The 144179-nt window shown below is 41.5% G+C and overlaps 2 protein-coding genes and 1 long non-coding RNA gene across 14 annotated transcripts; 1 reads left to right on the top strand and 2 right to left on the bottom strand.

Moving 5' to 3' along the window:
* Positions 1-24476: 24476 nt before the first annotated feature.
* On the bottom strand, positions 24477-48101 carry LOC117448737 (zinc finger protein aebp2-like). 4 transcript variants are annotated; one of them, XM_034086109.2, is made up of 9 exons: positions 47426-48101; positions 45865-46075; positions 45421-45528; positions 44420-44606; positions 42460-42584; positions 36261-36328; positions 28567-28680; positions 27172-27201; positions 24477-25681 (listed from the first exon to the last, which is right to left on the bottom strand). In XM_034086109.2, the coding sequence occupies exons 1-9, from the start codon at positions 47995-47997 to the stop codon at positions 25675-25677; spliced, it is 1422 nt and encodes a 473-aa protein (XP_033942000.1). In that variant the 5' UTR covers positions 47998-48101; the 3' UTR covers positions 24477-25674. The 4 variants fall into 4 exon arrangements, with proteins under 4 accessions (XP_033942000.1, XP_033942001.1, XP_033942004.1 ...); XM_034086110.2 differs by having other exon boundaries at positions 45865-46066; XM_034086113.2 differs by lacking the exons at positions 24477-25681; positions 27172-27201; positions 28567-28680 and adding an exon at positions 35510-35639.
* A 1038-nt stretch (positions 48102-49139) lies between these two features.
* Positions 49140-128265, bottom strand: LOC117447923 (pleckstrin homology domain-containing family A member 5-like). Of its 9 annotated transcripts, XM_034084930.2 has the most exons (29): positions 128117-128263; positions 127942-128018; positions 126666-126723; positions 81161-81244; positions 74664-74784; positions 74474-74578; positions 72806-72878; positions 70752-70852; positions 69479-69594; positions 67336-67917; positions 65580-66060; positions 65014-65097; positions 64209-64328; positions 63210-63263; positions 62272-62352; positions 59324-59386; positions 59158-59238; positions 58241-58390; positions 58035-58136; positions 57298-57453; positions 56580-56726; positions 55969-56086; positions 55098-55213; positions 53547-53756; positions 53288-53449; positions 52694-52827; positions 51498-51640; positions 51111-51207; positions 49140-50205 (listed from the first exon to the last, which is right to left on the bottom strand). In XM_034084930.2, exons 1-28 carry the CDS (start codon positions 128206-128208, stop codon positions 51119-51121), a joined length of 3900 nt encoding a protein of 1299 aa, XP_033940821.1. In that variant the 5' UTR covers positions 128209-128263; the 3' UTR covers positions 49140-50205; positions 51111-51118. The 9 variants fall into 9 exon arrangements, with proteins under 9 accessions (XP_033940821.1, XP_033940822.1, XP_033940823.1 ...); XM_034084931.2 differs by lacking the exon at positions 51111-51207 and having other exon boundaries at positions 128117-128264; XM_034084932.2 differs by lacking the exon at positions 62272-62352.
* LOC117447924 (uncharacterized) lies at positions 128234-133805 on the top strand. The gene is made up of 3 exons (XR_004552298.1): positions 128234-128305; positions 131994-132087; positions 133480-133805. It is a non-coding gene; the product is annotated as an uncharacterized lncRNA (long non-coding RNA).
* Positions 133806-144179: the final 10374 nt, after the last annotated feature.

Raw genomic sequence — 144179 nt, 5'->3', positions numbered from 1 at the left:
GCTGGAAGCATGGATGTTAAATGTCCTGAATAAGAACTGCATAAGATGGAAATACAAATTCCACAAAATGTAAAAGGCCTGAATATTTGAACCTATGTTTCCTTTATGATCTCATGTTAAAAGATGAAATAAGACAACATGATATAACGTAAGAATGCCAGTGGCTGTGAGGAATCTCTTGAGACTGAGATACGCATGCATGCACAAACAGTCATAGCACGCACATAGTATACATGAATGCTCCCATTAAAGTTGTATAACGTCTTTTATTGTTTTCCTGTCTCTCTTACTTTTCTTCCGTAGTGACTGTTGATTTGTGTGACATACTGTATGACCATGGTTGCCACGATTTCCATCTCAAAAGCACAAATAAGACAAATTGCACAATCTCTCACACATGCAAATTGCACATGATGATACACAAACATCGTCAAGGAACGTCACAACTAACGAGACTAAGCTGCTCTCAAAGAACACAGCCAGATTTAATCTAAAAAGTGACATACAAGCCCTCGACAGTGAGGCACAGAGAATATTACACTGAATATTTTCTTAGTTTATGGTTTCATATAACATGAAGCCAGTCACACAAACTAACTGTAGCCACTCATTAACTAAGGCTTTGTCTTTAAATATGTGGCCCTTACACAAGCACTCTATGTACGTCAGCATCTAAAAGAGATCAATAGACCAACATGCCATCACAGTAAATGTTTGACACCACCTATAACCATTAAGCAACTAATAGGGCCTTTTTTCTCAGACTGCATATAAACAGCCTGGTAAACTTCTCCAGTCCGTCGCACACTTCCTCTCAGATTTCAATAAATAAAATTCTCATGTCAAAGATTAACATCGGCAGATTTTAGACAAACTATTATATTTTCCTTTCAGACATTGATTGGAGTGCTGTTTCTACTCTAATAAAAGCTATTCCAAGCAATATTATGACATTAAAAAAGCGTAGAAACTATATACACTGTAACTGTACAACTATTCGATGTTTACGTAACTGTAGGCGTCATATTCATGTTAATTGGGTGTTAACAAAGAAAACATGTTCTTAGTTATATTTCTTTGCTTTACCAGAAATATTTATTTCAGCATCAAATATACCGGATTAAGTTGTTGAAACAAATATAATATCAGATCTTGATATTTTGAAAATCAGATCTTTCTCTCTGTTAAAATGAACCCTGTCTTCAATAGTAAGACATAATAAAGAGCAACAACAACAACACAGTTCTTCCAGTGTTTTCATCATAGCACTGTGATGCAGAGACAAGGCTGACATGAGCAAAGGATGCTGTCACCACAATCAACCCAGCCAGAGATGGGAGCATGTGTCATCAGAGGAGAACTTAAGGTTATCGTATTCCAAGATGCTCTGCTCTCACATTCTCTCTCAATCTCTCCATCTATCTTTCCCCCGCTCTTCCTCTCAGCTCCCCGGCCTACTCTGCATCGCTGTGAGCAAACAGAGCCTTTCCAACAACCCCTGCTATCTCCAAATGTCAATCATATACAGGAGAATGACTGCAGGCAACACACTTTAAACAACCATCGTGGTGTCAGCTTCAGATTAACCACGGGCAGGACACAGGAGATGTGTTTCCTCAGGTCCTATCAAATCATAGAATCCTTTGAATTTCAAATAAAAAGCAGCAGTGGCACCTGTGGCACGGCAAACAGTGAGGCAGCATGTGCCACAGACGGGCCTTTAGTGTGACATCAAGCAGCCAACCAAAGAACACCCTGTTCAGTCGCTCAGCATGTGCAAATGCATGAAAGCTGAACACAGGGCCATCAAGGAGGTGACAATGACTGCCAGGAAGCTCAGTTGAGAGGGGGGTCCGCAGATACAGCATGGTCACTGCACAGTGGCCCTGAGAATCACTGATCTTTGGTGGAGGACAACCTAATAAATCAGCTGAGTGGCTGTTTTTTATGTGGGCCCTGCACGATATGCTTTTATCTTCACTATGTAACTACTGTGAGCCTGATAGACACAGGCAGTAAAGAGAGGTCTGATAAACAGTGCAGAGGGCACCACAGTAATCCATCAAGGCCACCTCGGGGTTTGGCCTTCTACTGTCGGGATGCAGAGATTATGTACCATCGGATAACTGGAAGGGTGGCAGCCCATGAAAGTGTCGAGTTTCAGGTGAGCATTTAGACATGTAAAGAAAATCAGGAGTTAAATGTTCTTGTCCACTTCATATTTGAATTTCTAAGATTCTCCTTTTACATAGTTGAAATCCAATCCAAATGTGAGTGCAAACGAAATGGCATTGCACCTTTTTCGCACCTCGTATGGATGTGCACCTGGACTACATGTAGGCCTTCAGCATTTGACCAAGGGTTTTCCTTAACAGAAGCAGATGTGACTGATAATAAGTCAGTATGCTTCAAACTAAGTTCTTATCGTATTGTCTACCAGCATCTGAAACACTTTCCCCACCAATTTCCTCCATCAAAATGTAGGGGGTTTGTCCCTAAGTTCTTCCGACAATCACATATTGTAACAACGCCCACTTTAAAGTTGATTGGCCAGGTGTGCAGAGGTGACAACGTATGCAGGATTTGAACTTTTCTCAAAAATGTGTGAATGCATGGATCACAGCATGGATCCCGCCTTCATGCATGTGCCATCTTGGTCACGTGTGCAACTATTAAAACAACATCAAGTTACGCTGTGTGAGAGTTACAGCTCCTCTCTGAAACTGTAGTGGAACTGTGGACAATTGTACATCTTCTACTTAGATACTCGCCATTGTACAACGCATTGGAAGCGTTTGTTTCTCGCTTCCTCATTTTTCTCGTCTTTAAATGTTGCAGCTCTGTGTTTTTTGGATTGACGTTTAAAAGAAATTGAATTGGTTGCGGGTTCCACTGACCAACGAGTCAATCATCAACATTTGGCACGGCCGCAGACCGATGTTTCAGATTTCGAGAGGCACACGCCCAGTCCCCGCGCCAGCCCCAATTACACAGCTGCGGAGGTTTGAGGGTCCACACGCCAGTTTGTCCAAAAATATGGACCATTATCCCCATTTGAACAATTCACCGCATTGCTCTCTCTGACTGCAGGCTTTCCCCATGCTCTTCAATGTGTCCACTTGGAACAGAAATAAACACATTTCCATTAGTATACGGAGTACTACAATTGTAACAATAATTTAGAAACCCGAGAATCAATTCACACATAGTTTGAATCGCTATTGTGTGTTATCAATCTGTATTGTACAAAACAAGAGTACTTTCATGGACATTTCCATTTGAAAACTCTCCAGATAGTCATCCTTCCGGAATCGAAGTATGGCACACTTGGACATGCTTGTCTTATATTGAAAGGATATACTGTAGTCATCAGTTTAACACACTGAGTCATAATGAGATCTGCCTCTAAAGGGAATTGACCTGTTTGATTTCTCTGGCTAAGTAAGGGAAGGATCTCTCCAAAGCAAAGTGAGGACATGATTATCTGTCTCCCACATTAAGCTCCGCATTAATCTCTCTGCTGTCCTCTTCAGAGTCGTTACATGTGCAGACAGTACATTCTTTTTATGTCGGGAAAATAAAGAGATTGTTTCCCGGCTCTGGCACTGTCTGTTTCTGCCGTGACGCCTCTCATCACTGCGGAAAGTCTCCCTCTCGTCGGCCGTGTTAACAGCCAGGAGCTCGGGAGACAAACTCCCTTTCTCAGATGGCCGATTTCTCACTTGTCACCGTGAAGGAGAGGACTAAAGGCTCGCTGGCACATCCGAGGCCACAGAGGGATTGTGCTCCTTGTCCTCTCCTCGCTCTCTCCTTCCTTTGACTTACTATCAGATGAACTATGAATCACACAATGAGGCCAGCCGCCGGAGTGAGTGACATCAAAAAGAGAGAATAGTTTCCACCACACACATTCAGGCATGGGGGGTAAAGGATCACATGGGTTTATGTAATCAGGACACAACACAAAGGTAATCCCTTACAGTTACACAACAAAAACATGTGGTCACATTTCTGTTGTGTTTCTCACAATTGGGGAGCAGGATTACAATGTTACTACAAAAGAGCATGTTGGCTGGTAACGGAACAGACTTGATTTCTTCTTTGTAAGCTACTGTTATGTCGGCCAATACTTTAAGTGTGAATCTATACGATTGCTGTCTGCATTTGCTTCATCGTTTCTTTGGTTCTTTTTTAAATTCAGTTGGAGAATGTATATGTTCATACGTGTGTGTGTGTGTGTGTGTGTGTGTGTGTGTGTGTGTGTGTGTGTGTGTGTGTGTGTGTGTGTGTGTGTGTGTGTGTGTGTGTGTGTGTGTGTGTGTGTGTGTGTGTGTGTGTGTGTGTGTGTGTGTGTGTGTGTGTGTGTGTGTGTGTGTGTGTGTGTGTGTGAGCTTAATGGATTAAACTAAAATTGACTATTTACTCTGTGCTCAGATTTTATTTTATTTTTGTTTTGGCTCATGTGTTTAATTGTTGCTGTACTGTATCCTTTCTAAGGTTACTGTTGACTTACCTAACACACTTTATTAAAAACACATTGTAATTATTTTCATCTTTATATGTATTTGCATTGCATTTGATATTGAGGTAATCTAAAAGTAAAGCTAAGTAATCATGGTATTTTATACTTAGATTAGGTTACATTTTGTACAGGTATTAAGTCATTGTAACTGAATACATTTTTAAAGTAACCCTCTCCAACCCTGCACATGTTTTGGAGCAATATGGAAGAATAAGTCTCGAAGTCTGAGGGGAAGTCTGAGGGGAAATCCCCTGTATCGTTGAAGCCATTCCCATTTCCCTAAAGTCATTCCGTTTACATTTTCCTCTTTGAGTCACAACAGCCAGAGCGAAGAACTCCGGATCATGTATGATTGCATGTATGATAATAACGTGATTTGTATGTATCGCACACACTCATAGCCAGAATCCAAATGATCTTTCGATAGCATCAAGGTGCGCTGCATATTATAGGATGTGACAGGACAATTTGAGGATATAAATTCATAAAATTACCATTTCACTTCTAAGATTGAAGCTGAACACTTTCTATTGGAACAGTTATACTTTAATTATGTGTGTTGGATTGGCATCTAATTCTGTGGAAATTGTCGAATCTAACCAGAGAAACGCGTGGTTTGAATCTTGAGGTGGAGCATTTATAAAAATAAAATAAAAATAGAAGAAGCGGTCTTTATCAGTGTACATTCATCTATTTTAGCGCCACGTCTTTGCATCTGCTTTTGGGATGATGCATTTATCATTATATGATAGTATGAGATGTAATGTAATCAAAAGTGACTGTTAGCACTCTCAGGTGATTTCCTCCCATGCACTCTCCATGCAATCATTTCACTTGCGTCTGTTGTCTGAGAGTTGTTTTACGCTTCTCAATGACTTATATAGGTTTCTATAAATCAAGGAGAACAGGTGCAATGATCAAGACCATTATGGAAGATACAAATGCAGACTGACGTTTAAAGAGAACTGGAAGAGTCGTTCATCCCTTGTGTTGCAGAACTAATGCGAACAAACATTAGCTTGTGTAGTAAATTACAAGAGGAACAGTAAACAGAAACAAATCTAGATAATGAGGAAACAATTATGTTTAAAAAAACATGTTGACGTATTGTAATCAGATATGTAAAACTGCGATAAAGACCATACGATGTGTCTTAAACGTTTGAGGAAATGCAGCAGGTGGATCCAGTCATTTTGTTAAGCTATATTGCCGCCATCCACAAGCATACAAACTTAACTCTACAAATGTTGTGGCGAATCAAATTAAACTAATGAAACAAGCATTACATAACAATTAACCAGCCTCAAACATGCTGATAGAGCCACTGAGATCTAACAGGCAGACATGACAGTTAATCTATCTTCTCGTCAAAATAAATGTATAGGCAAACTATCTCTTCAGAAATAATGTTTGCCTTTCCCCTATACTGTAGTTTATTGTGTATTAAGGTTACTGTTTCTAATGGGAGGTATCTTGAGTTTAGTTATCAGAGTCAATAAGAGAAGAAGAGGAGGGACCTTTATAGGGTTCACAGCCAGAGCAGTGACTCTAAACACAACTTCCCTGATAATATATATATATAAGAAGTAAAGTTCTCAAGTCATGCAAAAGTGCGAAAAATCTCTTTACGTAGTACATTTGATCTCAATTGTATTTCCTCTGCTTCCAGCATTTTTAATTTCACACAACTGTAACGCTATCCCTCCTCCATGAAGCTCTGATTTAACTAAGTCTGAGCAGAGGGAGAGTTTGATCAAATGCTCAGAGTACTGTGAGCTGTATGCCGCAGCTTAAAAAAGAAAACTGCAATTGTCCCATCGTGCTTCATGTTCAAAGTGTTCTCCTGCAACATGTCTATTGTGAGCCTCCTCTCCTTTGCCGTGTTGCATCATGGACGGCTGATGTATGCTGGCGAACACAAAGGGAAACGCTCAACGTCATTACATTGGGGAAGCCTGTCCTGCGGTTGTTATCGTCTAACACGGCCTGACCACACCCAGACATCTGCCTGCGTCTGGAGTGCTCATTCTGGTGGGACTGGGAATCTCTTTCAGCCTGAGCTGGAGGATTAAGACAACGTTTCCAGAGAACAATTGTAAGAGAACAGCAATGTGACATTTTGAAAACGTGTTATTCTTTTCAAACAAAGAAGCTGATAATATGATCAGATGAAAGAGAGCGATCCGTAAATTATAACAAAGGACAGGAAGATGAAAACGTTGTGGGTGGTTGGTATAGTTTTCTTTTTCTGGCAGCTGTCCCGATGCCAAATTCGGCGTCCTGATCTAAATTCAATTCAATGAAATGGAAAAAAGCAGGACGTCCAATTTTATTCATGTGTTCCCACCCTAACCAACTGAACTTCACCATAGCCGGATTTTCCACTTCAAAGGAATATTGAGAGTGGCCCTTTTTTCCTGCTTCGCGAATCCAGGTTTCAATCAGTTTGCGAGTGAGACTGTAAATGTGAAATCGGGCATTGGAAATGTTATTTGAAAAAAAGAGATGCTTTCTCTCCCTGTGAAGCTATCTGTGGAGCCGGCGTACTTTTGACAGCACCTCGGGGACATCCACAAAGAGTGGGAACAAAAGCTTACCTTTGTAGCGGAGCATTTTGTGGGAGGTTCAAACTGGACAGGGCATAAGGGACGGAGCCGCAAGAGAAGGCTGACTAAATAAGCAGATTCTGACCCACTTAAACCACCTATTAAATGTGTTGTTTTTAATTTAATATGTGGAGCAGGAAATACATTTACAGAGAGAAATATAAATACAATTATATCGAATACATAATTACAAGCCAAGAGTCTTAATGAAACATCTGTCCAGGGGTCCTCCCTATCCATCCATTATGGAAACTGTGGGAGCCCTGCCCACCTTCACAAACACACTGCAGCACAGACCCTCTGCTCTCATATCGGGATGAGATGCTGCAGCGATGGAGCTCACTCAACCCCCCCCCCCCCCCCCAATGATGGCCTGACAGCTGGGGGGCTTTTCCATCATCCACTTGAAAGCTCATCATATATTCTCTTTTTGTATAATTGCTCCACATATTGGTTTATTTAATACTATCACTTTTTTTTATGATTTACTTTTGAACATTATATATTGTTCCCCAAGGAGTTAAATCGACAAGTTTATTAATAGATTGGCAAATCAACACAAGTAATGTGCAAATATCTTGATTATTCATTAATCTCTTGAGTCACTTTTAAAGCATAAATGCCAATAATTATAATAATAATAATAATAATAATAATATATGGTATTGTTATGCCGCTTTTCCTCGTGCTCAAAATGTTTTACAAGCAAGTAAAGAACAACAACAACAAAAGGTTATACATTAAAAAGGTTGTACCAGCCTGTTAGATGTGAGTTTATAAAACGTAATAAGAAATCAGTTTGGGTTGGACTGATGATCGAGACTTCAGACAAGATGTCTCTTTGGGCTGTTACAAATGGTGTTTGTATTTTACTTTTATTCAAGATTGATAATGCTGATATACAAAACATAAAGATGAAAGTATATATCTTAGAAATATAGGAAGAAAGACAATATAATTTGCGATTTTTTTGCATATGCGGCAAGTCAGACCCTGTGTTCTCCATGGGTGATTGTTTGAAACAATATTTAAATTGCCTGTCCACATGGGGCAAGAATAAAATGTACATGTTAAGAAATGTCATATATATGTGTAAGGGATTTACACCGGGTGTAACTGCATGCAAAAGTGCAGCACTAAGACATGCGTACTGGCAATTGCTTTTGGGTTTAAGAGGTGTGAATCATGACTGCATGTGTGTGTGTGCATGTCAAACACACTGTAGGAGCAGAAGCACAGTAATCTTGACGGTGATGCTTATGTGCAGCCAAATATTAGTGTGTGTGTGTGTGTGTGTGTGTGTGTGTGTGTGTGTGTGTGTGTGTGTGTGTGTGTGTGTGTGTGTGTGTGTGTGTGTGTGTGTGTGTGTGTGTGTGTGTGTGTGTGTGGCAGTTCTGCAAGACAGCTTAGAGATAACCTGGTGACGTAACAGTCAGAGTCAGGTCCGCTATCTCCCCCTGACAGCAGGGCCGTGCGTCACTCCTTACATGCCGAGCCAGCGAGAGAGAGAGAGCAGGAGGGAGAGAGGAGAGAGAGAGCAGGGAGAGGAGTTAGGGAGGGAGAGAGGAGAGATAGAGCAGGGAGAGGAGTTAGGGAGGGAGAGAGGAGAGAAAGATGCCTTGGATCATTTAGCTGAGGTGTTTGGGACCTGGGCCAGGGCGACACTAAAGTGGGAGTTTTTAATAAGAAGAGGGAGGGACAGAGGGAGGAGAGGGGGGAGATTATGGAAAGCACTTTCTACAGTAAGTAGTAATCAGTGAGAGAGAGAAAGAGAGAGAGAGACAGAGAGAGAGAGAGAGAGAGAGAGAGAGAGAGAGAGAGCGAGAGAGAGAGAGCAGAACAAACAGCAGACACTGTTTGAGGAGGAGAAATGTGAAAGGAAGAAAAGGAGGAAGAGAACAACAAAGGGTTATCTGGAGTGAGAGAAAATAAACAAAGTGAGATGTGCGCAGGAAGAGGCCACAGTTCATCGTATGATAATGAAAATGTTTACAAGAAGAAAAAAAGCAAGATGATTCAAAGAATCTGGAGCACGGTTTGTCAGAGTGTACCAGCTTGTGCTCGGGCTAATTAGAAGCATTGTTGTGTGATAATTACATTCAGTCTTTTGAAGAGAAGAGTCTCCCTGTGGATCGCTCAACAATCCGGTGTCTACATGCGCACAAACATCCTGCCATTTATTTATGGTTTACAGGGCGAGGATTTCAAATGAAGACAGTTGTGTGAACATAGATGCGTAAGACACTTTAACCTTCTGTCTTTGTATGTTTGCATTTGTGCGAATAATACATGATTCATTGGACTGAAACTCAACTAACATGAAACTAATTATGTAAATTCAGAGTTTGGTGAAATGAAAAACAACTCAATATAATGTAGTCCGGTGCAACATAACCTTTAGCTATGACCTCAATAATAAACTGAATTTACAACAATGTCAGCAAAAACGGAACATTATTACATTTTTAAGGTAAAATTACAAATGTTACAATGTACAGATGATTGTTTAGGTAAACATTAAAAGTGGCCACTGATCATATACATGTAATTACATCAATGTAATCCCAAGAAGACAACAATCAAGCTACAAAGTAATGTAGGTTTGGAGCAGATAGATCCATAAATAGGGTTTTGGTAAACAGGTGAGGTAAGCTCAATGACTTTGGTTAACTCTTAGTTCTTAAAATGAACAGCCAAACTAATGTTTATACATAAAGATCCATGGGAAATCATTTTAAAAAGTAGTAGTTATAGTTACGGAAGAATACAAATATCTAAAACACAAACACAGGCTGCAATGTTCTATGATGTCAACGACAGAATGCATGACCTGAAAAGAAAACCAACAAAGAGATGTGAAAGCGTGACAGCAGGAAGTGCTGGTATGCAAACCATCATCAGATCAGAGAAGCTTGTTTATCAAATACTACATGCGCAGAAACACTTTGTTGAGAGGTAAAAGAATGATTTCACATATTGGGGGGAAATCTGCCTTTAGGAGGAGTTAGATAAGAGGATCCATCCTACCATCCTTTCTGTTTCTGAAGTAGAGCCACAAGGCGACTACACAAACTTAAGACTGGATGCAGGGGGACACAGAGGATATCAAAATGTTAATATGATAATCTAACTAATAAACATATTCTCAAAAATGTTGGCACTTCTCCTTTAAATTGAAAATATGCTAGCTACAGTATGTACAGTAAGTGATTTGAGTGTAGCAGAGCAGCTCCATGTGTTCCTGTGAACTCACTTTTAGGCTTTGCTCCATTAATGCACACTAACGTGCATATGTTCATATCAGAGTCTGGAGTTCATGTGGTCAACATCAGGAATGTGTTTGCTGATGAGGAAGCTGCTGCCCTCAGTTCCCTCTCCATATCAATGAGCTGGGACTGGGCTGTGCGTCATCAAAACAGATCACAGTGTTTACAGTCAACGTCCCTGTCTGTCGGCGTGAAACCTGCATCCAGACAGAAGAGCAGAGAGAACTGCACTCAAGGAGGAGGAGGAGGAGGAGGAGGAGACGTCTGTCAACAATCCATCATATCATTTACAGCTAACTGTAAACAGCTGTTGTGACAATACAGTCATCAGTGAAGACTATGAGTGCAATAATGATGTATGTGTGAATCAATGAGGAAAGAAAGCAGGAAGCAGAAGCAGAAGCGCCCTTCACGACATAAGGGATCTGTCGACAACAGAAATGCAGATAATGATGTGGTGTTTCCCTTTGCTTAGTCAGGGCAGGTAGAAACAAACTAAATAGGGCAAATAAACAAACCAGTCCCTTATATTCGGGCCAAACCAAATCTGAAATGTTGTGCGTGATATATCAACGATTACAAAGACATTGCTATTCCCCCTAGAGCTGTGGGTTATTCCAAAGTGTAGGTTGCATCATTAACTTAATGGCTCATATGTCGGAGCAAAACCACAGTTTAGCTTTAAGCACTTCTGTAGTGAAATCACAGTGACGCACATTAGGACATTATGCAGATATTAAAAGTAAAACACATACTTACAACAAAAAGAGGGAAGACATATACAATTGGAAGATCAGACGCATAAAGCAAATGCTGCAATACAACAACTTTTCAAAGCAAACAAGGTATTAAAGAGCATTGCATAAATATATAGGAAAACATGCTTTCTTTTATTATATAAGTCATACGTTTATTTTGTTTCCATTGAACATTTAAGTCTTGCGGAAGTTGTATTTTGAGACAACTTAATTCATCATTTTATCCTAGAGTTGATTTGGATTGAAAATGTCCCTATATTGTTTCTTTCCCATCGACATGAGCTATTGAATAAGATTAAGCGAACTGAGCTTGACAGACTGTTGTTTTCATTCATATGAGTTCCTGTGTTCTCAGGAGAACTGAGACTTATGACTTCCTCACTCACTTCACTCCTTTCCTGACTATATCCCAGTGTTTATATTTGTACACACTCACTCATTCATGCACGAGCAGGGAGGCTTTCACACAGCACTCACAGGTCCAGCACAACTGCTATTTCTGCACTTGAACGGAAGGCATGTCAGCACTGAAACACAATGGCTAAAGTCATTGTCTGCCACGTTTTGGACTCCGGGTGAAATGAATGACTATGACATTAGAATCACATGCATGTTGCGGGCAATGCATTGGATGGTGAGGAGGACAGGTGGCTCTGTGGTTCAACACCAGCACAAACACTACATTGTCCAGGTGAATTATAGGAGAAACAGGAGGCCATTGCTCTACATCAGAGCAGAGGAATGATGAGTGATGAGGGAGGGAGAAGGAAGCAAAGGCGGGAGAGAGGGGGGAGCAAAAGAGAAATAAAGAGAACAAGTGTGGAGAACGACTGTTTATTTGACGAGGGATGATTACGATCAGACAAGGTGAAGCAAGCACTTTTGCGAAGGGTGTGATCCCTGAAGAGAGGAAAAATTGGATGGGCAGGCCGAAAGAGGGGGGGGAAATATGTGAAAGGGGAGAGACACAGAGGAGGGGGGTAGAAAGAGAGAACATTCAGAAAGAGCGGCTGCTTTGAAAAACATCTGGGAGCCATCAGGGAGCAGAGAGAAAAACGCTGGCCTCAGCTGAAACCCTCGCTACACGGCTCGCTACTCGCCTGCTTCCCGTCCAACTAACACCTTCCCCCAAAAGACACAAAGCAGAGGAGGGAGAATCTATCAGAGAGCAGCGAGACCTTGAGCCCTGCAAGCTCCCACTCCCCTCACACCACTTCTGTGGACCATGCATTGTTAATGAATGGGATTCATCTGAGGTCAACACGTTGCAAAAGCGTTTACCGTAAATAACATTCAGACACGCAACTTTTCATGACTGAGATTCATTATCTTCCCCGTGATACGCTTGGTGCGGCTACGCTGTATCCAAGCAAATACTGCGCTCGTACTGACGGCTGTCACCTGCACTCATTAATCATCTGAAGGATTCAACATATGACGTTGGAGGAGGCAGCGTTCTTCCATAGATGGCTGGAAGAATTCACCTCCCCAGACTTCCACTTGAAAACACACAGAGACATGGAGTTTCCTGTGTGGTCACAGTGGTGTGAGCAGAGGGTGGCATCTGTCCATGTCTTCACCCAAATGGCACGGCTCATGTGATGGCATTAGCAGACATGTCAGTCACCCGGTCCCAGCGGTTGTGTAAAGGGCAGACTCTCTTTCTCCGTGGCACCACCACAGCTATCCACTAAACCAACGGATTCCCATAGCATGTCTCCATTTCAGTTTCAACGGATGGAGCAGACACGCAGCTATAAAGGATATATGCATGAAGCCTACACAGCGGCCTTTGAATAGAAATACCTAACATCAGATATCCGTGGAAAGTTAATGAGTGTGTGAAGAAGAAGTCTAAAATTCCCCATTTTCATTGTTAAGGTATTGAAAAAAGGTCATGGGTCATTAAAGTTAAAGGATTGTCACCTTGGGAGAATACATGTTCCAATTCCTCCTGAGGTTACGTCATATCCTGGATGCAAAATGTTGCATTTTTTAGAAACAGTACATTTTCTAATTGCAGCAGATTATATTGTACATTGGGAATACATGAAGGTATGTCTTACATCTGTATTTATCATGCATCAATTCCTTATGTACAATGTTATTTTGTTCAAACAAACAATCACAACCAGTTCATGGTATGCAGCTCCGAGATGTGAATATGTATTTTCTCAACATAATCATATACGCTCAAAATTACACATGGATCCAATCTCACAATACTAGCCTCGCTAACAGCAATGGGAATTATCACTGACCTCTCAAAGCCGGGTCAATTACAGTTTGGTCCTGAAACCCCCCTTGCACCAACTTTGTCCATCGCCAGTTGCCTCTGGACAATACCATGACAGCTTTGTATCAGCATGCATGTCATGCGGAGAGAAGATTCATTTCTTTATGAGACATTTGTAGAACCCTTCTTTCCATCAAATCTGTAACAGGTCCAATTTCAGTGGTAATCCCTTTCTGAAAGAACACATTGATATGTAAATTATTGTCTGTGAGAGCAGGATTGTTATTAAAAAGAGGACATAGATTGAAAATGATTCGGGAACGACCCCGGTAATATATTCATACCCTGGCAGCACGCTGCTGTCTCAACATGTCAGGACCTCCCCGATATGTCCAACGCAAACCGTCTATATTTCCTCAGAGATAATTGGCAAGAGATTTATTATGAATGAAGAAATATATATATATATATATATATAAATAATATATATATGAACATAAGGTTGCCTAGTCAGTTTATAGGCCACTACTTCAACCAAATTCCCCTCTAAGTCTGACCTGTACTGTAAGTGATTTTCTCCCATCTCTAGCGGTTTCCCCTCCCCCACTCACATCCTCTGCCCTCCTTTTATCCAACTTCCATTCTTGCTCTCTTCGTCCCCCCCACACGCCAACCCCGCCTCTCTCTCCTCTTCCTCCTCCTCCTCTCATTGCCTCTTCTCTTCTGGCACATCCCTCTGTCTTTGTGTTGCCATCCAGGACAGCGTTGCGGAAGAAACACGGGCATCATCATCATCACCATCATCACCATCATTGTCATCATCAGCCAGATGAGGAGAGCCAAACTTGAGCTGTGTCCATCCCCATCAGGCTGGCTGACAGTCACAAACTCATCTATTATTCACTCCGCTCATCAATTATACACAGGCCAAAGGAGCCCTGAGAGGCAGGACGCTGCAAAGGACCCTTTTTCAACGTGTCGTTAGGAATGCTCAATTAATCGTATTTTAAATCGCGATTACGGCTTGCATTATGAAAACAACGTCATCGAAATAAAACGATTATTTTTTTCTTCAGTTGAATTATACTTAAAGTTCAGGGTACTGTTAAAAACATACTGTTCAAATGGTTTTTCTCCAATAAATGGATGTTTTCAAAGTCAATGAATAATCGCATTTAGTAATCGCAATTACAATTATTGACCCAAATAATCGACATTATGATTTGCGCCATAATCGAGCAGCCCTACATGTCGTCCCCCAACTGCAGCACAGAGACACATCGCAGCACTCAGCCCTCATCATCAATGTCCTCCTTCAGTCTCCCTGAGAGCAGGAGACAGCTTGTCATCATGCCTTTAGCAACGGCTGCTGTGTGCGGATGTCATGTATGTCGTCGTGAGACTAAGGTTAGATCATCCCGCCAACAGTGACAAGATGATGAGAGAGAGGGAAGACCTGAGGACCCTCCTGCATACAAATATTCCATTTCATGTTCATTTGTGGCATGTCCTCCATTGGGATCTATTAAAAAGAGGAAATACTTCAAACTGCAGTGTAATTGGTTGCTCCCTTTAGATACAAGTCCACAGACCAAAGCAAGACTGACAGATAGCCAACATCTATCTTGCTCAGGTATTTATACAAGCCTCCGTTTTTAGTCCACATGCCGAACCATTGTTTCACCAACTGTGATTTACCACACAAGTGGGACCAATAACAGCTAACAAACATGACATATAGTCGTGGAAAACAGATTAGGAAAGGATAAACAACAGTTAACAGTGGAGTCCATTACGGCTCCAGGTTGGGCTTGTATCAGCAACCTGTCAGTTAATGCAGAGTAAAATAGTGCACGGAATTTATAGCTTTGACATCAGAGTTTAGATTTATTTTGATGCTGTGTTCAATGAAACATCATTAATACAAGAAGGGCTTGTGATGCTATCTGAAGGATACAGCCTTCGTGCACTTCTAGAAAGGAAGATCAGAGGTTAACGGTGAGTTAGCTATCACCTGAGTGCAAACAAGGCTAATTCTGACGAGTAATAAACCCTCCCAGCCATTCTTTGGAATATACAGACTACTCTTTTTTAACAAGAGGCTAGTTTGATGTTTTAGAAAGACAGCAGCATCCGCTCACACACACCAACTGTTTTACAGTCACTAGTTATTTCCATATCAGGCAATGCAGCTGGTGTTGGGGAGCCCATTCAGAGCGGTGGGCTGGCCCTCAGATGAAAGAGGTAGCATCCATGCCAGAGTTAGCGTGACATGCCCATTCCTTGTGTGTGTATATATATATATATATATATATATATATATATATATATATATATATATATATATATGTGTGTGTGTGTGTGTGTGTGTGTGTGTGTGTGTGTGTGTGTGTGTGTGTGTGTGTGTGTGTGTGAGGGAGAGGGAGAAAGACTGGTCACCACTGCATAAAGTAATCTGACCTGAGCAGGCATCTAAACACTAACCTTGCAAGTCAGGCGGATCTAACAATCTCAGCTCAACAGTTCCCCTCGCACGAGATACAACAAGCCAAGTGTGATGGATTCAATACGTTTTCTTTGATGACCATGTTTTTTTTTTCTCAATCCAGTCCTATTTATAGACACATTTTTCATCCTATATTGGGGAGTCAGACAGAGTTATCTAGGGCTGCTCTGATTAGTTTTGTCTGGAAGCACATTGATCACTATTATACAGATTGCAACCACCTGAATAATGAGTGTTGGTATGTACAGATGCTGAAGTTACTCATTTAATTCAAACATATTGAGAGCCAACAGTACCGCATGAAGATCTATTGTGCATCTTGTGTGCATGTAGAGACTCGGATTGCAATAATGAAGGTGAAATGTGTGCATGAAAGTGTTTATTTCCAAGATTATTGAATGAATAGTACGGGGATATTTTTGTGTGAAATTCTCATTAGAGCTGTATCACAGCACATCTGAGATCCATAACATGACCTAATCAAAAAAAGACTTCACATGTATGTATTGTGTGCATGACAGCAATGTGTCAACATCCACTGCGATGTGTACACAGGCCGCTAATGTGTAACCAAAGAAACATACTGGTGTACAATAACACAGTATTACATTTAGCTGACGCTTTTATCCAAAGCGACTTACAATAAGTACATTCGACCAGGAAGACACAACCTTGAAGAAAACAGAATCATATAAGTACATCAGGTTTCATAGAGCCAAACATTTCAAGTGCTACTCAACTGGCTTTAGATAAGCCAGTCCTTTATTAGTATATAAGTGCTTTGTTAATAGTTCTATCGCTCGAAGTGGAGTCGAAAGAGGTGAGTTTTCAGTCTGCGCCGGAAGGTGTGTAAGCTTTCTGCCGTCCTGATGTCAATGGGAGCTCATTCCACCATTTTGGAGCCAGGATAGCAAACCCACGTGTTTTTGCTGATGGGAACTTGGGTCCCCCTCGCAGCGAGGGTGCAGCGAGTCGTTTGGCTGATGCAGAGCGAAGTGCACGTGCTGGGGTGTACGGTTTAACCATGTCCTGGATGTAGGAAGGGCCAGATCCATTCGCAGCATGGTACGCAAGTACCAGTGTCTTGAAGTGAATTATAGCAGTTACCGGAAGCCAGTGGAGGGAGCGGAGGAGCGGAGTGGTGTGGGAAAATTTAGGAAGGTTGAAGACCAGACGAGTCGCTGCATTCTGAATGAGCTGCAGAGGTCGGATGGCACATGCAGGTAGACCAGCCAGGAGGGAGTTGCAGTAGTCTAGGCGTGAGGTGACGAGAGCCTGGACCAGAACCTGCGTCGCTTTCTGGGTCAGCTGTGGGCGTATCTTCCTGATGTTGAAAAGCGTGTATCTGCAGCAGCGGGTTGTAGCAGCGATGTTTGCAGTGAAGGACAGGTTGTTATCCAGGGTCACACCCAGATTCCTTGCAGTCTGGGTCGGGGAAACAACAGAGGGGCCGATGTTGATAGTCAGGTCAAGAGAGGGACAATCTTTTCCCGGAAGGAAAAGCACTTCAGTTTTGTCAAGGTTGAGCTTGAGATGATGAGCGGACATCCACTGAGAGATGTCAGCTAGACAAGCAGAGATGTGTGCGACGACCTGGGTCTCTGAGCGGGGAAAGGACAGAATTAATTGGATGTCGTCAGCGTAGCAGTGGTATGAAAAACCATGCGGGCTAATGACAGATCCGAGCGAGTTTGTGTACAGGGAGAAGAGGAGGGGACCAAGAACAGAGCCCTGAGGGACCCCTGTAGTTAATTGACAAGGGTCGGACTCGGACCCTCTCCAAGTTACCCTGTAGGTGCGGTCTTTGAGGTATGAGGTGAGGAGGGAAAGTGCAGAGCCTGAAACTCCAAGTTCTTGGAGAGTGCGAAGGAGGATCTGATGGTTCACCGTGTCGAATGCAGCAGACAGGTCCAACAGGATGATGACAGAGGAGAGGGAGGCTGCTTTAGCAGTGTGCAGTTCCTCAGTGACAGCAATGAGGGCAGTTTCTGTGGAGTGACCTGCCTTGAAACCAGACTGGTGTAGTTTATAACATCAGACGGGTCGAGAGTGGGTTTCTATAGGAGAGGGTTTACTCTTGCCTCCTTGAGACTGTTTGGAAAGTGACCAGAAGTTAGAGAAGTGTTAATGAAATGGGTGAGAAACGGTAGAATATCAGGAGCGATAGTCTGAAGGAGGTTTGAAGGGATAGGGTCCAGAGGACAGGTGGTAGCATTTCACACACTGTAAATCCCACACTTCATATTCTATTTCATGTTGGCAGGACAGGCGAGTACATACTGTATGGGATTGATGGAGATTCAATCAACTCTATTTCTCTTTGTTCTCCTCACAATGAGTATTATATCAGAGTTGTAGCTGCTGGAGCCTAATGCTCGATATCAGGAGCAGATAATGAAGGGAGGAAAGGATGGAAAGAGGGCAGGAGATAAAGATAGACGGAGAGAGAAAACACAAAAAAATAGGCAGCAACTCTGACAAATTGCTGAAGCCTGGAAAATGGGATGCTTGAGAAGAAGAGCTAGCAAGCCAATCACATATTAGGGAAAACATGTTTTTAAATCATCAGAAAAAGGAGATCCAGCACAGATAGAATAACTACCAGCAAGCCCCAATGACTTCAATAATACTTACCTGTTTGTTTTCTGACAATGGGGGAGATGCCAGTGATGATTAGATAATGCTTATGGCAATGATTATAACATGGCTTGATGTCCTGTGAGTAATTTGTTTTGACATTATCTTGCGCAATAGTACAGTGTTGCGCCATCGCTCGCTCTCACGTGTCCTCTTTGCAACCGAGACAATTGTTTACATTCTGTCTGACGTTGATCCCAAGCAATCTGACGTGAGGGAATTGGTTAAAAGGCAGACAAGAAGCAGGACAATATTCCCATATGGTGACCTCAGTCACACACATGCATCTTCCAGAGACATACGCATGTGAAATATGTTATGGCATAATACCTAAAGGATTGAGACTTACTCCATTTCACATGAGGTAGAAGGGAAGCTGATGCTAGGCATGGCTAATGTGCCTTCACTAATTGGTTCTCCCCAAGGCCTGAGTTCAGAACAGCAGAAACAGCCGATCCATTTATTTCTGCATCTGTCATCAGAGCACAGCATGCTGCAATCCCTATCATCCCATGCGCTTCCCTTGACCCTCATGAATCAGCACGTCAACCTCACACGATTAAGTCAAAACTGAAGATAAATAAAGCACTGTAGCCACACAGGCTCCTAACGTTTGTTTAAACTGTAAGTCTTTCACTACATTGTGTACTTTCTGTTGTAAACTGACATAAATCTGAAGGACGAAAATTCATTCTCACGTCATTGTATTCAGTACACTACTTTAAAAACCTGATTTACACATAAATAAATGAGGATAAATAAATATACGAGACATAAATCATAAGCAGAGGTCAGGAACATAAAGTAATGCTAGTCTGGAAGCGGAGCATAATTGGTTTATGTTTATATTGGTGATTATTTGTCTTATGAGGATCTGCAGTTGGAGGTTGTACAGTTGTATATCTCTGCAGAATCTAATCCCACCAGAGCCATAAAACAAAGATAAAAAAAAGATAGTCTGACATATGAAGACAACAAATCAAAACACAGCACAATATTTCCATCTGAAATAGGAAACACATAATGCTGCAATCACAGATACCGTTTCTTTCACTCCCTAGTGTTGCTGTTTTTCCTCCAGTCCTGATGACACAGAGAATCTGATGAAATACTATCGTCTATTAATAAAAGCTGGTACTATTGTTCAGCCTGATGGGAGAGTGGAGAGGGAGCGTGACACTGGAGTTGTTTTGTCACGCTGTCAAATGCCCTTTGGCCAAAATCCAGGCCCTTTGGGCATTCATGTGAATGAGTCAGGGGCGAGCACAAAGAAAGTGCTTGACATTACCTCATTAATGCAGGCCTTCCCATTGCTTGAATTTCAACCGTAATAACCCCTTGCATAACCCCTAAACACTGTCTTCAAAAGGTGGTGATGCGATATTTGCATGATGACTGTGGCTATTGGACTGATTGCACTGAGGGAGAAACCATGCGCTTCTATGGGAGTGGACAGTCTGTATAAGGATACTGACAATCAGGTTTCATTTATATTGTGTGTAATATGCTTAATCATTTGCTTTTCACAAGTTGTATAGGAAACACTGTCCCAGTGTAAAGTATACATCTTAAAACAGGAAGCGATTAGCCTACCTTATCAAAGACTTGATGCAGAAGGTAACAGTTAGCCTCCCTACTCACAAGTTCAAAAACACCTACAGTACCTACACCTATGAAGCTGAAAAAGAAAAAAAAGATGGAGTCTTTCATTATAATCCAATGCACTTTTTGTCAAAAATCTGTAAATATTTAGTCATACTTCTATCTGTTCGATAAGTATGCTGAAAATATATTTTGCTCATACAGCGCCCTGTACAAACACACTTCCAGGGCATTACTTCCATTGAAAATAAGTACCACGCTGATGACCTTAAGCCATGGCACAAACAGTCATATTATAACAAGTTAGCATCAGACTTTAAAAATGACTTGTGACCTGACACGCAGCAACAGTTCCTCCCACCTTCATTTGGTCAAATTGCTCCATGCTGAAGACAGAAAAAAATCCTGAGCTCCACAAAATCTAAGACTGAAAACTGAAAGGAAGGGATACCCCGCAATGTAACCCAGAGACCACCACGAAGGCCAGCCTGGCTTCCCCAGCTGGAAGATGTTTAGACAGGATCAGGTCCGTGTGTTGACAGGAGAGGTCAGCAGTCAGGGCCACTTAAGGATAGATTATTGACTGCTTCTCCATGCAGTCTGCACTAATGGAAGAGTCAAACGCTGTCAAAATATATTTGTGTAGTGTGTACAATGCTTAGAACAAATTAATAACAGAGTGAATAATACAAGGAGACAAATCTATGGAAGGAAAGTTATGTCAAAACATAGAGTAGCAGCATCTCAAATGGAGTAGAAGGAAAACACTGGGATAGAGAGGCCTCTCAATAAAAATACCATTAGGGCTTTTGCTGTAGCAGAAGAGTCAGAAACATGACAGGAACCCAATTAAAACGACATCCACAAAGGAAGAGTTAGGGAGTTTACGAATACTCTTGCAGCGGATATGCCCATGTCTTCTCTCTTCTAGACACGCACCATGCTCCGGGGCCCTGCATTAATTCCCTTTATGGGTCGTCCTGCCAGTGATGCATGTGAAACTGTCTTGTTTATGCACTAGATTTCTCTGGTTCTACCATTTTTTTTTAATTACAGTTTCCAAAGCCAGATGCTGTTGATTATTAGGCTACTCCTGTATGTTAGTATGCAGCCAGTAAGTAAGAAATCCGAAAACATTTCTCGTGAGTCTGATGATCTATTTTTTGGTGCCGAAAATTGGATCCCTTTCCTTGTTTCGTCTTGTTCCTACCAACAACCTCAGGTAGGACAAACTGCATTTGTTTCCAAACAAACAAAGACCGTGATTACATATTACAAAATGGCCACAGCAGCCTGTCTACTGTCCAAAGCAAGAACCAACCATAAGGATGACAATTTGAAATAGGCACCCAAGTCTCAGTGCTATGATAAAAGCAAAGTTAAACATCCAGTATTATAACCAGCCAGGCTTGTGTAATTATTGAGCAAGCTTGGTAAAAATATATCATTTTTTTATAAATCTCAATGTTCACGTTCGTCACCTACTCAGTTTTCACAAAACTTTGGTTGTTCCAACTTCCGCTACCTGGAGAGATCGACTGTAAGACATTTGGTTGAACTGTCTCTTGGAGAAATGCTCTCTGGCTAGCGGTGGTGAGGCAGTGTATAAGTCTTGGCTTTTATAGTGAAAGTTAAGAAGGGAAGGAGTGCTCTGTAATGTGCTGCTGTTGACAATTTGGGAGCAATAAAGAGTTTGATTTCCTAGTTTGGACTACAGAGCACTCGTGTAATCATTTTATTACCTTTATAAGTATATGCGCAACTTAAGGGCAATTATCCTTAAAAGGCACACAGAATCGCATAGTGAAAGCAAGGGAAACAATCTTACTGCAGATAGGGCCATTGTTTTTAACATTGTGGAAGCAACATTTCCATCATAAGTCAAAGGAGAAAGGCATCTATTGTTATTCATTAATAGCCTTTACGATATCAATCATAAAGCCCTACCAAACTGAAGTCTTCACGTTGACCAAAAAACAAGTTTCTAGGATTTTCTTCTTTGAAATATCCAAAGTAGCGAGGAAAAACAATTCCAATTCAGGATTTAGCGCAGCAGCTCATCGCTTTTGTTCTTGATGTAATACCTTCCTTCTTCACCGAGACAGCGGTGCATGCAGCCAAAGCAAAAAGGAAGATTTTGAGCACAATGAGAAACTCAGATGGGTGATTCAGAAACAAGAGTAAGAAGATCTGCAGCAGATGGAAGAGTTCCAGGTTTGAGCAGTCGTAGCACCACACCAACAGACAACACACACACACACACACACACACACACACACACACACACACACACACACACACACACACACACACACACACACACACACACACACACACACACACACACACACACACTGTCACACATGACAAATGGACCGGCTTAATGAGTTTCACATGTCACAGTACACAATGTGCTTCAATTACTGAAGCCGAGCAATGTTGAAGAATGTCATTTAACTCACACGCAAACATGCTGTGATGAACCCAAAACAAGATTCATCTGGGATTTCCTAACGTGGAGAGAGAAAAGGGATTTGCATCACACTTGGAAGAGGATCTGAAGGAGGGAAATTCACCTCAGAGATGAGTGAACAGGCGTCACTTCAGGGTAACATCACAGCGTCTCCTCCACAGACAGGCTGAGGCTGGATCAGGTTCTGCAGGCAGAGCTCTGCCAGCCCGCCAGACTTTCTATCAATCATTATTCCTGTGCCAACTGATGTCACTGCTGGAGTCAGGGTTCAAACAAACCTCCACAAAGTGCCAGTGTTTCATTAAAAAATGGTCATGTGAAGAAAAGCCTTGAAATATGATGTTCCAAAGAGAAATGAAGTCAATACAGAAACATGTCGGCTCAATGCAGGGGCAGATATTGTAACTCTTCCAAAGTTGGATGTTATACGATTAATAATGATGTTTAGTAAAGTCAAGGTTTCCGGGTCAAAGTTACGGTAATTACAAACAAAACTAACATTACAAAATAAAATCAATGTCGGTTGGTTTGATTGGGTATTCGTGGATTTGTTGGTCATAGTAAAAAAAAAAAACTAATAACATTTAATCTCGAAGTAACAAAAGCAAAAACTCAAACACTTTGCCAGACTTAAAGCCATAAACACACTAAAAGTTAAATGACAATACAAAAACATTGGTAATGAAAGGGGAAGGGCAATTCACTAAAGTAACATCTCAAGAAAGAGCATAACAGAGTAAATCACAGTGTATACAAAAATAAAATAAAACAGATCTTCCTTCCGACTAATATTGATCACTTTGGGAAAAAGCACTCGTGATTTGGCCCACTTCCTGTTTGTAACCTTGACTCAAACTTTGTCAGAGCCACAGGGTCTGCAGGGTTATTTACTCACCGATACAAAAAGCTGAAGGTCTATTCAACTGTCTTACAATAGAAGTCACAAGCAACTGATATATTGTACAAAATGTGCACACTCTAATCTCACAGTGCACACTTATCATGAGAGCTTCCTGCTCAGCGACAGCTTTAAATCTGTGATAATAATAAGATAAGTGATTGTTGATCGCAGTTTCAGGATTTTATAATAGAATAAACAGGACTTACTCAAACCTATACAGTTTGTCAAGTGTAATGTGTTTGCAACGTGAAACTAATAAACCTATGTCTGACATATTATTTTGCCTACGGTTTGAGTATTAAGGTTTATTGAGGGACAAATAAGAGCATTAAAAATACACTTTAACATATGAAAGTTGGACCAGATGCACTTGTTTACATTTGAACATATTGGCAATTTACTGAAATGCAAGTCAGGTGTTATTGTAATGAGCCCAAAATGTGTGTGGCTGCATATCTTGGACTCATCTCTTTTCAATTTATCCAAAACAGTTGTGCGAGCTGCCTCGGACAGTCCAGACATGAGAAGGACATAAAACAAAGCACACAAAACAACAGGGTGCCAACAGTTTTTACTGCTTGCCGTCACAAAATAATGGAATAGAACTTATAGGCCTCATTTTATCACAAGCTGGAGTCCCAGCTCCCCATGAATTTGGCATGTGTGAGTGCATGAGATATTAAAGAACAGGAAAGCCATGTTGTAGAGGACCTCTCACTGAACTCACTTTTCTCTGCAGGCATGTTCAGTAACAGCTGAGGCCAGCAAGGGTCCTGCCCCGCCGGCCTGCATTAGCTCCTCCACAGCATGCTCGCAAAGCTGCTCCGCTAATGGACGCCAAATAATTCCGACGCCAATCCGCTTAATGCACACATACGGAACTCATATTCATAACACAATGGATGCATTACCCCTTCCTGCCATTCAAACACCTTGCACCCTCATGTGTAGAAACAATGTGCTTCAACATAATTTGCCCTCATTTTATTACAAACAGAGAATATCCATTCCAAACAGGGACAACATGTAAAAAAAACACATTTATTTTAACAATAACCTTTAAGTGCTTAAATATGATATGAATTATATACATGTTATGTTGGGAAGCAGAGGTGATTTATACGGAGCCCCTTAGGACATGGAGAAGAACATTTTTTTTGTATTGACAGATTCGAATTCGCGGATCAATAACTCATGAACATAACGTTGTAAAAATACAAACAACATGACTTTACAATCATAGCAAGGTAGATAACGAGCTACAGAGTCGTTTTATCAGAACAGTTCGAAACGCGCCGTCATCCGAGCTAAACTTCAATCACAATGCAGCTGGAGGATTGCTTAGGGACCGTCTACAAACTGCGACGGGGTTTTGCGATATCTCGCAGAGGTTTTCCGATATGTCAAACAAAATAAATAATTTGTTTTCCTTCTCCATGTCCCTTAGGGGGCTCCGTCGATTTACCCTTTGAATGCCGAGTCATTTCTATGCTCTCTCTGCAGACTGGGTGAGATTAAGAGTCATGTCTGGCATGACTAACACAACATCACTCTTTGTTGTCAGACACACAGGTAAAAGTACTGCATTCAGTGAGAATAAATAGGATAATCAGTTAAGACTTCTGTCATATACAATGTTATTTAAAGTAGAAAGTGCTATAATACAGCTACAAGTGACAGTTAGTATATATTATCACAGTAAATATGGTTTCAGCAAAACCTTCACAAAAATCCACAGAACAGCAGCATGTTCATGATATAAAAATAAGTTATAAATCTGCATAAATATTTTACACAAAAACAGTTATAAAATATGCTGTCTTTTCTCACGAAGTTACACACAACAGTTTGTACAGTTTTGGGTATTAAGAACATTTTCAGTTTGGTGTTTGTTAAAAAAAAAAGACATTCTTTTACGTTTTTTATGAAAAAGAGTAAAAAACAAAACTGTAAAAGTCCCGTTTTCCACCACGCTTGAACAACAGTTCAGATATACTAAAGTGAAGAGAGAAAAAAAAAAAATGCAGCACGGCCAAGTTTCATTTCCTTTTATCGCCACTTCAATCCCCCCGTAGAGTAGACACAGATGAAGAGCGTCCCATCCCATATAGACAAACCTCCTATGAACAAGCGTTTCCCCTTAAGTATGGAGTCCACAGATGACTCTCTAAAGGCTGAGCACAGAGAGGAGAGAAGGGCACAGAGAGGGAGAGAAGGAGTTGTTCTCAGTGTGTCATGAGAGAGATTACAGCATGAAAAACAAGCTTTATCCTGGATGTTCAGACAGACTTCCTTCACAGACACATTACCGTGTGTACCAAGCTTTCGCTGGACAGAACTACTGAGGTCAATTATTGGAACAGTGAACAACGGCCAAATATGACCTGATATTGGAGTGAGACGAAGGAATGCTAAGGGTCGTGGCTCCCAATTAACTGGCTTCACGGTTCACAGGAACTGTGAAACTGAGGGCGATAAGTAATCAACTACGATGATGTCTCACCACAGGAGGGCCGGAGCCCCGAGGAAAACTGTGAAGGCACGGACATTACCATGCCATCGAGGCAAAAGCCTTGTTCGAGCTCCATTATGGCACAATGGTTATGGACATTTTAAGCGTTTGTAATACTACCGAATAGACAAATAGCAGTTGAGATACAAAGCAGGAATAAGGCAGCGGCTCTGTGTTGTCTGCATACACAGAACAACGTTACTGTGAACTTCAAAAGCTGTGTGCAGGTGGTGATAAAAGGCACTGATGATGTGACATTGAGGTGACATTAATGTGCCGCACGGCTTTATCTTTTATTCATCAGCCTATCCGTTCTGTATCTGGGAATAAACGCAGTATTTGCAATGTGTTATTTAAAACACATTGAACTAAAAGAATATGAAACTCATAACGGAATTTACCAAAGGCAAAATCGCTTGATTTACTCTAATACGTGCATTATACGTTTTTCAGTTTGGAACTGCAATGCAAAACAATATTTGCATTACACTTATTATACTCAGCAATACAATAAAGTATGTCTGCACAAAGCATTATGTTTAGCTCTGTTACTTTTGTCGCATATCCACTTTAAACTCAGTATTTGTTGTTATTGTGTTTCCTTCAATAATAACATGAAGAAACCTTGTGAACTTAATGTTATTGATTACCAAGATGTAATAATGGTGTGTTTGAGTCACACACTCCATTGTGTATTTTGTGTGTAGATATATCCAGGGTTCATACACTTTTTCACCAATGATTTTCAATGACTTCTCCATGACCTTTACCAAATGTTCCCTGACCAAAAAGAAAAGACTCTTTCTCAGCGGTACCACTGAAAATTGTTTATTAGAACATGGAACAGGAAAATAAGGTCTGCATATGAAACATGTTGGAAAACAAATAACTTACAGTATTTATTATCATTATAGTATTACTATTTCGGCGATTAGATAAAATATAAATTATATTTGATGCAACTTTAGTTACACTCTTCCAAAACTTTGGGAAAAATATTGTTTTCCATAACTTTTCCAGGGCCTAGAATTTGCATTTCCATGACTTTGCCAGGTTTTTAATGACTGTATGAACCCTGTATATCGCATCTAAATAAGTCCCTAGGTATATTTTAATATATTTGTTATCACATGTTCAACTGTTGAAGCTTACCTGCATTTCAGTCGCTTTTGAGGAAGTCCTCTGAAAAGACAGAAGAAAGTATGTGAGGCCAATTCGCAAACATATCTGACTTTGTACGATGTGAACATGTGTTTGAGCGGATTTCAGTCCAGCAGGACTTGTGATAAAGTGCAGTAACCTCTACATGGAAACATTGTTGAAATAATATAATCCTGGACTGCCACTACGTCAGTGTCTTCCTGCCATCCCATTCACGCTTACTGCCACAGGCACCAACCACCTCATTTGTTTAGGGATTTCATGCATTAGGACAACCTTGACATAAACTGGCTGAGTGCTGACGGTTATATTCAACTGTGAAACCAGAGTCCAGCAGCAGCCCCTGCAGTTACTGCGCCTTCAGGTCTAATTAAGATCAGCCAGCCTGTGTGCTGATCAGTGCACTCATGAGCCATATATCTCCGGTAAGATGACCACTCTGTTATTTTAGGCACATTGTTCCTCTTTCAGGATTCATTTTCAGCTTTTTATGGCGCGTCATAAAGCTAACTTGTTTTGTTCATCTCAGTGATGAATGACCCGAGTCTGCAAAAGATTCAAATAACATCACAGTTAATGTTTAGTGGAACGTGATGCAATTGAAGACAGAGATAAATATAAGCTATGAAGTTACAGTTGCATGCGAGCAAGAAGTGATTCTTTAAAATCTGTTAATCGGATGATATCTTCACTTCCCCAAATAAATCATTTGTTTTCATAATATAGCATTTAGAGCTTTTTTACACCAGTAAAATAAGCATTACAATGAGCAACGATCCTAGATCAGTTCTACAGTTTGAAATGTTTCCCTTCACACAAACCAAGTTTTTTTATGCATTTGTCTTTTCTGTCCTCATTTTTAAATCAGGAGTTGGTGCCATCTGGTGGAACACACACACACACACACACACACACACACACACACACACACACACACACACACACACACACACACACACACACACACACACACACACACACACACACACACACACACACACACACACACACACACACACACACACACACACACACACACACACACACACACACACACACACACACACACACACACACACACACACACACACACACACACACACACACACACACACACACACACACACAGGTGTGGAGGGCAGAGGGTGAGCATTCAAAAACACTTTGTTGTGGTCCTTAAATGCTTCACACAATGGATCCTACTGAGCATTACATACTATTTACACCTGGGCAACATGCGTTTAGATCTACAGCAGTGTGTGTATGTGTATAAAAAGGCCACTGGTGGCATCACTCACTCATACATATATACACACACACACACACACACACACACACACACACACACACACACACACACACACACACACACACACACACACTCACCTATAGATGTTTTGGTCTAGCAGCATGGCAGCATCCTGCGGTAACTGGGATAAGTGCACCACTTTAGTCTTCAGCTGCGACCGCTCCGTTTCATTCACCCACACGTCAGGTAATCTGTAACACACACACACACACGCACAGAAAGGACATTTGGTCAGGGTTTGAGCTCTAACAAGAAAGAGGGAGAGAAAAGGGGGGTTGGGATGGGAGTAAGGTTGAATGGAGCGGGTTGGGAGGGATGGACAAAGAGCCTCATTGAGTCCAGCGCACATGTTAACACCTTCCTCTGAACACTGAGTACATTTCCATAAGTAGCATGGCCTTGACCAAGGCACTGGGACTGACATGCACACACACACACAACGCATGCTGTCCTCCCATTCTCTTAGTTATCAAGTAACTTCTAAACTGTATCTTTCTATATTTTGTTCACTTCTGTGCAACAAGATATACGAGATGGGGCGTATGTCAATGTTTATTTGCATGCATGCCAGTGTGTGTTTGTGAATTAAAAATTATATAATTTTAAACTAGCTCTATTCTGTGTGGAGGCTGTGGCGCAGTGGACTAGTGCGTTGGTGTTCGGATGAGGGGAGCACAGGTTCAAAGCCCACTGCAGTCAGCATGTCGTTGTGTCCCGGAGACACTTCACCCCAAATTGCTCCTGTGAGGATTGCCCACAGTATTGCGTATCTAAGTCGCTTTGGATAAAAGCGTCTAACATGTAATGTAAAAAAAGATAGTCTGATGTCACCACCTCTTTAAGCTGTAGGAAGGTGATGTCTTTGAAGACAAAACACACACACAAGCACATGATGTACTGTACCCGCAGCAGAGCGATCCCCCGGTGAAAGAAGGGAGTGTGTGAGCACTGGCGTCGCAATTTGAGGTGCAGCAGAAACAAAGAGCTTAGCGAGTCCACTGCGCCTCCCCTGCCTCACCCACCCCCCCTCTCCGCCCCCAGCATTCCCCCCGTCACCATGTGCGTCATCACAGGAGCCCCCAGAGATGTAGACATACGCGCACGCGCACACACACACACACACACACACACACACACACACACACTAACTCTCTCTCTCTCACTCACTGCAGGCAGCAGTTAGGCGGGCAGGCAGCCACCGAGCCAAATCATTCACTCACATGCCGAGTCAGCCCCTTCAGTGTGGATGTGTGCAGGTATCACTTCCCATGCATCACATTCAGCACAACTGGTGCAGGTAAGAGGGGAAGGAAAAAGGAGTGGCCCATTTTACTGTACAACAACTTGCAAACAGTGTTACCAAATACTTGTATGGCATGTTTAAGTAGCTGGAGGGTGGGGTTAGCCACAAAGGACCATTCAATAAATATGATAAAGCGCAAAAAGCCACTGTAGTATTCTAATCTACCAATATACCTCCTGACATGCTGTTTTAAACAACATCCTTTAGGTAATCGTTTGAAAAGCTTTACTAGATGTTCATCATTATCCCATGTGGGCCTTAATGTCCGTCCCTCTGTGCCCTTCTAAAGAACACATGCACACAAACATAAATCAGGCATAGTGAGGTTTTTTTAGCAAGAATGAACAGCTGTAGACTAACATTTGAAAATCAATCAAACTGAGTCAAAGTAAATACTACACGTATTAGTCTTTGGTTAAAATTGAAATAAAAACAACATGAATTCAAATGTTTTCTAAGCAGGTCATCAGTCTTAAGACTACACATAGAAAGTGAAACAAATAAAATATGTGATGGTAATTGTGCAAAAGTGTGAGGAGCAACATGCAAAATGTCTGATCACTGTACAGTTGATGGCAGCTTTTACCCTCGAGTACACATTGAGTGGGAGCATTGAAAAGGGATTTAAATAGATATTGTGGTGCATGGTCTCTATCCCCTTTAATGGAGGGGAGAGAGGGAAGAGGAAGTTAAGAGGCAGGTCCAAGATGAGAAACAGTCCCCTTCAGAGCAGCTTTAAAGTTTGGGTTAGTCTTGAGTTAGTGTCCATGTGCATCACAAACTTGAAATGACAAACGAGGACACAACGAGTGTTAAATATGCAGTAAACACACGTGTGTTTGTGTGCGTGCACGCTCACATGCTCGTTCCACTCCAGAGTCCACGTAAACATGTCCGAGCGAGTGTGCCATGGTACTGATGAGTTATTATATTCTGATGGATGTGAGGCACACAGGAGGGCTGCTATGGGGGGTGGGGGGGGTCAGCATGTCACGCACATACCCAAGTGTACACACACACACCATGTATACATCACTTCAGGCGACATTACATTGACTTACATGCATTTCCTGGAGACTTATCCTAACCTTAACTAACACATGCCGAACCCTAACCATGATTCCACTTGTGGGGACCTCCAATAAGGGAGGTGAGTCCCCACACGTGACTGTGGAAACAGATGTAGGTCCCCACAAGTATAGTTAGTCACACACACACACACACACACACACACACACACACACACACACACACACACACACACACACACACACACACACACACACACACACACACACACACACACACACACACACACACACACACACACACACACACACACACACACACACACACACACACACACACACACACACACACACACACACACACACACACACACACACACACACACACACACACACAAATAAAGACAATTGGATTTATTTTATTTGGGCCAGAAATGTATATTGTGAGTGAGGCCTGTGTGTGGGGGGGGGGGGGGGGTTGATGATTGGCTCCAGGCCTTGAAGCTCACAGTGGTGACAGGAGCACTAAGTTCATCACAAAGCAGCAGAGTGTATATTAAATTGCTAGCATATTAATAAATGGCTTGAAACGGAACAGCAGGAACGACTACAGGAGTTCAATGTCCCTATAAACTGCATCCTCCGAAGAGAGCTCAGAAAGATAGTCCAGGGACTTCAAAGGTCTTTGCACCAACAATAAAAACCTTGTTTTGCGGGTGGGGCTGCAAATGTTCAGCACCATCACTCTTTTTGATTGCACTCCAAAATAACTATATATGGATTTATTTCAATAGGACTTGGAAATATGCATATTGTGAATTGCCATTCACCGCCGAGTAACACATCAACATATACTCACACACAGAATGTTAAACCTCCGACTTATCCAACATTTGGCATTATAAATGGATAAAGAAGCTTGCCAATACATACTCAGGTAGTTTTGTGCATGAATAGAAGTTAAAAGATTATTTTCTTGCTTGACATCAACTCGAATGATGTCCGAATTGAGGTTTAATTGATGTTTCATGAGTAGCAGTGTATTCGTTTTTACAACTAAATTCCTAAAGTGTTAAACCTCTTTGGAAGTGTGGGATGGTTCCGGTTAAAAATCTATTTAAATATCTACATTTTCCACAGAGTAATCCTTTAATTTGTTTAGAAAACACACACATGCATTGTGCACGATAAGCACCGTGTAGTTTGTACCCAAGTGATGTACCAGCATGCACCCAGAGGCTCGAGGCGCTCACTGTCACCGGCTGTGTTTCTACTGTTTGTTATTCTGAAGCATTCAACAGTATGCACGGGAATCCATTCATTCATCCATCAAAGATTAGACAGCAATTATAGCTCTAGGTTTCCCTCGCAGCCCACCCACCCCCTCCTTAGCGAGCCGCTGGTGGTTCATGTTAATCAGTTACTCATTAATCCAAATGGAGTTAATGAGTGTCAGTCAGAATGTGAATGGTTTGCTCAGCATTAATAAACACACACACACGCACACACAGTGTTGAGGGTCACAGCACTTGATGACTGAATAAATGACCACCAGGTTAGATACTAGGACATTACATTACACCAAAACTAAACATTAACTTGGCTCAATTGACACTCCGCACCAACCAAAACAGTTTACGCTAAATCACTCCTGTGAACACGGATTGCAAGCCCTTCAATTGTCAATTCCTGCTGAAGCCATGTGCATCCGGCTTTACAAATAGCAAGGCCAAGCATTTACAAAGTGTACAGGGTGGTGTCTTTTTTCCAGCGTGTTTATCCCTGTATTTGAAATTGAAATTGTAAGCATGTCCGGCTTTCTACCTGGGGAGCATCTTATTCAGACTAGAGGCAGCAGCTCGATCCAGTTTCAGGCAATTGGACGAAGATTACATCCCTGTAACCCCACGAAAGTTACTCAAAATATATATGCAGACCACAAAACAAGAACAATGCTGTCTCTTTATTTCCATGACTTCCAAGTAGATCATCAAATGATAAGGATTGTAGTCGAGCTGGTGATGTCCAGCTTTAGCTTTAAGGGCGATATCATGTATCTAGCCCGCAAAAACATATAGGGTTACATTTCATTATGTCCATACCATTTGTTCTGTTTATGGTATGCACAACTTAATGTATAACAATTGTTTACAAAACACGTCTCTATAAACACACCATCGACGGAAAAGGAGCAGGGAGAAGAAAATAATCGTATATTACCTGCCCCTTTCTAAAACAAACTAAATAAATAGAAATAGAGGGTCTGTCCTTCATATTTTCTTATTCACAGCCAAACGTACCAGTATGGTAAGATAAGAGAAACACAAACACTTACTACAAAAAAATACTTATTTCCCACATGACTGTTAACGGAAAGAAACACAAAAAAACAACAATCGCTTTTACAAGACTACGGTTTAAAAAAAAAAGTCAGATTAAAACATTTAAATCTCAGCCTTAGTTAGTTAGTTTAGTCAATTTATTGAACATGTCAGAAACAAAAAAATATAACAATATATTTATATATATTCTCTTTATTTCACTCAGATTAATAATTAATTAATTAAAAAAAATGTTTTCAGATAGTCTCCGTCATGTTCAACAGGGGCAAGAAGAAGCTTAAAAAAAACTTTTCTGGTCCTACCCCCTCTAGCATATATTTTTCTTATAAAACATTAGGTCATCGTCATCAGCGACATGTTTGTCTTGTTAATCTTTTTTTACAAAACAATCAGAAAGAAATTACTTTTTACAATTACAAGAAATAACAACAAATGGGATTTTACAGGTCCTGTTCATAACCATTAATGATTTGACTCCTAAATAATACTTTCGGTTTAGATAGACTTGTACAATATTTCAGTGCATCATTACAGTTATTCCACAGACTAACACCTTTTGATGAGATGCAATGAAGTTTGGCATTTGTTCGTACGGGTGGTTTTTTGAAAATACAGTTTCCTCTCAACATGTACATGCTTTCTCTCCGTGTGAAAAAACCCTGGATATTATGAGGTAATTGTTGATTTGCGGCTTTGAACATAATTTGAATAGTTTTATAGTCAACCAGGTCTTGTAGTTTTAGTGTTTTTAGTTTGATGAACAATTTATTTGTTGGTTCTCTGTACGTAGTTTTATGTAAAACTCGTATGGCTCTTTTTTGCAGGACGAAGATAGGATGTGTATTTGTTTTATATGTGTTCCCCCAAACTTCCACACAATACATCATGTATGGAAGTATGAAGGAGCAGTACAGCATAAACAAAGAAGCTCGATTAATTAGGTATTTGGCTTTATTCAGAATTGCTATTGATTTGGCTTCAACGGACACATGCATACCTTCATCTACTGGTCAACTTTGTCTCTGTAGGAGATAATGCTGCCGCCCGCTCAGAATAACATATCATTGTGTAGTTCCTTAACAAACTCACTATGAATTGGATATGCTTTTTAAACGGAGCACTTGCCTGCCGCGAGGGAGAAGCATGACGTAGCATCAGAGATTAATCCCGCCTGGACCAAGCCAAGAAGTATCCCCTCTCTTGTTTTCTATTTTTGTTTAATTATCTCCCCATAATTCACTCTCTGTTTTCATTCTGCCTCTTCCGCACATTTCTCTCCCCCACAACCATTTTCTTCCCAATCCCATTTCTCACCTTCCTCCATTCACTGTCTCCCCCATCCTTTCCCTCATTTATTCTGCCTAAATCTGTCTTTTAAACTCAGTATCAATCTCCATCAACGTCTCTCTGTTTGGAATTAATCTGCCAGGTCTTTCCTGATCCCCAAAGTTCATCTTTCTCTACTTCCCCCTTCCCTTTCATTATTTCTCCATGCACAAGATTAAACTCCCACACACAGGGCGAGGAGGAGATAGCAGAGGTGGATCAGAGAGGGGAAAAGGAAAGAAGAGGAGGAAGGATGGGTTGATGAAGCACCAGAAGGCTGAGAGAACAAGGATTTAGCTACAGTATGTTCATGGATGGCCGTCAGCTGCAATCTGCTACACCATTCATCATCTGGGTCTCCTTGCAGTGCCACTAGGCCAAATGTATTTTCTCTTGGTTTTTAAACCTCTTCTTTGTCTTTTTGACCTTGTTCTCTTCTCCTCCTCCTCCTCTCTCTTTGTTCACCTCTTTCCACTGACTTTCTCATCTCCCAACCTCCTTTCCCCCTTTCCTCTTCTTTCATTCTTCCTCTCTGATCATACTCCGGCTGTGCAGTCAAACTCTTTAATGGGAGTGTTGGAGTTTTGGTGGGAGCTTCCTCTAACAAGAGCTCAGCTGAACAGCAGACAGGGTTCTGTGAGGCTCTCTTTCCTATGGGACAGACCAATTGTATCAGCACAGTGCCGAAGCTGCATGCCCTTCTGCAAAATGGTCTCAATGATTTGGGACTGAAAGTGCGGCCAATGTCCACCTCAAGTTGGCAGAGCCTGGTGAGAGGTCCAGGCGTTACAGCCAAATACTGGGATGGGCATTAATTACTAAAACTGGGATTTAAAGAAAAATATGGATTGGAGAGTCTGTAAAAACAACAAATTCAGCCTCCAAGTAATTTTGGTTGCAGCACCACCGTTTATAAAGACATTTCAGTGGATCATGCGAGTAAGACGAAGCAAAGCAGATGGTGAAGAACCAGTGCCACACCAGAGAAGGACAGAGACGGACTTTAATGGTACAGTCTTCTGAAAATATGAACATGGATATCATAACACCGAGAGAAGATGTTGGCGGATCATCATCAGTATTGCCCTCAGCTCCCTCTGAGGTAAGCCCTAGGGCCTCAAGCTGGGGTGTGATGTGGACTCTAACAGGACCTAGAATCCTCTCACACAGCACAACACATATTGGATCAGCCAACAGAGGATTTATAGCAAGCCCTGATGTGGAGGAAAGGCCACCATGTTGTTTGCACAACAGGATGGAAAGGAGAGTTGTAAATCAGACAGAGATACATGTACATTGTTGATGTTCACGTGCACACGCACGGACCGTGCTGCTCAAAAAGGAAATGAGTGTGTGACAGGCACAGGCTTTACATGGTAAGCATGTGCAGGAGATTTCTAAATGTGATGGTGAGTTGCCTGCTTGTAGATCTGTGACATTTTAAAGGTTATCTACAAATCTCTCAAACTGTTTATAGCTGTCCTGCATACAAACCCATGACCTCTATATACTAAGCAGCACTTCAAATGTACCTTAAGCAGTTCCCCTACATGGATAAAGCTACGATGAATAACTTATTCTCAATGCAACAGGGATATTCAATACACTCTCCAAATCCTTGTCTTTTGGCACCTCAAAGTAATAATGATAAACTAATTAAAAACATCAGCATTTGATTGTGAACACTAACCTGAAAAACTTTTTTTTTTTAAATGCTAGCTGAGGTCAATTCTATGGATATCTATGGTTAATGCAGGGGACGTTTTACTTACATGTCCTCAGGTGTCCAATGCAGGAGGACCTTCACCTTGCCAGATCCCTCTTTCCTTCTGGCTAGTACCTGCACAGAGAACACAAACAAACAAAAGATGAGTAATAAAAAAACACAATAAGTGCTTAGATAGGTAGTAAGTTACTCAGTTAGTTTGCCAAGTAAGGCAAGGCAAGTAAGGCAAGGCACGTTTATTTATATAGCACCTTTCAACACAAGGCAATTCAAAGTAACCAGTAAGAGCTTCACCAATTGAGCCCCACCACAAATAGACAAGAGGTATATAATTAATTTTTAGACAGTTAACAGTGGTTTTACAAGCGTCAGATATGTGAATGTGTTTCGTTTGGCTCCTATTGCAGCACTCTCTCTTGTTTGTAGAGAACAGGCTTCAAAGACATGCCCTTGTCCTGGCCCCATCTCTCCGATGTATAATGAGGCTACATGCTTCAAAATGTCACCAAGTGATACACTGGCTGATCATTACCCTAATAAGATGCAAGAGCTCATTGAGATTTCTATTTTCAATGGGATCTATCCCAAATTCCTCTGCAAGATGCTGTGAGAACAAGGAATTCAAAACCAGACTAAACTTAGATATCTCCCCGGTATCTGGACTTAACTGAGAACGGCTTATCAGAGCTGACATTCTCGAGTGCCAAATAGATAGACATGGGCTACACAAAAAGCAGTTATCACCATAAACAAGTCACTGTTGTTGTGGATTGTATCAGCACCAGCGTTTCAACACTTTAGACAGCAGTGCAACACTTCTTTCTAATGTTTTCTGCAGGAACACGGCAAGATGTGCTTCTTTTATCTGTGTTTTGTCACCTGGTTGAACTTCTAAATATTTAATCTGGAGAAAAAAAACGCACACTTTAGAGCCTTTCCTGCTATGAAAATACAGTTGAAAAGATACTATGTTTCCTGAATAGTTGGCCCCTCTCATAACACGCATAACATTTCATCCATCATGCTGTGTTGGTTTATAGTAAAACTGGTCTGGTATTCACACAAATATTGTCAGTAGTGGAAAGTAGAGCTAGAAAAATAACCAGGAGTGTCAAAAATAGCCAGAGATATAACCTCTTGCGTCAATTGGCTTTTTTTTTGTCTTAGGAATGTCTATTTTAGGAAAAGGGAATGAGCTCACATGTGAAGAACTCCGCTTACGCACATGAATATCTGAAATTATTTCTGTGACTCGAGGGACGAGCTTTGATGGAAACTGGTTTGAGGACAGGAGGGACGAGGCTCCACTGAGACAAGAGACACAGGCAGAGACCTAGAATCATTCTACTCCTTATCGCAAAGTTTCTCTTGCCCTCTGATTTAAGAGCAAACATGTGTATTCATTTGAGGATTTTGGATCCTTAATTCATTTTATGTATCCTTATGGTCAGAACATTTTGGCCTTGGTCTTCTGCCTAGCACAAACATAGCCTACCTATATTATTTGTCCCTTCCAGGAACTTTTTCTATACCGTTAGAAACTACCCTCTGACCATGTTGCTGTGTGTAGCCTACTGGAGGCGCAAGAATAAATGTGCAAATCTACCAGATATAAAGCAATCTGGTATAAACAAGTTTAGCTACATTTTGATGGAATTTTTGGAAGAAATATTAAAAAGGGGACCCATCATGCAAAATGCACTTTTTGATGTCTTTTATACATAAATATGTGTCCCCGGTGCGTCGGGGAACTCACGCAGCGTCAGAAAATAAAACCCTTTCTCTTTTCCTCCGTAGGCCTACCCACATCTTTAAAAAAAAAAAACCGAGGGTAGGCCTACAACGAGCGGATACAGATTTGCTGCCGATATTACCTAATTTCGGATAGTGGACGACCCACAGAAGGTTGCCATCACAAACAATGCCTGACGTGTTTTGGACGTAATCTCGTTTTTGTTTACATTAGCAAGCCTCGCTAACACTCAGAGCTAACCTGTACTGGAGAGCACATGTGTTTAAAAAGCAGGAAATTAAAAAAAAGGAACTCACCTTGTGATAAAGCCGCAAGAGAAAAAGCATTTGAGCTCCATACTGTTTCAGAAATAATCCTTGATGTGGTTTAGAACAGGATGGCGTTTTATCACAGCAGAATGTAACTTTATCTCCGGTAGAATTCTGATCAGGCATTAGCTCCGCCTCCTCTTTTTTTTTAAGCTAAGGACCCAAAATCCGCTTTTCTCTAACAGGGCTCGGCTGGAATAGAGGGATATGAGGGATGTCTAAAATGCATGATCCGTTTGTATTTTGAGCAAAACACATCATAGACATGTTTAAACTTTTTATATATTTGTATATGTCTGACACCCATAATATACGCCTTAAAATAGCATGATTGGTGCACTTTATGGCTGTTCGCAGATATGAATTGTGTTGTTGGATTTGTGCATCAATATTTGTCTGTGAGAAGTTTTAGATAGCTCCAAGTTGGCACATCAACACTGTTGTTGCCTCTCGTCTGTTATGCAGTATTCAAGCGTAAACATCTTCAGAGTGGAAAAGGGAACAAGTAGGCATCACAGTGCCAACAGAATCAGTGATTAAACAAAACAATGACTTGAGCAGCTTTACTTTAACAAAAGTACTGTTTACGTGTAATCTAAACCCTGCCCTACAACCTATACAAATAAAATGTGTTCAATAAGGTCTGACTTTGTAGGTGAAGATGTCAATGAAGTCGACATTGACATCCTGTTGGACAGGTGCAATGGGCAGTTTGATGTCATTGGTTGGATGCAAAGTCAAAGTCCTCCATCTCTTCCTCCATCAGTGAGTTCACATAGAACTATTCAACCAGGTCACAGTCAGTTTTCTGCAGTAACCAGATTTCTTAAACATCAAGTCTTCCTTTGATCAGTTAGGGCGATTAAGAAAACCTGAATGTGTTCCCCATGAACTACAATTTCGCTGCCATGTATAGGGAAATCTGGTTTCTGATTAGCTTTCCCAATGTTTTAATTCCAAAAAGTCAATTTAACTTCAAATTGTATAGTTCATATATGCAGTATAATTATGTTCAGTGCATTCATATTTAGAATCATTTTTCATTCACTTACATACATCGTGCACATCGCTAGGTTTGCAGCACTTCCCCAAGACTCAGCCGTGATTCATAAGATCTGCAGTTATGTGATCATCCTGCAGCAGAGCTCGAGTGATAGCTGTGGCTTTGAGTTAGACAATTTCCCTTTAAGTTTGGCTTTCGTTAAGAGGTCTGTTTTTGGTTGTGAATTATATTTCAGTTGTTAATAAATGTCCTAACCTTTGCTTATACTTCAGACTTCCTTGATCATTTGTATTGTATTGTTCCTCCCCACATCCACTGGAGTTTCAGGGAACGCAACGCACTTTGTTTTGTTAATGAAAACATATAAATGAACAAACGTATCTGTCACTTTCTACTGTCAGATAAAGCAGTACAAATAATATATCTTGACTGCAGTTTGTTAATCTGACAATTAAAATATGGTTATCCTTTGTTTACAGACATTTCCAAATAAATCTTTAGACGTTGCAAAACCTCCTTCCCAGCATGAGCACAACTCGCCTCGTAAATTAACTTTGTCATTGCATTTTGTTTTCATTTATATGCCTCCATCTTCTAGCTTCCCACCAAGGCTTGGCTGTCTACTGCTGATCCACCATAGAAACACACAAGGGAGGAGAGAAGCTTGTTCTCTGCCTCAACAGCAGGGCCTGTGCTCCTATCGGCCCTACCGTTTCACTGCCCTTTTATTTAAAAAAGCCGAGCTGTTAACCTGCGCCCTCGGGCTCCTCACAGCACCGGGTTAATAATCACAAACATAGGCTATACTTGAATAAGCCATGACCATGTATGTAAAGGCTGAAGATGAAGAAGTGCTTGTGTTTAAGCAGCATGAAGTGATTTGTGAGCCGAGTGTTTTGATGAGGGCAGTTGGTGCTTTAAGGGACCGAACTTAATCCTCTATAGACGCATGAGAGGGAAGTGGGAGAGAGCAGGAGGGAGTGAACAGTGGATATTAACGTGGCCACTGAACAAGGCAGTGCAGACCAAAGCAGGGGGAGGGAGGGCCTGCTGAAACTGGGTGCCTGTCTAGTGTCAGGGGGTCAAGCTGTGGATGACGCAGATTGGCGCAGTAACAAAAATATACCATCATAAACATGACTGAGCTGCTCTGGAGTGTCAGCAGGACCACTGGCTAAACTCCACAGAGCCCCCACAGCTACGCTCCCTCTCCCCCGGCCTGGGAGGGTCCGCTGGGGCCCGGGGTCTGACGCAGCGCCGCAGTCCTTCTGCACCACAAGCCTCCAGGGACGAGTGAGAGGAGAATGTCTGCCTAACTGGCCAGATCTCCTTCCGATTCCATGACCCTGAACTCCACTTAACCCCCTTTTCCTCGTCCCTTCTCTGTTTCTAGCCATTTATTTCTCTCCCTCCCCCTGGCTGGCTCTTCCTCCTTCTCAGTCTGTGTCCAAATATGCGGTTTACCTCTCTTAACCTCTGCCCAAGCTTTATCTTCCCCTTTTTTTTTTTTAATTCTTGGCTGCTGGTGAGCAGTTGAGGTTTAAAGGGAGCAGAGCAGAGCAGAACCCAGTTGAAAGGGAACAGAAACAGAAGCTCAACACTGCACATTTCAGAAATGCTTAAATTATTAACAGTGGAAATCTTTTAAAAAAGGGAAAGAGATGCACGAGATGGCGATCTATTTGCATGATGAAAATGTGCATGCATGCATTACAGACACATGTATAACCCGCAGGTCCATCACACACTCACATCATCAGTGACCTTGTAGGCCACACACACACACTTTTAATTAAATAAACTTACAAATGATGTATCTGTTTGAGTGAATATCATCATTATTACTATACTGCACTTGCAACCAGTTCAATTGAATGTTACAATATATTCCTTGTATGAAGGTTTCTTAGATCCTTGTTCTACACGTTTGATTTGTTAAACTACAGTATGTGTTATTGAATAGATCAGTCATATTGTGATATTTGAATATATACATGTAATAATATGATAAATATATATAATACCTGTAAAAGACCTTGCTATATTGGCAAAGCAGATCATGTATGAGTTCAGACATCTGGAAACAAAAATACTAAATTCCTAATTTCCTGTGCAGAAAGCGAGACATGGATAATAAAGACCACATGATGTACTAGGATAGCCAGTGTACATACAATCACTGCAAATGACTAAAGAGTACGTTTCTATAAGAGTATACATACAGCAAATAATACAAATGTGCTGAGAAACCGAGGATGATGACCCTTTCATAGTTTAGCCTCGTGCTATGTGGGGTCTTGTACAGGAGACACAGCGCTCTCTAGTGGAAGGGCACAAGAAAAGCAGTCTTTAAAAAAAAAAAAGGATTTCCCATACTGCTGTTACTTTAACCTTACTTTACATACATGTTATTACTCAAACAATTATTATCATTATCTACTTCTCAGTGATTGAATGCTTCACTTGAAATGATATTTAGGTACAAACACATTTTTGTAGCTAATTAATAATGTGTCGCGCACTGGGCTCAGAATGGAGAGAGAACCTGCACGAAAACAAAGCAATTGTGTTTCCTGTGAAGCGTGATTCACAGAAAAACAACATTAAGCCTTTGGGTGATTCACAAGGTTCATTTCAAGTGCACGGAAGAGATTTTCAGATTGTGAGTCTCTCCCGCCCCCTGCTGTCTAAAAAGAAAATGACATTAAATAAAATACTTTTTGAAAAAACACAAAGGGTGTACTTACGTGAAAACAACCATGCAAAGTAAATAACCAGGCAGAAAATGTAAAGTCAATCAACTGTTGAGATCTTTTCTTTTCACTATATCTGTAAAGCGTCTTTGAGCACCTGTAAAAGCGCTAACAAAATAAATATATTATTATTATTAAGACCTTGTTGATTTGAGGCATACAAATCTCAGTGGTTTAAATGCATGTTATATTAAAGCTAAACAAGACTATCAGCATTCAATTTAATTTTCATTTCTTAGGACTGATTGAACTTCTGTTGTACAGTTTACCTACAAAGGAATGCATCTGATCATTTCTCCAAAGGATAAGACAATGCCTCCTTTAACCCTCGTCTCTGAATATCCTACTCATTGCGTTTGAACATTAAAAATGCAGACAGAGACAAGCTCTACCAGAAAACACAAAGTGATGAAGCTGCACAGACTCACCGTGCTGTGGAAGACCACACTGTGGCCGTTACCCACACTCTCGATGTGGGTGGCGAGGTTCAAACAGATGGCCCTGTGGCGGATAGCGTCCATGGTTTGGGCATCGAAGAAGTCATGCGGCCTCGCTGGAGAAGGAGAGGTCAGATGAGAGCTGAGTCAGGCAACAAAAACACAAAGGGCGCCAACTGTGGTTCAATATATAAGAATTCCAAGGCTTTTCCAAGTGTTTCTATAACAACCCGTAACTACGTCAAAGTCATCCAATTGCTTTAAAATGCTATTCCATTGTGGTTTTTCATTGTTGCTTCGCACCAACTAAAGTCAAAATGAGGTCTATGCAAAGCACTTTGCTTTGTATTCCAAAACATTAAAAACAGAAAACTCTTGCCAGTCTCATACATTGGCTTTATTTGGGTAAAACAACCAAACTAGCAGAAATAGGATCATCATTTAGTAACGCCTTTTGTTGCTATTTTTTTCTGAACAGTATATCCTTTTATGATTCTGTAAAGTGACACATCAAGAGGAGAGCCGAGCTAAAAGATAAAAAATGACCCCATCACGATGGAAAACGTCATGAAGTCAGGGAAAGATGTGAAGGAGAATGTGTGAGGATGTAAAAAAAGACAACTGTCGTGCAAAGAATATTTGATTGCACTTACAGAAGGCGTATGTAAAGCAACTCTATTTCTCAATGCTGCATGATTAAAGTAATGATTCCCATCTGTAAACAGTTAAAGAGCAGATGTCATTTATTGCCGTACTGCTACATTAAGGAATTGCAGGATGGCTTTTTCATATTTTCTTTGGTAAAGGATGGTCCAGCGAATCCTCTGCTAAAAGAGATATTATTCAGATAATTCAACCGGCTATTGTTAAGGCTGCCACTTAAATACTTCTGGGTCATTTCCCTCAGTTGGGACCTTCCGAAGCCAAACAAAGTGCTGACAGCCGGCCGGGTCTCTGCACAGGATCTCACTGACACTCGATTAGAACATGTACGACTAGTGTTTAGGCAAACCCTTGATATAAGGACTGCCTTTAGATGGAGACATCAGACTCATCCCTGTTTACCAGCGTGTTTCCAGCCAATTCACTGCAGTGTGAAACAACTTCACCAGGTGTATGTGAAGGAAACGCTTTTTGGCATTCAACCATCAACTCTGAGATGTGAAGAGTGTCCTTGAATGCTCCACTAAGGAGTCTAAAAGGGTCCCTGTTCCAGCTGGATTGAAAAGCAAGGACATTTACTTGGATGGATGATAACCTCAAGCAGGTTTTGAGTCTCTGATTATGTTCTTAAATGTTCAAGGAGGTTTTCAATCTAAAAGCTATGCCCAGGGAAACAGTTTGCACCAACTATAAACAAATGTGCTAATATTCTAAAATATGCTAAACAAATGTGCGGTCTCTTAATTGTCAACATAAGGTTTAGGATTTATGGTAATAGATGTTTTTTGCTTTTCATGAACACAGCAAAATGCTATTCGTCTTAAATTCAAATGTGGATGATTTCATGTCACACGTATTTTAAAATCATCTAGCACTAAGATTACTAGCACAGTAAGTGTAGAAGTTTAAAAACGCCTTGGTTTGCATACTGCAGAGAGGCCATCTGATGCAAAACATGCTACCAGGGAGTAAGTGTAACTCTCTACCTGAGCAAAGCGCTTACAAACAGTGAAACGGTGCACTTATATTTAAAAGTTGCTTTGTGAGATGCGGAGAGTTGCCCTTGGGGGAATCTGTCCAGCTGTAAGTGTACGTTCAAGTTTGCTTGCTTGGTGTTCAGCTCTTCTCCAACAAAGAGATGTGGGAGGTTAGAAGCCAATTATGTACAACAAACATGGCAGTGCCTCAAAAATGCACTCAGCTTGAAATCCTTTGCCATAAAGAAAAGAGGGAAGTAAGAGACTTTTAAAAAACAGTAAGTGTGTGTGCGTGTTAGGTAGGTACGTACGTAGGGAGCACCTGCGTTTGTTCTTGAGTTTCTTCCTCTTGTTGAGCCCAGCCTTGGAAGGGGACTCCTCCTTGAGTTTGGCCTGGCTGGACATCTTGGAGGAGCTCTGCTGGCTGAAGTGGCTCGGGACGTGACGAGCTAGCCCCCCCTGGGAGGCAAAGCTGGCGTTGCAGCCACCGACTACACACTGCAGCAGAGCACAGAGGCAGAGGATGATCGGTCACTTCACAGGGCAACTTTATAAACAAAGGAATAACACCATTTCTTTGAGTCAATTGCGTTGCAGAACAAGTGCTGGTACTACTGTAGGTACTTTGATGTATTATTGAAAGATGCCATCAATCTGGCACTCAAATTGCTTTTTTGGCGACGTCCTGACGTGAACTACAACCCCAAAGTAGTCCTCAAATGTTCAAATTGTGTGTTTTTCATCACAGGGAATTTTTTAGGTCGATATTTCAAACCACATTTGAAAGCAGCTTAAATCGACAGCACCTAAATCGGGTATGAGTAAAGGACTGTGCATTGTGCTGGAGCTGTTACTCTCATGGCCCCACATGGACTGACCGGTCTGATCGCTGGTTAAATGATTGGCCACCACAATGTATTTGTGATACAACTAAGATAAGATAAGAAGTACTTTATTGATCCCAATTTGGGAAATGTTTGCGTTGCAGCAGCATAAAAAGACATGGCATTGTACAATAACAATTCAAGACTAGAAATAAACAAGAAAGTAGAAAATATACATGTTGAATTTAACAAGGAATTATATATATATATATATATATATATATATACACACACACACACACACACATATATATATATATACATAAATATATGACAGATAGAATATTAAATATTGAACAGATTATATAAATGTAAAATGTACAATGTGGTTTTATTCCAAGAGATAATAGCTTAGATAGATGTTGATATTAGACATTTTACTCATATAACAACATATTATCATAGCAAGGTTTACTGTTTTTCTTTACCTTGAAAGGCTTATCCCCACTGTGAGTCAACATGTGTCTATGGAGCCAACTCTGACTGGTGGATGGTGTGTTGTACACCTTACAACCCTTCCATAGACACACAAACACCTGGGGGACAACAAATACAAATCAACAGATACAGAGGTAAGATGACAAGACAGCATAAGGAGGTATCTTGCACAGAAAGAGATTGAAATATTTCTTTAATTATGTACATACTGTATGAACAGTTCTTAAAAAGGGATAATTCTTCCACAGAAAGTAGTTCCCATGCCTACAGACATATGAACTCAATGGTTGCATGTAGTCCAATTTGATCAAATCATCAAAGCATTTCAACAGTTAATGTTAGGCTGAAAAAAAGGGACCTAATCTTGTTTTGGCTGCCTGTCAGACACAATAAAGGACATCAACAGCTTGTCCAAAAGTTGAAAGTATACTGACCCCTCCTTGCTGCCCGTCGACATGAATGCCCCTGATGTGTTCTGCCAGGTCAAGACTTGAGTTGAAGCACTGAGAACAGAGGTCCCAGCAGCAGGGGTACCCTACTGTCTTCACCCCCGAGGAGCTGGCACTGCTCTGTCCGTTCATCATGGCAGGTGTGGAGCGCCCACTGGACACCGTGCTCTCCATCTCCATCAGGGTGCTGCTGACACTGAAGGAGAGGAGAGTGGAGAGAGGAAGGAGAAGGAAGAATAGAGTCCAACTTGTGTTAAAGGTCACTATTATGCAAAATCCACTTTTTCATGTCTAAACATGCGTCCCCTCTGTGTAAAGAGATTCTGAAAGTTTCAGGAAAAAAGATTTGCTCTCTTTTTGTCCTGATCCATTTCTATAAAAACCTGTCTGAAATGAGCTGATCATATTTTGGCCACTTTATGATGTCATAACGATTTTTTGGCTTGTGTAACCATTAGCCAATAACCAACCAAGGTGACACCACCCCCCCCCCCCACCTTATCACCTGAATCTCCTCCTAGAGCACCATTGTGTTCTTTGTAACCAGATATCTCTCAGAGGGGCGTGAGGATTGGCTCCTTGTTTTCATCTAAAGTAACAGACACAGAATCAGCACTTTTGATACAGGGAAAGGGGATTATGGGATGCTACAATGATCTGTTTGGTATTTCGAGCCAAACACTTCGGAGACATGTTTTGTGTATATCTGAGACCTGTAATATGTTGATGAAAAACAGTATAATAGGGGACATTTAAACATGGTGCTCAGGACATCAAGAACATCTTCATAGCTTAGATCAGGCTTTGCACAGCAGTGGAGAACAGGTGCAAGCCAACATTAAATAGCCACAATGCGTGAAAGCCATCGGGCTGAATCAGATTTTCCATGCATGCCACCGCTTCATCACTTATGCCAAATCAATTACATCGCTGCATTTCATGCGTTTACCACGAAATTACTAATGTATTGGACACCACAAAAGGGCTCATAATGTACTCATCACAAATCCAACCAGTAGGCCTTACTGATCCTAGTTTTGGCAGCAGTTTTACTAATGGAATCAGTGGAGTTACTTTTCAATACATCAGTCACTTTTCCTTGGGTGTTTGACCTTAACTATTTTTAAACCAATCCAATATGCAGTTCACACAAGTCCACCAGCATAAACTGAAAATGTAATCTTTGAAACGAAAAAGATGATCTTATATGCATATATATATATATATATATATATATATATATTATTTGAGCATGGTATCAACTATATATATATATATATATATATATATATATATATATATAGTTGATACCATGCTCAAATAATTATGAAAATGATTGATGGGTGTGATTAAATTGCCGTTTTCGCTCGTATCATTGAGTAGCCAACATTGTGTTCATAGTTTGACCTATTACAGTAATTACAAATTCTGTAATTACACATTTTTTTCCTCATTTAAAAACGTGGATAAAGGAAAACTATCCATGCTACTCTAACCCAATTACACCAAACACTGGTCAAGAAAACCAGAAGTGTCTCACACCAACCTGTCCTCCGAGTCTATGCGGCTCAGCGGTTCTCCATCCGAGGATGAGATCTCCACACTCGGCCGTCTCTTGTCGTCCAGCTCCCCGCCCCCGCCGACGGACTTCTCCCCGTCTTCACACGCTGCTTTGCTCTTTTCGCAGTTTACCTGTCCCGGTTGCTCCTTTGCGTCTTTTATTGCGTTATCGTTGGCAGCAGGTATGTTGTTACCATCCTCCGGGCTTTGCTTTTCCTCTGGCTTTTCCTCTGGTTTTTCCTCTGGCTTTAGCTCCGGTTCTTCTACGGCTGTCTCCCCCTGGTTCACCTCAACACTGTAGGCTGTCACCGCCTCGGCCTCCTGTCTCTCTGCAGCGAGCTTCTCTTCGCCTGCCTCCTGTCTCTCTGCAGCGGGCTTCTCTTCGCCGGCCTCCACCTCCACCCCTTCCATTTTCGGTTCTACGCTACTGCGCGGTTCCTCTTCATCCGGCTCGGTAAGGCCATTTTCTGTCTCCTCGCCGTTGCCTTGTGTCTCCCCGGGCGATGCATCGCTCTCAACACTCAGCTCGGGTGTTTCTTCTGGGGCCGCAGCAGACATTTCGGCGGCGTACGTGCCGTGTGACACTTTCAGTATTAAAATTCACCCGTGGCGCCCAGAAACGCTCCTCTGCAGAAGAAGGGCGGGGTCAAACACGCTATCTGCTCTCTGATTGGTCAGAGGCGGCACGAGGAGGTGAAGCTGGCGATGGTATTTAAACTTTCCATGTGTTTCCAAAACCACACAGCGGGGTTTTAAATATGGAAGTCCATGTTTAATACAGAAAACGTTTACCAATTAAGGCCTGGAGAGCATTATTTAGAAATAATGCACATTTTATTTTGTTTTGTATCAAAATCACACACCAAACATCACCCTCAGACAAACACATGTTATATGAATAATACCGTTTGTCTCTGCAAACCAAATATTAACCTTTGCCTTTCATTGTTATGCTGCAATTAATGCTTATACGACTGATTTTTATGTCAACCACCCCAAGAGTACATCTACTGACAATAAAGACTAATTTATTTTTCTCTAAGGACTCGGAGCATCTGCTGTGCTATAGTAAAGCCTTCTCGGATGACTTTATTTGCTGGTAATAATTAAAGAATGCTCTTCATTTCAGGAACAAAGGTTATGTTTACGTTTGTTTTTTCAAACAAACTTCACTCATCCAACTTGGACACTGGGAAAGATACAGTAAGGTCTCCAAGAGTTACTGTAAAATACAGTATAACCATAGATAGACTATAGTACATTTAACTTTGACCACAAGAGGGAGCCACAGTTCTATATTTAAGATGGCTGTCATTCATACTGAGGACCTCAAGGTAGACTGAATCATGTCGCTTTCTCCTCTCAATGTACCCCACAAATGACCAATTAATTATTTGTGAGTAAACTGATTATTTCAGTTCTTAATCTATTAGAGCATAACATTCTGGTAATAACAGAGACCTTGCAACTTGAATCTAGGATACATTTGTTATAATGTCTACATTAATGTAGTCCTGTTGTGAGCAAATCAAGAGTTATGTTAAAAGACAAAGCTGAAAAAGACTAACTTTACATGAGTCGGTTCTCAGCATTTTTTTTTTTTTTTTTTTTTTAATTTGATTTATATGATAGTCATTCTCATAGTAGCTTTATTCTCAGCTTGTCCACTACAGGTGTGGTAAATAACAAAATGCAACCGCTTGTTAAGAACAGCAACATTTATTTAACATGATATAAAACAGATGGAATATGAACATTTTCAAATCAAATCTAGTCCGTAACCATATGTTGGATACATCTTTCCATCCTGCTATACCATGTACATTATATACATAGTGAACCTCTGATAATTACACTTTGTACACACACACAAAAAGAAATCCTCGATCCACAAACGTTTTCTCTTTATTGCTTTTCAGATGTGCTAATCTTTTTTTTTAGTTCCAAGACTTCAAACCAACATGTCATAAAATCGAACCAAACTGGTATTTCCTTCTCTCAGTTTAAATATATCTCTCAGCAATAAAAAAAAAAGACAGTATAGTGTGACTTAAACATTCACATACTCGTCGGCAACAACGCGACAGGGACTGCAGAAAATCCCTTTTTAAATAATTACAACCCAGAAACAGGAAAACTACAATTAATCTTTGTCTGTAGCAATAAAGTGGCTCCTCCTTTCATTATAATGGAGGGATCTACATCTCTTATAAAGTCATCTTTAGTATCAACAAATGTTCTTTACAATAAACGGATAAATATGAATGGTTGGGTAATGACCGATGTTTGCAAAACAAACTGCGTGACTTATAAAAGATGGAAATGAGCTAAAATTATGTGTTTTGAAACCTTGTAGGACAGGTGGCGAAACATGAATGAAAAATGTGGCCTAAACACTTTTTTCACAGGCCTCATATATACACAGACGGCCCTTTCCAAACAAGAACCTAATAAAACCATATAAATAATAAAAACAACAACAACAACCGTAAAAGCATTGTAAAAACTAAAAATGGAACTGCAACAAGAACAGAATCACAGCCGTCCTGTGTGGCGCCCAAAAAAGGCTAAATAACAGAGAAAATGTCACAGAGAAAATGTTGTTGGTGGCTTGAGACGTCACAGTGAGCATACAGAAGTCCAGAGTGGGCAGTTTCTCTCTCTGCAGGCTGGGGCCTTGTGCTGATGGGGAAGTCTTCAGGGATCTGTTACACCTCCACTGCTGTTTCCTTCATGTGTATGTTCTCACTGAGGCCAGGGCCTGTGCTGCAGATAGAGAAGGGGACATTTTAAACAAGGGAAAAGGTTATATTATGCCCAAAATGTAACACTAGATACTACTTCTCATCGAGATTCTGGTTTTCTTCACTAATATCTTTACTAATACTACACCACTGTATATATTGTGAAATACAGCATTTACACATTTATTATTGTTATATATGAAAGTAAAATGTGCACATTTCTACTTAACTTCTTACATTGATATACATATTTGTATTCTAATCTTTTTTTGACACATTTTGACTTTAACTTCTTATTTTTATTTAAATATTTTATTTTCAAAAAAGGAGCAAACCTTATTTCCCCATGGGATATAGAAAGTATTCTGACTCTGATTCTAATCTGTTATGCCTATAAAGTTGAGTTTCTGTTGGCATTGTCGTAAAGGTGTTAATTGAGTTATATATTTACGCACTGCGGTTATAATTAGTACCAGAATGCGTTAATGAGATGTTTTTATAATATCCTTGCCAGCACTAGACATAATTGAATCCAGACATTCCAATCTTCAACAGAAATTGCTCATTATAAAGTTAAAAGGTAGAATTTATAGCCGAGCTGTGCTTTAAATTGGATTGGGTTGTAAAGTGGCCACTGATTGTATATGATTGTCGTTTGAGTCTCATTACTGTATATAACAAGAAATGGTGTTAAATGTAAAAAACAAGGCCCCAACGGATACATCGAGTTGAGTGATGTACACGGGAACAATTAAGGACAAATGGATTTTTCCTCAACAACACATCACAACGGTTCCCCCTCTTTAGATGTTCCTACAATTCATCATCAATCCCATTATTCTCCCATGCTCCCCAAAGACAACAATGAAACACTGAGAACACTTTAGATTTGTGAGTAAGGACAAAACAGGTTGATGAAGGCCTTACTGGAGCCACTACACACACACGAAGTGAGAGCCATCAGTGAGTTGGGGTGTGTTAGGAGACTGTGGTAGGGATGGGGATGAGGGCGACAGGCTTTTCACTGCAAGGAAACAGAGCAACATGTGGAACAGGCAGGCACACACACACACACACACACACACAATGACAACATAACATCAGTAGCTCAATGGCCAAACACAACAAACAATGAAGAGCTATTTATAATACAGTGATAAATGACTGAACCCATGCACAATGGAAGCAGCTGCAGTTTAATAATCCCCGATGAAAAGTAGTGATCTCTGCGAGCAGGCTGACGCTTGCTTTTGTTTCATCACATGCATTACTCTCATAAACCCCCCCCCCCCCACATTCTCTCTAGAGATGTACCTGCTACCAGCTTGCTGCGTTTGGAGGCCTCTGCTGCCAGCTCGTAGGAGATATTAATCATCTTCTCTTTCTCCTGCGCTGTCACCTCCATTTCAGTCTCCTCCTCGGGGCTCAGAGCCAAGCTAGGCAGCACATTCTGCATACTGGGAACACACACACACACACACACACACACACACACACACACACACACACACACACACACACACACACACACACACACACACACACACACACACACACACACACACACACACACACACACACACACACACACACACACACACACACACACACACACACACACACACACACACACACACACACACACACACACACACACACACACACACACACACACACACACACACACACACACACACACACACACACACACACACACACACACACACACACACACACACACAGAGATTGGTCTCTAAAATATAGAATTAGAATTGGGAGGGATGAAACGCTCTAATGGTCACACATGCAGAGCACACAGTGAAATGTGTTCTCTGCATTTAACCCATCCTAGTACCAGGAGTCTAGCACTAGGAGCAGTGGGCAGCTATTATACAGCGCCCGGGGAGCAATGGGAGTGAGGGGGGAAGGGGGGTGTCCGGTGCCTTGCTCAAGGGCACCACGGCAGGGCAGGAGGTGAACTGGGACCTCTCCAAGTAAGTAGCAGTCCACACTCCATATTTGAGGTCTGGTCTGGGACTTGAACCGGCGACCCTGCAGCCCCCAGTCCAAGCCCCTACTGACTGAGCCACTGCCGCCAGACACAGTTTACAGCTTTGACTAACATCGTTTCGGGAAATAACACCCTTACCCCAGGACAGAAGGGCGCTCTCTTTTAAATCAATTCAAGAGGGCTGACATTTAGATGAAAATGTCACTGTGGCTCAGAGCTTTTTCCCAACATCTGAGCCACTGACCTGCATGGGAGGAGCATCATGGCCTCTTTTGAGCCCTCCATGGGGAGTTCTCGCTATGACCACAAACTTACCCCTCACTTCTAAAGAGGGATTTCATGCCTGACCTCAGCTGGGAAATATCAGTGCCCATCTGCAAAGCTAGTCCTTTGTCCGAATATCCTTAACATGTTATATTGTTAACATCAAAGCTCTGAGAGGCCCGGTCCTTGCTTGTAAATGGTGATCAGCTCAGACAGATCATGACGATGGCTTTACCTGTTTTTGGCAATGAGGGCTTTGATGCGATCAACTTTCCTCTGCTTATCAGCCTCCTGCTCCGGGCTCAGAGGCTCCTCGGGGTCCGACTCCACGTAGCGCTCAGGAATCAGCACTTTGTCCGGCACTGAAAGCTGGAGGAACACAACACAGAGAACAATTCATACAACACACCTCAGACAAATGAATGCCGATCAGAAAATGACATGACTATACAAATATCAGATGCTCGTCAGTATCAGGACAGAGAGGAGGCGGCTCCACATTTTGGATGTCGAATGACAAAATGGAGCATCACTGAAGGCTTTGTCCTAGAGCAAGTAATGCTTAATGCAAGACATTCTGCTGCATGCAGACATCAGATGGGAACAAGCTGTAAGGAGTTTATTTATGTAATCCGGAGAAAGGGCATGCACCAAAGGGCATGGACAACATCGAGAAACACCTGAAAATCAAGTGTATTACATAGTTGAAAGATATTAGAATATCCGTGAATATATATAGTGTTATGCATATCCCTTTTGAGAGATATCCTGCCTGCAGGGTTTTGCCACTTCCTCTCGATGAGTAAGACAGCCAACTGCTGTGCCTCACCTCCCGGTCCATATTTAAGTGGTCCGCCTGCGAGGCTTCTTTGAGACGGGCGATCTCCTCGGCCGGGGTCTCCTGCTCTAGCACCAGCTCCTGCTGCCTCATGGAGGCCTCCAGCGCCTCGATGTCAAAGCTCATCACATCCTCTCTACGCCTCTGTTGTGACTGGAAGAGACGGGACAGAAATGCAGAGGGATTGAGTCACCTGGTTTCAGCAGTAGATATACTCTGAACTTGTGCAAGTGCAGAAGTCTCCCTCTACCTGCGTGCTGCGAGAATGGTTCTCTTTAGTGAAAGAGTGACTGCGAGTGGGCTCCTGGCTGCCCCCCCTGATGTGGTGGCCTTTCTTTTTCCCCCGGAGGGTCCCCTGCTGGTGGCGGCGGATCCTCTCCAGCTGCTCCTCCACGCTCATCCTGGGCCGGCCGCTCTCCCCTGCAGACAGCTGCTGCTCCAACGCGCTGTGAGGACGCTCCTGTTAGCCAGAGGGGACAGCCATACACACATGCACACCACAGAGGGACACAAACAACACAATAAATAGAAGTTAATAACACTGGAGCACGCTTAGAGACAAATAGGGGATTTTTTTACACAAAGCCACAGTTTGGGTGTGTAACTAAGTAGCGTCATACTGCGGTCGGTCAGATCTCATAATGCTTCTGCAGTGCATACAAAGTGTTGTTGAAAACAGTTTGAATGTGAGTAGTTGCAATTTCTCAGTCAATAGAAGAGAACAAACATGTTGCTTCTTTAAACAAGAAGTCAGTATTGACCTACACACACACACACACACACACACACACACACACACACACACACACACACACACACACACACACACACACACACACACACACACACACACACACACACACACACACACACACACACACACACACACACACACACACACACACACACACACACACACACACACACACACACACACACACACACACACACACACACACACACACACACACACACACGGCTGTTAATGCCTAAGTAGAAGAGGCTGATGATGGTTAGTGAAGTGAAGAGAAGCTGTACACTCTCAGGTTCGTGCCATGCTGGAGGCTCTGGCTGATCTGGATTCAGTCCAGAGCCCGGGGACGCAGCCTCCACTGCCCAGATTGTTCAAGAGGCTGCTATCCAAGTGAACTGTGAAGGCCTGTGACACACTCCCTTTCAACTGCAAGCTATATGGCCTGCAGTTATGACTTCAGTATTGTATGTGTGCGCAGCTGACCTTCTACACAGTTCTTATAGGTTCATTTATACTATACGTCCATCCACAATACTTCCAAACACATACAGACGCTCTGAAAAGAGGACACACCCTGCAGTGCGGTGCAGTAATGACATGGTAGGTATATTTAGGTTGATGGTGTTTGAGGCTGGAAACTGTATAAACCAAGCTTGGCATCCATTTCATGAGCGGCTGGTTTTAGGGGCATGAGTCACACCATGGTCACGTGATGAGCGGCCTATTCTGCCACATGCTAACTTTCAACCAAGAGTTTAATAACCAAAGCAACCAATTAGGAGGGGAGTAATTGCATTTTAAGTGGAGGCCAGTTTACAGCTTACAATGATAACATAACAAGACACGAAAACAAGGGCAAACATCAATAATTACTGCTTCTCCACTAGTTAAAGACAAAGATGGTTTTTCATCGAGGAAAATAAGTGCTAGACAGTTTAGCCCTTTTTAGATTTGAAAGTTAAGTTAAAACAACAGACTTCAATATGTGTCAGCGTACAAAGTTTAAAAACGTTCTTAAAAACAATGTACACTTTCTAACAAACTCACCGTCCTGGGGTCCGGCCTCTTGCTCTTCCTTAAGGTGACATATGAATGTATTGAAGAAGATTCAGTCACCGGAGATCTGGTCCTGGGTGGGACGATTCCCACCGGGTAGGACACCCCTAGCAGGTAAAGTCAGTGATCAGAATGGTTCAACGAGAAAGCATTTGCTCATCAAAACAGTGCTTTGATGAGTATGGTATAGTTTAGGTAAAACAATGTTAATGTAAAAACTGAGTTTGAATAACGTGAAAAAAGCAGTATCAGGGTTCTCACAAATCTGTCCTTCAGTACGGTCTCCTCACAATTACAGAATTTCCCGCGGCATTTGCAGCATCGGCAGATTGCTAATATTGATTGTGCGTCGGTGTGGAACAAGAGAAGAGCTACAGTGTAATCATTCAACTTCAGAACTGCTGCATTACGCTGCGTCAGCTGTTTTAACCCCCTTTCACAGAAAATATAAAGTACTCTAAGGTTTTAACAGTCGACTTATATTGTATTAAGTCAATGATCCCAGCACTGATATTCAAACCCGAGCAGTATTTTGGATTTACACCGTGTACATAGACCCAGACAAATGGCTGGCTCTGGGTAAATGCCACTGTATCTACGGTAACCCCTGCACGCCAAGTTAGGGTTGCCATGAGATTTACTTTGTGATGTCCTGGCCAAGCTTAATGCTTTGGAGAAGGCTGACATTGTATTTATACTCTGTGTCAGAGATGCCTGAGTGAATACCATGGTAACCATCATGAGGTCACACAGTAATCATTTAATCGGCTAATTGAGATTTTGTTAGTGTAAATACAATTTATAATTGTATAGAAAACTGCAATTATCAGTATTTTGCGTCATAGTACTTGGCAGAATGTACCTTTGTTTCCAGAATGTTCTCTATCAGCGTGCTCAGATCGGTCCTCTCCATTGCTCTCATCCACCTCCGCCACTGTGGTGAGTTCAGGTTCACTTTTATACAGCCTGTAGTCCGGGCCCTGCCATTGGAAAGAAAGACCAAGTTCAACACGCTGGGACTTCACATTTGATTCCAAAGTGATCTATAAAACATTTTCTATTGCAGAATGATATCAAAGGCTGCGGAAAAAACACATCCTTTTGTACAAAAGGATGTGTTTTTACAGACTGGGCCATCTAGACGAATACAATGTTGACAGCTTTTTTTACAGCCAAAAGAAAAAGGGAGGCAGCAGTCAGACATGGCCCAGTTTGCAACAAAGGACAGAACACAGAAAAAAATCACTACTTTTCCACTCAGACACATAAAAAAGGAAGACAAGAAGGCAACTCAATTGAAATAAATAAATGATGGAGGTATGGCGTCAAGAAAAAAAAAGGGGGTATGATACAACCAAAAGAAACTCAAAAACCATGATATGTCTGTCAAAATGAAAGAGGAACCATCACAGCGAGCAGCGACGTGTGATGACATGGAAGAGGGCGGGGTCAACCAAAGGTCACCAAGCTTACGCTGTGCGTGCCATTCCTGTGATTGGCCTTCCTGTCCTCCGGTCGGTGCAGGGTTGAAGGACGCACACCAGTATGAGAGGGCATGTTGGGGGGTTTGGGCTCATAGGACTGGGGTAGGGGTGGCCGTGGGGGCACCGAGTCCTCCTCCTGGGGGATTATACATGGCATGACAGGACAGGGAGATGTGACACATGGCGCCACCACGCACGGCTCAGGGCAACCAGCATCTGGTGCTGAGCGGTTCTGGCCCAAGGGGCGGGCAAAACAGATGATACGCCGGAGAGATGCTGCTGCCGCGTGACTGACACATCCAATCAGATACCAGCACTCAGACTGCCATGAGCCGGGCTGGCAGTTTGAGGACTCATCTTAAGTTGGTCATCAGCAACACAACTACAGCAGATCAGGGTAAAGCGAGCTGAAGGGCTGCAACTTCAGATTAGTTTTAGGATTTATTCTATTTTCCTCATTTAATAGATTTGGTGTCTGGTCAATAACATGTTGGAAAATAGCAAGAATTCCCTTATGTTGGCGTCTTGTGAGACAAACAGTTCAAAACCCCAAGTTATTCAGATTACAATCATACAAAACAGAGAAAATGGTCACATGTGAGGGACTGGAACCAGACATACATGATTATCAACATTATGAAATCCCTTATTGCTTCAGTGCTCAATGACTGTATGAACATGAATATCGTCTGTTACTGTTGGCTCACCTCATTTTTGTGCTTGCTGAAGTTGTTATTGGACCCGTACAAGTTCATACCCTCAGCATTTCTCTGAGCTCTATGTTTGCCGAGGGCCTCCATCACATCTTGTATCCTCCACAGCTCTTTCTGGATGCTCACATGCTGCTGGCTGGGAGGCTCCGTCTGGGTGCGCACAGGAAACACACATGTTCACAAATCGCCTGATTAAACCAGATGATTGCATTTGATTTTCCTGGACAGTCACAGGGAAAGAGATGTGTGATTATGTTCTGCTTGCTGATGACAGGTTTGTCTGAGAGTGAAGGGCACTGAGGATGAGGATGTCTCTCTGACTTCTATACACTGAATGACTGTAGCATCGGCTCTGACTCAGGCTCAACCAGGAATAACTGCTGTTCTCCGTCTCGACACTTCTCCCATGATGAAGGACAAGATAACAGACAGAATTAGTTAGGAGCCGCTCCATCATCGCTACAGTCATCAATCACTCCCTGTGGAGCTTTGATCTCTCCGATACCTCCCACCACACAGCAGCGAAGGGCTGTGGAGCATAGAAATCTACTTTTTTCCCCAAAGTCAAAGAAAGTGTTTACAAAAAGGATGACTGCGTGTTCAAGGGAATCTGCCACATTTTCAGATTTCTTTGAAGCTTTCGCGGAATATACTCCAACCAAAATGTGACTATGAAATAATGACAGTGTGAGACAGCACAAGCAGAGCTTCGGTCTCAAGAATGAACCTACCTGAGGGCTTCCCAGGGCTTCAAGCTGCTCCAGGAGGTTGTTGTTAGCCAGAGTGACATCTGCTTCCATCTTATCATTATCCCTCCACGACCGCTCCAACTCCTGGAGAGATACACTTTGTGAATGACAATATCCACAACAAAACCTCCAGTCTTTCAAGCCCCCTTAAAGAAAGAGCCTGAGTGTGTGTGCACGTCATGACTCACTGCTGTGATTCTGGAGAGCTCTCTGCAGGTGCTGAGCAGGCCGCTCTGCAACAGGTCTCTCTGCTGGATGACGCTCTGCAGGCCGGACGGGTTCTCAGTGGCCATCTCTATCTCCTGGCTGGCTGAGAGCAGTGCAGTCTCCAGGGTGTGCTGAAGAGAGAGAGAGAGAGAGAGAGAGAGAGAGAGACACACACACACACACACACACAGCATGAGCATGGAACGCATCACTGTAACCTTTAAGAGCAGCTTTAGTCATAATGGATGATTTAAGACTCGTGTCTTTAGCTCTTATACATCTTGCAAAGGTAATACATAACAAATAATGGCCGCAAGTAATTTATTTCCTTTATTGTTAAAACTGTGGATTGTTCTTTTGAGATGTTTCCACTATTACCACTTTTTTTTAACCTGACATTTGCGATCTTAATTAAATAATGAAAGTTACGTTTCGTGATCTGCGCGGTTGGGATGCTGTCGTGGTAACAACATAGGTTCTTGCAGAACTCCAAATCGACTATGTTTCATGCTAGATTTCACACTGTATTCATTCCTTTGATCAGCAGTATTATCTGTGTATGCAGTTCAAAAGGTCTGCTGACAATATAAGGTCCGATTTCTTCAATATAAAAAGTCCCTGAAATCCTTTGCAGGTCAAACGACTCTTTGAAGTGGATGCCAGCAGCTAGGCTATAGTTATGCATTATAACAGATGCACAATCCTTTTGTTGTGTCTCTCTCTCTCTCTCTCTCTCAGTGTTGTGCATAACAATGTACCATGAGCTAGTCCTATCATTTAACAGAGCATAAACTGTGTATTCTTTTCAGTTTATTTGTTCTACTTGGCACCAGACTAAGTAAGCCTTTCAAACTGTTTTTGAGAATGAAATGAAGATAGATGTGCAGTGTTGGGTCACCTTCTCTCTGTACAGCTGCTGAAGTTTGTCCTCCTGTGTCTGCACCAATTTGTCCTGCTCACACAACCTGCTGAGTTTGGTCTATAGAGAGAAACAAACAGACACGTGAGCCATCTTGTGTGGCTGAGTGGAACATTACGTCATGAGAGCAAAAGGCAGAACTTACATCAATGTCCACCTCTTCTGGCATATGTGTATATGCACGCTCCCTGTAGTCTTCTGGACTTAACTGTGAAGACGGACAAGATATTAGACAGAGACACCAAATATGCACATACACATTAGAATCTGGAGATCTAATGCAGTGTCGTGATAGGCTCTGCCACTGAGCCGCGGTGGGGTTTGTCCTCGAGTAGAAACTCAGATTTCACAGAACCGTCTAAGTTAGAAAGCATCAGTGGGAGAGCGGCCAGTCTAAACACAGGCTCCTCTCTGATGAGTCGGGGCCCTCGAGTTTCATCACCCACAATTGTTTGTCTCCATCAGCACAAAGCAGTGGTCTCTTTATTGGAAATGCAAGAGGAAAGCATGTCAAACCATCTCGCTAACTAAACTCTAGAGCCAGCACATAAGCTGCATCCATCAACTGTGCTTTCTCCAGCACAAGCTCTGTCTGCAGCTAATTGGTCTAAGGAATCCGCCTGACTCAACTGAGTTATGTTGTGTTATGTGTTAAAATAAGCCCAAAACAACTGAAGTAATCACAGCTAATCTTAAGAGTTGTTTTAGTATAGTAGTAATGCTACTGACCATTTGTTATAGCCATAAAGGTACTTTAATTCAGGCTAAAATCCAGACAAGCAGTTCAATGTCTGCATTGAGATGCTACTACACTATACTTTACAACGCCTATATTAGATATACTATGAAAGAATGATGTCAACATATATCAAGCTATAAAAACAAGTAATGAAAGTAAACCTCATCCTCTGCTCCCCTGACTCAGAACAGTCACAGTGCTCAAACGGGAAATAAATTAAACTGCATTGGATCCCACGTTTCAGAAAATCACATAATGCTACATTGTCCATTCACTCAAACACATATGAAGTCCATACATATTAGGACAGTGACGTATTTAGTGCTGTTTTGATATTGTACGAACTTTTGATATGAAAACTACATGACTATAAGGTCAAAATACAACTTTCCTTTACATCAGCATTGACTCTCCCAAAAAGTATATAATGCTGATTTGAATCCTCTGTAGTCAATGACTGGCTGAGTTACACACTTTATATCTTCCTCAGACCCTCTGCTAGGCCTGGACTCAAACCATCTTCTCTTATTGCCAATTTGTTGTCGTTATCTTTGCTTTAAGTTTTAAGCAAGTCAAGCAAGTTCTTTACCCTGGACTAAACCCCATACAAGCTAAGAGTCTGCACTTTAACTTCATTTAAAATCCAATATGCTGGTCTGCACAAAGCAGCCAAATATTACTCACTGTCCAAATATGTGTAGCCTCAACTGTATACCAATGTTTCAGACTCACACCTGCACTCTCACACACACACACACACACACACACACACACACACACACACTTCTCTCAACACCTTTTTCCTCGGCTGAAGCACACGGTACAGTTAAAGCAGGGGGGGACCTGAGCACCACATGGCATTCCACACAGAGCATGCAGACTCTGCCACAGTGCGGGGGCTTCACTGTGGGGTTGTGTGGTGTGGATTACGAGTGGCATGTGGGGGAGGAGGAGACAGACAGACTTCTGACAGCTGAACAGGTGGGAATGCAGCTGCTGTCGGGCCGATATGCTCATGAATGGGGAGGGGGTGGGTGGGAACAGTCTTCAGCGACACTTTTACACCTCAGGAGGCGGTCACAAAAGTGGCAAAGTGATGTCATAGTCATCGTCACACACAAGCTGGTTCTCTTTATCCTCTCCACCAGCAGAGCAACACGGGGGGGGGGAATGCAGACACGTAGGAAGAAAGAGAGGTTACCTAGGAAACATTAACACTCACTGACCATTTGAGGTATGAAGTTTAATACATAACTCTTGCTGTGTATTCAGTTATCTGCTTATGCTATATAACCTGTGCATTATTAACTGTGCAGTGCTCATGTCGCTTAGGATCATTACTGTTTCAAACAATAATCTGATTTTAATCATACATATAATCATAAACACCACAACACCACTGTATGAACTGTAAAATACACATGTATGCATACAAATGTTGTTATTTGTAGTACAATGTGCATTTTTTTGTTAAAATTATTTGGCTTATTTAAATATTTGTATCCATACACTATTTTTATTTGTGATTGTTTTTCGACTTTGATTACAATTTTATTTTATCTTTAAATGTTTTTCTAAAAGAAGCAATCGTCACAAAACTCAATGTCCCCACCAGGATAACTGAAGTAGTCCGAGTGTGAAATGTTTAAAGTAGCACTGGTTGACTCAAAATCAATTCTAAAGCGTTACATCGTTTTACTGTGAACTATTATGGTGGGAAACATGCAATTACTTTATTGCACTTAATTATGACCTAAACCAAACCCTCCAATTTCCACAGCACGATGTAGCATTTGGTCATCCACTGGACTGAGTATTGACATGTCTGACAACACTGCATTAGAGTCACCCTGTTACACCTAGGTGTCCCTTCTCATGAGAGGGAGAGCATTCTGCAAAGGGTTATGAGAAATCACACACTAACCTTCACTGGTTAGAGCACGAGACAAGGCAACACGAGTAAAGTCTAAAGGGTGCAACCACGGCTTTAGATTTAGGACAGTCCCAAAGCTAGCTGGTGTTTTCTTGTAGCAACTTTTAGAGTGAACTTTATCCGGCCCTTACACACACACTTCACAAAGAGAGTGAGGAAGGGATGTAACTGAACAGTGAAGCACGAACCATACAACTCTTTTACAAGTCATGTCACAATTGGCATGACTTCTCATAACAGGAGGAGAACATTTAAAAGCAATGGATGAAGAGGTGTTTGTGATACAAACGATACAGGGAGACCAGTCTCAAGATGCCATGATGGGGACTTGGACACCGGAGGAGGAGAATTGCAAACACCGAAATAACAACAGAGACCAGTGAGGAGAAGGAGGCGGAGCAACGCCTTCGGCTGGCCTTACGTGCTGGTAAAGTTGAGGTCTTGGGGCAGAGTTCTCAATCAAAGTGTGAGTCATGGCGATTAAAGGGTCATTTTCCTTCATCTAGTCCAGTGTGGAGAGGAGCGAGACAGCAAGTGTCAGTTTATAGCAGTGCTTCACTTCAAAGAAAACACTGACAAGCGACAGTATGAAATAAAAACCTCGATAGCTCTCATGATCACGAATAAGACTCAAACAGGGATGAATAGAGTAACGAGAAGCAGACAGAGACACTTTCAGGAAGACACTTTAGTGCAAAGACGCCATGGGAGGCTCCTGTTGAGCTTTGATGTACTATAATGATACACCAATAGAGAGGCACTGGTGTTGCAATGCATGTGGCTGGAGATGGTAACCGTTTTGTATTCTGGTTTATTTTCATACACAATTCTCAATTGTTGCAGAAATGTAGTTAGCTCTTGTTCTGTAGATATGAGAAGTGTATCTTGGCTGCTGTGTACTACTATATGTTGCATTTGTAATTACTCAAATGTTTGAAGAACTTCAGAGCTATAAAAACGATAGATTACATTTATTTGCATATACTTAAAATATCAATGATACACATCTGCAAACAATACAGAATAGAGTAATATCCAGATATTCAGTAAATATATCTGACAGTGAGTTTAGGATATATATGAAGACTTCATGATGGATGATTTTGCTTTGTAGTGATTGGCATTGCAAACCAGCTTAAGCTCTAACTGATGTGGTGTGCGACATCGGTCCATGCATTGTAGTGAAACATGAACACTGATCCATTGGGATAAAAATACCAAATATACGTATCAAATCAAACTAATGGTACATCTGTTGGACATCACAAAAGGACTTTTCAGCAGACAGTACTGATTTATATAATAAGAGCAGTTGAATGACAGAGGGAGACAGGGCCATGCGGTCATGCATTACCCCACCTGATTGTCCAAATACATGAGGTTCCTTTGGAGGTGATGCGAGAGAATGTCGTTCTAACGCCAGCAGCAAAAAAGAGAAAATACAAGGCAACAGGAAAGTGAGAGCACACACACACACACACACACACACACACACACACACACACACACACACACACACACACACACACACACACACACACACACACACACACACACACACACACACACACACACACACACACACACACACACACACACACACACACACACACACACACACACACACACACACACACACACACACACAAAGGGCCAGTCAAGGTGGAGAGATAAGGTCAGGGAGCAGCTGAGCTATATACAGTAGGAGGGTTCTATAGGAAATGAAAGACTAGAGCTTCATAAGAACCACATAGCAATGTGCACACTTGACCAAATGCAAAGAAAGCTATGAGCTGAAGTTAGAATTTGCATAATTGACCTCGTCATTATGCCACTAAAGGACATAAGTTAAGGCAACACTAGGCTATACTGGTATAAGGAGGCATAAGTATGTTAACCTCAGGCCTGGTTGACCTACACCAGGAACAGAATCTGTACTCTGACGTCGAAGAAGAGACTTCACATGAAGATCTACTTCAGTGGACCTAAACTCCTTAGCCCTTCCCTCTTGACGTTTCATCATCTGTTAAACATCTGTCTGCACTATTCGGGGAAGTTAAATGATTCAATCAACTGCTCTTCCAATTTGAAATGGATCAAATATAATGATCGGGTAACGCCGGTATAGAGCCAGATGCTGTTGGATGCAAACAGCGGATCCCTAATTATGATGAAGATCCAGAGTTTGGTTCTTATGGAGAAAATGCTTACTGCAGCAACTTTTCTCATTAGGTCAGCCATGTGTGAAGACCAACAAAAAATCCTCTTGACCGAGATGGATAATGGAGGTGGTTAAAGATGGCATTCACACCACACGCTGACACACAAAGCCTGCAGGAGCATCTCTGGGGGCCTGACCTTTGGGTTGTTGCCATCCATGTTTAGTTGCATAAGCTGTGCTACAGTGTGCTCCCGGATACTGTTTAGCTCTGCCTGCTGCCGCCGCAGCTTTATGAGCAGCAGAGTCAGTTCCTCAGGCTGCAAGGGAGGGAGGGAGGGAAATACAGCCACAATGAAACAGGAACACACCCCAAGGGGAGAGGGAAGGAGAGAACACACCAGGACAGGAGATTTAGAGGTGTCAGGCTCCCAACAGGTGAACAGTCCATAAATCTAAGTATTGAGTTTGTCATGCAGTTTAGTACCATGAGATTATCCAAGGTGCAATCGCAGTCAGCAGCATGCACATTCAACACGTCCACTCCAGACAGAAGAGCGGTTTAGCATGCATTACAGAACGCAGTTCACACTTTAGCAGCTCCATGAGGACATGGCACTGTGGAGCGCCTTGACATCAATTCCTGATCTGGCTTAGAGAGTTGTGGCTCTGTGAGTTGTGGCTTAGAGTGACGGCGTTTTTAAATCTCCACTGATGTGAAGCAGAGGATACCCGAAATCCCACCACTTGGAACATACATGTACCTAAATCTGTCTCTAAAGATTCTGTCACAATGTCTTCTTGGTAGGGAAGAAAGAGAGAGAGGGAGAAAGGAAGGGCAGGGGAAGTTATACAAATAGCTGTGTCTCTGTTAGAAGTGCAATTAAACCGGAATGACTAAGTGTGCGGTCTCCGCACCTTTTCAAGCGTGAAATTACTAGGTGGTGTAATACAGAAATTCAGTTAGAAAAAAGGGATGGACACAGAACATGGGTGAGGACTTACTGTTTTGCCTTGGAGAGACTGGGCAGTGATAGGCTGGACTGGGATCCCTGCAGGCATAGACCTCCTATCAGGGGGGTAGGCATACTGCAAGACATGGTACAAAACACTATGAAATGCTTTTAATAGTCATTCACAACCACCACTGTACCATAAGCGGTATGTTTGGCCATTTAGATATTTGTCTTAGATTGATGTCATGATGAATCTAAATAGAGAAGAATGGAAGAGTACTGTATGTAAAAATAAATCAATCACTCGAAAAGCTGTGTGATACAAAGTACATGCTGTCAAGTGTTTTTAAGAAAAGATTATACTTATAATGGAAACTACAGTAAGCTGGGTGTACGGCTGATTGTTGCAGGAGAAGTTGCTTTTGCTTTCTGTCCTACAATATTTATTTTTGCTACGATCTCCTCAAACTAAATATGTGATTTTATCTCAGGGATAGTCATATCAAGAGACGATCAAATCAAATCTATAAGCAGCAGCCTAGAAGTAAAAGTGATGGATCATATCTTCGTTATGTAGGTGAACCGCCTTTAGCATGTATGTGTGCTGTAATTGACCTTGTTGGGCTGTGGTCTCTGGCGTCGGTCGATGCTCATGTCTCCTCTGTAAACGGGAGAGGACACCTCAGAGCGAGCACTGTTCATGTTGTATCTCATGGGAGAGTAGGCGCCGTGCATGGACAGGGAGCCGTGGGAGGGCGAGGGGGGGATGGAGTGGCTCGGCGCGGCGTGCTCCGACAGGTTGATCATGGTTTTGGGACTGGCCATGTTGCTGTAGAGCGCCGCCGGCGGCCTGGTGTAGGCCTGCCTCTGCTGCCACTCGAACAACTGCCACATGGTGTCGTCCCGCATGGAGCCGCGCCTGTCCCCTGGCGAGGGACCCAGGGCCTGCTCGTACAGAGATGGAGACATGCTGCAGATGCTGTCCCGCTGCGCCATGCTATTCCTGGGCATACTGCAGTAGCCATCACCATAATGAGGCATATAAGGAACCCGGTGGCTTGGCATGTTTCTAGGCAGCGTCTGGTATGACGTAATGCTGGGGAGAAAAAAACAAAACAGAAGTTGTTATGAGTTGAAATATTTAGCAGTACCTTTTGCTGACTATTTTTTATTATTATTATTATTATGATGATGTAGTGAGATAACTGCTTAGATATCTATCTATTTGTATTAGAACTTATCAACGCTCAAAGGAGATACAACAACTTAATCATAATTCAACTATTTTAGAATTAGATTTTGTGCTTTTCATAAAATATGAATTTCAGACTAATAGACTCGTAGTTGGAGGTCGATAGTCGAGATAAAGTTGTTTATTGTAACTCAGATTTGTTTTCTTCACATTACATCCTACACAACTTTGCATCTGCAAATCGCCTCTGATCTAGTCTTCAATAGGGCCGCTTCGCTCTAAAAGAAACCCCCCCCCCCCCCCCCCAAGGACCAATAAGACCTTTCCAGTGACAACAAAGCTCCTCTTCCACAGAGTCAGTGCAGCTGGCATCAAGAGACTCTGTAGCTCTGGGCTGTAAAACCCAGAAGCATTCAAACGGGCTTGAGACTTTATGGAAACTAAGGATCACTCGGGAGGACATGCACGTCATGTGACGACAAACAGGCGACAGGATGGGGTGAGAGTCAACATGCTTTTCAGAGGAACACTAACGGAGATCAGGACCAAGGACCTCGTTGTTGATTCATCCATGACAACTTTTAACATTCATGAATGGCTCAGAACAGGGATGTTTGTTTATTTCTAAAAGGAGTAAGTGGAGGCAAAGAGGATCTATTAACACAAGCCAGGCGATGATAAACAGATGGAGAGACAGATATGCTGACAGACGGGCAGACACGGTGAGAGAGCAGGTTTAATCTCAACCTATTAAAAAAGGGGCTCTCACAGCAGGGTCACTGGCGGGCAGTAACTCCAGCTCACAGCTCTGTGCAGCTTTTGTTCATCCCCAGTTCCTCTGACTTTTACATTTAGCAGTGTGATATTAAATTGTATAAATCATTGTGACGAGCGTATGAGTCCTCAGACCCATTCGTTTTTAAAGCCGAGTTGTTTAAAGTCAAAAAAGCTTTGGTAAATTGGACTCTGCACATTTATAGTAATATATAGAATGCACCAAGTTTAGCCAAGTTCCAATCCTAGTTGTCAAAGTAGGACAAGATTGGACTTTTGTGCAGTAACCTAAATCAACTTGTGCTGGCATATGTTCTCCTCTTACAGCACACATATCTGGAGAGGAAATAATGAGTATGTGAATGTTTTATTTGACACTGCAAAAGGCCACATAATCAAACCAACCTCTTGGTGTCGTCATCCTGGCTGCGTCCTCTCTGTGTGCGGACCCACTGCTCGAGTTGCTGCATGGAGCTGGTTCTGTTCAGGGAGGAGCGGTCTGGCTCCTGGGGAGTATACTGCTGAGGGGGCGTATACTGCTGAGAGGGGGTATACTGCCGAGGGGGGGTATACTGCTGAGGGGGGGTATACTGCTGAGGGGGGGTTCCAGTCTTATCAGCTGGAGAGTGCTCAGCAGAGCCGTTGACCTGGGGGCTGCGCTGCAACCCGTCTACTTCTGTGGGAGTCTGCGGCGCGGCTAGGTTAGCTTTGACGGCCGCTGCCTGGGCCGGCTGCAGCTTGATGCTGTTGATCTTTGTGAGGGGACGCTCCCGCTCCGCCCCGTCCTTCTGGAAGCCGTAGCGCTCTGCGTCGCGCAACTTCCTGTCTTCCTCTGCTGCGGCGGATTGGACCGCTGCAGCGTGCTCACGGTCAGCCTCGCGGTTCAGCTCATTGTTCTGGATCTCAGGCTGTGTGAGTGGCGGCTTGTGGTTGGCTACATTGTTGATTTCTTGGGGTCCACACTGCTCCACATGTAGCTTGTCCAACCTGAGAAGAACCAAGAGGAGGCGTTAGAATTATAACGAGAAACATCTCAGTCCCTGCGTCAGCTAATCAAGTCATAAGGTCACCAGCTTAGAGATGGCAAGATGGTGACTATATTATTGCTATATTATTTTATTGGATTAAATAAGAAGATGGGATAGTCATCCGTGTCATTGATCACCAGCAAAATTAGTTTAAGGAGTATTGTTAAAATATACAGTAACTGTATTTGTGAATTTGTGAACTCTGCGAATTGGGGCAGCTCTGAATCTGAAGTGAAATGAAAATAGCCGGAGGGGAACAATGCTTCTTCCAGGTGCCAGAGGAGGTCAGGCATGTAAAAGGGAAATCAGATACCTCCAATAAAACTCCGCCTCTCCTGCTGCACGGTACAAAGGTGCTGCTCAGACCGGTAATCCATTTGCTGCTCCCTTTTGCCTCCTCACTAGAAGACCTATATATGGCTCCTTAGGGACGACTCCAGAAGTAATCGACACGCCTTGGCCTTAGACAGACTCAAGGTCACAGCTTCAAAGTTTGGCAATTTCCCCTCTAGCAGCACGCCTCACTGAGTTAGCAGTAAGAGGGTAGTAGGAAAGGCATTCCTTGAGAGTTTCCACTTGTATTCTTTGAAATAGCTGCACCAGTCACGTAATGTCTTCTCCAGCCATCTGTGGCTCCAGCCGCTCAGCAGAGCTCACATTCAGCTCTGTGAAGGGTCTGTGTGCATCTCCTCCTCATTCTCCTGGAGAGGCTGTCGAAGCATTCAAAGGGAAAGCTCCTTAACAAATAAGGAATTGGGATATCAGGTTCTTTTTTACAGCATAAAATATAAAGAGATGTAATAATAACGTGTAATACTGTACATATAATACAATACACACTAGATACCGACTGAACTAGGGCATCCTTCAGTCTATAAAGATTTTACAATTCGGTTAAAATAGACACATTAACAGTGATTTTTCGTGGGTTTTAGGCACTACTGCTCTGTGTAATTACAAAGCACTTTACCATAACGCCTCTGCTCACCCATGTTAGAGGAGCACATTAGAAATGGGGGTTGCCAAATGACATTTAACAAAGGGTAAAAAAAGGGAAGAAAAAAAACCCTATCCTGATGAGTCAGTGATCTTCATCAGCCAGCACAGCTTTGCACAGCATCCTCTGAACAACAACAGCAGCCGCATAGATTCACAAGGAATGTGTGTGCGAATGCAAATGGCATTTGCATTCGTACTGTATGCTACTCTGTAATAAACCTCAACAGAATGTTTTGTTTTAAATAGTCATTCAACAAACCCTGACTCTGGAAATGTCAAAAATTGTGAACTTTGCGTAAGAACTTAACAGGCTTGGAAAATGGAATTGAAAGCCCTCTCTTACAGTGAAAATGGTTTAACAACAGGAACATCTCCAAGAATATAACCAAGTAAATCATACTTGTTTAAAGAGCCGTCATCGGATGCCTTTTTTTAAATGTTTATTTGTCCTTTGAAAAGCGAAGCAGCACAGTGTAATCGGCCCACATCAAATGAAAGACAGACGATATCCTTTTACAAACCTTTTGACCGGCTCTGAATGCACAAGTACAGCATCTGTCATGACTTTCATCCAAGACTCCATCTCTTTGGCTGTGTCGGAGCAGAAATAGTATGTCCGCATGTTGGGATGCGTCGCCTGTTTCGACAACGGAAAGTGACACACAAAGTTACCTGAAAGAGAGAAGAAGAAAACATAGTTAACAGGGATTTTAGACAGACCAATGAACTAAGATTGTTTTATAGGTTTCTAACTCAATGTAAAGCAATTGATACACGTGATGGAATTCTTTTTTTATTTTATTATGCATATCATTTTGGCAAATAGTGATACAAATTCGATGTGAAATACTACACCTGTGGGCATCCACACATAAATCCAAAATGGCGTCACCTGGGTTTCGTGCATACCATGAGATTAGAGCAGAAAATGTGCCGTCAAACTGAAGGACTCACCATGCAGTTCAGTGTGTGGCAGACATTGTTCCGTCGTTGCTTTGTTCCCTTGCAGCGAACAAACCAATGTATTGTTTGGGCCACCAACAGAAAGAGAAAAACAGAATGTTTAGTGGACAACCTCAATATCCTGTTGACTAATGTCTGAAAAACAAGCACCGTCATAGCCCCAATTACTTCTGAATATCCCTGAGAACTAAGGATGGTTTAATAACATTGCTATTTGGGCCACAAGAGACAGGAAAAGATTCAAAGATAAATATGCAGTCAAAAAGTCATCCATTCTCCAGAGCAAAGCCGTGTAAACTGAGGAGGTCGTGCCCTGCTCTCGTGTTGCTCTCTCTCTCTGAGTCTCAGTTGGAAAGCAGTGTGCTGTGTGGTTGCAGAAACCTTGAGCAGACTCCTGGGCGTGTGCTTGTCTGCGCTTGGCAGGATAACTTTGTTAAGGTTTATGAAGGACGCACAGTCATATACTGTACACACCGCGGCTGCCCTGTAACTTGGGGTTTCCAGGTCAACTAAGTGCTCTAGTACTACGTTACTGGCAGTAGCAGACATATCACTGTTGGCAGGAAGTGTGTGTGCTTTCTAAGCATGAGCAATGTGTAGTTTAAATTACTTTACCGTGAGTCAATTGCTAATGCTTCTAAAGCAGTGATATGTACGCTTAAGAAAACACTTAGGAGAGCGCTAATAAACATCAACCAGATCAAAAGGACCTTTTGGGAGGTTTGTACATTTAGCTCTAATCATCTCCTTTAAGTGGAGCTTTGAATAACACTAATGCTTTAATTATACCCAACCTAACACCGTTTAACAGGAATGAAAACGTGCACTGACCTTGAAGGCATATTTTCTGTTTATGTGATCATCCACCGACAGCATGGAAACACGAAAGCTCGGTAGGAGGATGCTGCCTAATATCCCTTCCTCTTTTTCATCTGAAGAGAGAAAAACAAATCAACACAAGGCATGAAGTGCTACTTTTTTCAGTTAGCTTCATATTCTCAATAATGTTCCACTGCACTCTTATGTGGAACACTCATTTGCAAACATAAAACAGGGGAAAAGACAAACCAGGTGCATAGCAAGATAAAAACTAAAAGAGTTGTGTGTTGGACAGATGAGCAGAGTCCAATCAGTGGAGAAGATGAACATTGATTCAATGTCCTCTACAGCAAGGCCGCTCTAATCCTCATTAAATTAGCAGACAGGGCTCCACATTGACAATGCAGCTCTCTCCACAGGGGGGGGGGATTAGATTGGGGCCCGAGTTTAACCTAGGAATTGCTTAAACTCCTAATTTGTTATAAGCAATATAGCTAAACGAAAACAATGCAGGGAAACAAAATAGATCAGGAAAGTGACTTCTGCCTTCTGCAGACTTCTGCAGTATGTGCGCCAAAGTGTTGACTAGGGCTGCCATGTGAAAGCCGGTCTCCTGAGACAAACACATATGTAGGACAGGGCTCGTGGTGAATGGTGGGGAACATTTGGGAACTAAAAGCTACCTGAGCTCTGTTCGGCCTCTGGTAGCAAAGAGTAAGAGCTGTTTGCCCTGGAGCTATGCTCGAGGATTGATCTTGTCTTTAGCTGTACATGCAGCCCACTGGCCCCCACATGTATTTCAGGTCTCTGCAGAACATAAGCTCACATTGTGGGGGATCCTGAGCGTACAATAGTCTGATATCTACAGCAGTTAGCAGTTGAGGGGCAGTACAGTTCATGACCTTCGCTGCCCACTCTCTGCTGATGGGTGGATTTCTCAACATGTCCGTCCGGATAAAGCCTTTGGGTACGCTGCTGTCTGTGGCTTTTATCAGCTAGTGGGCGGAAAGAAGCGACAGGACTGGCAGACAACAGAAATAACACAGACGAGATGTCACCCCGATCAGCAGAAACGATGACTGTATACAGTGAGCAGGGGGCCAGGCAACACTTGCATTCTCTCTTTATCCGCATCCAGGCCTAGATTACATTTAACTTACTGATTTACAGAATTCATTTGATTTAATAGTAATGATTGATGAACTCTGGACACAGCTGTGTCAATATTTGATATCCACATTAGTACTGCATGATAGAAATTCCCAGTCAACAGCAGCTCAGTCAACAACATCTAATAAAAAAAGAACACGGGACACAAATGTTTTCCTACAGCAGCGAAGAGAAAGGGCAGCCAGGTCTTAATAACTTTTTTAATGGACTGGTGTTCCCACAACAGGCTTATGATGAAAAACACGACTAATATTATGACTACAATTAAGTTGCCTAGGGCTATTTAAATAACATAACAGATCATTCAGGTTTGCTCCAGTCTGAAAAGACATTTTCTTCACTTGGTTGTGAAAGTTCGGGCAGTCTTTACTAAATGACAGGACCAAGTAAGAACCACTGATATTCAAAAGGAGGATCAGAGTCATTATATAATAGTAGTCACTATAATGTGAAATTAAAAGGGAACCTTAAAAAGACATCTTTTGTTCAAAGCATCTTAATCCAAGCAAGTATGTAACCCCTTTATAACAACAGCATCATCTCTGGAAACTTGTTTTGTGACTTTATATTAGAGCGAAATCCAATGTCCTGCTTTTGCTTTCACTCAACATTAGGGTTGTTTCAAAGCCTATTTAAAGCCCTGGCTTTGCTTGGGGAGAAATTATCTCTCAACTGGCAAATCAGATGACAGGAGAGCCATTTCAATTAATATGTCTCCTTAGTTGGTCCTGACAGGCTGCTTACCACAGGGACTTGGATCCAGATATATAAACAACCGCCAAGAGCCCAGCTCTGAAGGTCAAAACAGCCATTTGGACTGCTAATGGGAAAGCACCATTGTTGTAACCCGTGCAATACTAATGAAGCATGTTAGTGGCTGCGAGACCAGGACTCACCTCTGTAGTAGAACAGGCAGAGGTCAGACAGCACAAACCACCTCTTTTTCCACAGCTTCATCCCTGTGCTGTCCTGGAAGACACCAAATGAAAGGAAACAGTTAGTCCAAAACTAGTGGGAAAGGTCTGGCTGGGAAATGATCGAGAACAGTACTTGTTGTAGTCCACTCCTCTCCTCAAATGTAATGTTATCCAGTGATTGTTTGCTAGTTGTAGCTCAATATACTTGGTTATTATCCATTTCCAATGTAATACTTTTTCATTTGTATTTTAAAATTGTTATTCACTTCCCGTTCAGTTTTTCTGGACCAGTATTTCTGCACACTTGGTCTGAAAGGCCTCCTCCACTGAGTCCTGACAGTGAGCAACTCGTCCACTTTATGCTGCAATTTGTCTGCCACTCAAAAGTAACATATTATTGGCCTGAGATGAAGTCTGGGGTACTTTATTTGGTGGAGGGAAAACATTTGATTTCTGGAATAGAAATAACATAATAAAGATTGTGTTCCACTGCGTATAACATTTCCGACAAATAAACAGTTTTCACTTCTAAAAAGAAAGTATGTTATTCACTGGGCAACAAAATCAAACATCCTTTGCTTTAGTTATTCTCTGGTATCACAATGCTGTGATCAAAGGGGTTTCAGGCTGCGTCTTGAAGGGATAAAGGGTGAGGAAAAGGGTATTAAACCCCCCCCCCCCCCCTTTTTGCTTTATTGGAAAACTTGAGCAGAGACCTTAATCGTGGATTTCACCCGGAGACAAAAGCAGGGGGAGGGACTTCAACGACTCAGTCATTATGGTCAAACGGCATGTGGGCTGCAGTTTACTTTAAATGGAAATTCACTTCCATGAAGCAGCATGTTTAAGGCATTAGTATCAAACAGTCTCAATAGCAGATGCTGCTCAGCGTGTTGATAATGGAAGCACAGAATCAGAAAAAACAGAAAGAGTCCAACCTCTTGCATCTTTTAATTTATCACCTTCCGTCTGTTCAATGAAAGTCTTAACAACTCAGTTCATGAAAAAACGTGTGAATACGGTTTCTTTCACCATCCCTTCAACCACTGTGGCGTTTTCTTTCCCCAACGGATCACCTGAAGGGCTCCAGCTTTCCCTCAGCCAAAGACTTCAACAGCTCCCAGGTTTCAATGAGGCAGGGAAATCAAAGTGCAAATCCAGCGTTTATTCAGGGGGGCAGATTTGTGAGACGTTTGCTTGATCTACGTCACCCTGATTGAGGTCCCCAAAGAAATAGCAGCTGTACCAAAGGAAGCCATCGTGTGTTCACAAGCTGCGTTGGGAGGCTGCAATCAAAACTAAATTAGTCTCCCACTTAGGAAGCAAGAGAGAGTCCTGCCTGGCAAAGAGCTGCCTCAAGCACCACCCCCCCCCCCCCCCCCTTAGAGTAACCAAGGAGCTGTGATGAGGGATTGGTGCTTAAACACTGAGCAGAGAAACCGGACAAAGAAGTGCTCAGATGCTGTAAGGCATCAGAACACTTGATTTGTTTCCCAAGGCGAGAGACATTGCTCTCTGCGTTAAAAAGAGGAAAGTTGTAGAAACATAGCTTTTGAGTTTACCCGATGCTCTTCATGCACTTTTCCCCAAACATGTAATGGTGTAACTTTATTTCAGGTTACCATTCGATTGGCTGATATTGCTCACCTGTTTATAAAGCCAGTTTCTCTTGATCACTGGGGCGCCGGGGTTCCTCCTGATGGAGTTGGATCTCTTCCCAAAGTTGTGGATTTTTTTGGAAGGTCTTGAGGGCTAGAAATACAGTGGAATTGTGAGATCAATCCACACAAAGGAAAGCTCGACCAACATGCATGACTATCCTGTGTGCGTTGCTCACTCGTCCTGCTGGACTGTTGGGGTTCGCAGCGTAGTCCGAGCCGCTGGTGTAGTTGGACGCCTCAGTCATGGTGCTCAGTGGCCGGTCCATCTTCTCATTCGACGGCACTTTGGGAGCGGATCTAAAGAAAGAAGACGCATAGAATGCCAAGAGCATATTAGCAAATCGTCAGTCAGAAATATAGCAGGGTCTATGCAGGAATCCTGAAGTCAAATGCCATGCCTTTTAAGACCCTGTCCACACATTTTAAGACCTCATCGCCACTTTGAGTTTTAACCGGTTACATTGGCGACACACACACACCTCACATTATACAGTATTGATTGTCCTTCCTCCTTGTCTTCCAACCATTTGGACGCAAACTTGCATTTCCCCATAACGATGTTGTTTAACAACCGGCGTAAACGGACCTGCGCGCGCCATCAAGCAGTGAGCGTGCGATGTCCTGTTCAGATGACGTCACACCCAACGGGATGCCATAAATAAACTACACAGAATCACACTACACACATACGCCATGATTACATTCAGGCAGACTGTAGAATACAACCTCTTTGGACCATTTATATACTTATTGAAAACAAGCTACAAAATGTAATACCTTGGAAAATGCCGTTTAATAGCCTTAATTTTAATTTAATTGATTTGTCAACTTTTTAAGACCCCGCGGACACCCTGTATAGACTTCTGCTTTATATTTACTGACCTTGAATACAAAGCGGAGAATAGGAGGAGGCAGACTTTAATGTCCACCCCTCGGAAGTTCAAACTCTTTGTTATAATGACATCTCAACATGGGCCTATGCATCTAGCCAATTACTCCCACCATGTCACAGCAGATACACTCCCAGTTGTCTAACAGCTTTTAATGGTCTGCAAAATTGGCCTGACAGTGAATCAGGTCAGGATGCCTTTAAAAGACAAAGGAAAAGTTGACAGCATCCTGAGTTCAGAGCATTTGCCATAGGATAGAACACTGTGTGAAATAAGTTGTCTCAGGCCCGTGGAGATGTCCTACATTCTGTAGGAGGGGAACAGCGCTGTGGTCTAGAGGGAACGAGACTGAAGAAACAGAGGAGCAGAAATACTGCAGCAAAGGAAAAAACTCTCAGATATACGGCTTTGGTTTCAGGTCACCGAGTAAGAGAATAAGGAGAAGCACTGCAAACTCCCCCTTCCACCCTGCCAATTTGATGAATGACCTAACCGTTGTAGACTTCAGATGATTTGGTACCGTTCGGTATAAATGAGGCACTCATTACAAAGTCTATAACGAATCGATTTCCGCATCATCCACTTTTCATGCATCTCTCCCAATCTATCCAACGGCCAGAGAAGAAACTCAGAATCAATTTAGAAATGTTTTAACAATTCAGACGCCATGCTGTTATTCTCAAGGTACACACACACACACACACACACACACACACACACACACACACACACACACACACACACACACACACACACACACACACACACACACACACACACACACACACACACACACACACACACACACACACACACACACACACACACACACACACCACACACACACACACACACACACACACACACACACACACACACACACACACACACACACACACACACACACACACACACACACACACACACACACACACACACACACACACACACACACACACACACACACACACACACACACACACACACACACACACACACACACACACAGGAGAACATCAGCTGGGCTCACAGCAGCAGGCAACACACAGGATGTTGGTTTCCGTGCAGCAGTGACAGGTCTGCAGCTACCAAACACAGAACAAGGACACTCACTGACCAGTGTTACCTGTATTAGGAAGAACAGTCACATGGTTCGTTATAAGGTAAGGCTTAACTCCAATAAGAAGCCAGGTCTAACTATTATGTACTTGAGATCTTGTGAGTGCTAGTTCAATAAAAGAGTTTCATACATGAAAGAGACTTTTTCTTATTCGTGTAATTATAGTTCACTGGCTGTTAAGTGACAGAATAAAGGAGGGGGTTCTGTACAGCGGTGGCAAATCTAAGAAGTAAATGGATGGACAAGTGGGTGACTAATGCTCTCTCTAGTTGAAGTGCACACAATGTTCTCACATCTTAAAAACAGCAGCTTCTCCATGGAATGGCCTATCTTGAGAAAAGTGAACTGGGAGGATTTGCAGCACTTCGAGTGCCAGGCGATATCCTGAGTGAACCAAAATCAATGGTGTAAAAAAGTAAATTGTGTGATAATCACTCAACTGTATATGCGCTGAAATTAAAAAGCACTGAGTAGCCTTTTAGTGTAAGAGATAGACAGACATAAAAAACGAATGATGCTGCATTACAGTCCTGAAGCACACATTTGAATACCCTTAAACTACATTATTTAAAAGTATGCTGAAAATTGTTCATGAACTATGTTTTATATTATGATCAAAATAAGGTATAAACATTAAAAGCAAAATCACAAAACTAACAAATATACAAAATAATGGCAATCTTTATCTACAGTTAAGTACAAAATGTTAATAATGGAAATCCAAATAAAAACAGTTTAATATATACTTAACATTAACAAGTACAAGCAGCATATCATTTTCATTGAAAAAGCTGCAACAATCAATGTGTGGCATTTGTATAAAACTAGGAAAACAACTCAAAAAATGTATCATTTAAAAAAAGATATGCTTATATATCTGAGCTATTGCTTCAGCAGCAGATGTCCCGTAACAATGTACAGTAGTAAGTAACCCACAGTGGACAGGACTGTGGTGAATGAACACGGTAACAGTTGTAGCAAAATACCAGAGCTCAACAACAGCCATCTTTGTGTTTACCACCGGTCCATGACAACAGCATGTCGAGACAATATATCTCAAAGTCTTGAAGAACAAATGACTATATACCTGTGAAGCCGGAACGGGGAGTTTAGTTAAAATGTGGCCTTTTAAGTTCAAATAATATAGCGTAGCTTTACCGAGCATCCATCACCGTGGACAGATTGCATGACCATCACAGAGCTGACAAACCATCCGATATGTCAGGACTAACCCGTATCCATTTAGGGCGTCACACCCCCGCCTGGTCCTGCACGGATGTTGTGTGCCTGTGTGGGGCTGTGTGTGCAAAAAGAGTGAGGAGGGATTACACTGCCACTGAAGCTTGGCGCCCTCAGCACACGGGGCGAACAGTGAACCGAGCGGCTGAGGGTGCATTTTAAAATGACCACACAGCATTTCTAAAGAAATAAGAGTGCTTTCAAACTCTTTTGTTTGGCAGTGAACCTCGCCTTTTATCTTTTTTAACCAACAAAAGACTGAAAGACAAGGCAAGCAGATCAAGATAAGTGTGTACATTGGTCCCCGGCTCAAAGATGCAGTGTAGTGCCTGCAGTTAGTTGTTCATTGAGGTTTAGAAAGACACAACACAACGGTTCAGACGGTAAAGTGCACATTACAGGACTTTGGAATGCAAATGCTTAAACGGGTCATCAGGCAAAACACTATATAAAACACCCACAGTGTGTCGTTAGTGTGTGACAACAAGTTAACAGACACGTTCAAGGTCTTTACATAAAATACTAAAGTGGACGACACACGGTTAGTATAGTATTACCTGCTAAATGCTGGGTGACACCATTTTCCACAATTCACACTACAAAACAGAGGAAAAACAAGTGTGTCGACATTTAGAAACCATGTTCTTACCAATGAGGGGTTTTGAAGAGTGTGGTTGTTATACCGAGTCTATTTATTTCACAACATCCAATACAAGACAAGTCATAGTGTATGTTCTCTTTTCTCCTATCGCCACCCAGGACTGAGAGCACTTAGGAGTCAGCGATGTGGATGTAACTGTAAATATCTAACTATAACTTGGGCTGCTCGAGTATGGCAAAAATCATAATCTCGATTATTTGGGTCAATAATTTATATCACGATTATTAAAAACGATTATCCATTTACTTGGAAAACATCCATTTATTGAACAATTTAAATGTGAACAGTATGTTTTTAACAGTTAATTACCCTGAACTTTAAGAATAATTCAACTGAAAAACCAATAAATAATCATTTTATTTCGATTATGTTGTTTTCATAATCGTTGCAAGCCAAAATCGTAATTGCGATTAAAATACGATTAATGGAGCAGCCCTATCTATAACTATGTAACTTTTCAGTTTAATCTTGTATTATTGGTACATCATATTAATAGAAAAAGTGACTGACAACGTGTAGATCTAGATACTTGTCAAAATAGTATAAAATACACAACATTCCCATAATGCAATCCAGCTTTTCAATTTTCAACATTGCCTTTAATTGACTTGTACATCGAGAGGTATTAAAGGGCGCCCTAAAACAGCACAAACTGCATGTCTGTAAAGTCTGCAATTAACGTTTTCATGACATCCAACATGAATTGAAATGACACCATGCTCTTGAAATGAGTTTTATGGAGGATGTCAAATCATGTGTTACATGCGAGTTATATAAATCTCTCCTGTCAATTTGCACATGGTGGACCACTAACATGATAAGCCAAGACGTCATGTACATTACAGTAATGACAGGAGAATGCAGAGGCACTTGCTCATCTGGGAGACCCTACTTCACAAAGACGGGACTAAGCCATGACTCACACATTACAGCACACCTGAACATCAGTCTGAGTGACAGACGTATATGTACTGTAGTCATCACTGTCTGACCGGTGCCGTTTGAGTCTATGTTCTTTACATGTTATACTAAGTCTGCACTGAAAATGATCATGCTAAATGTAAAACTAATTCCGTGTTTGGGATTTACTGAGAGTGCGGAGCAGATTAGGCAGTGATTTTCAGCAGCTTCAACCTCTTTATCCGCGCGGCAGCTTAAATCCGTCTTTGCCTTTTATTACTTGTCCAGGGTGAAGATTTTCCTCTTAGTACTTTTTCTAAAAACAGAGCCAACTGGTTGATGAAACGCACTGTAAAGACGTGGAAATAAAACCTCGTCGAGTAGTAGGATTATAACTTTGATGTGCATTCCCAAATTTGACCTCTGGTACATCTGACATTCATTTGGCAGATTATTTTTACAATGACACGTTACACTAATTGCTCAGTTAGATATCATCTTGCAGCAGCAGCGTGTGGAGCCTCTCCGCGTGAAAATCAGCAGAGATGTGAGAGTAGCACAGTGAGCGGAGGAATGTGTCAAGAGAGTGCAGTGCGACAGTTCTTGCACAACAAGTGTCTTCACAACCATTTTCCAATCATCCCGTCTGACAAAATCCAGCTCGTACGAATTTGAAGAGACAAAAAAGCTCAAGATATCATATCCTAGTAAAACCAGGGCTTTCATTCCCAAGCCACATATTGAAAAAAGATGGAAAACGGTGCCCATGATGGGACATCAGGGAATTCCTATTGCACAAGATATTGGACTCTGGCCATAATATCCCACATGAGAGTGAAATGTCATGTCTTGAAGCAGAGACTATTTCCATCAGCATTCATTGCTCAAGAAGATAAGTGACCCCAGTTGAGATGACATCACTCGGCACAGCAAAATAACTTTATTGAGAATCTGCCATGACAGGGGCTTTCTGAGGGAAGTGAGAAACTGAGTGGATCTGATACATGTTGCACAACGTTAAGCTAAGATGACTAGGGCTAGACTAGAGTAGAGTTAAAGCTAATGTCACTGCGTGGGCTGTGACAAAAACAGTCAAGATGATATATTTATTAGTACACTTTTGGGTTGGGCATCCATCTTCCTTTTTCAGGGTTTGGACATGCCGCAAATCTCTGGACACTGGACAGACTGCCTGACATGGTCCACACCTGACTGTGAGTGTCCCATGGGTAAAGTTCAAGAGTGAAAGGTGGATCAAACAAAAAAAGGGACTACTGACTCATAAACTCAAGTGTAGTTTGACAGATGCATGTTGTTGTTGTTGTTGTTGTTGAAGTAAAAGGTTGAAGAGGACTGGCCGTCGACCCAGTCATGTGGTCAGACATGTGACTGGTACTGAAAGTAGTGCACACAAATCACATGGACATAGCATTGTGAGTGGGTACTTCCTTCTACTTTTGACAACTGGAAAGGCCATGAACTCTTCAAAGGGTCAAAACGAGTGACGACCGTTAAATCCCTGCATTCCCAGCAGCCGATGTCTGCATGATACAAAGTCTTCTTATTGTCCGCCCTTTGCATCAATGACAATGACACTTGAAACTTGGCAAAAAACAGCAGCTTAGCTATGCAATACATACAACTTCGTTTATAATATCAAAAAATGGTCACTGCCATTCGAAAGTTAACTTCTTAATTCTAAGGAATTTGTTACCATAAATAAATAGAGAAGCGCTGAATAGAAAAGGCTTTGATCTGAAAGGGCAGAACTGCAAATAGAGGGTGGCCAAGTTGCAACAGCACACTGTAGTGCTCAACAATGCTGCTCGGTTGCATTCTAAAAGTAAAAAACAAGAGACTTACTGTTCGTTGACGACAAAGATGCAATTGTCTTGTGAGGGCTGGCTTGAGACAGGATGCTTACAGGTCACCTTCCGCTCATTGTGACTGATGAGAAGAGAGAGAGAGAAAATAGAGATCAATATTTAAAACACTGTAAACACACATCAGCAGAAAACAAGGTAATCAACAACACTTGATGTAGCTTATATAGTAAATTGATATGCTGCATATTGCTCTGAAAACCAAGACATACTTTCCAAAAACTACAGCTGTAAAGGCTTAAGAGAGGTTTTCAAAAACATTGAGAGCAGCTGAGCGAGAGTTTCTATTGGCTGTGTGGAAATTGGAATACTGAGAGGCAACAGAGCAGATCAATAATATGGAAACAATATTACTGTACCATGCTGTGCCACAATACTAGATCATCAATTAAAAACGGGTCCAAACAGGACAATTGTGAAAACTGGTCCATCCAGAGATACTGCAGATGTCTAGTAGTGTCCTGTACACCAGAACATTACCAACAAATAGCATGCAATGACAAGACAAATGATGACTCCAAACAGAAGCAGAGAAAGGCTACAAAGGTTCAACAGCCAACATGCCTCTTTGGTTGGAAATAAGAGCACCAACTTGAGCTTTGGGAACAAGCAAGGGTTGATTTAAACATATGACCAACATCCAAAGGTTCCAGCAGGCTGGGCTGGTGGGCCATCCTGCACCCAACATCTAATGACAGAGGACCAGTAGATGCTACCCACAGGTCCCTTTGGCCCACAGTCACGTCCACCCTTACGTGATTAGAGCAGCAGGATACAGACCACACAGTCATTGGAAAGTAGGAGTCCGAGGAAAGGGGCTTTCACCACAGCAGCAGCTATCCAGCTAAATCAAGTCTGGTCAGTTTGTGTGATGTGGATGGCCTGGGGGGGGGGGGGGGGGGGGGAGGCTCAGTACACTTTCCAGTAAGAATGACAAGCTTTGGTGTTTATCACTCTTAATGTGTAATGCTGTTTCAACAGCTTCCTTGGCAGTAATGACAACACTGCCAAATTAATCCAAGATCCAGACCCGGTTCATCTCCCTCCTGTCCCATCATTTACAATTTGGAGATGGAAAATCGATGGTCATTTGATTACACTGTCAGGGAGTCACAGTGATGGGAGGTGCAGTAGCAGTAGAGAGTATGTTATCAATACGTTAATCAAACATAATGACAGCAGTTATTATTTAACAAGACGTTGTGTCAACAACAGTTTTCAAAGCTTCGCCTACTGCATTTACCGAACAGAATTCTACTTTTCAACTCAGTCAGGCTGAACTATAAACAGAAGAGAGTCAAGCTACAGCCCAAGAATAACAGTTTTTAAACACGGGGTACTCATGGACTGAAAAGAGCAAATACCAAGAATGAAATAGGGGGTTCAGTTTCAGTTTAGCCTGGAAAGCAGCAGTCTCCACAGCTCCGGTCTATAATTACTGGAGGCACTGTTGGCAGCAGAGCACTCGTGCGGTCTTGGGGTAGACCCACGGCACCATTTCTCTTTGGTATCCCCTCACATGTGCATATACTCTTCTGCTTATAGGTTGGCTATGGATTTAGGAAATGAAAGAAGTCTGGATAGGTATTTATATACACAGAAGTGGGATGAAAGAATAATGTTATGTGGAATTATGGATAATACTTAATAATCAGTTCCAAACTATCCAAAACCTGAGAATCATTTAGCTTTGATCCTCTTGATGCATGTACCACAAGTTGGCCTTCATGTGGTACTTTAGCCATGAGTAAAAGGAAAAGAGGTTTAAATATAAGTTCATTCTGCCAACCTATTAATTGGCAATGCATGCCATTTCATTACAGGACTGCAAAGCGTTTTATTCCTTCTGGGATATTTAAAAGAATAATGATCTAATTGTATGAAATATCTCCACAGTTCACAGTATGCACTTTTGTCGCCATCACCTCTATCTGAGTGACAGCCAAGTGTCGAGTAACCCTGTTGCTTACATGGCTAGCAACCTTATAACTATGGAACAGAATGACTATTTACACATAACATTATGCATATTTTGCATAAACATATTGTTATATTTGTTATATCGTGTGACTGCTAGTGTTGCCAAAAGAGACAGAACAAAACTAAGAGGCAACTTGACAGTTCATTGACATTCAAAAGAATGATGGCCCGACCCAGTCTATATACTGGAAGAGGATCCAATATGATGCCCATGTTGCTCTGCTTCTGTTTCTGCTTCTCGCCATAGGAACTTGACACCATAACTTAGCATTGCTCCAAAGCACCCAATTAAAAGACTGCCCCCATTAGTAACACCTGTTCATCAAGACCTTTTGACGGGACACTGAGTCAGGGAAAACGTTCCAGGTTAATGTACGCTACTTATTTGCGATCACAACAAGTGCAAATATATTTTCTGGAGCATTGTTTAGCATGGCTATTTGAACATTTGTAATGATTCTGCCACATTGATCATAAAACCAGACCAACTCTAAAGGTCACTCTGCCCACTGACCTAAATGTGGAGGTGACAGACATTCTGCAACAGTGTTTCCGCCAGACCAGGGCTGAGAGGGTGGGGGTGGTGTGACGTCACGCCGTGTCACGTGACTTGCTTTTTGAATTGAGCCGTCCCTCTTTACGTATTAGCGATGGGAATTCCGGCTCTTTTTAGTGAGCCGGATCATTTGGCTCGGCTCACTAAAAGAAGAGCCGGCTCTTCGTTTCACCACAGTGTTACGGCTGCTGTTTCTGCCTGCTCGGTAACCTGTCTGGGATTGTCTGCAGCAGTGTGTGTGTGATTATGTAAATGAGCTGTGTGGTTGCCCCAACGCCATTGGCTGTCATCTCCTGGTCCATTTACGAGGACACTGATTGGAGCACGCCGGGCCCGAGGCTCTCCAATCCCTGTGCAAGCCCAGTGCACACCTGCTGAGAGGACTACAAAGCTGGGGACAATCATCACTCAGGAGGCTCTGCTGCGATCAGACGCCTCATACCTTTTGCTCTTGTGTCATGGACACTACAGACTGTGCTTACTGTGGATATATGTGTTTAGCGTAAGTAGGGTGCTTAGTTTCCCTCCTTCAGCTGTGTTGTCTTACAGCTCCCTTTCTTTAGACTGTACCACTTTGACGGTGAGGGTTATTTTTAGTGGTGCACGATAATTATCGGCCTGATAATTATCGGTCCGATATTAGGAATTATGACGTCATCCCGATAAAAGTATTAATAGCCACGATAATATACAATATATTTTTTGGGTAAAAAAAAAGAAAAAAATACTGCGGTGTGGGTGGATTGGGATGAGGGGCGCTTGTTTTTCACTCGGCTCCTCCCGTTTTGCCAGTACTGTGGTATTAGTGGTTTAGGAAGAGGGGAGTTTTTCACAAATCCAGCGCTCGCTAACTCATGCCTGGCTGTGACGTAAATGGTGTGCGGCAGTGAAGCCAGGACAGTAAACAAACATGTCGTCTGTAGTATGGGACTATTTCAAAGTTTCAGAGTTAGATAGTTCGCTTGCTATTTGTATTAACAAATGCAATGCAGAAGTTCCACGAGGAGGGAAAAAGGCAACGAGCTACAATACTTCCAACCTGATTAGTCACCTGAAACATCGCCATCGCTACGATGGTGTGTTAAAAGCGTACGAAGACGCCTGCGCTGCTAAACTAGCGGTGAATCCAAAGCCAGCTGCAAAGGCACCGGGGCTTTCACCTATCGACGAGGCTTTTGAAAAAGGCAAGAACTTTATTTGGGAAAATAAATATGGTCACTTTGAAGAGTCAAAACTGTTCTTGGCTTAGTTTTGTTCATAGTAGTAATGCTCATGTCATTTGCTCACTACTAGTCTTTTTTTTACCACCAGGTGTGCAAAAACTACAGGTACATTTAATATATATATATATATATATATATTAGTGCTGTCAAAATTATCGCGTTAACGGCGGTAATTAATTTTTTGAATTAATTGCGTTAAAATATTTAACGCATTTAACGCATGTGCAGAATGGCCCGCCCCATACGTGCCAGCGCCAGGGTATGGCTGGGGTAGGCTACACCCATACCAAGAAATGGCTTAGCCCCACCATGAAAAATGATGTTAAAGTAAGCAAAATAAAGTCTGCCAACTCGCGGAGTAAATTGCACAGACAGCAGTTAGTAAGATTGATTTCAGTAGCCACGGTTTTGAAAACTTTTGTCACGTAGTGATCGTCTTCTCAATAGAACATCTTTGATAACGGCGTGGTGTTGTTGCAGGAAGTCCCGACGGAGAATACTTTTTTGCTGTAGGGGTTACATAACTGGTACGCAGGTTATGTGCCTAATCTGAAATGCGTACCGTCACTTGTGTCACAAAGCACATTTGCGTACCGACGTACTTGTGAAGCTTTTCCAGAAGGCGGTTAGATCACCGGACGACAGAGTCGGTCTCCGTGTGCACAGACAGGGCTGCTGTTAACGTCGGTCTGTACAACGGACTTGTGCCAAAACTACAACCGGCTGCGGAGGGAGACTTCCCCCTTCACTGGAGAACTGCGCTAAAACAGCTGATCACAACGTTCACACTCTGTGGTCACGAAGTACTCCACTAGCCCCCCTCTGTCGACTTTCCTGAAGTACTCCCCCGTTGATAGAAATCAACACGTAATGAATTAAGACCCCACGGTTTGATGATTGATAGGTGTGTTGTCTTTCATTTTGACATGCAGAAAAATGTTATAATAAACATAGATACTGTATGTTAAATGGATATATCCGCCTTCTTTCATTTATCTTTCCATTCCCACAACAATATACATAAAGAAATGGCATATTTTGGACATAGTTCGAATGGTGATTAATCATGATTAATGAATTGTTAAGCTGTGATTAATCTGATTAAAATTTGTAATCGTTTGACAGCCCTAATATATATATTATATTATTATCGGGTATCGGTATCGGTCTTGAGAAGCAGGAAGTTATCGGTATCGGTTTCAAAAAACCAATATCGTGCATCCCTAGTTATTTTTGGTTATTAGCTATATTTCTTTGTATTTAAGTAGTCTCCTTTTTTAGAGTCCTCCTTTTGTTAGGTTATTTGTCAACCTGTGCCGTTTTGGCCTTTTTGTTGTTTCAGGCTGCCTGTGTGCCATTTTGTTTCACCTTGCTTTATAATAAAACCATTTATAATTATTACCAATTCCAATCTGGTGTATGTTGCTTTCCTCTTCCCCTAGTCGGGACGTAACAACAGTTTACCACGGAGCCTCGCAGCTGCGAAACTGAGGCTCCGGCGCTCGCAGTTCACGCACGTGCTCCACTAGCCGCCCCCCCCGTCAAGGCTCGCCAGCAGTACACTTTCCATCACAGGAACACGCTTTGCGAAAAGAATCCCACCAGACTCCTTTGCCCCTCCAACAGAGGGATGTCCTTTTTTCTTTTCGTTATTTCAAGCGATAAAAACTCTCGATTTTCTCTCGAATTATTATTTGTTTTCAAATGACGGCAAGACGCCCCCCCGGCGGAAACGCTGTTCTGCAAGCATAATTTTCTCCTGTAAAAATCAATCAAATGTCACATCAAATTAATTTGAAACAAAATGCAATGTTGAATTGAATCAACAGAAACATTGTGTTATCTGTTTTCAAGCCTCAAGCAGTTCAAACGGACATAAAAAAGGATGATCATATTGGTTAATAAAAGTGAAAACTATTAAAATATCACCTTCAAAATTAAGTTTAGCAAGGTTCTTCAGGTTAAATCTATAAAATGAAAAAGGTCCTCCTGATGCTAAGAACTTTTTTAGCAGATGTGTTGACTGAAACGTGTGCGAGGTCAGATTTTTTAAGAGGGGGTGGTGTGACATCAAAGAGTCTATATGGACACCTATATGGGCGGAAGCTATTTGAGAAGGTCCTTAACATTCCCAACATGGTCCATGTGGTATGGGAGAACAGCGAGTTCTAAAACCTCAGTGATAAACATGCAGGCCATGCAGCAACATGATGGCTCTGGTGGTGTGTAGGCCAAAATAGGGGGTATAACAGCAGTACACAGTTTCCGGTTTAAATCTATTTTAGACAACCTAGAATAGAAGTCAACAAAAATCAGTTGTTTCCTTTTGCACTGGTCTCTAAGCCATTTCTTTTTTCTATCGACATTTACGGCAGTGACATCTAGCATAGCAGTGTGATGGGGTTGACAATCCTGAGAATAAGGAAAAAGGCATCCCACATTGCAGAAACAGAATCAGTTGTATTGCCTCCACATGGCTTCAATAGCTGATTGCACATTTGAGAGGATTATATTGCAAAACCATTATTGAATGTGTAGCTTGGTTGCTTTGACTGAAGACACATGAAGCCTTCTGAAAGCATCACAGGACGATAATGTAGTCAGCAGCGAGCCAACACAATCAACTGCTGCTGCACAGCTATAGCTCCAAACCTCTTTTGGAGTACATGTGTTTTTCAAAATACCTCTGCCAGCTTATCTTAGTTTCGAATGCCATTTGTGACGGTCACAGATGCTCTGTGGAGTGTGGTGGTCTGTGGTCACTACAGTCAAGATTAAGTCAGCATAAGATCAGGAGGCTGCACAGTAAGGGGAGCATATGGTAACATGTGTGCTTCAAGAGAGGGCAAAACATGATCCTCTTTAGTCTTTAGTGCGGTTTAGGGTTTCTTCTTGTTTTCCAGAGGGAGGTGTTGTTTCTGAGGGTGGGTAGGGGTGAAGGGCACCAGGAGGGGTCTTGTCTCTACGCCTCAGATGTTTAGTTGTGAGGGTCTAGGAGTGTCGGTGAGAGCTGACCACCCTGTAGTGAGGAGGGTTGGGCAGATGTCTGAGTTCAGTATTGTCCACAATAATTAGCAGTGAGCTGCAGTAATGAAGGGCTTAAGGTCTGGGGCTCAACACTCCACAGGCTCAGCTTTTATTGTTCAGGAGGGTCTTTGATCCTTCACTCCCCTTCTACTACAGTTTAACAACAAACAACTGAGAGGCTCCGAAAAAGGACCTTTACAGTCGAGGAGGGAAAAGGTCTTCATGAGTTTTGACAACAAATCGCTGGGTTTTAACAGTTCGGGGGGCCCCACTGTAAGCTCCCTCATGTTATTATTATTTGACTTGAAAGCCAAACCAACCCCGGAGTTCAGACCTTTTCTTAGTGCGCTTTAAAAGGTGAGTTGGGGCGTACTTTAGTGTAGCATTCAACCTTATTTATGTCGTCTGTGAAGCCAAAAGCAGCACTTTAATGCTATTTGGAGAGATAGTATGTTTGATGTTGCTACAACATGCTCAACTTCATTTAAAAACAAAAAAGTTGTTGGTAATAAAAACATTGTCAAAAAGGGAGAAACTCAAATCATCTCTCCCTCAACCTGCATCTATTTAATGTAAAGTACAATGCAGTAGATCAAACAAATAAGGTCAAATAGAGAGGTGTCATTTGATGACCCCTATAGTCAGTATGGGTTTTGAGCAGCATCATAGCGGCGTCACTACTGTATCTCGAGGCTAAACAGAAAAGGAAAGGAAAAAAGAACATAACTTGATAGTTGTTTTGACGCTTTTTTAAAGTGTGGAGTGCCTGGAAAAACTGGGGGTTTTCCTCATTTGTGTTTGAAAAACCCCCCAAAACACCGGTCAGTCATAATGAAGAGTCTGAACTGCTGTCGCTAATTTGATTATAAAAACGTTTTTTTAAACCCGATTGTATCAACTAGCAGATGGAAGATTTGTTTATGTGTTTATGTGTGACACTTTGTTACACTAAAATAAATGTGTTTATAACTATTTGACCACTCTGTATTTTGCGTCATTTAACTCGTGCTCTAGAAATGGGCCAGGAATCAGTTTATATTGAAACATATCGTGTGCAGCAACGAGGAAACTGACCGATAACTCGAACATGATTTGTTGCTGTGTCGAAGAAAAAACGATTCAAAGTCAAATACTGCAGCATCCTTTTATCTGCATAACATCCATGCTGCTACAAGATTAAAGTACTACTGTTACTTTAAGCAAGCACAGTAAGGACTCTCGATCTCTGTCAACTCTGAGGAGTAAATGCTACCTAACCACAGCAAATGTATCCTTATTATCTTTAATTGAATTCCCTTCAAGCCGCGACAAGGCCTGAGCATCCTGATGCATGGAAGTGCAGGTCAGAGCAATCCAGGATATGATCAAATGACAGTGCTGCACAAATGCTTTAATCATTATAGCATTCATGAGAATATTTTAGCACATATCGCCTCGCAGGATTTACCCTTATCCTGCTACCAGGGCAGAAAAAGATAAAGATACCATCTTATTTGAACCAGGCATATTTCAGCTATGGTTACACAATTACAAATGTCCTTCAAAAAGGCAGTACACAACAGGAAAGTCTACTATAATTCAGCAGGAAAACTCATTTCAAATCTAACCACAAATCACCAGAGCCTTTCAGCGATAATGAATGATCTTGTTAATGCTCACAAATCTAATCCTATTACACAGGAAGGAACTTGGACAAGACGCCAGGCAAGACTAGTGATTACTGAATAAAGCTTCCACAGTATAGCATCAAAAAATAGTTGGTTGTGGTGGAACTCCTCAATACCTCATGGACATTGTACTAGAGGTATGAATAGCCCGCCTCACAATAGCTGAGCTGAATAAGCAGAATAGGCAGTTTGTGAGTGGGGGCAGCGAGAGAATAGACAAAACAAGACAAAACGGGGGCTTTGCAGTCCCCCAGAGGGCACATGAAATGCAGTGCGACAACATGAAGCAATGTGCCGTCAAAGAACGGCAATACCTGGATTACTGTCATGTCTGTAATTAATCTGGGTACATCACTTTAAGGCAGTGTTGCAGACAATGTGCATCAAACCACACTCACAGAAAACACGGCCAGTAGCTTCAGCTTGACTTTCACCCAAGACCTTTTAGTCAACCACAGAAAACAGCTGCTCATTCGTGCTACAAATCAGATTTTGTTCACAAACAATTCAATTAGCAGCCCCCTCAAAGCAGCTGCGACGGCGTGCTAAGTGTGTCAAGGTGACACAGCTGCAAAGCCGACTCAAGAACATTTGAAAAAGCCATGGAAACAAGCTGCCTTCTCAAAAAAATAACTACTGAAAGAGGTTAAATGTTGTATTTATGGAAAGGATTGTGAAAGTTCAACTGCAGTGCATTGAAGTCATGTAAATCAGGCTTCATTGTGACATTCTGACCAGCCAACACGATGCCAATGTTCCTCATTACACACAATAATTGGTTCCTTAAAAAGGTCTATCTATAAAACAGAAAATCCAAACATTACAGTAACAACGTAGCTAAAGTTTCCATCTTCACTTCCAGTGTTTGTCAAACTCCCCTTTATAAATCATTCAATGTTTAATTTCCTGCTATATTAAAAACAACAACATGTAATCTTCTTTCAAGGCAAATAGATAAAATGAAGGAAACCCAAAGACAGTATGTCCAAGTACACTGTGATAATATGTGTTTTCATTTCCTGAAAGTTAGACAGGCCTCATATCCACAATGTATAGCTAGTTAAGTCCATCGCAGGACAAAGTGCAGAAGCTCCCAAAATAAACTCTACTTATCAAGGTCATCTCCTTAAAGAAATAGATCGATGAAAGGCTGGGAAGATGCAGGCTTAGGGACTATTGACTGGTATGTTCTAAAGATGCGTTAAAACTATTATTACTTTCAGCTTTATTTCAATCATTAAGACCAGAATAGTAGTAAAGAGGGAGAACTAACAACTGCTTTCAGGTTTCTATTCCTCTTTCTTACCACAAAGAACTGCTTTCAGATTTGTATTCCTATTGTTTACCACATACCAGAGTGAAAAAGCATTAGAATGTGAGCAAAACTCAAAATGTTTCCAAAAGATATTCAATAGTACGCACACATAGCGCTCGTGTCATTCCCTTACTGATATTTTCTTACAAAACATTACTGCTGCCAGCATGCAAATTAAACACCTATCATTCAATTGAAGAACTAAGCACTGTATTGGAGGGCAACATCGTACATACATGTTCTCCATATGTCAATCAAAATACGCACATTTGACCAATGTTGGTAGGTCTGCATATGGACATTAGTGCATTGGCTGAATACAGAACTGAACCATGTCTGCAGTCGTTACCATTTTGCTGATGTATCTCCGATTACTCAAAGCCAGAAATGAAATGCGGCTCCACCCCTCCCTCCATCCTCCACCCTTGATGTCTTAAGCCAATAACAGGGCATCTGTATATCTACTTTACTGCTGACCTGCTTCCATACAATTTATTTGGATGGTCTTTGCTCCATCTAAGACTTTTTTTTTTTTAGAGAATATTTCTAACATTTACCGATCCAACTGAAAGTATACCCTTAAGGTTAAATCATATAGTTAAATGTACTTTCTTTAGAGTTTATGATTGAAAGGTTTTGCAGTGAACTGTACCGTTTGATGAAGGCGTGCCTCGCCCCTGAGCTGAACTCCACAAATACATGATGTCAGTAGGAAACATTGCTTAAACATCAGTGACTCCAAGTCTGTAGGAAAACACTGCACGTGGAGGACAATAGTCACTGAATCAGCTCATGGGGAAAGAGAAGAAGTAATAAGGACAACATAGCTGTTCCTTCTCTCCCTGTGGGTTTGACATGTCATCCAATATCCGTTGGCTTTTTACAGTGAGAGCAACACTACACACATGCTGCTCACCACGATATACTTTGTAAGAAAGTATGTGTAAGTATAACGTTCAATACATACAAGGGAATCTGTTTTAGACATTACAAATAACTGTGCTGTGTGCCAACATCCACCGATTAGTCAATCAATGAGACCATACAGGGTCAAAAGAAATACACACACACATAAGGTGCCATCAGCTAGCTTGGTAGGCTATATATTAAGACTTCAACAAAATGCGTTTGTTTACATTATGCAAAAAAACATATCCTACTGGATCACCATAAGGACATTTCCAGGAATTCTGGTATAATCCAAAAAATCTAAAAAAGAAATAAGACAAAATACACAATGCTTAGCAGATGTAGTGAATGTGTTCTGCTCTACCTTGGTGATTAAAGAGAGGAGATAGTCTAGGTTGCTGTGGGAGAGACAGTGGGCAAGGCCATAATTATGGCTTAAGACTGCGAATGACAGATAAAAGCATTTAAAGATCATCCAGAACCACTGAGCAGTTCAGTACTGTCAGGAACAGACATTACCATCTGATGCCAAGTCACAGAATAAATCATGGGGTGCTCTTCAGTAATGCTCAGGGATGGCAAACACTTCAGAGAAATGGAAATGAAAATCTTGTTTCTAATAACAGTGTATTACAATTGGCAGGGCAAGCTTTCTTTTCTCATTGAGAATACAATTGCATCAAAACTATACTACACTGAAATCCAAGAGAAAGAAAACCGACAAAAACTCAAAGCAAAAGTCAAATGTATTTTCTCTGAAGGGTTTTGCTTTCACAGTTGTGTACAGTCGCTGGAAACCTGGGGCTCAACTTGAACTGACCAACAGAAAACTATGAAAGAAAAACATGTCATATTTGATTTGCAATTTCCTTTTGGCATTGCAGGTTCAAAGTAGAGTTGGGAAAAGCAAGCCTAGAGCAAACATGCAGAATGTCTACTAGAATGGAAAAGAACATTTATTTAAAAAATACCTGAAACAAACTACAGAAGAAAAAAAGGTCCACTTATATAGCATGTTATCCTACATTAACTCCAAGTAGCCTATAGGAAATCCTCTGGGTGACCACACAGAGGTGCATTGACAAAAGGCTGACAAAATAGTATACTAATCAGTGTATGGTGGTGTCCAGTTCAAAGGCGCTGTTTGCACATACAGCCATGTGAGAAACAAACGCTGACTGGAAGCCTGGCAGCTGAATATATATAATAATAATAATATACTGAATATATAGGCTATTACAACTGCAAGACAAAGCCAATCACAGGCGCTGCGTTCATCTAAATGGCTTTTTGATAGTATAAACCCCCACCATCAGCACAAAAACAACCCGTTCATTATCGCGTTAAGAGCTAACCCCGCTCAATGTATACTGTATGTAGTGTAGTGTATGTCGCAGACGTCGACAGCACTGCAGGTTTTTTACTTACAATGAAAAGCTTCCATAAATCTCCAGTTAAACAGTTGCGGTGAAGTCAAGCGTGCCGGGAAAAAACAAGGAAAACGTTTTATCCAAGTGGGAACGCCACATGCACCGACGTGATAGTTTCTTGTTACTTTGAAGAAGAGTGTGTTATTGAAGTCCGCTGCTGCTGCTGTGCTCACCAGGCAGGAGCCCTCGCGCTGACTGATGCGCCGCGTGCGTCCGTAGTAGACACACACACTGAAATCCGAGGCGATGACGTCACGGCCCGGATGTAAAGAGAGAGCAAGGTGGCCACTGGCTCTTTATCATGCACTCCCCACACAATTACAATCCGAACACACACACACAGAGACAGGGAGACTGTGCTTCTACAGTGTGGTTGTGGGTTTCTGGTGACATGAATTAAAAAAGACAACCGTATTTTCCGTTACAGTAACCGCACAGGATTTATTTTATGAAGGCAATTTACAAATGTACAAACTCCTCCACACGTGGAAAAAATGCCTGGAAAAACATGGGACACACCAGCTCCACCCGGGACATTTTTACAAAACCGCATGGAAGAACTAAAGTGACACCAAATACCAGTATTCCATTGTTTATTTCTGTCTGTATCCAGGAAGTCAATAATATATGTTTTCCTCAGTGAGGTATGTTATCTCTGAATGTGGGGAGCTGCCCCTCCCTCAGCTCATTCTTTAACAAGTCCTGACAGGGTGGGCATGTTGTAAAATGAGCATACACTGCCTTTGGCTCCAAAAAGCTCATCATCATAAAAGTATTTTGAAACATCTTGATAAAGTTCTGTTGAATCTGTTGCAAACACATTACAAGATACAGTTACAGGCATTTTGAAACGGAAACTCAAGCCTGGTATCCATTCGTGTCCATTCAAGTTACTGGATCTAAGCTTGTTAGTTTCAATAGGATGAAGTGAGTGAAAGAACTGAATATCAAGTAGGTCCAGCAGGGAGCCTGCAGCTATTGAAGACATGAAAGCCTGGACAATGACCTCGCCACCAACCTAGCAGCCAAACAGCTCCTCCACTCATCAACCTGCTGGGTGCAGTCAATGGTGCAGGAAGACACCCAGAGACAGTCAATACGCTCTTTTCTCTCCCTGTTCCCTGCCATTACTGATACTTTAACATTTCTTAGGAGAGGACTGTAGCTTTCAACGTCACTGTCTTAACAGAAAAGGAAAACAAATACTAAATGCATTTTTAGTGGGTTGAAAACAGTAACGAGGCATTACAGATATTAACAGCATAAGCACCATTTGAACTACCTTGCCCAACTCTACTACATTAATAATGCAACATGCTTCCATTAAAAAGGGGGAGGGGGGGGTACACTAAAACATTCAATCAGCCATCCTTGTTCCTCCAGGGAGGACCTCCCATGCTGGGGCTTGGAGCCAGAGGATATGACCACCACCTGGGGCACAGAATCGACACCATACCCCAGGGAAAGCACAGAGGGAAGGGATTGAGTATCTGGAGGATATGTGATATGATATCGAGACCCAATCCATGAAAGATGAATCCATAGTGAATAGGAACTTGTGCTTGAACGCCCACAAAAAGGTGTCAGAGGGGAAAATGAAACAAGCTGTTAAGCCATCTGTGTATGTGCTGTGTTGCTACAGTATGTGTATTTTTATTGTAGAAGTCTGCTGTCTGCATTCATACTCAAAGTTGACTAATGTTAAGAAAATAGCTTCCACTCTTGAGCCCTGCACATCGTGCTAAAAATAAAACAAGATGGATCCAGACAAAACATTTGATCCTCACAACACCGTGAGCTTCATCAATGTATATTCCTCACAGCTCATTTATTGTAAGTTAGTCTGAGGGTATTTGCTGGATGACTCAAGAGTACATGTCACCATCATAGCCACGAAGCCTCCAGTAATTACTCAAAAGCATACATCTGCAGTCTGGGATCAAATCTGAGCTACCGTGATTTAAATTGCACAAGGTGTTTTACATGTTGTTGCTTCATGTTTGAAAATGTGTTTTGAGGAAACCAAAAGCCACAATTAACCCAGCAGCTGAGCATGTGTTCTGATTTCAGCTGTATGCCATGTCCAGATCAGGCTGAATAGTGACACATGTTCCTTACACCAGCTCATTTTAGTGGGAGTGGGAGACTTCTGTTCCAGGAATTTGTTTAAGGAGGAGTGTATACCAAGGTCATAGAAACTATTGTATCTTAACCCAAAACTGAACTCCATTGTATGGATACACACCATTAGGCTTTATGAGAGTCGGGATAACATGGGCAGGCTCAGATGTGTTGGTGTTATCAGAGCGCTGTGGTTGGGCTCCTCCACTCCTACTGTCTGGCCTTCAAAGCTCAAGGCCTTGTTTAGTAATGATGCACTGTGTGTGTGTGTGTGTGTGTGTGTGTGTGTGTGTGTGTGTGTGTGTGTGTGTGTGTGTGTGTGTGTGTGTGTGTGTGTGTGTGTGTGTGTGTGTGTGTGTGTGTGTGTGTGTGTGTGTGTGTGTGTGTGTGTGTGTGTGTGTGTGTGTGTGTGTGTGTGTGTGTGTGTGTGTGTGTGTGTGTGTGTGTGTGTGTGTGTGTGTGTGTGTGTGTGGGAAAGTACACAGACTACAGGCAACAGCAACACCTGCACAACTCAATGTTATCCATTACAATGGCTCTGCAACAATACAGTTGAGTATCGTTGAATTGTACACAATGTTTAATCTGTGTTTATAAAGGTGATGAGTCGTCTGTTATTTCACAAGGCCACAGTTTGTTTTGATTTTATTATTTTATTGATGTTTTGTTTTAATTAAAAAGTGTTGTTGTTTTTTTAATTTGTCATTGTGATGTCAAAATGCATGATAAACACATCTCAAAAGACAATAAAAGCAATATTTCCCTCAGCATGTTTTTCAGTTAGAGGAGGGTCAGCAATAAATTGCACTTTAAAATGTAACTATCATTCATTTGTACTGGTGCTTTTTCCTATCAAATGTATTTTAAAAGTATACGGAAAACAGTAGAAAGGCAGAAATAAGGACATTCTAAGGGCATGTCATCTCAATGTCAAAATACAACATTTAGCAAATATGGCATATTTTCCTTATAAAGATTGAAGAAGAACTTATTGTCATTACGTAGTACAGGTACTATGTAACAAAACGGTTTCTCTGCATTGGACCCATCCTAGTGTTAGGAGCAGTGGGCTGCCATTATGTACGGCGCCCGGGGAGCAGTGTAGGGAACGGTGCCTTGCTCAGGGACACCTCGGTTGCACTTGGTCTTTCCGGGACTTGAACTGGTCACCTTCCAGTTGCCAAGCCAAGTCCCTATGAACTTCGCCACCACCCACCGATTGTGCAATCCAATTTAATCATTTTGCTTTTGTTTCTAAAAGCAGTCGTACATTGAATTGCATAATATTTCTTTGCGGTACAGTGCAGTGCAACTGAGCCCATAGGGTATTCTATAGATGAAGCTGACAAACCTTCTCCTCTATTGTACCAATTATCAATGAGCAACAGAGCATTTCTTTTCAGCTACAGTTTGCACTAGGGGCTTCATCCGGTTCTCAGCTGACAGATGCCGAGGAGAAGCTTTCAGACTCGTTAACTGCCCACACAGAGTCGCAGAGAGACGGGGAGGGGAATGGCTAAGTGTTCACATGTTTATCTACTCTCAGATGAGCCTCTCCTACCTGCCCACTCGCTCTCGTCTCTGACTCTTTCTTCTTCCACCTACACTCCCACGCTCTCCTTTGTCAGTGTCCGCCGCTCAGAGCACCAGCAGGTTATTTACCTGCCGGTGTTCCGAGCAGCTGCAGCTGCAGGTGCAGTGGCTGCAGTGGCTGCAGTGGCTGCAGGCTACAGCACCCAAAGGTAGATGGTAAAGAAAACCGTCTGAATCAGAGCGTGTGCCATTACTGTGCAGCAACCTCTGTTCCAACTGGGTGATAGCGAAGGATTACTGCATGCACCAACATGCATGACCAGCTTGTCTTCAGAGAGCCAGTGAGAAGATGGGCTGAAGTGGCCACCCTCTTGGTGCATGGTGTGGGTGTGTGGGTGTGTGGGGAAAGGGGATGACTTCTGCTCCAGTAATTAGCTGTGTGTGACAAATGGAGCAGAAAAACAGCAACAGACTCCTGGGAGCCTGAGCGGCCATTATCCACACACAAAAGACCAAAACATGGTCCCTCCGGTAACATCAGTGAATCGGAAATGGCTATGTTCTTCGTAGAGGTCAAATGTACAACTAATCTAAATATCTGCTTATCGAGCCATGGGATCACATGCTTGCGAATGCTATTTGTATTTGTTAAGTCGAATCTGGAACACGGGATAACTTTAAATACATTTAAAAGTCTTCAGCTAATGTATGGCATGGCAGACGATATGAGAGGGAAGATACCAGCCACGGTTGATGCTCCCGAACATGACAAACAAGAAACAGAGCAGCAGAAAGAAACCTTTTGAGCCATTTCCATCTCTGCAATGGAGACAAGGTTGCCGGGAAATTAGAAATCCCAGCATGAGAGAGGTTTAAGTGTCTGCCTTGACGACAGAGACGGAAGCATTTGCATCTGATACTGAACTAAAAGCATTTCTCCCAGTATACTTCAGATGACTGTGACCACTGTATATTAAATAAAGAAGTCAGACAGGATCATTTATTTCTTGTAAAGATACTAAAAACAGATAATCAACTTCCCCCATTAGTTCATGACAGTTTTCCAAATGCTTTTATGTGCAGATGTAATGAGAGGTAAAGGTTTTACACGAGCACAAGGAACTAATGAACAACATCAAAAAGGAACATGGCCATTTTTGCAGAGGCTAATAAAACGGACCAATCAATGAGGAAGTCAAACTCACCGCCCCCCAGGCTGCCAGGAAGTTGAGAGGAGCTGAATCCTCTCGTGAATAACAACACCCCACTGACCGTAATTATGTGAGCAGGCCAAAAATCACTGTGCTAATGACACATTGAGAATCGATAGGCGTTCTCTAGGATCTGTGTCGTGCCAATGCAAGAGATGTGCTAGTGGGAGGCACAGGCAATTTCCTGGGATTACACCGAGAAGTGAGACTCACAGCCGCGGAGAAGCAAACGTGTGGGAGGAAAATGAGTCCTGCAGATCAGTGAACCCACGTCGCTTTTCAAGCACAATGACCCCTGGGGGGTGACATGAGAAGGTCAGCAGGGAACACGGGGGTCGCACACACGCTTCACTGCTCAGGCGGCTTTGTGAGCATTGGCAGCACTGACAGGCTCACATTCCAAAGTTTGCAAGTCAAAACACCAACAGAGATACGCTGTAGCACGCGTGCTCTCCCAGTACAGCCCCCTTCAACACAACTCAGCCAACTCCGGATGCCTGTGTGCTGAGAGGCTTGCTTTCCCCTTTTCAATGCAGTATCAGAAAACGGGTATTGAAGCTCTCGTCTCCAGTTGTCCAAGAGGTTTTCAGACATGCTTTACAACACCTGTAATGAAACGGACAGCATGGACCAGTTGGCAACCAAACACAGAGTCAACAGTTTGGTTATGAATAATTTAGAGTTGAAAGACACACACAAACACTTCTGGGTAATCACGGCATCAATAAATGAGGACAACTACTTATATATAGGTTAATGAAATCTGATCAAGTCACATACTGTAAATGGTGAGCTCCGAGGCTGGCAGAGAAAGATAAACAGAAGGAGGGACCATGCATATGAAAACAAAGACAGTGTTTTAATGCAGCACTAACACTGTGACCTACTGTTTTCCCCTTGAACTGGTATTTATATACCGTGTCCACAAAATCCCTACCATTATTTTTCCTACATCTTATTATATGAGTTCATTCAAAGTTTGCATTAATTTGAATGCAACATGTGACCCTGACACAGGTTTAATGCTGTTGGAGGCTACTCTGTAACACTTTGGTTGACAGTAATTTCCCTCAGAGGGGAATGTATTGTTTACATTTAACCAAGAACCAACAGTGCACGCAGAGAGAGAGCGGAAACAGAGACGTTGTTTCGTAGTGAATACGTAATTCTGTAGGATACAGTAATGTACCCAGAACTACAATTGCAGACTTAAGACTGTGAAGAGTAATGACAAGGGATTATCCAGTGTAACTGGGTCAAACGTGTGTGATGACAATTCATTCAGAACACTAGTTCAGCAGATATGCCTGTCTCTCATTTCAAACGGTTGTATGGGGGCAGCATTGTGTTGGCTTACTTTCGAGCCACATTAGACATACATTGTTTAATAATGCATTTCCAGTCATTTACTGAGAGGATGGATGGTACACCTCAGCTAACAACAGTACTTTAGATCATATAGTCTACTTGAACAATACAAGCCTATACTAACAGAAAGCAGGATTAACCATGGCATGTTATTCACACTGCTCAAACACAATATCTGAAACTGCAAAGACTCTCAAGTCCACTCACACTTCCTCCAGATTCACGCTATCTGCAGTGTTATAAGTCAGGCCTCGATCAATACCAGCTTCCACAGAGGACACATACAAAGATGCACACAGTTCATTGTAAGACTAATGAATGTATTAACTCTTGTCTTTGAGTGTAATGAGTCTGTTGGGAGAGGATAATGTAGGCCATGCTGCTGATTTGATAGAGCCAAAAACACCAACCTCATCCACATCCACAGAGGGTCCATAACCCACTGCTGACTGATGATTATACAGCAATAGGAAGCACAGCATGTATCATCGCCTCTTCCATCAGCTCCTTTCCCTCCTGATTATGTTGTAGTTGCAAATTGATTATGGAGAACAGCCTTCAGATGCAGAATCACCGTCTGTCGCACACATGTCCACAATGTACAGTACAGCAATAGAGCTGAGACAAACATAATGCTATGAATGTTATCGACTCGGAAATGTATCTTTGAATGTAATAAAAGCGGAGTTATGTATCCATTCTGAAATTGAAATTGATCTCTAAACAATCGTAACATTATCTTATAAGTGTGTTACTCCTGCAGCAGATTTCCATGTATCACAACCAGGAGGACTATTTACTCCAAATGCCCCTTTCCTCTTCCTCATAAATAGCTAAAGAGAGAGCGGAAACTGTCTATCCAACTCAACGGCTCTGGGACTACAGAAACATCACCCCGCTATAAAAAGCCTGAAGTTTTATGACAGTCACTTATTTAAAGACCAGGCCAATTGCCTAAAACGCATATGAATGGGGACAAAGACCTGAAATGGTGAAGAATTTATTTTGAATTAGTTCGAGACAGAATTACTGCAACAGGTGCAACTACATGCAAGAAGACAGTCTTATTGGTTTAGAACGTGAGAGTCCGAATAGTGTGAGTTACGACAGCTATGGCTACTGTAGAGGCCAGAGGGAGGTACTTTATATTTATATCTGTGCTTTCGTAGCTGTTGGCTTCTAATACCCACTTCAACTGCATAATAATGCATGCTACAGGAAAGAAACGAGTGTATTTCGGTACAATTAAAGATACTGAGATACTCACTGTGTCCCAGTTCCATGGTCTACTCATTTGAGCAGGTTTGGAGTATGCAGAGTGTATACTTGGAAATACCTGGAAATGATGCTTCATTTTTTTTAAATGTAATGCAGAGAGGTAATGGAGGAGCTACTAACGGTAGCACAAATCTGTAATATTGGGAATCAAATGTGACAGTGTGTGAATTTTGTTCACTTTTTAAATACCAAAATATTAATTGATGCAACTGCAACAATCATCAGTAGATCTATAAAGAATGGACAGCAATAGTGAAAGATAGCTGCATTCGGTGGGGTTTCCCTATAGGTTATTGAGCCTGTTCGTGGCGCTGGTAGTAGAGCGAGCTTTTGATCCACTACCTAGCCTTCAGCGGTTCTGAGCATGCTCAGTACGCCTGCCAGAGGGCCAGCCCTTGCTTTGGCCTACTTCTGATAAAAGCAATAATGTCATAGGAAGTTTCTTTGCAATGAGTGAGCGTATGTGCGTGTGTGTGCACTCCGACAGTGGATGGTGTGCCCTCAATATAGGAGTAAAAATCCAATCTCATCACAGCCGCAAACAAATAATACCACCATTGGTGATAGGCATTATTGATCCGCCAATCATCGTGGGCTTTAACAGGCAAAGATATATAGTCATGATGTAGTTGGAGGAAAAGCCACAACCACAATTGCAGCTGATGGATAAAAATACTTTAATTCCAGATCGACAGAGAGATTGAAAGAATGGCAGCTCTTAACTGACACTGTAAGGAAATGCAATAAAGGATCTGTTAAGCTCTAGTTCCTCTGGTCCCCGGGCTGAGATAGCTGCTAGCATGAGCAGAGAGAAGGGGCAGCTCCGCCTCACTAAGACATGGCTCCAACTGATTATAGAAAAGATGACCAACAGAAGTGGGTCAGTCACGAGATTGACAGGCCAAGATACTTTGAGAGACAGGAAGAGAAAGCGAGAGTACATGTGAGAGTATAACTTCAGAAAGTTAACCGTGTTGGAAATTGGAAGAAGGGCGATTTAAGATACTGTTTCATTTTTTACTTTGGAAACTGTTGGTAGAAACATACTGTAAAAGACACAGCGCAGCGCCTCTAATCACGCAGGGCGATATGTACATGTGAAAATGTATATTGTAACACTACAATTATCATTTCCTCTGTATTTTTCTAACCAGATGAGCTTTCGGCAGTAAGCTAAAGAAACACTCATCTTGTGCTGTGGATGTTAAATATTAACATGGTCAAGCTGCAGGAAAGCAAACAGCAGGTGACTAAACAAACACTGCTGGGAGCACATATTTCAGTTTGTGTCTAAACAGTTTCAGTCATGTGGAGGAGAAGTACCTTAAGAAACCACATATGAAATGACTAAAGCCTGCCTTTAACAGACCTAGATGTGACTGTCTTTTTTTCTCTCAAAGATGCATTATCGCTATTAGTTTATCCAAGTCAAATGGTGATGCAAAAGGAATGGAAATCAGCAGAGTGGTTATATCCCATGCCACTGCAGTGGTTGATTCTGGCCTGTGGTGCTCGTCTCTTTCTCTTCCCTATCTCTACACTCTAAATGCAGGGGGAAATAATCTTTTTAAAAATCTGCAGTTGATGAAACTTTTCCAGGGAGTTCTATACTAACAGGGAACAAAACAAAAAGCCAACTGCAGTGCAGTCGAACAACAACAAACCAGACGTCACGCTTAATGCTGGATCCTTGAAGAGATGGATTGGCTTCAAACCTCAAACCTGACTGCTGCCTCATCAGAAAACCTAATCCACGCTTACAGATGTGCACACAGAAGGAGTGGTGGACTTCGAGAACACTGACATGGGAAATGATTGTGCCTCACTCACAGGGAGCCATAGGTATTTAGTTTCATAATGACATGAGATATTCATCGGACTCACAATAGTGCAGGGAGAAGACTAACATACTCAGGGGCGGTTCTAGGGGGGGTCAGTGGGGGCCAGTTCCCCCGTAACACTGACTTTGGACCCCCCTGTGGCCCCCCTGAAAATGAAAAGTTTATGATTAAATTATTTATTGGCTGACAGAATAGGCGGAACTAACGTTATTTGTCATTCTAGTCGGACCCATTAGAGCGTAAAAACAGTAACTATAAGTATCTGAAATAAATATGTGTACTAATTACTGTATTGCATTGTTTTCTTATGCACAATTACTTCATAGTGTCTTTGTCTTTTTTTTCGTCTTGTTTTATTGTGCCCCTCTCAGAAAATAACTGGCCCCAGCCAGGCCCCCCCAGTCAAATTGGTCTCGAACCGCCACTGTTACTGTACGTACAACTCTTGAGAATTTGACAAATGTTGAACCGATCAGTTATTTTCAGTGCAAGGTGCAGTTAAACTTGTGAGTACTGACTCATAAATAAAATAAGGGTACAGGGTCTAAGTGCATCCCAGACTAAGTCCCAACTGAACTTCCCCATATTCACATTTGACACTCTGCTACACCCTGTTAATCCACATCTGAAATGGGGGCAATCAATGCCAGCTCAGACAAGGGCTTGGCATGTGCATGGGGAGGGCACAGCTGACAAATTGAGGACAGCTTTCAGTGCTGGGCAGTCAACTGATTCACCGACTCAATCCAATGTGAGTTTGGCATGTTCATGCATCTCTGCTCTTGGCATCTACCCTCATATTCCTCATTCAGACCAACAAAGTCTAATTCTGACTTTATAGAATGAATTCAATGTGTGCATCCTCTTTGAAACGGGCTGAAGTATTTCCAAAAGTAGTATTTTCTCCTTAAAAACAGACTCATCAGAGGGAGGGGTCACATTTTAGGAGTGTGTTTAGGGAGTGTCTCCACTTAGGGTCACCCACTGCTGGTTGTGTAGGTGCAGCCACATTACTGAAATCCTCTGAGGAAAAGAACAACAAACTACTTCTGTTGGGGTTCAAACCTCGTTACAGCTCATCACACCCACAGCCAGGCAGTCTGTTCCAGGTTAGTCACGGTAACTGCTTTGGGATGATATTGTTTCATAAAAACAAGCTCTGTGAAAATCTGTTGTAAATGTCTCCGCAGCAGCTCCCTCCTTGTTACAGCCCTCTGACCAACAGCTGCATGTGTCACTGTTGAGTTATAAGGGGTCACAAAGGCAATACACCTACTTCCTGACAAGCTCATAGATAATAAGAGGGGAGGGGATTGCTTGGAAAGACAGGCGAGAAGGACAAAGAGTCAATTGAGTGAAAGCTTTAACCTGGCTAAACTGCAAAAACTAAATAAATACGAAAAGGACAAATGTTTTCCACTTCTAGTTAAGAAAGGAGAAACTATACACAGACCTGGAGAAATAATTCAACAATAAGGGTTTCTGTGCATGGGTCACATGCACCGGGCTATTTCCATCCAGATGGAGTTAGCAGCTGGGTGAGAAGCAGAGCAAGACAAGACAGTGGGAAGACATTTTCCCTGCTGGACACCACACTGTAAACACCTCAAGGTGAAAGGCACCCAGTCATCCTCCTACACTTGGCAAGACTTTTTATTTTTCTGAGTGAAACATGTAAGTGCCACTTACCTGGATTGATGATGCAAAAAGCAAACAGAGGGGGGGGCGAGGAGGAGAGAAAAAAAGAAACTGTTAGTCAGAGTGCACAACAAACGCAAACTATTTCTTAAATTACAATACATTATGTACAAAAATATATATCTTTTATGCGGTGAACTTTCTATGATTATGTTTAAAGAGATGCTGGATGCTATGGAAACAAATCCAACACTGCCCTCCAATGGCTACAATCATTAGTTACACAACATAACTACAGAGCAGTGAAACCTATGACAAACATTAAATATAGCATTATGATCACATGACTCCGATAAAGATAATCCAACTTTATTTATATAGCACATTTAAAACAAAGTGCTGTACATCAATACATATATAAAAAGCAACATAAATACATTGAGACAAAACCGATAGGACAAAAAACTAATGTGTATAAAACACAAGAAAGTAAAATAAGTAGATAAGTAAAAGTACTGGAGCAGACTACTTTAGTAAAACTTTGGAAAGAATGGTGTGAGTTTTATAAGGGTCTATAACCACAAAGAAAGAGATACAATCAGCTGATGTGAAAACCGTTAACTGATACCAGCTTCCAAAACATATATAATCCTTATGCAATCAATACGATAAGATATCATGAAACTTCTTGTTCCTATTGTCCTGTAACACTTGTTTTGAACTGGGATTATACCAGTGACGATGTTATGCTACATTGAGGCCCTCTGCTGGGAAAAATCAGTAACTACACTTGGTTAGCAGCGTCATAACAGCACCCAGGCTGACATCTGGTCCTAATCTCGCTGCTTATTTCTCACTTTCAGCAGCACAGTCAGCTTCCCCTGCAGCTGGAGCAGGATACAAAGAGAAAGCCCGATCTGGAGATGAGCATGGGAATGCATGCAGGCATAAACAATTAACCCCACATAACAGGAGGTCTCGGATGATATCAGTAAATCTATACATATTCATCAAAGAAATCACAAAGAAGGAGATTTGTGAGCACAGCTGCTTGACTGTTAAAGCTCATCTATGTTTAGACGAGAGGGCTTACAAACAGAAAGACACAAATCCAAAGCAGAAATTTGATATTTTCTTTCGGTTCACTTTTCTCTCGAATGTAAATATCCAATCAGACACGGTGCTTATTTTCAGTCATTAAAGTTAAACACATTAATCTGGACATTAAATGCAAATATCCCATTTTCACAGGTTCCATTGTCCTTTATTGTCAGATATACAAAATACAATACAACGGATAGGATATGAATTGCATTGCCGAAGAAAACCTTTAGTTCTGTTATCTTACTATAATTACTCTTTGAGCACATGGGACTACTGTTTTTATTGTGTCATTATATTTAAGGAAATAACAGTAGTCATTTGGCCCAAAGACTAAATACAGTATCAGAAAAAAGAGCACAATAAACTATTTGTTATAAGAACTCGTAAAAACAGACTGGCTATAGATTAAAGTGTGATTTCTTATGAGATCAAAACTATACTGTTCGATACTATCCAGTCTGTCTGAAACAGATTTCAATACACAGTCTAATAATAAGAAATCTTGTGGAGTTGTCTAATTGTTTCATACTAAATATAGTCTCTGGCACATATGGGTTTAGTAAACGAGTATTATATACACATGAAACATATTACTTTATCTTGGGACTTGTCACGTATTTGGGGTGTTATTGTTCCTCAGACACCGGCAACGTAGAGCACACTACGGGCACACTAGGGTCTTCTGATACAAACCTGGGAAAAGGTTTTATTTCACTAATATTACTTTCTTGTATATTTACCTTCAAAGAGGCTCAGAGATGATTCAGATCAAAGTCTAGACACATGTTTAAAACTCAATCAGACATTGTCAGAAACTAAACCTTGATCAAAGAATAGCCTACATTCACTTTTGAAAATATCTTCATAAGGAAACCTCAAAATAAGTCAGATCAAAGTTCCTTTCATCTCCATGATGCACGCATAGATGCGCAACTCATTCTGCTAATGGCTGTGCAGGAGGAAAATTAAGCAGCATATGCCACACATACAGTACACAGCACAATTGTGAAGAAATAGCTTTCACACAAGCTCTGAAAAAACATGATTAATTCTTCAATTTGCAGCAGGTTCACCAGACTCCTCCAGCTGCTTCTGGGGGATCCCCCTGCTGCTCCGGGACCAATTTCAACATGTGGGCCCCCAAGTCACGGGCCTCCTGTCTATTTAGTCATTTGTTCCAGTGAAAAATGGAAACTTCCCATGCCTGGATCACCTCCAACTGTTCGTATACAGAGAATCGCCGCTCAACTCCAAAAATGCTAAGAAAAGGCACCTGTGCTATGTATCTCTTTATTACCCAATAACACCGTCTGACAGAAGAAGCACGTCTTCGAATTCTCTAAACAGAATCTGCATCACACAGCGATCTCTATAACCGTCAATCCTAGATCCGGACAAGGAAAAACTTGCCAAATGTTTGTGAAATGTAAGAAACCTCAGGAAGAGCGACATTAGAGGCGTCCCTCTCCCAGGACAGACAGGCGATATGTGTCGTTGTGAGCACAGAGGAGGATGTCACAATCCCTCTTGCTATCACATAAAGCCCCTATAGACATCTGCTTGCTTTATACACAAACTGGGACACAACACCTGGTTCAGAGAGAGAACATGATCCTGGGTTTCAAAATGTTAGATCTTATTCTTACCGCATCCCACTCAACAACATTTCTGTGGGAGGTAACAGTTAAATAAAGCCCGAGAGCATATCTGTAAACAATGAGGAGACACCCTGAAACACTGATGTTGCTTGTGTTTTGATATATTATACATCAATATCACATTACAGAGAGAGAGGACATGCTGCCAAGTTGACGGTGTGCAAAGACCACACTGCAGCCTCCAGGGTTTCCCTGCTTCTCTCTCTGACACAGTCTACCTACTCTTTCTCTCCACTTAACAGGATGCCTTGCTGTAAATACCAACTTAACTGTTTTTCCTTTAACAGTCATTGTCTTTTCTTGTCTTTATAATAATAACGTTGCAGTGAAACAATAGTGTGTGTACTGAATTTGCTTGGGCACGTGCAGTAGCTTAATCAATGGTAATAAGGGTTTTAATTATGTGAAAAGTTGCTAAAAATCTATTATTGGACATTTCCTATTCTATTCATGTGATTCATTTCACACAAAGAACTGGTTAGAATAAGAGACCCTGCCGTTCAAAGTGTTAAAAAGCCCAGTCGAGGTGTGCACTGCTCTTTCCTGGTACCGAGGATTAGCACAGAGTAGAATGGGTCACACAAACATCCAGCTTCCTCTCATAGTCAAACATGTCTTGCAGGGGAAATAAAATAATAAACAACAACACTAAATGTTTTCTCATTTTGCAGTAAAGCATAACAACTTCTCTGTTCATTACAGCATCGTTTCACAGTACTGCAGTAGACCTCACACCACCACACAGATGCTGCTGCTGCCAGATACCTTAGGGAACGGTGACATAGGCCTTTATTGTATACAAACACATGTAAACAGGATCAGCACACTTCCATGACTCACAGATAATCACATTCACCATCAGCGTAGTTTCATATAGGGTAAACGCAGCTTATAGAAAGATAAAATAGCATTTGTACAAGCAGCATCCATTAAACATAGCATTACACTGTCCTTAAAGAAAGTTAAACGAAAGGTTCTGCAGACTGAAACTAAACTTGTTCCCAACAGACTTGCATTGATTTCCTCTTCTGAACTAATTGTAACACAAGGTGGCAATTGAGATACACTTAAGACGGCAGAGCCATTCCGTTTGCAGAAAAGCTCAAAAGAAATCCATTTTAAGCAAGTGGCAAACCTACAAGGCAGCTTGAAATACTTGTTTTCTTTATCAAACAAAACAGATGCTTTCTTTAAAAAAAAAAAAGCATCCATACTAACTCAGTAAAAGTATAAAGAAATGTCATACCTTGTTTGGTCCCATTAGAAGAAACAGAAGAAAATCTCTCGTGGTAAAAAGAAATGAGTTGTGCAACGCCTACAAAGGACAAAGGCTTTAAATGATTGACTCTGCTGGGGCTCGACAATATGCTGCACCTAAGTGCAAACTAGGAAATGAACAAATGAGCCGCAGGGAAAGCGAGGTGAGCAATGATCCCTCTGTAAACAAAGCACTGTGATACCAGTGGCATTGTCATGATGATGTTTGAATTGGTACATTCACCGTAAGCGATACTGTATGATTCAATATCGTCATGCTTATTGCACCATTGATGAGGGCGTGACTGTTACAGGGTGCATGGAAATCATAGAAACACAAATGAAGCAACAGAGCTGGCCTACGTTTCTGATTGGAGGGAAATAAATCATAAAGCTTGAAGGATGCCACCGATTTCAAACTCCTGGAGTCTGAAGTAAGATTTTGCGAGAGAAAGTCTTCTTTTTGATTTATTATGCCTCATGTCTGTTCCACTGTTGCCCCACATGCTTTGTCCCAAGCAGAGACCAAGCTACGGCCGTACTGACTTAGTCACCAACACACTGCTTCCTCAGTAAGCACTCTCATCTCCCAATGAGTTCATTATTGGTGAGGTCACATCAGGTCAATCGAGGTCAGTGTATTCACACAGGAGGGAAATGAGGCGGTTCAATTTCTGTATGGTTTCAGTTATTAGCAACACGTGCTAATAACTGAAACCATACTGCATTGAGTTGAGGTTTAGTTTCTCCGTTTCTTTGGCTTCAAGGTTTAACCGTAAGACCTTTTTATGCTTCCGAAGGAACGATGCTGTATTTGTGTATTTTTGAGATGTCTCCACCTGAAATGAGAAACATCAAAAGGCCGCACCAAAGGGCCTTCATCCAGGTTTCACTGATCAAGAGGACAACAAGAAACATGAACACCAATGTGCGTGGATATCGATGTCTGCGTCTCACAGATCTCGCCTAGCCTAGCTCCAGAATTCATAATTGACATAAAAAAATTATTTCTGGCAAGCATTTCAAATAGGTCTGGTGTTATTTTGTTGAATAGTTCAAAACTTATATTGATGACACTCCCATGTTCAGTCAGCAGTAGCTGAACTCACAAAAGTCGACACATATTCCAAAACATATTTAAATGGCTGTCGACTGCTTCTGACACATGCAACAGAATGTCAGCTTTTATGTATCGTATCAAAATGCTGCTCTGGAGTCACAGTTGAAAACTATCTTCAGGTTTTTATGTAAACAGGCTTTGACTTTCAAACTTAGAACCAGATCATTCCTCAACAGCTTCCTGTTATTCCTGTTATTCTAAACTCTATATGCAAATATTGCTGAGGAGGACGTATAGATGTGCAACCAAACTGCCAAAAACGACAACCATTCCTGTCAGGCAGTGTCCTGGCTGTGTTTCTAAAACATGTGTTTCAGAACATTTTGACTGTAGGTAGATTCAGGCTGCGGCCCCACGAGGACGAATTCGGTCGTTTGCGTTACTGTTTAGTGTCATATAGACCGTTCGGCCACACGAGGACGACCGAATATGGCACTAAACGACTGAGGAAACGACAACGGGTCCCAAGGTGGATAGAAATGCATACGCCACTCTCTGGGGGGTCAAACAGCTCCGTGTGTGCGCCCTATACGGACATTTTCAGATCACTGATAGTGATTGCGCAATAGCCCCGCCTCTCCCCACCTCTTCTGCTCACCTCCGCTTACCCCGCACCAGTGCTGAAGTGTTTCGCCACCAACAACAACAACAATGGCGGATCGCAGAGTTGCTATCGTGCTCCGGACGCTATTGACCATGCTACAGTTGTTTGTGCAACATCTACAGCAATAATGATGAGGCAATAGCCCCGCCTCTCCCCACCTCTGCTGCTCACCCCCACGTCAAAGTAAACTGCACCCTGAATTCAGATTATTTATCTTTCTCTCGCGAGTGAAGTCTAATCTGACAGGACGGAGACACGCAGCTCTGCTCACCTGAAGCTCCTCCCGCTGCAGCAAAACACACACTTCAAGTCAGATCATCACCCTTAGCTATTTTAATTACCTCTCAAACTCCCTAAACTAGTTATAAATATGTTTATTTTTACAGTCGGCCGGGTCACTGATTACTGGATGAGCTGCTGCATGAGACAGACACTGACACTCCCTCCGAAGAGAGGGAGGAAAAAGAGAGGCTCCGTGTATTTTATCATTATATTATATAGAGTCGTTATTCATTTGTTTTAAAGCTCAATAAATAACAAAGAAGACCTTTGACCGGCACTTTTATAATTTTGTCCGGAAGATTTCAACTTTAATACACGCTGACTGGCGAAAAACTCTGCCCGGTTCCCTCGGCCCCCACCGCGGAGAATAAACAGAAGGGCAACCATGACAACCTTCTTCTTCGCTGCTTTTGTGGAGGAAGTTACAGCGCCACCTACAGGCTCCTGCATATGTACTGCAGCTTCTCCAGCGGTTGGAGCTAAACGGAGCGGTCTCGTGTGGGCAGACACTATCTGGATAATTATTGCATGTGGACGGAAGCCGTTTGCGATTGCGTTTGCGTTAATCCTATGCGTTTAGCCGTTTTCGTCCTCGTGGGGCCGCAGCCTCAAACTGATTTTAAGATTGGCAGAGAGCCAGCTTCAGCCGTGCTTTAGTTCTTGGCAAAGAACACATTTCTTGTGTACACATTTACACTGCCACACTGAATGACTAATGAGCCTCCCTCCTCCATGAATAAACAATGAAAACAAATAGGCAGAGGCAAATCTAACGCCTCTGAATATCTTACGTCCACTTAATGCTGTTCCAAAAGACTACACAGAAACTTCTTATAGATTTGAAGAAAGTTTCGTACTTTCGGGCTCATCAAACTACAACATGTCACATTAAATCATGCTCATCAAGTCTGACTAGGACTACAAATACTGAATAAGACCTGAGAGTTATTTATGAAGTTCTTACACAAACTCTTAGTTAAGAGTTGAACTTTTCTTTTTAAGAGAGCATGACATCACTATTACGCAGAACTGAGCGAAAATGTAGTGTATTAAAGATAAGGTATTTTATTCTCAACAGTCACGCTGCACATGAAAGTAATTGAAATGACTGTTATTCAAAGCACCACTTGTCGATGTATTACGACATGCAGAGCAAGCAAGCAAAGCGATCAAAAGGGTACCATACTAAACATGTAAGAAAGTGTTCAAAGTGTTCCAATCGAGACACATAGATGTAGAAACAAATCCACAGTATCCTAGGGCGACCTTAATGTCTATTATTACGTCAAACCAAAACCTAAATACATTGTAATTATTATGATGTAAGACCAGAAAAGCAGCACATTATAGAGAACCATCGCCTTTAAGCATTGTATCTTGAAGGGATGAAACAATTACATTTTGTCAAAAATAGTTGCCAATTATTATTAAAATAAATCTTCCTTTTTTTTTTTGCTGTCCTGTGTCTTCAATAAAAAGTTGCCAAAACTAGTTTTTGTGAATCAATGAAGGGAAAGCTATAATCACAACATAGATGTTTTCACCAACATTACAAGAGAATATGCAGTTTACTATCCTAGATACAACATTACATCATATCATCTGCACCAACAGCAATTTACTGTGATGTTGGTGCAGACAGTATAGTCATTAATAACATGACTCATCTGTCTTCCACTGTGACATATGCCTGTCATACACACACACCCACAAACTCAATAGGGACCGTTATCAGTCTGGTGGCAGGAAGTAATAAAGCTGTCACAATGGGGAGATGTCTTGAAACACTAAATCGTGCTCCTCTCTGAGACTATTAAACACCTGCACTAAGAACATCCACATTGTATCACTTGTAGACTCTTATGGCACTACTTCTAATCTATTTTATTGTATTTACTTGCACTATTCTATCTGTTGCATTGTGTTGCACTGATGGAGGAGCCTGGGACCTAAGATTTTCATCGACATAACTACACTGTAGCTATGTACGTATGACCAATAAAAGCCTTGAATGTGAATCTTGAAATCTCCATGAAGCAGAGTCAGAGCAATTAGAACATCACACTCATATTATAGGGTGTGTTTATATGAACCACCAGCAGAGGTCTTACAGTGAAGAACAGTGGGCTCCCCCTCACACAGAGAGGAGGAGGAATGTCAGCACACATTGGTTTGTGAATAGCAGCACAGAGGTGGGAAGGCTGCATTTATCCTTAAGAAACTAGTGCCGATATGTAAACCAGACTGAGGACTTGCAGAGACATCCATCCTTACTGCTGCAGAAACATATTGCAGGGAGCTGATCAGACTGACGGATCACTATAGCCATCTCTACGGTTATGAAGCCCCTGTCAGCTCACTCCACTGTGGCATCATCTCTCACACGCGCCATCTAGCAGAAACTGAAAGCAGGCTGCAGGGAGCCCAGCTGCAGTGTAAAGAGAACACATTGATTTCCTTGCACCTAGTACTTAAAAGTATCCTGTGGAGGCTTTAATCACTATTGGCAAGGTAGAGCTTTGTTTTAATGAGCATGTCCCTGTAACGTTTGTATTCTGAGGCAACTATGTGCACAAGTACACACATGCATGCACACAACAAAAGTGAGGGGTAAAGTTTGACTCATTTCTATGACTGTAGAGCATAGGGTTAAATTGTTGTACATACATTTTGAAACAGCAAAGATAAAAAAGAGTTTTACTATGAAGGATTCAAAATATTTAAAGCAAATGCGTTCCGATTGTGTTAAGGCAAAATGAAGGTAGGAAATAATATAATTATAAATGTTTCTTACAGTGCAAACCTGATTTAAAGTGGACCTATCATGCTATATTTGAAACATATATTGTAGAGCCATACCTATATAAAACACGTCTGTGAAGTTTTTTTTTCAAAATACCAAACAGATCATGCATTTTAGCCATGCCTCATTTTGCTCTATTTGCTCTTTTCCAGCCCTGTTTTTGCAAGGGCTGATTCTGCTTTTGTGGCAGACTACAGCGCCACTTACAGGCCTGGCATATGTACTACAGCGTCTCCAGCGTCTCCAGCGTCTCCAGCGCTTTGCAGCGGTCTCTCATTCCCCTGATAGGTGGAGAGTTGCCCATATAGGCGGAGCACCCCTTTTCTGACGTCATAAAAATTCAAATAATAATCAGCTCCGTTGCAGCCCCGTTTTTAGAGATTTGGGTATGGAGGAAAAGAGAGAGGGTTATGTTTTCTGACACTTGGTGAGTTCCCTGACACACCGGGGACACATATTCATGTATAAAAGACGTACACAACTGCATTTTGCATGATAGGTCCCCAAATCTATCTAGGCAAGTGGATACGAAGGGAAAGGACGGACGAATTGTTTTATAAATATGATAAAGGAGATTATTCTATTCTATTATTTATTTTACTTTTTAATGCTATTTTATTTATATTTCAGAAATATTTTTGGACTGTTTACTTCTTGTGTCTTAATCTCTCTTATGTACATTTCCATGTCTTTTATGCTGCTGCAATGCAAACACTTCCCAAATTGGAATCAATAAAGTACCTACCTACCTACCGAAAACAAGCACTGTATTTCTGATGAATGTCTGAAGTGAGACATTGGGGTAACCTTATGTAGCATCCTAGCTGTGCTTTTCTTCTGAGCTCTCTGTAAATCCCCTGACCTCAAACAGACAGCTACAACTCCGGGAAGCAGGAAACATGCAGCGCTTCACAGGCACTCATTTAGATCAAGGGATGCACATTTTAACAGTTTGTTTTCTCCAGGGTTTCTGTTTGCTGGACAAACAGCTTGTGTTCTTTGTAACAATTGAAGTACTTTTTCCTGTGACTTTTCCACAGTATAGCACATTCTTCCTATGGTCACTCCAGTGATGACATTAAGCGTGTGAGAAACACGAGGGGTGCAATATCAATCACAGCAGGTATACATTATTCAAAGAGACACTTGGCGTTGAGTACAATATTTGTTTAAGAGAGGACAGCCACATCTGAGGATAGAGCGTGGGAGAGAACAGTTGAGCAATAAGTGCAGTGTATTATCCAATCACTGCCACTGTCTGCATCCCTCCCTGTCTCCAGAAAGAGAGCCATATTCCCGGCTAGTAATACGCTGTAAGCATACACAGATATTGTCAGGATGGAGATCATTTTTTAGGTTATTTCTGTCTAATCTGCTTGTACAAATACAACTCTAAGAACTTGGTATTTTTTCCGAAGTTTTCAGCCTACAGTATGTGCAGTGCCCCATTTAGCAGAACACTTTACAGTGCACTCAAGTCATGATGGGCTTCACACTACCTGAAACCCCACAGACATATGAGAGGCAGCAATAAGTGGTTCTAAAAAGCTGTTTTACTTTGGGTTATGATATTACATAAGGACTTTGAAGATGAATGGCTTCTTGAAGATGGACAAGGGAAAACGCTTACCAGTGCATGTATTCTCTTCTGAATTGATTAGACCATTAGATATAAAGTAAGGGTTATCAAACACTCACTATGAAATGGCTATCGTGAGCGGGAAAAATCATCAAAGGCTCCCACCTAAGGAGCCAAAAGCATTTTAAGATGTCGCTGAGCTCAAGAGATTGGAATTGTGAGAGGATTAGAAACTTAAGAGAGGAGCCTCAGAATGAAACAATGTCCTGCTGATAGCATACATTATGTCTAGCCTGAAAGACATGTGCTGGGGAGAGACAAGTGTGGGACATGTAAGATCTGCACGGGGGGGCGGTGCAGAGCACGCTGTTGCCAGGAGAGAGAGGGGGGGAATAAGCCAAAGCAACAGGACCAGGAGGGTACGATATTAATCCTTCCATCACTGCTAAATTGAAAACTGGCAGCAACCACTACATCGGTCTAGCATTAACCCTTTATTCAATCTTATGGTAGTAGGTGAGAAGTAGTGCAGCAATACATTAGGGGATGTGGTTAAGAAGGTGTGATCCACGGGAAAGCAGAGGTCTGGAGGGAAAGAGAAGGCCTGCTTGGAAGTGAGTTAAGACAAATTGCTGTGAGTTGCTGAATTTGTAACAATTGGTTTCAGGAAATAGTAGGCTGTTCCAAAGCCCTCGGTGGACATTTTAACATAATGCTCCAAAAGCTCACAGCTGTAGAACATTTGAGCAGAGCGACGGCTTCCAAAAGCTTCCTAATCATCACGGACCATCTGGAAAACAACTGGGCCGTGTACTGTCCACTGGACTGAGGGAGACGGACAGGAGGAATAGAGGGAGGAAGAGAATGATAGTGAGTAGGTGAATGCTTCGCCATGGCATGATAGTGTCGGGGAGCTGTGTTAGAGCTTAAGAGATATCCATCGCCTAGCTCGCAGAGCTTATCATCCAAAGTAAAGGCATTTTAGGAGGAAATACAAGATGCTTTCCTCTTGCACATCTCACCTTGTGTATTGTAATGATTGCAAGATTTGCTTTACGCAATATTGAGTTCCTAAAGTAATCAGGCTCTTTAGAAGCAGTCAGAACGGCTGGATGGGTTTTTATGAACATTGAACACCAGAGGAGAGCAGGGAACTGCCAGGATACTGCAGTTTCACCAATGGCTTGAAAACATTTGTGCAAAAACCTTCTCACTTTTCCAGCTTTACATCCTTCTCTTCTATAGGAATAGACTACACGGGTAAGTGGACAGGATGATAGAGAATGCAGCAAAGGACAAAGAAAAACAGTTCCTTGAGATATATACATCGTGAGAAGTCTATCCTAAGAGTTATTCTTGAACAAGTGTAACCAGGTTGGTATAGTAAGGTCTCAGATGTCGACCCAATGGTGTGTGGAATAGCAGAGCAACAGCATGCCCCCCCATGAAGGCAGCTGATGTATCCTGGCACAACATACGCAAAGGAGGGCTCATTGCAGATTACCACAGGGATTACTAAAGTTCAACAGCTTTATTAGCATCAAATCAAAGACACCACACTTCTAAGAGCCTTTGAGACCAACGAAATAAAGAAGAATGCACCCAACCTATAAACCCAACATACCTTCATTCGATCATCATACACTCTGCAACAGGGCTTTTAACCTATTCTGAAGCACTGGGCGTTTATCATGCACAGAGTTTGAGGTTCGAGAATAGGTGAATTTGGCAAAGGCTTGTGCCCTCAATGTCAGCCTGAAATTGGAACAAAAAAGAGATGTATCTCTAAGATGAAACATAGAGAGCCATCACCTGATAGCAACTGGGACTAGTACAGACAAAGACTCTCTTGATAAAGTTAAAAGCAGACGTACCTTAAGTTCTCCATCCTGGAAAAGAATCCTTCCCATAGGAGAACAAGAGGAACAAGCTAATATTCGAGTGCGCAAACAACAAATGCATCGCAAAACCCTCAGATATGGCCAAGACTACTAAGAACAACAGCCGAGGATACTTGGCCTGATGTGCATTTTCACAGAGAAACTGTCTTAATCAGCACCTGGGGCAGCCACTGACATCAGAGGATCTCTCACACACATGTTCACACTCCAAACACATACACACTTTTCTACCAGTGCTAGCCAGATGGCGGAGACCCCACAGAGACTGGAACTCGTGCGAGCGGTCTGAGCAGCTCAAAGCCCGCCTCCATGACTCTCCGTGTCCCAGTCAGCACCCACACTCCCAACAGAGAGCTATGGAGCTGGAGATTGGGATGATGTAAAGCAGATCCAGGTCTTCTGGTTTCTCTCTTAAATCACATTACACACACAGTGAGCTGAGTGAGTAGCGAGCGCTGACAGAGTGAGTGAGTGAGTGAGTGAGTGAGTGAGTGAGTGAGTGAGTGAGTGAGTGAGTGAGTGAGTGAGTGAGTGAGTGAGTGAGTGAGTGAGTGAGTGAGTGAGTGAGTCAGCAGCTACAGCCACACTCTCAGAGCTCTGCCGTTTGAATAAGACGTTGTCCCTGGTGTGCCATGTGTTAATGTTAGCCATGTGTTTTGGAGCCAATACATCTTTTCAAACATAATATTGCATACAGGCTTCAAGAAGATGATCATCACTATTATTTGGCACACTGTTAACATTAAATCAGTGTATGAAAAAATGAAATAGGTAGAGGCAAACACATGGCAGACGTTTAATACTCTGATAGACTTTTATACTCAAATAACACAATGCTTTTATTATTCAATTAAGTTGTCATTGTGTTTGGATTTTTTCTGGGGGCTTAAATTTCCTCCAATTCGCCCGTGGGAGTGAAAGAGGTTGTGTGTCTTTGAGTGGTGAGCTGTCCAGTGAGCGCCCCACCTCTCACCTTTTGTGTGCTGGGATTTGCTGCAGCTCCAGCAGAACAAATGAAAAGAACTGGCTCTACTTGTTGTTTTTATAATACATCTCTGGAAATGCTTCAAGGTGCTATCAGCAAGGAAAGACACACCGAGGGAAGCAAAGCCTGACGCATCAATGTGAACGTGGACTGTGATTTAATTGAAAGAAAATGCAAAAAGAAGAACATCTGTGCGCGTTGCCCCAGCAACCCTGCACAGGAGAGGGTTAATTAGTTCTGAATGGGTACGTTTCAGCAGTGGGAGTTAACTGGTATCATAGTATGACACCTAAATGTTCTTGCTGCCTTAGGGTTACTACAAAGTAACCTCTTCATTTCTACACTTCCTTCCTGTTGGCCCTACACTGTAATGAAGCCATGTGACGCCTACACTGGTGGAACACTTTCAGTTCATTAAGGCTTTAGTTTTATGCACACGACGTATATTTATTAATTGTTTACATTAAATACCACACACACAACACACGATAGAGATTGACCCACGTGGCAGAGTTTGGAGAGAGAAAGTAGCGTGCCGTGCACAGTCTGCACACTGATTATCAACGGTGGTTTAACACATGAACGGTTGATGAAATCTATTCTCAACGTGTCCCAATTTACAATGTTACACCTGCAAGCTAATCAGTCACAAGTATTCCCTCTGCCATGGTATTAAAAGATGTATCCCTACATAGTCGGACTACACTGAAGGCTGACCACGTAGTCACAATGCTCTTAACTGCTGCAATCATGCTTTGGGACCAGAGAACACTTAATAAAGCTCAGTGATTGGTCACATCTTTCTTTACACTAGGGAGCATTTGATTGGAGCAGGAGCTTTAACCGTAAAGGCAATATTTCACCTGATTGAGTTGAATTAGTCGGAATGTGGGGGACCACACATTTGATCACCCATTAAAGGATAACATAAAGTATATAGCTTTATCTTGCATTTAATTTCAAACAATTCCAACCACATGGTGACCTCTTTAACTCTCACTTCTGTGGCTGGATTGACAGAGTCTCCGAATGGTCTGATAAGGCTCTGCTACCAGACACAAGCTTGGATGATTCCTCAGAGAGAACGGAGAGGCTTTAAAGTCTGGTTGACAGGCACTCACATCATGATCAAAACCTCCAGTAAAGATGAAGCTAGTGCAAACCCTCATAAACAGAAATGTGAACAATAGGAGCTCTTTCCTCAAATTGTCCCTGAGCCCTTGGGATGTTTTACTACTTCACTTTAGTTGATGTCACTCGTGAAAATGAAAACAAATCCCCTATGCCGAATGTCTAATCCATTCTTCAGATGTCTGATAAGACGCCTCATTTCACTGATGCCCTGAAGTCTTTGAAGTGTCTGCTGCAGAAATAAAACTTGGAAAGAGGCGAGAAGCAAGGCAAGAGCAGAGACCCTGATGTGGACAAGTTGATGAAAAGTGACACTTTTTGAAATTGAACTATTCGCTTGAAAAAAAGCTAAAGCTATTCATTTGGTTTCATAAAGTGTCATGTTTTATAATTGGAAGGGTAACTTGATTGATGCTAGGTTTGGAGGTATTGTCCACTTCTGCTCAACTGCAAACTAGACCTGTCACGATAATTCATTTTGTTGGACGATACATTTTCCCGGAAATGATTGCGATAAACGATAATATTGTCGGCACCGTTGTAAGACCATTTTAGACCACTGACATAATGATAATATATCATAATAATTCAAGTACATCCTTTCAAACAGAACTTTTTATTGAACATTCAACATTGCAAATTAAAATGTGAAATAATATTCAAATATATAAATTATATATAATAAATAAAACAAATACATTCAATTATAAAAAATAATTAAATCACACACAACCAAAACAATAAATTAAATAGACTCCCAAATATTCCCACACCGGAGATGGAGTTAGGTTATGCAACCAATTCCATTTAATCCAAATTCCCCTCGAGTAAGTCACACGTTGTCTCCTGCTTGTCTCTATTTTATTCATTTGGCTGCTACACTGTTGCACGCAGAGTGTCCTGATCTGGCTGTGTGTGAGCCCCACCCCTCACAGCACACCTGGACAGCAGCCACAGCGCGCCTGGCTAAAATGCTGGTCACATCCTTAGACAAACACTCGTGTAAACGGCAATTCATCGAAGTCAGAAAAGTTATCGAGTTCATTGGTATTTATCGTACGATAAGTCAATTAATTGCTTATTGCGACAGGCCTACTGCAAACATCAGCGAGATAGCAGATAGGTGGTTAACAGAGTGGAGCATTTAGCAGCAGAAGAGCCAGATATTTCCCTCAAGGAGCGGTGAAGAAGCTAAAAGGGATTGCATATTGGATTTAACATTGACTGGTGCTGTCCAAGAGCACATCATCCAACGAATGCTTATGTCGCTCTGTATCCGTCGGATGTTTAAATGAGCTCACAAGTTTGCTGATTTTAGGGGAAAGTCTCTGACAGAAGCATCACAAAATCTCCCACTTTTTATGGCTTTAAAAATCTCTTAAGTAAATTAGTATGCCTTAATATACTAATAAGCACTTATATACTAATAAAAGGACTGGCTTATCTATAGCCAGTTGAGTAGCACTTGAAATGCTTGGCTCTATGAACCCTGATGTACTTATATGATTCTGTTTTCTTCAAGGTTGTGTCTTCCTGGTCGAATGTACTTATTGTAAGTCGCTTTGGATAAAAGCGTCAGCTAAATGCAATGTAATGTAATAATAGTTGCAGAAAAAATAGAAATAGTTTCTGAGTCGTTCTTACCACATTAGTCACTAGGATGAACCGAGGCTCCAATTGTTGTTTTTTTTATAAAAACAGTCATCAAAAAGGTGATTTGTTTATTGATATTTTAGTGACAATTACCACAACTGAATATTGATCCACATGAGAGCAACCGGATGCACTACTTTTAAATGTGCAGTCAGCAAGTGCGTGAACCTTCAAAGCACAAAATGAGCCAACAGCTACACAGATATCCAACTAATGAGATGTTTTATCATTATTGAGCAAATTTCAGTTGACGTGCTTTGCTCTGTTCTGAGTGATGAATTAAGCAGCTGTAGAAGTAAACATCTGAATGAAAGTGGAGGTTGAGAGCAGATTAGTACAATATTGATGTTTCTAGTTGCACTTTATAATGATGATAAGCACTTGGAAGCGGTTAATTGCCCTCAACATTCATTAACATAATGCTAGCAAATGGATCATTAATAACTGGGCAGCTATAAAGCCAGACTCTTGGTCTATAGTACTTTGAGGGCTAGCCATTGAGTATGCTACTGTAATTATTACGCACTCATTATTCTCTTAAAAGGTTTCAGCTATGTCATTGTGTAACCTACCTCAGTTAACCCTGACTTCAGCAGTTCACCTCCTTTTACAGACAGACTAGATGAGACGAGAATAGCAAACAAGGAGAGGAAGGCCTTGTGAGATCTGCACCTGTCTATTCATAAATAATTGCTGTAAACTGTTCATGCATCCATGACTGAGGCAATGATTGTAATCGATGTTGTAATCATGGTCATCACTCCCCTACTAAAATATTATGAAGCCTTGTGGGAAACTGACGTCCCCCCCATTTATCCTGATAAACACTTCTGAGAGGTCGTCACAGGTCAGCAGCACTCATTAGCACACAGTGACAGACACACATTTTAACCAAACGCTCCTTCAATTGCCCAAATCATGTCCCCTGTCTTGCTCAAAATGAAGCTTAAGTTAAAATGTGGGATTATGTATTACAGAGATAAAATGGAAAACACAAATCTGCCAGATGGCACACTCATCAAAACCCTGCTTTCGTCAAATCAAAAACAAACTGACCCGAAACTAGACTCTGGGTGGCTGCAGAGTGTTGTTGACCCGGGAACAGGGCCGTCTTAATGCACGGGCTGACCTGGGCTGAAGCCCAGGGGCCTACGGAGATTGGGGGCCTATCATGAGCCAATAAAAAAAAGAAAAAAAGCTTGTCATGGCATAATTACAAGCGGAGAATGGAGTGACTTGACGTCACAGCAGGCAAAACAACAGCCGGTGTTTCTCGTGAGTGTTTTCCCCGAGAAACAAACACAATAAACACAAACGTAAAAATACACAAACACACACACGTATACACACAAACACACTCGCTTCCCCCAGACCACTAATCCAAACGAAAATATCTTCCCTCCATACTATTTTGATCATTTGCTCCACTAATCAATCAGATCGATGGATTCCAGAGATGACTCCGTAACAGTCAGTGGGCACCACTTAACAGCCAATCAGAATGAGAATATGTTTCACATGTGACTTATTCAAATTGCGAGTGATTGAGTGACAGATGAAGGTTGTTTAGGAGAAAATGTCGGAGAAAAAAAAAAGTGAGAGTGGTGCTCGGAAAAGGAAATTGTTGAGGGAAAAGGAGTTTCGAGACAAGAAGCTATTACAAAACATGCCGAAGCTTACAGGTTATTTTAAACCTGTAGGCCGCGATGAGGAGGAAGGACAGATGAGTTCTGTACCGAGCGGCAGCGCTGCCGGCCGCGGCGCCTCGGAGCCAAGTAGGCCGTCTGGTTCTGATAGCGATGGAGTAGCGGGAGAGGAAAAACAGACAGGAAGGACATTATCTGTTGGAGGAGATGAAGAGGACGACGAGGACTTGCTACGTGGAGGGGAGCCAACGGCAACCGGACAAACACATGAGGGAGGCCCGATACGTCACTCATCTGGAGGAGAGGACCAGGCGCGCGTGGAGCAGAGTGGAGAAGTGCGATCACAGAGCCTGCCGAGGCTATAAATGACTTTGATTTGTTGTTTAAATAGGGGGCCTACAAAACCCCGCCCGCCTTAACCTGCCATCAGCCCCAGGGCCTGATGGCAGGTTAAGGCGGGCTTATGCCGGGAAGGGCATACAGAGGAAATGTCATGAAAATGAAACGACTCTCTGTATAGTAGGGCTGCTCAATTAATCGTATTTTAATCGCAATTACGATTTTGGCTTGCAACGATTATGAAAACCACATAATCGAAATAAAACTATTATTATTATTTATTTATTTTAGTATTGGTTTTTTTTTGTATTGGTTTTTCAGTTGAATTCTAGTTAAAGTTCAGGGTAATCAACTGTTAAAAACATACTGTTCACATTTGTTTTCAATAAATGGATGTTTTCCAAGTAAATCGTTTTTTAATAATCGTGATATCAATTATTGACCCAAATACTCGAGATTAAGATTTTTGCCATAATCGAGCAGCCCTACTGTATAGCATGCTCCATAGAGCGTATGCAGCATACAGTATGTCCATATCTATGATGTCTTCAGCATCAGAGAGCCCAGCTGTGGGTTGTTGCACCGAAGTGTAGTTCGATAAGAGATAAGCCTCCCAGCTCTGGACAAAAGGTACCGAATAACAGGCGGGTTCATCTAAAGGGGAACGAGTTACTCGGATTATTCTCTCAGCAGCGGCAGAATGGCTTGATGGAAATAAGTGTTCTCTGATTTCTGAACGCAGTTGTGAGAGCAAGACCAAAAGCTCCTGGCTGGAAAAGTTGAATTGAATATGACTAATGGGTGGCTGCTATTGACCTCTCCTCAATGAGCTAAAGTAGATGTATTTTATTGGTATGTGTTGTTCAGACAAAACAAACAAGCCCCATTGAAAAGAAAATAATAGTTGAGCAGACGCAGCAGGCAGCATTGCAACTCAAGTTTTGAAAAGCATGCCCTTTTCTCACTAGTCACAGCTTCAACACAATGGCTTGAATGATATGTCTGTCTGTGAATTAAATAAAGAGGCTAATGGTTTGCACCTCCTCATTATCTCACTCTGTTGGTTGTAAAGCAAGTACTGTCCAATTGACACAGAGCCTAGTTCCAAAACTAAAGAGTCGTGTTGGCATTGGTCCACGTGAAAAAAAACACAGCAACTCAAAAGAGAGTGCTCAGTCTGAGTAGAGCAATAAGCCACGACTGATTCAATTACCATCTGCGCTGACCTTCACTCATTCAAAACTCACAGTGCCATAACATAATCAAATCTTCTGATGCCTCTGGTAAACACTATCACACCAACAAGAAGCACCTTCCATCCGTCCAAACACATCCCGTCAGAGGACAGGCTACGTTAGCACAATCTGTTTCTCGATGCTCACGCTGTGTAACCCGATGGTAGCAGTCAAGCCACACAGCCAATGGGAATGGGCCAGTCCCCTTGGCAGGCTCCAAACAGACCTGAGTCATAGAAGTGTATCGATGATCAAGCTTTCAACGCATAGGTCTGACAACAAGAGGAGAGGGTTTTTTGTGTTTAAACTAGGCCTTTTTTTATGAACATTCAAAATGCAAAAACGGAACTAATCATTAACAATACCAAATTGAGGACAACATAATGATATCGTACTGTATAACATACAGCATATATGTATCCAGCTTCCATCAGGCGAATGGCTTTGGAACGTTTTCAGAGTCTTTTATTGGCAACCTCACATAAAGCCTCAAAATATCCCAAGTACTGTCCAAGACTGTTATCACATAAACGTGTCAACAAATCTCTATGTCAAAGGAATGAGTCACAAGCAAATGACCAGGCATGGTTTTTCATAGGCCACTTACTCAAGTTATCTTCATCACTAAATACTGACAAATTGAGCTGTTGCCTTGATTTGACAAAACGTGTTCATCAGCCAGCTCAATAACACAATACACATGCACACAGCAGTGACCATGCAACTGGAATTCGGAAAGCTTTTGTTAAGTAAACAACAAAGAGGAAGCTCATGAGCTAGTCCCAGTACACAGCCTGGGAACATGAGTGTCACTAAAGCGGTCCAAAAAAAACCTCTGTCACATGTGGGCCAACTATCTGTATTGCACCCACAAAATCTGCATCAGCTTAGATGTCCCCTTAGCAGGCAGTGGAGTATGTCGTATGCCTTCTGGTATTTTCTGCGGGCCCACACATTTTTTTTATATACGGGCAATGTAAAATAAGTTTACACTTCCTTTGTCGGGCTCACAATTTAGCTTTCAGTTAATCCCTTTTGTGTAGTGTTCAAAAATAAATGACAGCTATTATAGATATGTGACATGCACCGCTAATGAATGACAGAGGGGAATACAAGAAGGTCTAATGCATTTTTTACTGTTTCATTAAAGGTCATAACAGGGATATATCCTGAGGCTGTTTCTCTGTGCGTTGGTATCTTACTAGCCAACTGCCATTGTGACTACTGGTTCCTAAAGGATTCCATTCTGTTCACCTGCTTCAAATCAATTGAAGACAAAAGGAATAAAACCACAGGTGCATCAGCGAACACATGGTTTCTGTAAATCGTCCAATCTAGTTTGTTAAAGAATCATTAAGCTTTCTATTGCTATCAAGATGACTGAAGCCCATTTAAAATGGTTGTAATCGCAGTATGATATTAGATTCACTGTCACCAGCTGAGCTAATACATAACAAATAGGCTGTATTAGATTATATGCATATATTAAGTGGTGAAATATAACGTTTTGAATCAATAAAATGATCTTATCTGTCCGTGTATCTCCTTAAGCCCCACAGTCTATACTCTCTGAATCCTCTGTTAAACCTGTGTACATAAAGTGTATCTTGCATTTTGCACACAGCACGGTGACCTCTATTGACAGCTAAGGAACATGTCGAAGAGCAAAGGAAGTCATACAAAGAAAGCAGCAATTTCTTCTGCAGCTTTTAAGGACAAAACAGCTGAATTCAAATGAAAACTGTCTGAAATGTAGCTAACAGTTTTTTCATTACGATTAGTCTGCACTTCTTTTATCATCACTGTTCCAGGATCCCATTGATAAACTAATGAATGTTGTCCCTGAGTCTGCTTTGCACGGAGGCGCTGTGATAAAATACTGGGATATAAAAGTACTGCTTTTCAGTCGACTGCCTGGCAACCTGCCACATGAAGCTACTCAAATACACAAGGAAGTCGAAGACTGAGAGAGAATTCACTGAGGATAATAAGACATAATATCCTACATTTGTAGCCTGTATATTGCAATGTCTTCAATCATACGCATCCTTGTGTTCTGACAGAGGAATCCATTTGCAGCATACTGTATCTCTAACTGGTGAATATGAGGGGTATTTCGATGGCACGTACATAATAACACAGCATTTAAAGCTACATCCTTGGATATAAAACATTCAGATGATGAGTCAGTGACGACTGAATGACAGCGCTTGAGATCTCTTTTGATCAGACGCATGCTTCCGGAAACCATGGAGGGGGAAATATGAAATGTACTCTAGTTAGGGACTTTGTAACATAGCCAACTACGAATGTAAATCTTGTGGATCGTGGTTTTCAAAAGGAACATAAACTGAACAAATCAAAGTGCTTTCATGGACATGGAAGATATATGAAATGTCCTCCTGCCCACATCGCACCAACAAATGAGCGTGTAGGATAGGAGGTTCAAACAAAACCAATACAGGGATAATTTAAATAGGAAGTCTTTTTAAGGTCCTATAATACTGTAGGTTGGCATGTACCTACAGAATATGTTCCAACATCTACTTAAAACAAGTTGTCATTTTAAACTGTGAGCAAACTCTATAAACCCAAACAATGAGGATAACCCATGTTTTCTAGCGGATTAATAACTGTCAGAAAACGAGAACACGTTGTACTTTGGCTCAACTCTCCAAGTAGGCTTAGCTCTGAGCAAGGTAAGTCTGAATACATAAAAACAGCTCACAAGAAGACAGCCACCACACTTTGCCCACTTTATCTAGTATTTGCAACGTCACTGTTTAATCATTAACTTTAGTGATAGGTTTTCTACAGTACAGAAATTGTGAGTAAAGGTTCCAAATGTACAGCCTTGAAAAGTTGACTAATAATACAATGGATGTTTTCAGGAGAAGTCACGCATTAGGAGGGGGTTTTCATTTATCTGAGGTGATAAACAAATATTATCACCAATGTTTATAGGGCATGCTGCAATTATGGTGACATGAAAAGGGGAAGTGCCTTGAGTTGATATGGCCTGGTCAGATATTTGTCTGCATGTTCTGGTGTCATGGTGGGTGTGTCATGTGGAGGGAGGGTTTTAACTCACTTGATAAAGCACCGCGCACCCTCGAAAGTATATCCTTCTTCCCATCCAGTCGGTAGGTCTGTAAAAGAGAGAGATGTGGACAAAAACATTTTAACATAAACTGGTGAAACAAACAGATGTTGTGTGTATTAAAGCAACTAGGGCTATGCACTAGCAGCTGTTTATTCACACGCTTAGATGTAGAGCTGCGACGATTCGTTTATTAAAATACAAGTTCATTTTTAAAAACAATTTGAAAATCAAAAAGAAACTCAGAACATAAAAATTGCTAAAAAAAGGTAGAAGAAACGACGCATTAGCACAACCCACATCTGAATGTTGCGTAATTGTTTTGCTTGTTTTGTATGACCAGCATATCAAATCCAAAAATACTGTTCCATCACAAAGGCAAATAAAAGCAATACATCGTCACAACTGGATTTGTTAAATATCTGTATTTTCTACTGAAATTGTACTCTAACCATTACGAAATTATCATAATATTTGCAAATGTTGTGGCCATCGATTAATCAATAAGTCAAGCAATTGATTCAGCTCAAAATACTTTGGACTGTGGGAAATTCTGATGGTCATTTTTCACTATTCTGACATTGTATAGACTTGGGTGATTAATCGAGGAACAAATCGTTAGTTGCAGACCTACTTGGATGCAGCAGCCACTTAATAACATTAGTGGGAAAGCTCTGCAGAGACTGATGGTTATAAGGAGGCTGCATGGTGATTCAACCAGTGAGACACATTGCAAGGAGCTAGTGATGTCCTTAGCACACTGCGTATAATATTGGTCAAGAGCTTTCTGAATGGTGGAAGCTTAGTGTAAATGTACAACTAAAATTACAATTCAAACTCCTGTTGCTGTCATTCCTGTCAAACTGTGTGTCTTTGAAGCGTACATATGTTTAGGGCAGACGTTATATGGTAAACAGGAAACGTCGAAATAAAATGCTTTCCGAATTTAATTTACATGCTGGTTGTTGTTCGTAAAAGTCGTGGTTTTAAGACTTCACGCTTAACGTCCACCACTCGTCAACTTCACAAGAAAAAGAGACTAAAGGCTCACGACTAAGTGGCACGAGTAGGGCAGAGGTGGGCACGAGAGGGCTCACTTTTCACAGCACAAAAAAACAAAACACTCGTGAATTCAAACACGCAGCAAGCATGTCACCGTATCTCCCAGTGTGGGAAGTGTCGGTGTGGGGTTACGCTCCACAACAACCTGACGGCGGACATGTTACACACAATACAGAAACTTGACAGGCGTTCAGTGACACCTCACCTGGAGTTTTCCTGTGCCCGGTTATTACCGCCTCGCCACTCACTGGATGCAGCCAGGTTGTACTCTTGGCTTCTTCGCTGTTGAGAGAGAGGGGCAAAGCAAGGCGTTTATTAATACACGGAGACTTTTTTCGAAAACAGGTGGACATTAGTTGAGTCTATGAAGGGATAGTTACTTAATGAAGAAGACACGTCCATCACGAGTAACCCCATAACTCCAGGAAGACGGGAGGCACGAAATCCACTCGGGTTGTAGGTCCGCCGCCATGTCTGGCAATACTGTATGACAACCGCGCGACTCCGCTCTCAGCAGCGCGTACACGGAAACCTTGGCAACGGCGGTTAGATGAGAGGAGGGCAGACAGGTATAGTTTGTCTCGGAGATTATTTCATTGCAGTGGTGTAAAGTAACTACGTACATTTACTCAACTACTGTAGCCTACTTGAGTAACATTTTTGAGGGATTTGTACTTTACTTGAGAAGACTATTTGAATGTGTTGCTACCCCACTACAATGTACAGGTTTATAATATAGCCTATTTTTATTTTCAGATTTTGAATGTGAAATATAGACTAGGCAACACTAAAATACTTTAGTTACACCTGGAGTAAATCCACCAGCTACCCTGCAGAATACAAAGGGATTAAAATAATGCACCTTTACCAGCTTGTATAGACACATTAATGCATCAATAATTATAATCAAAATCTATGATCAGAGGTGGGAAGTAACGAGGCTACATTTACTAAAGTACTGTAGTATAATTTTGAGGGATTTGTACTTAACTTGAGTATTTCAATTTGTTATACTTTTTTCTTCTACCCACAATTCAGAGTTTAATATTGTTCTTTTACTCCACTACATTTATTTAATATCTTTAGTTGTTTTGCAGATTTTGATTAATTAAATAAGCATCAGTATTAATAATCAAAACATATAATATATTATTCTGAAATGGTCCAATTTGCATAATGAGTATTTTTACTTTTGGTACTTTAAGTATATTTTGATGGCAATACTTGTGTACTCTTACTTGAGTAACATTGTGAATGCAGGACTTTTACTAACTGAGTGTTCACACCCTCTGGTACTTCTACTTTTACTTAAGTACAAGACCTGAGTATTTCTCCTACCTCTATTTTTGAATATGTGCATTGATGGACATCAACATTATTTGTATGATATGCTTTAAATGTTGTTTTTTTCTGTTGTTTAAAAGTTGACTAATTTGTTTCTTTTGTGTGGATGTTAATGCACATTGTTATTCACTGGCTGTGTTATTGTTGCCTTCTGCTCGGCTGTGGATTCACATTATTCTAAACAAAGACACCCCTCAGCAGTGTGAACAACCATGGGTCAGGGCCAGATAAACCTGCCTTCGCGCCCCAGGGCAAAATTGATCTTCTGGACCCTGAGCCCCTATTTATTTTATGCTGCCCCACCCATTTGATCACATCAGCGATAGTTAGTTAGCAATGGCTAAATTGATAAACATGTTTACCATACAACATTGCTTAATAACAGCCAGGTTAGCATACTTCCATAGAAAATGTACATTGTGTACATACTCTCCTTACTGCCTACTGCTTAATAACGTTTAATGAAGCACAAAACTCAAAAAGTGAAAGTCTGAAACCTTCTGGCATAGTGGCCCTCCTAAAGATGGTGCCTCTAGGTCTGGTAATAGCAGGAGCCACCTTGAGACATCATGTCAGATGGTACCGCTTTAACGATGCATAATCCAAACCAAATGATCATATGCAAAACCAGCTGACTAACAGTTAGCCTGCAGTTTAAGGTGTTCTGCTGCTTGGGACAGTTGCCGGTTTCGCCTGGTTGGTAATCCAGCATTGCATGGTGGTGGTACAGACTGACGAACACACACAGAAGCACACCCACTTATAACTCTGCCTTTAGATTCTTGGTAGCATGCTTTCTGATCCTCATTGTGCTATGAAACTGCAGCATCAGCCTTTCACACCATACAAAGACAAGTCATACAACACCACTGCATCTCAATTAATCAATCAACAACTTTATTAATCCCGCAAGGGGCAATTGGTTATGAGCAGTTTATGTCATGTATACAGGCAGGAACATACAGGAAGAATACACCCCGGGAGCACAGATGTGGATCATTCCAATTTACACAATAAATAGTTCATAGCATCACAATAACAAATAAATTGTGTTCTACTTACCTGGGGCAGAGCTATGCAGCTTTCTAGTTTTTTGAAGTACAGAAGAACTGCTTGTTTTCCCCCCAAGTAATGCAAAGACAGCGGTTCGTGAGGCGAAAGGAACATAATATTCTACAAAACTCAGCTTCATGTGATCTTTTATTAAACCTGCATCAATTTGAGGTGGAGAGCAGAGGCTGTAAAGCATAAGCCACAGCTAAATGGTGAACAGTTGGAGTATTTCTTTTTTTGAGAAAAAGATACAATACCTTACCTGCCTTAGTCCCAGCAGTTCCATTACTTTCAATTCCTTCTTAGAATATTAATGAATAATGTCCAGGGTGGAAATAATTGGATTCAAGCTCAGACTGATACCTGTATGTGCTGGGATACCCATGGGACCAACAATCCAAGGTCCCCTGCAGTTTACCAGTGGGCAGCTCAAGATCTTCCCACTGCATTTCTTGCCATTTATAGCGTGCAGGAAAGTGAAACATACAAGAACCATTTCTTTCTGTCTGACTTTTAAAGTCATAACTCACAGGCACAATCTTTGGATTTAAAGTCATATAAGTCAAAAGATTATCCATAAAAGTATTTATACAGAAAATAACTCAGTTGCATTTTATTCGACATTTTACAGGAACCGGGTTACAGTGATGATTGAGAACTCAACAGCTGACCGAGTCAATGTGCAAGTTTGCATTGACTTCTATTTCCAGGTCGGCCAGTATTGACATAACAGAAAGTCCAGCACTGTGGGTCAGTAGGCCTACATCTACATGTTAATCTTCTTTTGGCAGAAGCAGACATTTCTCCATTGCAGCCCACAGTTGCCTCTGAAGTTCACTGTATACTGCAGCTTATCATCAGCACTCAAGCAACCCAATGCCATGCCGTTAAAGTGGGAGCCTAAATGAGAGTGACGAAGTATGTTTGTCTTTCTGCAAAAGATAGCACTACACACATGTGAAGACCTTTCTCAACAGCATGTCGTTGAGTAATAGAGAATGGAAACACGCCAAACATCTTGACCTCTGAATATTTGTTTATACATTTGTCTCATGGGATCCACTAAATGTCACACTATACTTAGGCTATATGAGGCTCTGCTCCTAACGTGACACAAATACTGAATTGACTCAGCAGAGACTTTGAAAGATCAGAACATCTCCTCTGTTGATTGCATATAGAAGGCTACTTTACGTCCTTGTTTTCGATATCATAAATAATAGAAACCAGATAAGCACAATTACACAATACAATGGCTTATCAAAGACTCAATTCAACTCACAACATATTAATTCATGTCCTTAAGGAGAGCCAGGGTGGATTATGGAAAAGTGCCAAAGAGTAGGCCTATCATTATTTAGTACGTTCAGTGTTGTGTCTGGTTAACAATGTGCAACGCATTCTTACATAATTGCTCCATGCTCGGCAAAGCGAGGGTTCTCTGCTCAGCGACACAGGGCAGACTTGAGGCATCAGAATGTAATTAATGGTTGCACATTATCAAGCAGCTGTTAGAGGGCTTTGTTCTGGTGCCAGTTAAGCAGTAGCCTCGTGCCTGTCTGTGCGAGGTAAGAGGGAAGCCACTCTGCATCAAAAGCCTGTACAGATAGAGATATCTTTCAGCCTTTGAAATAAGCGGATTTTAAATGAGGGGGAAATGTATTACATCACCACTTTACTACTACTGAGAGGAAGTTAGTTATTCTTTTATTGAGTAAAAATAACTATGCCTAACATAGCCTCAGGAGGTATAGTCAAATGTAAAATTAATTTTGTACTGTACTGTTTATCCCATCCCTTACTCATTGCTCAATGATGTGAACATGATGTAATCTGTGCTTCTCTGATTTCAACCTACAGTTTCATTTGACTGGCATGCGTAACCCACAAACCAGTATAACTACTCGGGCCGACAAATCAGCAGGAAGGGGTAACAGACAACATTGGACAAATGGTAAAACACTTAACACGTCGATGCTGATGTAGGCAGTAGCACTGTAGCAGTGTGCATGGTAGGAATATGTCATATGCTTTGAAAGTTTGTGGGGAAAAAAACCTGAATGTTGACAGTTTCACAACTCACCTCTGAATCATTACGCACCCTTTCCTGAATCACAGTTAGTCACAGTCTGACAAAAACCCAGCCCACAAATGGCTCTATATTCACCTCAGTGATGACCTCATTGGATCTATAGCCATTTTGGAATCAGTCCAAATGTTTTTCTTTCCATGTTTTATGAGATTTCCACTGGTGATATGTCATAAAACCGAATGAAGGGGTACTCTATTTTGTAATTAGAGGATGCTGTTAGTGGTCAGTTAAACTGAAGTGATTGTGAGAGGAAATGCTTTGCTGCTCGGGCTTGGCCCCAAAAAAATACGTGCAAAATTAATTTACACAGGCATATTGAGTTAGATATTTCTATGCAAAGTGATAACAGAGCGTAAACTGTGTTCAATGTGAGTTTATTCATGCTAACGTAATGAAAAGGTCAATTATGTTGCCTTCTGCTTAACCGACTCTTGGCTATATGACCAACAGCACAACCAGGCAGGAATAAAGTCTCATACATCTGTATTAAACGGCCAGAGCTCAATCATGCACAGTTAAGCGGTATATTAAATATCACAACTAACACAATTATCATAAACTTATCTACATGATGTCATTATGGATTGTTGGTTTAGACAAAAAAACCTCTTTGCTATCAGTACTTAGTAGGCACAAGACTATACTGTCAATGCACTGGCCTTTAAATCATCCGCACGTATCACAAGTGGCTTCCCTATTGATTGCGGCTGGCGTTATTACTGCTGTGTCATTTCAGTAATGAAGTATATTTTTAATTAAAATAAAGGACTACTTAACATTGATCAGGGTCGCAAGCCCCACTTTGGTATAATGCACAACAAACCTAACATGGGTGTGATTATATGGTGCTCATTTAAGCCCATCACATGTGCTGACACCACAACTGCTGACACACAGCACCTCCTGGTTTCATCTCCATGAGTGCGAGTGCGAGTGACTTCACCCTGCAGTGTATTTATGCTTAAGTAGCAGTAATAGATCAGTTCGTAGAGAAGGACTTCAGACTTAGTGCTGGTTTAATGTAGAAGTGATGTTTTAAAGCCACGATTATCTGTGGGAGTAGGCAAGGCCAGATTCCATTGCAGACTTCTTTAATGTTCTTTATTGATGTGTGTTTTGTCTTTTTGTATGTGATATGGACCTTGAGTCTGGAATAAAGATTGGAAATATCTGAGATGATGCACAATATTAATGGATGTGAAACCAACCAAGAAACTTAAACTTAAACTTTCCTTTTTCTTTTCTTTTTTACAGAAGCTGATGAGATGTACTGTATAACAATGCAACCACTACATCTGTTTGGCGTTGCAATATCTAGGATGTCTCAGCACGCAGCCCTCCCCTGTTTACACACACTTCCTGTGTCTGATGGGAAAGAAGAGCAGTCTGACAAACAAGTCATAAGCATCTTCCCGGGGCAGCGAGGGTCATGTGAGCCACATAAGAAAAGGCTCCAGTCCACAAATAAATATTAGAGGCAGAGGGTAAGAAATCCTCAAGGACAACACTGATGTTCCCAAAGGATCCTGGAGTTTCGGACAGTAAACTAAACGTTTTGGTTAACTCATTATCCAACACAATCTGCTCAACAATCTTTATTAAATTCAAATAGGGATGTCTCATACATTCATCATATTTCCTAATGAATGAAAGGAAAATATTTCCAGTGTTGCGCACACTGCGATACAGATCCAACTCAAAAGAGAATAAGCATTGTTCACTTGTGAAGGAAAACAAATATATAAGAAAGGAGCGTTGCATGCTAAAACAGCAAAATGAACAAAAAGATGAATGCTTAACAGAACCCTTCTGAACTGGTGGCCAAAATACAGGATACTGTATATCAATCAATCAATCAATCAATGTTTATTTATATAGCCCAATATCACAAATGTTACATTTGTCTCAGTGGTCTTCACAGTGTGTACAGAATATCAGTATGACAATACGACACCCTCTGTCCTTAGACCCTCACATCGTACAAGGAAAAACTTCCAAAGAAAACCCAGTTTAAAGGGAAAAATGGGAGAAACCTCAGGGAGAGCAACAGAGGAGGGATCCCTCTCCCAGGACGGACAGACGTGCAATAGATGCCGTGTGTAAATTGAAAAGATAATACATTTGCAACATAGGTAGTCCAAATGTTTGGAAATGCATGTGTGTATAATAGGAAGATGATAGTATATCCCACTATCCAGTTGAGATAGAGTAACCTACAAAGTCATTAATTATGTTGAAAATAAATGAGCTATTCTAGAAAAGGAAGGAAACAAATGACCTAGTCTCTGACATCACAGTTCACATATTTATGTATGAACATCTGCTCTGCTTGGAGCTATTTTAAGCCTGGAGGGTTTTTTTTATATTCAAGGTCATGCAAAAGTGCATGATCAGAGGAACATTACTGCTTTAGTTATTTCCTTATTGTTATCACATGAAGAGCTCTTTAGTTTTGCCCCTTTGCCTTTCAGGGGCTTTCTTCATTGGCATTGTTTTTAAGTGCTTTTTTTTTTTTTTTTTTTTAGTCAATTTATTGAACATGTCAGAAACAAAAACATACAACAATAATATATATATATATATATATATATTCTTTTTTTCTTCTCACTCAAATGAATAATTATAACAAAGTACAACAAAAAACCAACAATAATTCTCAAATAGTCTCTGTCATGTTTAACAGGGGCAAGAAGAAGCTTAAAAAAAACTTTTCTGGTCCTACCCCCTCTAGCATATATTTTTCTTATAAATAAAATATTAGGTCATCGTCATCAGCGACATGTTTGTCTTGTTAATTTGTTTGCTTTTTGTTTTTTTACAAAACAATCAGAAAGAAATTACTTTTACAATTACAAGAAATAACAACAAATGGGATTTTACAGGTCCTGTTCATAACCATTAATGATTTGGCTCCTAAATAATACTTTCGGTTTAGATAGACTTGTACAATATTTCAGTGCATCATTACAGTTATTCCACAGACTAACACCTTTTGATGAGATGCAATGAAGTTTGGCATTTGTTCGTACGGGTGGTTTTTTGAAAATACAGTTTCCTCTCAACATGTACATGCTTTCTCTCCGTGTGAAAAATCCTTGGATATTATGAGGTAATTGTTGATTTGCGGCTTTGAACATAATTTGAATAGTTTTATAGTCAACCAGGTCTTGTAGTTTTAGTGTTTTTAGTTTGATGAATAATTTATTTGTTGGTTCTCTGTACGTAGTTTTATGTAAAACTCATATGGCTCTTTTTTGCAGGATGAAGATAGGATGTGTATTTGTTTTATATGTGTTCCCCCAAACTTCCACACAATACATCATGTATGGAAGTATGAAGGAGCAGTACAGCATAAACAAAGAAGCTTGATTAATTAGGTATTTGGCTTTATTCAGAATTGCTATTGATTTGGATATTTTGGCTTTGATATAGCTTATATGTGGTTTCCAACTTAATGTATTGTCTATGATTACTCCAAGGAATTTTATTTCCGATACTCTTTCTAATTCGACGCCATTTATAGTGAGTTTCTTCTCTGTATTGGTCGATCGATTCCCAAATATTATGAGTTTGGTTTTGCTTGCGTTCAATGTTAATTTATTTTGGGCAAACCAGATCTTCATCCTGCTCAGTTCCTTCTCCATTGTGACCAATAGCTGTTCTAAATTGTCCCCACAGCAGAGTAGATTTGTGTCGTCTGCAAAAAGAATGGTTTTAATAGTTTTTGATACTTCACATATATTGTTAATACAGAATAAATAGTAATGGCCCCAAGACTGAGCCCTGAGGCACCCCACATGTTCATAGAGTATGTTATGTTTGGTGATGAAGTCATTTAGTCTTGTATAGTAGATTTTTTCCAGTATTTTAGAAAACTGTGAGAGCAATGAAATTGGTCTATAGTTTGACAGTATATGTTTATCTCCAGATGTATGTATTGGTATGACTTTAGCAGTTTTCATTTTATTTGGAAATACACCGGTTTGTATTGACTGATTACAGATGTGAGTTAGTGGTTTGGCTATACATTCAATAATGTTTTTAACTGTATACATGTCAATATCATGACAGTCTGTAGACCTTTTACTCTTAAGTTTTTTAACTGTGTCAATAATTTCATTTTCATCAGTCCCTCTTAAGAATATAGTTTCCTTCACATATATATCTTTACTTTCAACACCATCACTAGAACCAGTATTTGGAACTTCCCCAGCTAGACAAGGACCACCATTGACAAAGTACTTATTGAAATCTTCAGCAACTGAGGTCATGTCATAAACTACTGTATCGTTTTTTGACAGAAAATTGTTTGGGTATTGTGCCTTTCCATTTCCTTTTTTAATAATGGTATTTAATACATTCCATGTGTTTTTAATGTTATTTTTGTTATCCTCCAATAATTTGTTGTAATGATCCATTTTGCTACATCGTATTATCTTTGTTAGTTTGTTTTTGTATGTCTTGTATTTTTATTCAGCCTCTACTGATCCATTCTTTAAGAAGTCTTTATATAATTCATTTTTCGTTTTACATGCATTTAATATTCCCTTAGTGATCCATGGTTTTTCAGCATATTTTTGTTTCACTATTTTCTTTACACAAGGACAATGTTTTTCATACAGCCCTGATAGAATATGTAGAAATGATTCATAGGCTTCATTTGCACATACACTTTGTTCTAGTCTTGTTTAGATCATTCTTCTTTAAAAGAATGAACAGACTCTGGTGTTTTGTGTCTTGTAATTGTGACTTTTCTGGTGTCTTTTTTTATCCTAGTACAGTTCTGTATTGTTGCAAAGACTGGCAGGTGATCACTTGTGTCATTGATTAATATTTCACTTATTACTTTCCTATCTATAACATTTGTGAATATGTTGTCAATGAGTGTAGCACTGTGTGATGTTATTCTGGTTGGTCGTGTGATTGTAGGATATAAACTGTTGCTATACATAGAATTAATAAATTCTGTAGTTGCATTGTGTTCTTGTGGGTTCAGCAAATCAATGTTAAAATCTCCACATACAAAGAGCATTTTCTTGCTGCTTGGTGTAGTTATAATGTTCCGCTTCAGCTCAGACACTGTGGGATGTTGTGATATCCTGGATTTCCACAGAAAATAAGTCGCTCTGTGGGTTTGCATTGTGATTCTTGAGTGTTTATTGCTGTGTTTGTGTGCCTCATCATGGTCTTCAGTGGAGTGTGTACAGTCAATTCCAAAAGAATATGACAGTCATGCAAAAACATATCGGTCACAAAGGTTTCTATTTTTAAATCAAAGACCCACATCCTTCGGGACTGAGTAAATGAGCTTTCTACTGAAACAGAGAGAGAAGATACTCCGTATTTGCTTGTTTGTATAATGACACTTTGTAGTAACTTCCTAAAAGGACAGATCTGCCTGTGATTGATGAAGTATGTATTTAGGCACCACACAGCTTTATACAACCCACCATGTGACATGTTGCACAAGCACTGAATGTTCAAGTGATTTGTCCTCAGAGACCTCATAAGGCAGGCAGTACAGCATGTTCATAAATTAGCCAAAGCAAAACGGGAACTTTCAGTCATTCTGCACCAGAAGTAAGAAGGGAAACTCTCACACACTGTGTTTACCCACTGAAATACAAAAATATCACAGAAAACAAGTTCAAATTGGGAAATAATAATTTGATATTAGTCAATCATGAGAGAATGTTTTCCTGTCACCCGTACTATTCAAAGAGTTCAATATTTACGATAAATTGGTTTTAATAAAAGACAAGAAAATCTTTTTGCAGGGTTTTTCTGCTTGAGTCACTGGAATGTTCCTCTTTCTCAGTGAAATGTAAGACATCACTATCAGCTATATTAACACACAATCATTTAAATACAATTTCCTTTGACATAAAATGACTAGTGGGTTGTTTCTTGTGCTAATGTGACACATTGCACATTGTGCTCAGTCAGTTACTCAGATTTGAGCATTTACCTCCCACTCTGCACCTGGTGGTGTAGTTAGTTCAACGTTTCCTTTGGAATATTTTATAAAAACCAACCAAATAAACCACAAACTGAAAAAGAAACATGACATTACATTTAGCTGACGCTTTTATCCAAAGCGACTTACAATAAGTGCATTCGACCAACAAGATACAAACTTGAAGAAAACAGAATCATAAAGTACATCAGGTTTCATAGAGCCAAACATTTCAAGTGCTACTCAACTGGCTTTAGCTAAGCCAGTCCTGTATTAGTATATAAGTGCTTTGTTAGTAATTCTATCGCTCCAAGTGGAGTCGAAAGAGATGAGTTTTTAGTCTGCGCCGGAAGATGTGCAACTTGGCAAGATGACCAGTGCCAGCAACAGTCAAAGGGCCGGGGCAGTAAATAGGATCTGAATCGACGAGGGGGAGTGATGGGTTGTGGGAAGTCCGAGCTCGTTTCCTCCCTTGTCAAGGTCCAGTAAGCGTAACTGCAGTCCATCAACATTCAGCCATTTACTGAATGTAAAGACAGCCACTCCCTGTGATAACAAAGTGTTTTTTAAAAGAGTCACAAAGTCACATTTCACAATATTCAAAAAAATCACATGATTCCCTGTAAGCGATAGATAGCAGCAGTATGCGTGTGTCTGCATAATAATCTAAATCGTCAGCCCGTTAGAGAGGCAGTGCGACACAGCTGAGTCCTGTGGTGAGGTTGTGTGTGGGCCACTAAACACGTCCCGTGTGCTGAGCACCATTCGGTACGCAGGACCATCTGCTTTCTTCTCTGGCCGCTGAGACAAAGCAGGCGGGGTCGGGCAAGAGTTTCTTGTGGCAGCTCTCCAAATCAATAAGTATTGATTCCTCACTTATCTCAAATACAGGCTGGCTGATGAGATGCCACACATGTGACCTCCTGCAGGGAGAGGAGAGCGGAGGAGGCTGCGGTTTAACAAAGACACAGCATTACACAAGCACACAGCTTACATACCAGTGGTTTGGAGGAGGCAGACACTAAGCACACAGTGACTGACAGAAAGGCATATATTCACAAGGCAGGTATGCACAGATTTGGATTCATCCACTCTAATGTATACACGCACGACAAGTCGAACAATGATTCATCCTTTTCACGTTGGACTTGTCAAAGCCTGCATGGACAGTTATCCCCCCTCTATCCTCTTTACTGTCCATCCTCTAACCCCCCTCCTCTGCTGCTCTCTCCTCTTGTTGCTGGCAGACAATTAATCAGTGCTTTGTCGGCTGGATGGCTCACATTCACTGCAGTTGCTGTGCTCAGCACAAAGGCTAAATAAATAAAGAGCAAGCAAACCCTCTAAACTGAGTGTCATGTGGAAGGGTGGATTGATGGATGGACTTCTGCATGCCGATAGTGGAATAAAGCTGAAGGAAAGGGTTCATGTCACACAGGTGATTAGTAACAAAAATGGAGGCTTTATAATCTCTTTGACAAGGGACAATTAAGTACACTACAGTAGGTGCATGAGCAGCAGAAGCATTCAAATGTGTGCACTTTGTAACCAACAGATCAGAGAGCGCACTTACAGCAACTCTACAGGGCAAAGGAAGGTGTCTGAATGTGCTTTTGTGCTGTACATTTGAAATATTTCCCAGTATTTCCTATTTCGCATTTACATATGTATCAAATCGCAATTCCTTGGACTGAGAACATCTTTTGATTCTCGGTCTAATCCGTACTACAGTATATGGAGGATTGGATAGTGTCTGCACACAAAGGCATGAAGCTGTAGATTTAAGAAGAAAGACTTTGCTAGAGAAGACAACCATAGTCCACTATACAGTATACAGTAGTATTGTAGAAAACGTAAGCTTCTTGAATTGTTATCAAACCATGAAGAAGGCATTTTTTCAGACTAAGCCTTGTACCTAGTAAACAATCGACTCACTACAATGGTCAGCCTGCATAACCCTGATGAAGAAGCTTAATGACTCAACTGTTGAATGACGATTCATGAACAATGAATAGCATTTCTCAAGCTTAGAAACACACACCTTTGAAATGTGTGTAAATCCTCAACATCTCTGTGCATGCCAGTGCAATTGCATCACCCTCTCACAAACATGACTTTTCACCCACTCCCTGATTTCCAGTACCCTGTTGATCAGGAGAAACAACCTCTACTGTGTGGATATAATGTTCGCACAACTATTGAAACAGTTTTTGATTGATTGGCAACACTCACAGTAGACCGGCTTCACACTATGACTTAAAAATGTGTCTTGAAATCCAGAGTATAACATCTACAGCAGGCAGCCACGGGTGGTGAGGAGGAATAGAAACGGAACTGTTTTCAACAGCTGCTTAATGAGTACTGCTCCAATAAAATATTCATTTTAAATGACACACTGTTATTCTCCAATTTCTCAGGTGTCCTTGTGAGCTTGAAACATTGCCTTATTGAATAAAATGCACTTTCATACAGTAGATGATGGAACATTTGAAACATGACAGGAAAGAGAAAAAACTGGCAAAGAATCAAAGGAATTAAATAATTGCATGTGTGACTACAACACAATTAAAGTACCAGGCGCAAAAGGAGTTCCTTGATTCCTAATTTGAAGATCATGACTACTGTGAAATGCAATTAATGAATTCCTGATTTATTTAGTGAGCTGTGATGAATGAGCTCCTCTGAGCGCACGAGGCAGACTGCAGCGTGCAACACTTCATCCCAGCAAAGCATAGACCCTCCTTTAGAAAGTGAACAAATTATGTCTGTAAGGAAAAAGGAGACAAAAAAAGAAAGGCACATTAAAGAAATGTAAATGTAAACCCAATTAAAATGAATTCACTGTGAAGTATTACCAAGCTTAATTTAATAACAGGAAACAAAGCTGGGATCACCTGACAGATTCAGTCGTCTGTCGCTTTGAGGTCTCTCAAAGGTGAAATCAAAGCAGCAGGTGAACAGCCTGTTGTTTAGAATAAGTGCCATGCAGAGGGCACAGACTATCTTTCTCTTTGTTATCACACAGATGCCAGAGGGAACATTCTGCAAAATGTCAGACAACACATTTCCCTGGAAGACTGCCATGTCCCTGCAGGTACAAACAAGCTACAAGATGATTTTGGGTGGAAAACAGGACACAACTTGGCAATAATTGGAAGTACCCTTTGGAAATCTCTGCTTTGTTTTGAATATTCACTGCAGGATTAATAAGGATGTGAGGGAAATGCCACAAAGCCTCTTATTTATCTTAGCTGTAGCATAAATGTTTTGCATTCTTTTCATTTAACAAACACGGGTGTGCAATGTTGCATCCGATGAAGTGATGCTGGTTAAAATGTAAAAAAATAAGACCGGAGTTGAAATATAAGGCTATTGTGTTTATTCACAATGCATACCCAATCAGCTGTTCAAATCTGGAACAAGGCAGGCCTAAATATGTAAATGTCCAGTGTGAAAGAGCCTGATGGGCTGCATAATAACTCAACCTCCTCCACCCATTCCTGTCTCAACATAACAGGTGTTTAGACTGTGTGCCATAAATCATGCCCCTGCCACATGTTGCCAAGCAACTGATTAATTAGTACAGCCTCCTGAGTGAGCAACAGTGGCGCCAGCATGGAGAGTTCAAATCAGTCCCATGGTCCGAGGAGTCCACTGGCCCACACGTGTAGTGTTTTTATAGGGAAACTGTATACACTATTGGACTTTCACTGCACCTTAAAGAGACATTAGTAATGGTTGAATACAAATTGTTACAGCAAAAGCTACCAAGGCTGTGGGGTTATCCAGATAACAGGTTTAAAATCTATTCGTTTTTTTCATCTGTAAAAACTTACATTCCAACCTCCTAAATGTCCTACTTTCCCCCGCATTAACAACAACCTGCTACCACAAGTTTAAATTGAGGCAGAAGATGCAGTTAGTCTTTTTCGGTGATGAATTACTCTATCTGTGGGTGGTCAGAAATATTACATTACATTGCATTTAGCTGACGCTTTTATCCAAAGCGACGTACAATAAGTGCATTCGACCAACAAAATACAAACTTGAAGAAAACAGAATCATATAAGTACATCAGGTTTCATAGAGCAAAAACATTTCAAGTGCTACTCAACTGGCTTTAGGTAAGCCAGCCCTTTATTAATATATAAGTGCTTTGTTAATAGTTCTATCGCTCGAGGTGGAGTCGAAAGAGATGAGTTTTCAGTCTGCGCCGGAAGGTGTGTAAGCTATCTGCTGTCCTGATGTCAATGGGGAGCTCATTCCACCATTTTGGAGCCAGGATAGCAAACCCACGTGTTTTTGCTGATGGGAACTTGGGTCCCTTTCGCAGTGAGGGTGCAGCGAGCCGTTTGGTTGATGCAGAGCGGAGTGCACGTGCTGGGGTGTACGGTTTAACCATGTCCTGGATGTAGGAAGGGCCAGATCCATTCGCAGCATGGTACGCAAGTACCATTGTCTTGAAGTGGATTCTAGCAGTTATCGGAAGCCAGTGGAGGGAGCGGAGGAGCGGCGTGGTGTGGGAGAATCTAGGAAGGTTGAAGACCAGACGAGCCGCTGCATTCTGGATGAGCTGCAGAGGTCGGAAGGCACATGCAGGTAGACCAGCCAGGAGGGAGTTGCAGTAGTCTAGGCGTGAGCTGACGAGAGCCCCCCAGTGAGATGATAGTGAACTGTTCATGAACTTGTCATGAAAAGTTCATGGAATATCAGTGAACCATATTCATGAACAGCTCATAATCAGCTCATAAACAGCTCATAACAAAGTTGATGAACTGTTCATGAAATTGTCATGAACATTAAATGGCACGAGGGCAGTTCATGAATTACTCATGAAACTCCTGTGCTGGAATGGTTCATGAACAATACATGGACTATGGTTTTAGGCAGGTTCATGAACAATTCATGAAATGGAGTTTTCAGTGAGTGTGTAGCGATATTCAGTATTCAACCAAGAACATTTCAAGAATTGTTCATGAATTAACCATGGTTCATGAACATATCAAGAACTGTATGAACAGTTCATACCCAGTTCATACCCAGTCACTGAATATAATTCAATGGCTGGCTATGAACTGTTAATGAACTGTTCATGAACCATTGACTGTGGGTCAATTGGCAACCATAGAAAACAACAATTATGTCAATCACAATGGAACTTTACACAAATTAACATACAAACATACATGTATACAGGTGGAGCACTACAATTAATCCTATCACTATTTGAAGCACAGTTCTTGACACTCAGCTGCACAAAAAAATGTGTTACGGGTCCCAAAAGCTTGGGTACCACAGCAACAATAAATGATTTCTGTAGAAAACAGAAAAGTGCAGCAGCAATAATTATACACAGGATCCGGTTGATCGTCTGGATTGCTTGTTATTCAAAATTCAAAGTACACAGTTACATTCAAATAGCTGTACTTTACAAACATCACATTTCTCCATTTAAGTTATCTGTCTGTCACAGTCAATTACTGTATCTCAAGGAGAAATTCAACATAGTCAATATAAACACATAACGCTATCAAATAATACTTTCTATCAATATATCTATCTTTACCAAATATAACATATTATGGAGATCACAAAAATACACTGTCAATGTTAATAAACAAAAAACAAGGCAATGTGCCTGCAAGACTTCACTCAGGTAAACCTGCCTGCGAGCCTTCGCTCAGGTCACCTTTACCCAGGCGCGGCTGAAGCCCGCGAAAATGGCATCTATTGTTGCCGACAGTTTAGTATTTTTAAAATACCGTTACTATGTCAAACATGCTCAAAACTTTCTGACACACAATTCACACAAGTTAACATTGATCATTTTCATCATGTACTGACCTGTAGAAAACAGAAAAGAAAGCAGCAATAATTATACACAGGATCCGGTTGATCGTCTGGTTTGCTTCTGAGGAGGGGGCGGAAGTGTCCCCCCTAAAATAACCCAGATGTCACCGCTCACCTGCCAAAGGTTCCACCTTGGCGCTACTTACTC

Source organism: Pseudochaenichthys georgianus, chromosome 6 (genome assembly GCF_902827115.2).
Source record: "Pseudochaenichthys georgianus chromosome 6, fPseGeo1.2, whole genome shotgun sequence".
Classification (NCBI taxonomy): domain Eukaryota; kingdom Metazoa; phylum Chordata; class Actinopteri; order Perciformes; family Channichthyidae; genus Pseudochaenichthys; species Pseudochaenichthys georgianus.
Note: the sequence above shows the minus strand (reverse complement) of the source record. Positions and strands in the feature narration are given on the sequence as shown.

Bases quoted from the DNA above. Each gene is read 5' to 3' on its own strand.
- LOC117448737 (XM_034086109.2), bottom strand. From the start codon at position 47,997: ATGTCTGCTGCGGCCCCAGAAGAAACACCCGAGCTGAGTGTTGAGAGC. The intron at 45,529-45,864 runs GTCAGTATACTT...GTTGTCCCCCAG, and splicing joins TCGACGGGCAGCAAGGAGGG to GTGTTTGTGTGTCTATGGAA. The intron at 27,202-28,566 runs GTGAGTGTGTGT...CTGTCTTTTCAG, and splicing joins CTAGACCAAAACATCTATAG to AGGACTTCCTCAAAAGCGAC.
- LOC117447923 (XM_034084930.2), bottom strand. From the start codon at position 128,208: ATGGCGGCGGACCTACAACCCGAGTGGATTTCGTGCCTCCCGTCTTCC. The intron at 64,329-65,013 runs GTAAGTCCTCAC...CCTCCCTTGCAG, and splicing joins AGTCTCTCCAAGGCAAAACA to CCTGAGGAACTGACTCTGCT. The intron at 59,239-59,323 runs GTAAGTTCTGCC...TTCTCTCTATAG, and splicing joins CAGAAGAGGTGGACATTGAT to ACCAAACTCAGCAGGTTGTG.